Source organism: Polyodon spathula, chromosome 6, assembly GCF_017654505.1.
Source record: "Polyodon spathula isolate WHYD16114869_AA chromosome 6, ASM1765450v1, whole genome shotgun sequence".
Taxonomy (NCBI): Eukaryota; Metazoa; Chordata; class Actinopteri; order Acipenseriformes; family Polyodontidae; genus Polyodon; species Polyodon spathula.
Genome location: NC_054539.1, coordinates 43,825,014 through 43,969,192, shown reverse-complemented (window position 1 = coordinate 43,969,192; position 144,179 = coordinate 43,825,014). Strand labels below are relative to the sequence as shown.

At 36.7% G+C, this 144,179-nt stretch overlaps 2 protein-coding genes across 3 annotated transcripts; one reads left to right on the top strand and one right to left on the bottom strand.

Annotated features, from left to right (window-relative positions):
- Window positions 1-43,631: 43,631 nt before the first annotated feature.
- LOC121317222 (protein jagged-1b-like) lies at window positions 43,632-69,256 on the top strand. Of its 2 annotated transcripts, none has more exons than XM_041252920.1 (26): window positions 43,632-43,798; window positions 44,545-44,850; window positions 51,631-51,685; window positions 53,817-54,074; window positions 54,537-54,597; window positions 56,516-56,646; window positions 56,773-56,892; window positions 58,540-58,653; window positions 58,860-58,973; window positions 59,580-59,693; window positions 60,121-60,167; window positions 60,443-60,616; window positions 60,931-61,081; window positions 61,559-61,723; window positions 62,283-62,396; window positions 62,646-62,759; window positions 62,846-62,959; window positions 63,061-63,177; window positions 63,674-63,701; window positions 63,916-64,001; window positions 64,727-64,840; window positions 65,717-65,826; window positions 65,935-66,174; window positions 66,436-66,567; window positions 66,690-66,840; window positions 67,269-69,256. In XM_041252920.1, exons 2-26 carry the CDS (start codon window positions 44,587-44,589, stop codon window positions 67,718-67,720), a joined length of 3,540 nt encoding a protein of 1,179 aa, XP_041108854.1. In that variant the 5' UTR covers window positions 43,632-43,798; window positions 44,545-44,586; the 3' UTR covers window positions 67,721-69,256. The 2 variants fall into 2 exon arrangements, with proteins under 2 accessions (XP_041108854.1, XP_041108853.1); XM_041252919.1 differs by having other exon boundaries at window positions 43,632-43,936.
- Window positions 69,257-77,136: 7,880 nt separating this feature from the next.
- On the bottom strand, window positions 77,137-142,187 carry LOC121317680 (SLX4 interacting protein). Its single transcript, XM_041253841.1, has 9 exons — window positions 142,113-142,187; window positions 140,284-140,335; window positions 123,486-123,575; window positions 121,982-122,134; window positions 104,564-104,810; window positions 98,147-98,224; window positions 95,536-95,624; window positions 81,514-81,623; window positions 77,137-78,326 (listed from the first exon to the last, which is right to left on the bottom strand). Exons 2-9 carry the CDS (start codon window positions 140,308-140,310, stop codon window positions 77,567-77,569), a joined length of 1,554 nt encoding a protein of 517 aa, XP_041109775.1. The 5' UTR covers window positions 140,311-140,335; window positions 142,113-142,187; the 3' UTR covers window positions 77,137-77,566.
- Between the last annotated feature and the right edge of the window lie 1,992 nt (window positions 142,188-144,179).

Genomic DNA, 144,179 nt, shown 5'->3' with positions numbered 1-144,179 from the left:
CATTTCAGTTAGGTCTAAGGGTACATGTAAAAAAAAAAAAAAAAAAAAAAAAAAAAAAATACTACATTAATGGCCCTTGCTTTTGCATTATTGATTTTAAGATGTACAGTTGACTTTATTACTATGCAAGAACCTTTACGTATGGACATGTTGCTTATAATAATGAAGCACACCATAAAAGTGTATTTTATACTTCTGGTCACCGTTGGAAAATAAATTAAATTCTCTCTCTCTCTCTCTCTCTCTCTCTCTCTCTCTCTCTCTCTCTCTCTCTCTCTCTCTCTCTCTCTCTCTCTGTATATATATATATATATATATATATATATATATATATATATATATATATATATATATATATATATATTATTATTTTTGTAAACTGCTTTAATAATATTAGCCATTATTGTCTCTGCTGCACAACAAATCATGAGGAAAATAAGAATCTTTAAAACAAACAGAAAAAAAAAAAACATTGTCATTGAATGACACTGTGTAGCCGTACTGTCCACCATAGATATTGTGAAATTGTTGCTTTGATTTACCTGAACTGAATAATATGAGGTCTTAATTAATGGTTGTTATATTTTTGTCTGCTTTTTAAACACTGCGATACAAGGTCATCTTCTACTAATCTGGGTGCTCATTTTTGTCTGGTTTTGCTGAATTTAGTTTATGTTTTTCCTAGAGCTTACTGAAAGCAATTTACATGGTTTTATGTTGCGTCTAGACTTTAATAAGTGGTTGTGTTTTCCTGGATAAAACCCCCTGCCAGTCCAAAACTAACTGTAAGTAATCAAATAAATACATTGACTGGACGAGTCTAACTACTTCAAATACACTTTTACATAATGAGCAAAAGTGAGGACTATGACAATGTGTTTAACCAAACCATGAGCTATGTTAATGATAAAACAAAAAAATACGGTAAATGATGGCCAAATCAATACATAATAGCTTATAGTTTCCTTAAACTTCTTCAAGGAGTCTTGAATTTCAAGTAGCATTTCAAAACTTCAGTTGAAATGTTATTAGATTAGATTTCCTTTTTGACAAGCAGGGGTTTCACCATATCGAGTGGTGACGGACATTTACAAAAAAATAATAAATAAATAAACAGACAAACAAGATGGAAGTTCTATACAATTCCATGCGTGTGTGTGTTAGACGTATTCACTGCCACGAACACTGATAACTCTTGCCACAGATATGTATGTTCGTGTATGGACAAGTTGCCGACCTCTGTTGTCAAGCATTCCAACCTTGACACAAAGTGGCCCGCTCCACAGATACAAATGATTCCCATTGGTTTTCTTGCTGGGTTAAACTGTATTACAGTGGCTCTCAAAAGTATTCACCCCTCTGGACTTTTCCACATTTTATTGTGTTACAACATGGAATCAAAATGGATTTAATTTTGCTACTGATCAATACAAAAAAAGTCCATAATGTCAAAGTGAAAAATAAAACCTACAAATTGTTATAAATTAATTACAAATACAAAACAGAAAATAATTGATTGCATAAGTATTCACCCCCTTGAGTCCATATTTGGTAGAGGCACCTTTGGCAGCAATTACAGCCATGAGTCTATTTGGATAAGTCTCTACCAGCTTTGCACATCTGGACACTGCAATTTTTGCCCATTCTTCTTTGCAAAATTGCTCAAGCTCCATCAAGTTGGATGGGTACCTTTGGGTAACAGCAATTTTCAACTCTTTCCACTTATTCTCAATTGGATTTGGAGGTCTGGGTTTTGATTGACACTCCAGGATATTGACCTTTTTGTTTTTAAGCCACTCCACTGTGACTTTTGCTATATGTTTGGGGTCATTGTCCTGGTGGAAGATGAATTTTCTCCCAAGTCTCAGGTCTCTTGCAGACTTCAACAGGTTTTCCTCCAGGATTTCTCTGTTCTTTGCTGCATCCATTTTACCCTCTATCTCTATCTTTCCAGGCCCTGACGCAGAGAAGCATCCCCATAGCATGATGCTGCTACCACCATGGTTCACAGTAGGGATGGTATTCTCAGGATGATGTGCGGTGTTAGGCCTGCACCAAACATAGTGCTTAGCGTTGAGGGAAAAAAAGTTCTATTTTGCCCTTCTCGCACGGATACTCAGTTTTTGAGGAGAGCCTGTTCTAGACAGATTCACAGTTGTGCCATATTCTCTCCATTTCTTAATAATGGACTTGACTGTACTCTGGGGGATGTTCAATGCCTTGGAAATGTTTTTATATCCTGCCCCTGATTGGTGCTTTTGAAGAATCTTATTCTGGATTTGCTTTGAATGTTCCTTCATCTTCATGATGTAGTTTTTGTTAGGAAATCTACTAACCAACTGTGGGACCTCCCAGAGGCAGGTGTATTTAACCTGAAATCATGTGAAACACTTTAATTGCCCACAGGTGGACTCCATTCAACTAATTATGTGACTTCTAAAGACAATTGGTTGCACCAGAGCTTATTTATGTGTGTCAGAGCAAAGGGGCGAATACTTATGCAATCAATTATTTTCTGTTTTATATTTGCAATTAATTTAGTTCAATTTGTAGATTTTATTTTTCACTTTGACATTGTGGACTTTTTTGTGTTGATCAGTGACAAAAACTCGTAATTAAATCCATTTTGATTCCATGTTGTAACACAATAAATTGTGGAAAAGTCCAAGGGGGGTGAATACTTTTGAGAGCCACTGTACAAACTAATTACCGTCTGTAGGAATACTAATTAATTCAAGGGCCAAACCACGATTTGGACCAACAGAATGATTATTTAGCAGAAAAACAAAGGTTTATGGAAAAGCCTTTTTTTCTTCACACCTGTTGGTATACAGTCTGATTTTTTTTCTTCTTTCAGTAATCCATATCTCATGATCCTGGTCATCTTTCAAATTAAATGTTGAAACTGACCATGAGGTCAAAATCTATTTTCTTCTGCTTCAATAGACCAACTGTTAACAGGCTAAAATGTTGTTAGGAAGGAATTATTTGCAACCATTTGCTCTAAATAAACATGGACTGAGATTATGATCATGAAAGATTGCTATTGTTCGTCTTTAAATGTATGTCCAGACAGTTATGAATCTAACTAAAATCAATTTATCAAGCTGAAACACTGAAATACATATAAACCACTGGTTTTATAAGTGTTGTTGTCCTGATAAATGAAATAACCAAATTTAAACACAATTTAAATACTGTACTTGGTAAACTTTTCACCTGTTGTTTAATCATTCTTGAAAACTACTGAAGCCCACCATTCACCAATGTAGTTTGTTTATAGGTGTGTAACAGCATGGAACCATCCAATGTAGTCTTAGAAATGTTAGCTACAGTGAATGACAGTTGTGAGTTGGATTAGGGTTAGGTTTTAGGTTTTGTAGTTTGTCAAGACATTAAGGATTACTGTTTGTCTTTTCATGTCAACTTCCAGGTAATGTAAGAGGGAACTGGTTACATACTTGTAGCAGCAACTCAGTAATGACTTGACAGTGGTGGACAGGCACACTGAAAAGATTCAATCCAAGAGGCTATTCAACTTTAAAACCAATTCTAAAAAACATTCTTTAAATAACGGATGAGTTAAAGTTTAGTGAACAGTGTCCAATGTTTCAATACTTTGTGTTAATTATTTAGTTGTCTATTTCAAATTTAAAAAAACAAGAAGACATGGGATGCGAAAATACAACTGCTTGTTCCATTCACATCACGGGTCATAAACTAAGTAATGTACAGGATGAGACTTTAACTTTTTTTGTTTTTTTTCATCAGGGGTTTAGACGATTAGTTCCATTCATGGGTCATAAACTAAGAAAGGCAGTTTGCTTTTTTGTAATTTTTTTATGCATTGGCACTGAACTAAAGTCCTGTTTTGAGAACAGGCAAGTGTATCAACTATGACACCAATATTAACAGCTGATGTGGGACTGTTCACAAGACCTGAAATTCCTCATTGATCCTAGTTACTGTATATGAAACTCCTACTTGATTCCAGTTACTATATATCCCAGACCTACCAAAAATGATAACAATTTGAGCTGCATCCTAGCAGAATGTTTTATTTTTTTGCTGCAATCAAATTTGATTGTTCTATGAAACACATGCCATGGACTGTGCAAAGGCAATGCACTTTGCTGTCCAAGATCACAGTGATTGAGCACCCACCCATCCGTTTTCAAAGTTATTTCAGTTTTGGCATTTGTTTGCATGTTGCTAACAATTTATTTGTTTGTATTTTGCGCTTCAGGGCCATCGTAAATTTGGGCTCCACCATGGTATCCAGATGGAATTGTCCCTTAGTGAATGATGACCCACCAATGCCCTCAACAAGTTTGTTAACACTTATTCAGTTCAAACTGCTCAAGATACAGCTGATCTAGTGACATAAAAAGGTAATTTGGTTTGAGAGTGTTAATCATCACAATTTCAGATCAATTGGCCTGAAAATGTAACAAACAAACCACCACAAAGTGAAATGTGCACCTGCAAAGTACAGCTAGAGCTTCAGGGTTACTCTTTCAACTCCAAGACTTTGCTAATGCCCCTGAAACCACCCTTTCAGTTTGTGAACAGCTTTTTTAAAGACAGCTATCAGCTTATATTCATTTTAAAGAGCCAGTAAGCACACGATTGGATAATTCTGTGCTGAAAAGTGTCAAATACTGTACTCAAATTGCTAGTTCATTTCAAATTAGACTAACTTTAAAACAGGTGACAAGAGATTACCACCAATATCTCTAAAGAGAGAGGCGTGCTTTTTAAAATCCGACTAGATTTAAAACGAGGACATGTCTGCAATGTACTGTATGTATTTAAATGATCGTTCTTTATTACCCGGTAACCTGATGAGATTTGGCTAAACATTTTTTTTTTTTTTTACTGGTATATAATATTTAATTATTTAGACGTGTATGCAATCATTTATTTAAAAAAAGTAAGAAAAAACAAAGGATTTATTTTAACTTGCATTAGCTTTTATAATATCAGATTGGAACGGTTTAAAGAGAGATTAAGAGATTAATATAACATCCGAAAATTATAATTAGAAAACGGAACACGGCTTTCCATAAATGGATTGGTGCAGTAGGCAGATTACAAGACATTATTATATGACTAAGAAAATACAAGGCTCTTTGTGCAAATTACTCATTTTGTTGAATTTTAACTACATTCCAGTGTAAAAACACTATTAACCTGGATTCAATCTTCTATGAAAAATTGACTAACACAAAAACATTTTTCATGCTTACTATACCTGTCGATTACCCTGCATGCTATAATGAAAGAACTAGTGTAACTGAAACACAAAAGACTACAGTTATGGCCAAAAGTTTTGCCTCACCATATAGAATTAAGTAATTTTGTTTCATAAAATCGAATGAAACCTGCTGAATAATGTTACATTAACTTATTGAATTTCATACCACTTTGTAGTTTTCCACATACTTAACCAAAAACTGACAAAAATTGAAAAATATGACATTTTAAAATCAAACATGAAATACTCTACCACTATTATGGTTCCCGGTAGACTTTTGCAATATAATTTTGTAGTTTCATGATGTTAAATAAAATATCTAAATTATGTTCATATATTATATTTTTATTATGTCTCAATCCTAAAATTCTAGGTGATGCAAAACTTTTGGCCAGAGCTGTACAACATTTATCCACAAATCACTACAGATTAACAAAAGATAATTTGGTATTAGTTTGTAGCAAATATGTGAGATCATGTTGATGCATTATTCTTTAATAGGTTCTTTTCTGTGCTGCTTATAATGGCGTTTGAGGGAAAAATGCAATTTCCATACATGCCGTTTTCCTCCAGTTATTTAAATTCTGATTTTGAGTGTATATGCAGAACCCATCCAATGCAGTCACCTAAGCCCATCATTTGAACAATCCTAAAGAAAGACACAGGGAAGGCAGCTGTTTCTAGAAACAAATGGTACACTTTTTGACATTTGTTTGTCCTGTCTCTTATAAATCATGTAAGCTGCCTTGTGACAGGTCTGCGTGAGCCCTGCTGCTAGAGCAGAGTTTGTCTCCCAGCCTCTATTCAGCCAGCTGCCTCTGGTCACTGGCCTGCACCCCTGTAATTCAAGTAGAAAAACAAGCATGAAGTCAGTACAGACGGGAGCAGGCGGCAGCTTCCATGGCCTAATGATATTATAATAATCACATTCACAAAGGCCACAAGCTCAATGAAACATTTTTGAAAAGATGCAGCAATGTATGCTTCACTGGCAAACACACACACACACACATAGACAAACAAACACGATGTTCAAGGGGGCCAATGCAATGGGATTTGGCCTTAGCCCTCCATCATATACATTCTGCACAGAAGGTTGGATGTGAGACTGAGGAAATCTCATGACACGGTCCTATGTCTCAGTCCCTTTGGAATTGTTTTCTTTTTTTGGAAGACTTTTCGTTATCTTTCATATCTTCACTGCCTAACATGGGCAGATATTTTGCAGAATACAAGTATTGGAGAAATAAACACACCATATGACTGTTGTCTGTAATCATTCTTCGAACAATCAAAGCATTTTGTTCAAGCTGCACTATTTACTTTTTTTATATGCTCTTTGTATGGTAAAGTGACACCAAACACACAGTGGTGATTGAGATAAGCAGATTATATATAGAAACAAAAAATTCACCCTTGAAAAGTTATTGAGTACATATAACATTAATTTAAACAGGTATATTATCAACTAAAATAAAAAATATATATATTTATAAGTTACCAGTATAACAAAGAAGATCACAAATAACTCGAGACATTTGTAACTATTATTTTTATTATATTCCATTTTAAGTTCTATAAATTTCTAAGAAGATTATATACTGTATGCCCAACCCCACCCTTCACCGACACTCTCCAAAAGCAACATCCACATTAGAAAAGGCGTCATGTCAATATTTTCAGTTTAAGTTCTTTTTAAAAATCTAAAGCATTTCTGTGCTGACAACGCTAAAGCAGTATTGAAGTAACAGTTGAGCAATGCTGATGAACGTTGAGGATGACAATCTTCAGGTCAGGTACAGGACAGGCAGTAACAATGTATGATACAGTATCTCCTCTTTCCCACACTTTTGCACTCAGCTCCACTCTAAAGGCATCCTTTACTATAGGAAATCTAAATCACACCCTCTGTGTTCTTTGCCTTTGTCACTTCCAAATTAACATTCAATGCCTGCTGTGGTGAACATTTTGTTATAAGGACTACCTCATCCATTAGGACTTTGACTAAGATTATCATAACCCAGACAGATAATCTAACAAAAATCAGATGAGTTTTTCTGACGAGAGCCTACACTAGTGTTGGTGGTGAAAAGTCAGTAGCCCAATAAACCTTTGCTTTGGTATGACGTTTTTGCATCACATATACATTGTACATTAAATATGCTATACAGGAAGGGTGGATCCCTACATAACCTGTTGCAATATAATTTGTGTAATCTTTGGGATGAGGGCTATCCCCCAGGACAACACAGGCCTCTCTCCCAATTAACTTTTTTAACTTTGTAAATTATAAACTCTGTTTCCAGCCTCTCCTTTTTTTCATGTTCATTTTCAACCCACAGCCTTAAGTTTCTGCTACCACAAATTTCCCAATAGAGGAGCATTGACCCCTCAACCAAGCTGGTTTTTGGCTAAAGCCCAGATTTCTAAAAGGAATGCACATATTTTACGATCATAAAACGGGTGCTGATGGTTCTGAATTATTGGATAGGATTTATAAAACACACACAATGGCATAAACAGACAAATAAGACGTGACTTGCAGGGGCAATGTCTCTGTGCACTTTAGCCCTTGATGCATATGTAATTCTGGGGCGTTTCTGAATGAAGCCGCTAAAACTGGGAGGGGATTTTGCAAATTAGGGCTATTAAATATTCTGTCTAATTTATTAAACTATTTGCGTGATTATTTTAAGAACTCTGAAAAGCAGGCGTTAATTTGTTGCAGTCTGACAGTAGGCTATATGAAAGGCAAGGCGATGTGGGAGACGTCTGCAGCAAGAAGGAGACATCGTTTTCAAGGACAAATAAGCATTTAATAACATGTTGCAAAGAGTTCATTTTTTAACCCTTCTGATCAAGTCAGTTTGTAAATTATAGTTTATAATACCGGTACTGTATTGTTTTGCAAACTCCAGTTTTCAATACTTGATAAAACAGGAAGTCTGCAAATACAGAATATAGAAACCCTGTAAAAAAAAAAAAGGTTCTTAGTAGCACCTAAAAAGGTCTCCCCACAGTGGCAAAGCAAGGTTCTAATGAGAGCCTTTACTTCTAGAGTGTAGGCATGTTTATAAGAACGGTGGAGAAGATTAAGAAAAGATGGAACGATATTCCGAGGCGCACTAAAGAAAAAGTCTCATATACCATGAAGGCTCATCCTGCACCATTATTTTAGTATGCCTACAGAATATATTTTTTGTAATATGCCATTCTGGTATTTAGCAATACTGCAATATTGTTAAATTTGAGTTGGAAAGAAAACGGTAAAAAAAAATAGGACAGATGACGCAGTTAGTTTGTAGCTAGAGCAAGTACAGTTTTCTGACAATATATACCGTACAGATATGCTTTAAAATCATACATAGAGTAAGAAATACAGACAAACATAAGAAATAGGAGAGCATAAGCCTTTAAGAAGATATAAGTCGTAGTTAAACTGAAGACTGTTTGTATAATGTTGTATGGAGTTATTGTTGTTGAACATATTGCTGTGCAGCAATGGAAGAATTATCCACCTGTCTGACTGCCATGGATGTAAGTAAATAAAATGTATTGTTTTTGAAGTTTGAAAAGTCTATATGCCTGGAATTATTCTATACGAAATAAGAAGTTGAACTAATATGTGAAGCACAGTAACTGGATGTAATGTATAAGCAACCTACTACAAACTCTGAAGTGGTACATTTGTTTATTGAGAAACCACCACACATTCCATATTTTATTCATTTGTTCTGGTGATGTATTTCAAGCTTGTAACACATCTTATAATATAGGTCGTTATTTTGACAATGAGTGAGACCGTACTGAACACGCACATTACGTGGCTTTTTTTGCGTGTGGTTTTTCCCCTTTATAAATTTGGGCCTATGTATTTATGTAACTTGCAAAATGAAATCAATTCCTCATGACTGGTGTAAACAGGGTGTTAAGTGTTAACATGTTTACAGTCCAAATATTGCAATCAAAGACCTCCCAATTTTCAACACTGACATTTCAGTCTCAAATTCGTACATCAGTTCTACCCATAGTATTAGATTTAGAAACTCAGAAATGTAAAAGTTAATTACAATAATTAGGTCATTTGACTCCTTGGTTGTTACTTTTCATTAAATTCACCCATGAAGTAAAATTCCATATAAAGTATACAGTAATTTTCCAAAATAACTGCACCACTGAAAAAAAATGATTTGATGCATACCGTTCTCCCATCTTTGTCAACCATAAAAATGTGGGTATTCATTATTCCTCAAAAAAGATCTCCTCTAAAGTAAACTGAAATTAAACAGATTTTTTTAAAAGAATATGAACAATGTATTGATTGTTTGTGTGCATTTCAAAATAAATATAAATATTTCGACATTATAATTATCAGAGACTGCTTGACTAGAGGTTTGAATGGCAGACTATTATATATAGTATTTAATAAAGCTAACATTTTTATTTTGTTTGTAAGACTCAAGCCTGGCCTACAAACTTGAAAGCAAAGTGTATAAACCCACGGCACCACCTAGTCCTGTCCCATTACTTCATTAGTTGTACTTGTAAATGTATCATTTATACAATTTTTTGGCTCTTATTTTTTTCCTTAAGTGGCTTACATACATGTTAGTTCCTCAATTATAAATCATGAGTAAAAAAAAAAACATTAACACATTTAGTTGATCCGAAACAAATGAATCACGATGTCATCTCAACATAACAATGTTCATGTTATTGCCAAATATTAGTTGTGAGATTGACCACAAATAAAAAAAATAAAATAAAATAAAATACTTTGCAGCTTGTTTTATGTTTTAAGTAATAATGAAGCCGATATATAAATTTTACCATTACATTAAAAGCAGACTTTTGGATAGCAAACTGTTATTCATGTATGGCTTGAAACAAAACATGAGAGTGAAGCTGAACCTTTGGAAGTTTTGGCAATATATGAGACTTACAGTACAGATTATTTTTTATAGGAGCTGACTGTACTTGCTTGCTTCTTATTTATTTTTTTATCTTTTGTTTTTCAGCTAATTGAAAAACGTGCTTTGAAGAAAACAAAATGATCCCACATGGGAAGGGTTTTCCTTGATGTTACTAAAATGTTACACATTATTTTGTGATTTGAAAGTCTTTTTTTTGTTAGGCCAGTGCAAACTACACTTGGTTTGCCTGTCAGTAATTTAAGAAATTATTCGACAGCCTCCTTCTAGACTGTTATCTGTTTTTGTTTCCAGCATTCCAATGATTTGGATGTTCTCCCAAACACCAAAGTAATGTCAAGTAATGGGTTTTCTTATAACTGGCATTAGAAATGTGATTTAAAAAAAAGTTATTGGTTCAAGTCAAGGGTTGCTTTGTAGACATCTTGCCAAAAAGTCCCTAAAAAGACTCCAAGCACTTGCTGTGGTTGCTCTTGTTGTCTGGTACTATATGGTTTTGACTTTGGGGGGTATGTAGGGCACAGTCACTGGTCTGTTTGCCCAATCCTTGCTCATTCTGGAAGGGTATAGAAATTAGCTCTGGCTCAGCACTTGCATTTTTGCCTTAATAAAATAAATCTCAAACTAAACCAAAACAATAGAGCTATCTTTAAAAACAAATAATAGCAGTATTACTGTTCACTAAACAGGACTCAGCTGTACAAATAGCTCTCTACCTCAAAAGGCACTTTAAAAGGTAAATAATCACTAAAGCCTTGCAAACAAACTCATACATTCCACATTTCTTTTCGCCCCTGTATCTTTTTGATACACCATCAAATGCCTTTTAAAATCATCCACTTAGCCCCTTCCTTGGCTATCATTCAGTTGTCAGCATTACAATACTTTGTCTGCTGTGTCTCTGGCGATTCCCTGTTCAGTGTCATAATAAGCTGCCCAGTCTGCAAGGCCACCAAGGTCAAGGCACTATCAAGACTAGGGTTTCTTAAGTGCAATGTGTGAGACGCCATCTGACAAGATATGTTTTACAGATATAGTTAGCCCCTTAATAAATGACAGAGTGGAAGTAAAAAGCATGGCTTACTGAAATGCTATGCTTTACTGTCTTAGGTGTTGCTTCAAATATGCAAGGCATGAAAAGTATATTACTGTTTCAAATACCAAGGGAACATTTAAAATGTAAAAAGTAAAGTTTACAAATATTTTTGTAATAATAATTTTGTACACTGTTAATTATGATATTTGCTTTTTGATAATCTGAATTGACTCCAAGCCTAGTTCAGTGAATTGTGTTAACATCCATGAAGTAGGATGTACATTAAAGACTGTAATTCAACAGTATATGGTACTGCAATAATTACAAAATTATGAACGGACATAACACACCAAAACTACATATTTCAGAAGACAGCATTAATTTAGGACAATCTCAGTTTTCTATACTAGTTAAGATCGTTTTGATTGTTTTCTACAATGCACAATAGTTTCTGCGGGTAGAAAAGAACATGTCTGATCCTTTTGGTTTGGTGAAAAAAACTCTAAATCTACCCACATCACATACACCTTCAGTTGTGCCAGCAAGAACAGCCAGATGAGTCCATAGAGTGCATCGGCTTCCAAGTCTGTAGTAGAAACTGTCCACCACCATCTGTGTAATGCAGGACTCTATCCACAAGTTGGCCTCAGCCTTTCTTAGAGACACAGGTGGCAGAGCTTGTATGGACACAAACACATCTGGTCTCATAAGCAATGGCAATCTGTGTTGTTTTTTAATGTCCATTCCATCTGAGCCAGCACCATGCTGGTCATTGTGTCCTACAGGCTTATTGATGCGGAGGAGGTTCTACTGGCTGATTCTATTATCCTATTCTATAATGAAATTCCATTAATTTAATGTCCATCTGCACACATGTCAGAATGCCATGGGATTCATCCAGAAACATGGAGCCTTCCTTGGTCATCACTAATCAACAGACCTCAATCAAACACCCCTGGGATCAGTTTGGAAGGCATGTCATGATGGGTAACTAGCCTAGCAAGATGAGGCAGTCTTTAATGACAGTAGCTCAACTTCTCTCATCAGATTGTTATACAACAGGAGCACTCAATGATAAGACAATGGCTTTCTTGCATCCAGTCTATAGGTCTAATTTCTGAGTTTTTGTCCCTTAAGTGTGTCTGCTGTCCCTCAAGTGTGTCTATAAATGAAGCATGCTGTCCTGCTAGATTCACAAAGGTATTTTTTTATTATTACACCAGATTGTTTATTCGTCCATTTACATCTGGCATGTAAGATTTTTCCAGTGTACTGAGGACAATACCAAACTTAGTAAAAGCCTACTTCGGAGATTTGCAATTTTATTTTCAACTTCAAAATTCACCACTACATGGTGATGTCTAGAAATTGGAATAATGGCAGGATGCACCATTTCTCCACTGGCTTTTACAATTGCAATGGAAGTATTTATTAGGGCATCAAAATGGGTAGCGGGAGGAGAGCGCTTGGCTTCTGGAATGTGACTAACACCAATTCGAGCATACATGGATGACATGACAACCATGACTACAACAGTAGCCTGCACTAATCGGTTATTGGGCAAATTAACCAATAACATTGAATGGGCACGAATGCAATTCAAGCCCACGAAATGAAGAAGCATCTCTATAATTAAAGATAAAGTAGTAGATAAAAGGTTCTACATTAATGGTGAGGCAATACCAACAGTGTCTGAGAAGCCAGTGAAAAGTCAGAAGTTAGACAACAAGCAGTGGAAGGGTTGAAGAGCGTAGACAGCAGCACTTTACCGGGCAAACTAAAACTCTGGTACTTTCAATTTGGTCTGCTGCCAAGGCTCCTGTTGCCACTGACTGTGTACAAGGTCTCTTTGACAACAGTAGAGAAGCTGGAAGCTTTAATCCTTTCATACATCAGGAAATGGTTGAGAGTTCCACGCTGTCTCAGCAGAGTGGGACTTTATGGTAAAGGAATACTGCAGCTACCAGTCTCCGCTCTAACCAAGGACTTTAAGTGCACCAAGGTCCGACTGGAAATAACATTAGTAGAGTCATGTGACAAATCCATAAGGGAGGCAGTACCTGTGTTGAAAACTGGAAGTGTACTGCCCTTCAAATTCGTGATTTCATGGGGCATGTTCAGCATAGAAAAGGGGGTCTTGGTCTCAGCTCCTCCTACATGGCACAAGGTAGCCCCAGCTCAATGGATGAAGCTGGTAGTCAATGAGGTGCAAAAGCAGGAGGAGAGGATGAGGTGCATAAAGGCTATTTCCCAGGTCAGGCAGAGAGAATGGATGAAATGGGAGAGTGTGGAACTACGCAAAATCGGCTGGCAAGACCATGGACAATGGAACAGAGATGGATCAGTTTCCTCATTAGGTCAACATATTTTCCCATCACCATAGAACCTAAACCTCTGGGTAAGAGAGGATCCCTCATGTCCTTTGTGTTCATCACCTGCAACATTAACATTTTGACAAGATGTAAAGTGGATCTTAGCCAAGAACTGTTTTCTTGGCGCCATGACCAGGTGCTGTGGTGTTTGGCAATTAGCATTGGAAGAAGAGTGTAACAAGACCAATAAGTTACCACCAGTTCCATCAAAACATTACACACAAAAGACAACATTCCTCCGCCCAGGAGAGCAACCGCCAAGAAAAGGTGTTAAAACCAAGTCTCGCCCAGGCCACCTGGAAGATGCTGGAGACTGGAAAATTCTGGCAGATATTGGTCAACGGCTTATTTTTCCACCACCAACCTTCAACCAGACATTGTCTTGTGGTCTGGATCAACCCGACTTGTTCATCTGGTAAAGTTAACAGTGCCATGGAAAGATACTGTGGATGAGGCGTATGAGAGGAAGAAACTTCGGTATGCTCAACCAGCTGCTGAAGTGGAACAGCAAGGATGGAGTCTGGGTTTACCCAGTGGAGGTGGGTTGTTGAGGATTTGTGGCACACTCTACAACCCGGTATTTCAGAGACGTCGGATTCAGTGGCCAAAAGTTGCATAGCACAGTGAAGAACTTATCTGAAGCAGCAGAGAGGAGAAGCAACTGGCTGTGGTTGAGACAGAAAGATTCTGGTTAGAGTTGAGTGGGGGACGTAGGGGAGTGATGTGGGATGTCAGAATCACTGTCGAGCCCTCTTGAGGTTTCGTCGGCTAGGCGATGAAACACAGAGGATGGAAGGTGCCCACTTGAAGACCCCAGAGATGTACCCTACTTAGTTCAATCCAAATGGTTGTCATGCTGATGCGCTGGGGAGACCGCACTGTGGTTGATCCTCGGAGCCAGCATCACAGCCGTTGTGTGTGCTGATGCGCTGGGGAGGCAGCATTACACTTCAGCCATCAACAACAGGCAAAAGCATATCTACGTCATCAGATGGAAGGAAACGCAAATGGATGGAGATGCCAATGGATCACTTTAGTTTACTGTAAATCTACATCTTAGTTGGTGCTTATCTTGGCGAGAGCCAAGTTCAAATCAGCATGAAGTTTTAACATCTACTCTCATGTAATGGAAATCATGTCTGTTGTCTCTCAAGTGTGTCCACAAATTAAACATCCTGTCCTGCTAGATTCTCAAAGCTTTTTTTTTTTTTTTTATTACACCAGATTATTTATTCGTCCATTTACATCTGGTATGTAAAGTTGTATTTATTTCTAGAAATTAATTTCTCTAAATATTATCATCCCATCCCCAAGTTATATGAACTGTATTTAATGAATGGCCATAGGATAAAGTATGTAATAATTTGATTATCCTATCAGGTATGATGTTTTTGCCTCAAAAAGCTGTAATCCACCAACAAACTTTATTTTTTTTTTTAGTTTTAGCACTTGATATTGTCAGGTTAATATAATTTAACACGATATATAGTAATTTGACAGGTGAAAATGCAGCCACTAATAATATTAGCTGGTGTCTATTTACTGTTAATTGTTTTTACTGTTACCTGGCAGTCTGCTGTTATCTGATGAATGTTTTAAAGGTTGAGTTGGTCCTGCAGTTTAAATAGTCCACAGGAAAAAAATACACTGCCTGTTTGAACCTGTGACCCATTAAGATGCTGCTTATGGTATTTATTCTCCACTTAGTTTCAGCACCAGCACCAAAGTTTGTTGAATTCTCTGGGTTTCCTTTCACTCATCAAAGCTACAGAATGTATAGCTCTCATTCTCACACAGTACTGCCTCCAGCAATTAACTGGAAACATAATCCGTCTTTGCTTCAGCCACTGCACGGTTAAATAAATACCCACTTCTTGGTAGCCCTCAACCTTGCCATTAAAGATCATTTAAAATGCTCCTGTTACACAAAAGAATCCTTCAGGTAGTCATTATTATTAGCTTTAGATCATTAGACCAGAATGATTGTTGTTGAATATGTACTGATTTAGAATGAATTGAACCAGTCAAATAATGGACATAATTATCTAGGACTTTTACTGTCATGGATGTTCTGATTTAATTCTGTCTGTGACCTAGCTTTCTTTTGTGATTATTTCCACTGTGACTGTTGAAGCATTATGTCTTATATAGTAATGATACTGTTTTAAAGCAGAATTGTATTATCAGTCCTTTCTTATACAACTATTTGTTCTTTATTTTCAGGTAAACCTTTCTCTCCCCAACCCAGTAAGCTGGATGTCATTACCTAAATTGCAGCCAGTATTTATTTATTTACTTAATCTACCAGGAAACCTCTTAAGTTGTACTGTCTTGTTTACATGAGCATGTCTGTGTGAAACAGTTTGTGAAACTGTCCAAAACCATTTTGCATGCAATGCCTTTTTGGCTACCCAATACGGAAAAAATAGTATAAAGTAGGTCAATTAATAAGTATTTATTGGCACATATATATATAGATATATAATATTATATATATATATATATATATATTAGACCTATATATATATCTATATATATATATATACTATAATATATAATATATATATATATATACGTGGTAATCGTCTCATAATGAACCAAAAACAACTTCAGTTACCTGAGAATTTATCTAATGATTGTGTGTGTCATTTCAGGGTGGTACCTAAAACCAACACAACACTTACTCACAAGAAACGCAGACAGTGTTCTCAATAGGACTGTCCATTTTTTTTTATATATATATTCTTTAGTAATGGTGCTGTGGTTATATAGAGACCACAAACCTTCATGATCGCCCACCTGGAAATGATGATCTAATTTAGTTACAGGACCGAAACTCTGACTACAATGCAAAATTAACTTATTCACATTCAGCAAATACACCCACAAGAGTACAGTATTGTAGCAATCTCGGTTAATGCAGGCAGGTGCATCACACAGGGCGAGGCAATCCACACACAGGTGGAGGACGGGCACAAACCCAGGACCTCTCGCTCTAAAGTATAGGACCGGCTCATGTCTTGTGTGTGATTACGTCACCTACCAACCCTGCTGCTGCCTTCCCCCATGCACGGTACACTCTCCCCTGCTAGCCTCAAGTCCGTCCCGGACTTGCTAAACAGGTTAAAGTCCACTTCTCACACCAATGTAAAATCTCAGTTAATGCAGGCAGGTGCATCACACTGGGTGAGGCAAGCCACACACAGGAGGAGGCTGGCTATGAACCCGGGACCTCTCGCACTAAAGCATAACGCCGAAAGTGCTGTACAAAAGAGCCGGCTCATGTCGCCGTGTGTGATGCGCCTGCCTGCATTAACTGAGATCGCTACAGTATTAAACATCTGATAAAAGTTGCACATATCATTATCTTTTTTAAATATTTATTTTTAATGCAACCATACTCTGTAAGGTGCCTAAATAACAAATACGTTTGAAAAATTGAATACATTTAATTGCTGACAGCTCTATTCTATTATATTGAAGTCTTGGGAAATAATTAAATTTAGTAAGCAAGTGCTTGTGTTAAACCTGGCAATGCCCACTACTTGAATACAATGGGCTTTACCATCAGGTCTAACAGGTTAAATGAAATAATTAATTGCTTTGGAAACTGGTTGCTGGAATAATTATTAAATGAAACAAAAGACATGGTTGGAACAAATATCTGTAAGGGCGAAAGTGGCCTATTTCTGTCCTTTCAGAAAGGAGGCATCCACGATTAAACATTTTTAAAACAAGATTTAAAATGAACAATTTTTTATTGCATTTGACTAATGGCCGAGACAACTTTACCCTCAAAGATAACCCACCTCAACGTCCCTCACCTTGCAAAATTAAACAACACAGCGCTCAGGTAAGGAAAAACAAAATTTGAGGAACAATTGCCAGGCTGAGTTATAGGTTGCTCTGGCACTTTGAGAAACCGAGCAAGCCGTTACATTAAGGGCTGATTCAGAAATAAGGGAATCTGAGGAAGGATGCTGGTTTGATAAAGGATAATATTCCTTAAGACTGGGAATGGTACTAGTAGAGGGAAGTACTTTCTTTATTTGGCCACAAAGTTTGCTGGAAACGAATGAGGATGGGGCAGAGGTATAGCTGGGATTGGAGACTCTGGACTAGAGACGGCCATGGAAAGGTTGAAAGAATGAAGAGCAGTGATAGATGTGCTGGGCCGGAGGAAACCACAGGAAACTGAGCTGGATTAGAGGGTTGAATGGCAGCAGCAGTAGAGGAACTGAGAGAGACGGGATAAAATCAAAACTGGTTGAGGAAATGATTTATGATGGTCCTCCAGGGAGGAAAGGCGATGAACTAAACCGGCAACAGTTGTTTGGAGGGATTGTATGGCCTGAAAGATGTCTGCGTTGGAAATGGCTTTGGCAGAATCTGAGGGGTTTGGGATGGGATCAAAAGAATCCAAACCAGACTGAGGAGTTTGGGCTGGGGGAACATTGATATCAGGAGTAGACTGAAACAAGGAGGCAGGCTTGAAAATGATGAGATCAGATCCGATGAGCAGGCGATGAGATCCTCTGGAGAAGTACCAGCGCTGATTTTGTTTGCAGGACATATTGATGGAGGACCAGCAAGTTGAGTAAGGGGAGAAAGTGGATGGAGCGAGGCCAAAAACAGACCGGCTGGTTGCGCAGGGTGAGTGAGAGCATAATAGGAGTGAGTGCAGCAGCCATACAAACTAGAGCGGACATGAGGCAGAATGGAAAGGTGTAACTGTAGGAAGGCAGTTCCTAAAGGGAAGAGAGAATGATCGATCATCTGGTATAATTTGATTGAGTGAGTGAATGCAGATCCATGGAAAAAGCAAAAAGCAACGTGGTGTAGCAGAGCATCAAAACAAATTCCCATATATATATAAATAGTATAGTATAGTAATGATGCGTCCCTGCTAAGGCTGGTTTGCACATGGCAAACCCAGACATTAGAACTGCATGTTTTGTACTTTCGTGCACTTTTATTCTAACTAAACTTTTACCCACACTCAAACTAGCAAGGGACCGCTAAGCGATTTACCCATTTTAAAAACACTGTTACCAGTTTTACAACACACAGTTTATACTTGTACACAGTACATTTACCAACACACAGACTCCTACTTCACCCATAAACACAGACGAAGACAGGCTCTTATACACGAGGACCTTGAGCGAACTTAACCAATAATTAAATGAAACGATCCTCATTTGCACCCAGGTGTTTCCCATTCAGCCCTAGAGGCTTCTGGGACCTGTAGTCTTTTAGGCCTATGGCCATGACACCTCTCCGATGTACTACAGAATTCTCACACACTGTGAATACCCAGTAAATACACTTAAGAGTGTGTGACCCTTATAATCATTTATGCGATATATATATATATATATATATATATATATATATATATATATATATATATATATATATATACACACACACACACACACACACACACACACACACACACACACACACACACACACACATACATATATACACAGTATTCCCTCGCTATAAGGCTATCGCTCTAATGCTCCTACAGTATGTCCCACAATTGCCTATACTAGTGATTCATGCAATATTTCTTCAGTAGATACAGTACCGGTGGTGTTCAAACTGTAAACAACTTCTCACTCTAACTTCCGTTTCTGTCTCTCGCTTTTGATAAAGTAGCTGAACGAAAGAAAAACTGCGCTGTCACATATCTTATTCAGCATTTGTTTTATAACTAAATAAATATTAGCCTATTATGTGCTTATCATTCCTAATGTATTTACTTTTTTGCTGCAACAGGAACTGCAGCTTTCTCCCACAGACGAGACATTTTAGCTGCGCTTCAGCCCCGCTTCGGTATTGTGAGAACCATAAGATTTTGGTTAAAACTGTGTGAAAATGTGTTTGTAAGTCAGGTAAACGACTCAGCCGTCCTGCGAGTTAGCCATGGGCCTGCTATTGTTTAGTATAGTTCTCAGAACAGCTGGTATTTTAGTTTTGTATTAAGTTTGCATCACCGCTGAAACGTTTAATTTCTGTGTCGGGTCAAAGTTTTTAAAGTGGCGAACGAACTGTGTGAATGAAGCGCGGTTACTACACACACATATATAGTAACACTGAGGCTTGCCACACAGGCTCGCTTCGGTTCTTTTCCCTTCAAAAACACAACGACACACTGATTTGAAAGAAATAACACTGATGCACACTTTAACTACAAAATAAATAAAACAAAAACAGTCTAGCTCTGTTTGAGCCCTAACTACACATTTGTCAATACCCCGTCTCACTCGTAGGATGGCTAATCCATTTACCTGATAAATCATAAATAAAACACGCAGCTTTTCAATACAAAAATAAAAGGTTTCACTCAGTACCTTTTAATACAATGGAACACACCATCAATCGGGCTTCTCAATACAGCAGCATCCTGAAGATACTGGCTGCTCTCCTTTAATGCCCTGCACCTGGCTCTAATTTACAATAATAGCCAGGTGCAGGTGATAATTAACAATTAAATTAGGGCTTTTCATCCTGTGTCCTTCTAGGAGGTGTAGTCCTGTGTGTGTGATCTCTGTCTTGCTAGGAGCATAAACCCCACGTATCACTGCAGGTGCACTAGAGATGGAGAGAGTTCAGTTAGTAGTTCAGAGAGACTGAAAACTACATCTCCCACAATGCATTGGTCTAGAGGCCAATTGGGATAACAAATTACTTAATTGTCTAGCTAGTTACAATTAACTATAAAAGGCTGGTATAAAAGACCAGTTCAAAGAGTCCTTGGTTGTTGGTGTTAGTATTGAAGGGAGGGTAGTTGCTATATGTTTGGATTATGCATCAAACTGGTATAGATGAAGAGGGATATTTAAAGGGACAGCTTGATTACATATGATTAGTGGGTTGATTCTCCTTTCAGAAACACACCATAGTTTCCCCAAGGTAACGGACCATGAAGATGCAGTCCAGAGGTTGATGCAGGAATACATCCCCCAGAATGGAGGTTAGAATTAGCCAGGATAGGAAAGCCCTGAGTCTACAAGTTAATTGGAGACACACCCTATGTAAAGCAGGTCAAATGTTTGTAGATAGGTCTGTGTGGATTCCGTCTGGGTATAACTTGTGTGGGCAAAAGGTGAGTGTGTTTAGAAGTGTTTTAGGGTAGCTTTACCTGTTACTTGCTGTTTTTCATGGTTGCCACTTTTACTCTTAAAATGTTTGTATCCTAGTGGGTCTGTAATTATTATTTGTCTACACAATTAAACACTTTAAACTTTTTTACAGAGGCATTTGCTGAAAGAAAAGAAAAAAGTCATAGAGGTAATAAGTTAAAAAGGTGGTTTAACGAATAGAAATTATGAATCATTCCATTACAATTATACTGTGTAGCTTACCCCTGGTAAAATTAACCACAAATTTCATTTTTTATATTGTGCATAATTTCACAGCTTACTGTTAATGAATTGCATATAACATATATCAACCAACAACAGCTTACCGCTTTACAACTAAACATCAGATTGCCATAATATTTTATCTTATGATAGATGTATCTACCTTATATCTGAATTAAAAGATTTTAAATACCAAATATGACCTTGATTTGTGTTGCTCAATAAACGTCTTATTACCCAAGGCCCATATTAGAAAAAAACAAAAACAGCATTGGTTCAAGTCAAAGTTAGTGAACATTACCTATGATGGTACAGTAAATAGATGCTAAACTGCAACTAGTCTACATGACATACAAAAGGGAGCCCTATTCTTACAAAAGCACTAAATTCAGTGTTAAAACGATACCAGCCTGAGGACTTTCTTTACCTTTCCAGATCAAACAGATGGATTCCCAAGTGTCGCTGATAATGCTGAATAAATCATTTGGTTATAGCAAAAATGTACAAAGGGACAACAATTAACCATAGCAACTAACTCTTTTTCCAACCATGTAAACTTCACAGGTTTTTTTTGTTGTTGTTGTTGTTGTTTAGTTTTTCAAATTGCTTCCAAATCTTGTATACTTCTAAGTATGTTCACATCAAGCAATTATATCAACTGGCAAATGGTAAAACAAATAATAATAAATTGCTTTTCTGAGAGGGGTATATGTTAGAGAAACTTGCAAATTATTATGTTTGCTTTTGATGCCAAAGATGAGGGCACTTTCATGTGTGCAAATAAATGATTATCTCTTTAGAATAAATCTCATTGAGCAGTGCTCAGTAATAAAACATACAGATTAGAAACAATCTTGTGGTCAGCATGCACCTAACAATCTATTACACATTTACTGGAAGAGTAATACAGAAACAGATTTAACAAAAACATTTTGTCTTTGCCCTACTGCCTATTAATAAAGTATTTAGGATGATTCAAACAATATACCTTCAGTTTTGAGTCATAAAAGAAAACCACAGGACGTATTTAGTTCCATTGTAAAATGTTCACTGTCAACCTTTGGCCTTGAATACATAAATAGTCAGTTTGTATATGCTTTGTGTTGATCTTCCGGTCACTGTACCTGTTTACACTACTTTGGAGGTTTCACTGTGTCTTGAATGTCTCATGTGACTAGATGTAAATGGGTGCTTGAAGGCATGGTGTGAGCTGAAGCAGAAAAACACGGTCAATTGTTGATCATTAAGAACGAGTTTATTTGCTACATCTGAGTGGATTTAGTTCCTGTTGAAACTTTTTACTTTAATGTAATACTACAAAGATAACATCTTTGCATGTAATTAACCCTTCGGGGCCTGTGAACAGGACCCATTAGAAGTCCATACAGAGAATCTCCTTTCATATATGCTGTAATATACAGTTGTTTTTTGTTCTTAAATCTGTTACAATTCTAATCCTAAATCTGGTTTCCGCAAACAACTCAAATAAGCAGTTACTAGTTAAAAATAATTGGTCCTCATTTCTGTTTGATTTTCAAGACGGAATCTATAGGATAATGTAAAGAAGACAGCAAGATTTCTTGTTTAATTGTAGTGTGTGTATATATATATATATATATATATATATATATATATATATGGGTAGGATATATAATTTAAGAACCCCCCCCTGCCCGGCGGGGGGGACGGGGGGACATACTTGCAGTGATTTACAATTTATTAGGCAAGTGCCATTCAAAAGTTCAATAGCTAGGGGGCTCCTGAATGGCACGTCTGATAAAGGCACTCCTTTGGAGTGCAGGATGTGCCCTATAGCCTAGAGGCTGCCAGTTTGAGTCCAGGCTATTCTATTGCCAACCACAGACAGGAGCTCCTAGGGGGCGGCACACAATTGGCCGGGTGATGCCCAGGGGAGGGTACTTAGGTCGGCCAGAGTATCCTCAGCTCATCGTGAACCAGTGACCCCTGTAGTCTGGCCGGGTGCCTGCAGGTTTGCCTATAAGCTGCCCAGAGCTGCGTTGTCCTCCAACGCCGTAGCGCTGTGATGACGACGTGTGTTAGTCTTCGCCACTCCCGAATCAGCGCGGAGCTGGTAGCAGGGAGATGAGCCTAAAAATAATTGGATATGCCAAACTGGGAGAAAATAATAAAATAATTGACGATTTACTAAATTAAAATAATATTAATAAAGTTCAATAGCTCAAAATTGCATTTGACAATTCTTTCTGATTAAATACATAAACAGGTTGTCACTCACTACCTCTCCCAAATCTTCAGTTAGTAACGTCTAACTCTACTTTAATAAAAAAAATAAATAAACATGTTGGTAATCTTTAGATATATATATATATCTATATATAATCTAATTTTTAAAGAAAATGTATTGAGCAGTTTGAAAACTTTGGATTTTTTTGTGAAAATGTTGTGATGTAAAGTAATACAATCTCTCCCATTTGACTACCAGTAATCTGCATTCAGGAAAAGAGAAAATCATGAATATCTATTGTGGTTCAGGTGGGGGAAGGGGTCAGACTAAAATGGAGAGAACAAAACACACACAAGAGGTACTGTTATAGTATTTTTAGGAAACAGCAATTGGAATTATTTCATTTGTACTGCTCTACCAAGAGTATATGAGTAAAGTAGCAAACCTGCAAACATCAGAAATTTGCAGCTTAATTTTGATTGTATTTAATCAATTTATTTTTTGCATAAGTATACATTTAAATGCAAGTTTCCACGAACAGCTGTAAAGTTGAGAACCAAGAAAATATGGACAAAAAGGTGTATTTAAAAAAAAAAAAAATAGTGTTTGAATTAAGCTACCCATTTGCTGGTTCTTCAGCACATTTTTCATACTGACTAAAACATTTGGAAACCATCAGCAAAATGTCACAGAAAAGCAGCTACGACAGAAGGTTTATCTACTGCCAGTATCAATATTTTCATTTCAAACTTGCAATATGTTTTATTTGACAACATATTTAAGTCCTTTAGCAATCAACATAAACATTCCTTTGGTGCAAAGTGATTCAAATATATCTTTACTTTCCCATAAATGTGATGGAATGTTAGAAGATTCTATCTGAATAGATGTCCAAAACTGCAGAAGTTCAAGTGGTCTAAAATAGGTAACGGTTACCTAACAAAAAACAAGAAAGAAAGAGTTTTTTCTTAAAAGAAACTAATTTGTTTGACATTTCACAGAACAGTCTCTCCTGCAGTATGAAGGGTGTATTGACAGCATAAATGACCTGCCCCAGGGTAGAAAGCCTTAAATATTTCCCTTGGCGATGGTTGTTAATACAAAGCTTTCTAATCCTCAGATCTTAATGGACTTGCTAATTATTCCTTAAGACTTTAACACTTCATAATGAAAATCCCATTTGCTACAGCTTCTTTATAACAAAGCCTCCATTTTCACTCAGATGTGATGTTCACAAGCACAAACTTGAGAGAAAAAAAATACAGGTCATTGCCAAACAGTGCATGGTTCAACGGTTCTTTAAACCAATGCAGATCCCACCAAGACAACCTGCATTACAGAAATGTGATCTCTCTGCTGGACTGATTTTCATGCTTGTAGTAATAGTGAGAAATGATGGGGGTCCCTATCTCACTTGAGGGATGTTGCCTTTGTGAACTCTATGGAAGCAGAAGACAGTAAATTTCTCAGATAATAAATCAAAGTTTTCTGAGCCTGTGGTGGCATCTCTCACTGTCTCCTGCTGAGATGCAGACTGCCTCATTCAAAGGCAGCAGGCCTCCACCCTGCAGGATATTCTTTGTACATATCCCTGACTAAAATCTGAAAGATCAAGAGATATTACTGTCTATGAAGGAACTGCAAACACTCTCTAGGCAACAGCCTGCTTCCAGCTAGGAGGAGGACACTTTTCCACCTCATTGACATCTGCCACACATAACAAACAAAAAGTAATGGCATCAAAAAGTTATAGTTCCCATCAGCAGGCCAATGAGGTCTTTGTTGTTTTATGATGAGTTCCAGCATTGACATGTTTAAATCCAGCAAAAACTGAAGATAAGTCATACAGATACATGGTATGTAATTTGTGCGTTAGCGTAAAACAAATGTTACAGAATTTTATGTTTGATTGTTTTTTGTATTTATTATTTTACAAAACCATACGCTTTCTATTAGTATTTCAAAAAATTAGCCCCAGTGTTTGCTGAAATTGTTAGCAGTTAAGCGATTTCAAAAACAAGACACAGACACAAATTATTAGTAATACTGGCTTCCCACACAGCTTTATAAATATAATTATATATAGTTTGCTCGTGCATACAAAATGAGCACTTATCCTGGTGAAGTGAACATATTTATCAGGGTGGCTGCTTATCCTTGGGGAAACTGCATGCCAATTGAATTGTTACTGAGTTAACAGTTAACCACTGTCAGGGTCTTTTGCCAACTAACCATGGGAAAGTAGCATTGTGACTGCAGAAGTTAAAAACGTAATTGTCGATTTTAAGCAAGTACTGACACAACCACTGCAACAAAACATGAAACTTGCTTGACAAACACTTTGTTTTGCATTAAGTCATGTTTTTAAGGAGTGACTGCAGAGGATAGGTACATTTTATGAAGACATTGATATGTCTTGTTGAAATGTGTGTGTGTGTGTGTGTGTGTGTGTGTGTGTATATATAATAATAGCGACATATATGTGTGTGTATCCATATCCATACATATATATATTATATATTTATAATAATATATAATATATATATATATATATATATATATATATATATATATATATATTGATACTTTTTCTCTAACAGTGATTTATAAAATAAATGTCTGTGCAAGGTAGATAATTCTGTCATAGATCAGCAAGCGAATTTTCTAGATGTTAAATATTTAATTAATAACTGATTCAATAGTTGTATATAGTGAAAAATAAATAAAAATGTACATATCTATTTCTTTACTGGTCTAATTAAAGTTTCCTACACCTAAATCATGGTCTGTAGAGTTAATCTTCCTAGACACAGACTTCTAGTGTTGAAAGGGATCATTTAAAAGGGCCCATTTGTTTGTATTCTCTGTCCATAACAACATGCTGTACTAAAATAAATTATGTACTTGAGTTATCTTGCTTTCATTAACATTTTACTTTTTTTACTGGAGCAGCAGTAAACAAGTAGTGGTATTATTCAAGGGGTTGTGGCCCAGATATAATTTATTCAATGGCCTTGTCTACCTGGAAGGACTGACAAAATGTATTAAGCATTTGAAACATATAACAGCATTCAGCAAAACACCAAGTTAAGTCTTTTTAAATCCTATGTACAGAGGTGATCTAAATTTCTGACAGCTTTAACACAGGTGGGATTAAGAGGTGTAAAAGGTCAGAGATGTGATCAGTAAGGGATACCTTGGAGAATGGAAAAGGAACTAGAGTCTTTTCCCTTTCCACACCATTAAAAAAATTATCTGATTTGTGGCTTGAAGCTGCAAGCTTCTGCCCTGCATAAAACCTTTTTAGCCCTATGTCATGACGCAGATGTGTTTCTTGTACTATCTGCAGTAGTAATGTTCCGCCTAGCATGAAAGGGATTCTTTAAAGTGTTGTGCTAAAGTTTATTTTTTTAACAACGTCAATTAATAATATGTACTTTTGTTTTTTGGTTATTCAGAATTGCAACAACCAGAATCGCTACATTGTAACATGAACTTCATAAAAAATGTATGATTCTGAACTTCAAATCAATTAATTTTCAAAGAAAGGCTTTAACTACTATGATTATGAGAATCTTAAGAACAGTAAGCGTGGGGTTTATTAATGGATCTAAACAGAGCTTAGCTGCTTGTTGATTTCAGTGGCTATGTTTACGATACTTTTGGCACCCAGAATGGAACGTTCTTTTTCTAGATTTGTGATGTCATCATACTGTCCTTGTACTGTACTTTTCCAGATTTTGGAAATGTGTGTCCCAAGCATGGAACACCTGTGCCAGTGCCACTTGGTACAATTAACATCATTCCGTCCATCAAACTGTGTAAAAATCGTCATCTTACTCTGATAGAAATACTGTACCTTATCTGTAATCCTCTTGCAAGTCTTGTGTTAAATGAGTTACATCAAAACAAATAACCCAAGGGCCAAAAAAAAAAATATGGCACAAAAAAATGAAATTAACAGGGACAGGTCATTTACATCAATGTTTCCCCCATGAATTACACTCAAGAATAGATATCACAAATATATATTTTCTCTCTTGTACTATGTACCACACACCACACATCTTTGCAAAATGCCTGAAAATTACATTCTATTTTTTAAATGAAATTATATTTCTGAAAACAAAAAAATAACATTAAGAATATTGTTGATATCACAAATGTTACTACTGATATCAACAAAACATTACTGATATCATATATATATATATATATATATATATATATATATATATATATATATATATATATAGTAAAAATTGAGGATTAAGGGCCTTATTTACGAAGGAGCGCTAAATTTAGATTTAGCACGAACATTAAGTAGTGAGCCTAATGCGAGTGCTAAATCTAAATTTACTGCCTGATTTACTAACAGAAAAAGCACTAATCTACGCATGCGCTATTTGGCAAATTTGCGCACCACAGCGCGAATTCAGCTGGACTGCTAGGATCAGCCTCAGGGGTTAAAAGCCATGGCCTTTCCTCACAGCCTGCATCACCAAATAAGCAAACAAGATTGTTATTGCAAAGTTACAATTATCAACATCAACACCTGGAATATAATAACACCGATTCAGCAGGCCACCCTTCCCCTTCCGGCCTCAAAATCATCACACAGACCACTGTGTCTCAATATATAATTGTTGTGGGCACTACCATGATAGCCTCCATTAGTACATTCAGGGAATTAAAATGCTTCCTATTCCAGAAGTTATGCTCCTTTTCACTTGGTAGTGAAAGTGCTACGTGAGTACAATCAGTAGCACCCATCACATTGGAGAAGCCAGCTATCTGCTAGCCTATTCCTCTAAACCTGTACTCTGTGTGGGAAGTTTAATATAATTCCCAGTGAGCTTCAGCAGGGCATGCAGTACTTGCTGGAAACACCCTGAAAAGGTGGGTTGGGAAACCCCAGCAACTGCACTCACACTAGTTTGAAAATAGCCAGAGGCTAATGGTATGAAAACAGTAGCTTCACAAGACCAGACACAGCATTACTCCTGGCAGTTGTACTCCAAGCCAATATAATCTCTGTGCTTAATCGATACCTTCCCACCACCTCCTCCTCAGTGAGGCCAAGGAGAGTTTGCACTGTCTGAAAATGTACTCCTTTCTTTTCCTTCCTAGGCCTCCTTGTTGTAATGCACTTTTCTTATTGTTATGCTTTTCTTATTGTAATGTACTTTTCTCTGATATCCAAAGCGTGTGGTGTCTCAGTTAAAGCGCATTCAGAACACTGCCACTAGAATTCTAACTAAAATCAGTAACAAGTGAACAAATTAGTCCTGTTTTGGCCTCTTTGCACTGGCTAACTGAACAGTTTTGAATTTATTTTAAGATTTTGTTTTTAACTTAAGACCCTAACTGGACTATCACCCAGTTACTTACAAAAATTATTGACCCTGTATATCTAATCACACTTCTAAATCGCAGCATGTGGGGCTGCTGGTGAATAAAAATAACATGGGAGGAAAGACCTTTTCTTTTAAAACTCCTAAAATATGTTCTCTGCTTTCTTCTGTCAGGTAAGCTGGGACTCTTACGTTCAAGTTTTAAGTCAAGATTGCAAACGTATTTTATGAAATAGCTTTTCTATCTCAGTCTTATTATTTTACAATCTAAACTGCATTCCCTTTTTGTCCTTTTTTAAATTCTAATTTTATAAAAGGTTTGTTTTCATTTTTTTAAATTTTTTTTTATTAAATTTTTTTTATTGATTTAAACTAGTTTTTGTGTATGTGACGCACCTTCGGATCCTTAGACACATTTATTGTGCTATGATTTTATTTGCCTTGTATTGCACAGTACTTTGAAATACTTTTTGTATGAAAGGCGCTATATAAATACAATTTTATTTAATTTTCTGCAGCTCTTTGGAGTCTAACCATATGACCGCTGTATCCAAGTAATGCCTCCATGATGCCAAATAGTTTTCAGCCCTGAAAAAGAGCTTTAAATAGTGCACCTCTCAGTGCTTAACACCTGGTTTCAATCAGTACTAATTAGAGATCACTGAAATGAACACACCTTTATTAAACACAAGGTGAATTCAGCTCATCTCATTAGGCTGAGCTGGGAGCCTTGTTTTAAATACACTATCATATAATTCACATATTCATTCTGATTACCATACTGTGAAGCACTAAATTAATATTAAATTGGGCACTACATTTTTAGCTCCCCTTAGTAAATGAGGTCCTAAATTTTAAAAAGTCTTGCCATATGACACACTGTTGTCAAAATGAAAATGGACAGGGTCAAGGAATTGTTTTCAGAAATAATAGGACAAAAGTCATAGTGTGCTGCCTCTATTTTTTATGTAAATGTAGCCAGTGATTTATCAGCCAGTCTGGTGGTATGCATATCAACTTGTATATTGCACTTCTAATATGTGTATAAAAATGTACATTTATAAACAGATTAATTTGTTTTGAGATTGTTCAGAGAGGTCTGCTGTGAAATTACTGACAATGTACTTTTGACAATCGTGGGAAGCAATCACTGATGTAGCTCTGTGCCTTTTTTCAAGTTGACATTTTTGTTTTCTAACCAAGCTTCATTTTCCCTTTTCATTATTTGCTTTGATGTAGTGCGATAAGTATTTCTCAACACGAGATTTGCAACAGATACGGAAGTGTATTTCTTTCTCAGTAAAATGACGATTCTTCAATTTGTTGCTTGAATTTGACACACTTTGACACAATGTTAGTTGTACCAAATTGGCACTGGTCTACCCCCTACAGGTGTTCGGAAATCTAGAAAAGTTCAATTACGATATGATGACATAAATATTCTAGGAAAAGAAAGCTCCACTCTGGGTGCTAAAATTAAACGTAGCCATATTGATTGACTTTTGGTTGGTTTTCCACAATGGAACACATTTAACAAGACTTTACTCCTACATTTAATTTGCATAAAAGGTTTTACTGCTCGTTTCTAATGTAACCTTATGATAGTCTAAGAATAATGTTAATCAGGGTAAGTGAAACTAGTTATAAATGTAAAAAAAAAAAACTTGATTGCACTGAGACGCTAGCTTTTTTTCCTGATAATGTAGTAACTAGTTGATTACATGTCAAAACAGAATTGTTTTTTTTTACTTCAATCAGGTTAAACTCTGATCTAATTTCATTTTAATACTGGCTTGCATTCGGTAGCAGACCTGTCAATGATTTTGTTATGGAAATCCCCACCCTTTGAGTTGGGATTAGAACATATACAGAAGTAACTAAAATGCCCGCCTATGCTAACTGGATGACAACACATTAGTTCTCAGTTTTATATAACATTATCTGCTGACCTCATAGCAAAAGCTTGGGATACAAAGACAGCTGCTGTGTTCTTTTTTTCTTAAAGACTCCAAGAGACATATTCATTTAACCTCAGCTGACCTTATTAATGTTGTTGTTCTTTCCCTCATGAAGACAAACTTTTGCCAAAAGGAACCAGACTGAAACTGCCTGAAGCTTGGGATCTGCCACCCTTAACATTTGCGGTTTGAACAACTTTGATGTTCCCTGTGATTTCACATGATGCAGATTCCGATCTTTACTGCTTCCCTAAATAAGTTTACCACAGTATATTTACATGGTCATCTTGCAGTTTCCCATGCTTATACTACAGTAATACCATGGTACCAAATGTATTTACTATGCTTTATCATAGTTGATTCACCATGCTGGATTGTGTTTGCTTTGCTTTCACTTGGCTTTTACTATAACAAACTACAGTTTTTTTTTGTTCTGTTTTTTTTTTTTTTTTTTTTTTTAATGGGTTGCCTCTGTATTGTAAACTTTAATAAGGCATGATAAAAATTATTCTTAAGCAAGCCCTATTTGAAATATGTATTTTAATTAAGTAGCTTCAAGTGTCATTGCTTGTTATACCCAAGCAAAAGTGCACCTGTCACAAAGACGGCTGTAGTGGGTGACGTCAGACCAGAAACGGGAACCAACACAGAACGCAGGCTTTTGAAATGGTGCTGCTGCACCATTTATTACACAGAAAATAAAAGGTTGAAAGATAAACAACACAGGACACGGCACTGGTAGCCAAAACAGACAAACAAAACGGACTATACAGACAAACACGATGAGTTGTTGTTGTTATTATTACTCCCTCCGTCTCCAATCCCGTTCCCCACTCTCAAACACACCAATCACGAGTGGGTGAAAACGTGTACCTTTTATGCAGCTGTACCGATACTTGTTTGCTAATCAGTCATTCAATTGGAGTCTCAGTGCATCTGCACCTGAATTAACAAGTGCACTCCTGTGACACACATTATACACATTTTATCTGCACGTGAAGTGATTTGCAATCCTCATGCCTAAATACAAATATACATTTTACATTAATCGTGCTCATAACCCACATTATATCCCATGCATCTATACAGATACACCCACATTAAACATACAATATATAAACATAAAGACGCACAGGGGCGGGCACACTGCCACATACCTCCCCCCTTGTGCACAGCACACATGGCCACAATGGCCACCTCTCCCCTTAAAAGCCCAAAAGTCCAGCACCGAGTCTTGAGCCAGGAAGGGAGACTTCAATGGGCCTATAGCTGCAAATGCTGTCAGCACCCCTGCCGGTAGTGGCACGGTTGACAACATGGTAGTCCACTCCCGTAGCGGAAAGGCTGCTGAGTAAGGTGGTCTCCTGGGTCTCCCTCTGCTGGTAGCTTGGGTCCTAGCCGTGGGATTCCCCTTCTCAGGCTCTGGATGCACTGGCTGCCCCTTTTGGGCTGTGGAAGCACAGATTCCTCCCACTGAGGCGTAGAACATTCAGGCTCCTCCCATTCAGGTATAGGACGTTCAGGCTTCTCCTCTTTGGGCGCTAAAGAGGACAACAGCCTCGCTAGTAGCGGTGCAGGGCACCTTATCAACACTGCCTGCATCTGCTGCGCTGATGTTACTCTAGGGCCCCCTTGCTTCTACTGATCCAGCAGCCAGTCGATCACCTCCTCTATCATTGGCCTGAAGGATGGGTGCTGCTGTTGCTTGCTCTCTTGCCTCTTTCCTCCCTCAATTAATCCAAAAATATAATCCATCTCTGTTAATCATGCTAGTGTCAGCTGTAATTTTAAAGTTTTCATTGGGAGCTTTTCTCACAAAATGTGTACGACTTTTTAAAATGAAAACCTAGAATCTTTTAAAATAATTCTTGCTGTTTTAAATCTAGTAAACTTCACGTCATTTCAGGGCTGGTACCAATTCATTCATTATTTATTCATTCATTCATTCATTCATTTATTCAAGTAAATGTAACTGGTAATTTGCAGCTGATTTGGTAACTAATAGAAAAAAATGTGTCTAAAGGAATCTCACATATTTCAGAGCTTTTACATTTATATATACAAGATTGCCCAGTCAGTTGAAAGTAAGCATTATGTGTACATTCGTTACTTGACAGTAGTTTGTGTGTGTCGATATTTGGGCCTGCGCACTGTATTCATTGTGTTAATTTCAACTCGGAAGTTTCAACTTCTAATACATTAATATGAAAAAATATTCCAGAAACAAAAATAGTCTTCAGTATAGTGTGAAATTTAGAGTAATTAGTGCTGTGTGGGTGTTTCTTAGTATCGGGCGGTAATAGTATTTATTTGTGATCACAGTAAAGTGTAACACGTAATAATAGTGGATTTATTTGACTTGGGTGATCTTTTCTGTAATATGCCCCCCAAAAACAACTTGGTGCCCCCCCATAGCACACACTCTGCTGCCGGGCCTGCATCATTTGTACATTGCTTTCTCTCTTATTTGCTGCATCATTGTTTCCTAAAGATATTTTTAACTTGAAATTCCCTTTTAATTAGTCTTTTTATACTGAAGCCAACATTTCCTGGATCCTGTGTTTTTACATCCTTTGGTACAGCTGCCTCTCTATTTGATGTCACTGATGTAATTGAATCCTGCAGGCCAGCAGATACATCAGGGTAAAACAATGAACAATATGTTAAGAAGATCACTTCATCTACATAAGAGGTGCTTCAATTAAAGTATTACATAAGTTTTTGCTATTTGTGTGTGATGATTTCACACAAGTCCACCATATATAAAGGAAATATTATAATTTTAAGGTAAATGGATAAATGTGATTTGTATTGATATCCATTTTTTAAAGAATATAAATGCTTACTCAGAGCCATTTGGTATTAATTTACGATTTCAAATTCCAGAAAGATCTAACAATAAATCTTCATTAATAATAAGGATGTGTAGATAATTTAGATTTGACATGTTTTAGGAAAAAATCACTACAATTATACTTAAATACAATTACAATAATAATTCTGCTATCAATAAAAACAGTTAGAATCAAATTTATGCAAAAATAGCTTAAAGGGAAGCGAATTCCCATCTCTACATACAATAGAACCCCTGAAAGATTATTGTTGCTGTTTGTTTTGTTTTTGTTTTTGTTAGGTTTTCTTGTAATTTCCCCTCAATCCCTATTAGGAAATTTGCCATCTTACAAGCTGATAGGCCTGTAGATGGTGTAGGCCTCCCTGTGGTTCCAAGGCTGAGCTTCAGCTTCACCAAAGTAAAAAGCAAGCTAATGGGGGAGGGGAGTGGACAATAGACCCAGCTTATCATCAAGATGAACAACCCCCTACAAATTGCAGTGAACATCCTGAAATCCATTGCATCACTAAGGTGAGTTTGTATTCTAACTCACAAGCAAGTCCACCCTGTTCCTTGATTTGCTGAGCACAGGAATAAAAACCTGATAACAATGAAGTGTAACAGGAAAGGTCAGGAAGGATATTTTTGGTCTCTTTTGTTTGTGTTATTGAGTCATCATTAACAAAATAAGTGACTGGTCACATCATTTTTTGTCCTACTGTTAACTTAAACACATGGAAAAGCTGGTCAGCAAAGCTAGAACCACCTTTGTTTCTCCATTAAGTACAAAAATGTAATACTTTATATGGGCCTTTTTGTTGTTGCCTCTCATCCTGTTATAATTAAGTGACACATGCCTAATTAGCAATAAACAGTGCACATACAGTACATGTCTGATGGCTTTCTCATTCGGCCACTTAGGTAAAACAATAAATATGCCAAAATGTATGTTTTCTTTTTTTTTTTTTTTTTTACCACTGCAATGAAGAGTCATTTTTGTTTGTCTTTCTATGCAGGTGCACTCCATTCAATTGTTATACTCTGGGATGACCTGCCTTGCTCTTCATTAAAAGTTCAAAAGCAAAATCAGACATACGCCCCACAGTGTGAATGCCAATAAACCATTTCCTGTCTCAATTCTTCAACAGATCCATTTCTCATCCGATTAGAAACAGTAGATACGGCTCTTGCCAAAAAATACTTATAACCCGCAAAAAATGTCCTCATGCCATTGTGTGCATTCTAAGCATCTTTCTTTGATCAGCCTTTGCAACAATGGCTCATGCCCTTGGATAGGTATGATTTCTATTTGGCTTTAAAAAAAAATAATTGAAAAAAAAAAGATCCAACCTTTGGGAGAATCTTCTCATTAAAGCCCTAATCTGTTCCACTACATTCTTGTGAAAGAGAGTGATCCAGCAGTAGAACATGCCTCAATAGTGAACAGTAATGAGACTGATAGAAACAGCTTAAGTAATTGGATTGGTATATGGTATTGAATGTCTGACAACAAAAGATATCAATCTCTATTCCTCCATTGAATCTTTGTTCCAGGCATGAATTTATTTAGTCAAGCACATGAAGGTCTGTGGTCCCTGCTGGAGGAATGACAGACTGGGGACACAAAAGCAGGACCATTTGATGAGCACAGAGAAAGCGACTGTGCCATTCAAAGAAGTTAATTACAGTGAACAAAAGCAGCAGACTATGACTTGTTGATCATTACCATAATCACATTACAGCATCGTTCTCCCATTCCCACAAGCGGAGGGACTCTGTGCCTTTCTAATCCATGCTCGGGTAACATATCCTGCCACCTCAGAGACTAAATGCGCAGCCTTCCTAAAAATAAACATGAAACGCAAGCTTTTACGTGTCCGAACATTTATAATCCTAAACGATCAAGTTTATCAGGAAACCATTCAAGCAGCTGGATACAGGATGTTTAACACTTTTAACCATCACTTACTGGCACTGTGATGATTTTATTTTTCAAAGCTGTTGTTTTAGCTTTTTGTAGTGACATTACAATATACATCATCACTGCAGCAGCTAAACAGGACAAGACAGGACATTGGAAATGATTGGCTTCCTTTCAGTTGTAGCTAATTACCAAACAATAGAAAATGGGTCTTCAGTTTTCATTTAAATTCATCAGGTGTCACCTTCCTTTTTCCCAGATGAGTGTATTGAAATGTGAGTTTATTAGTTTGCCACCTTCACGATTGGCTTAGATATAAATTCATAGCCTCACTTTGGCAGAAAGTTAGCACTTGGTCTGTTTTGTTGGTTTTGAAGAGATTCCTTTGTTACTGACCATTAAAACGTGATGATAATTATGACCTATACAAAAATATTAAAGTTTTCTAAACCATGACACAAATGTTAAATGATCTAACCTCTGCACAGTATTTTTGTTTAACTTTGTTTGTATTCATTTTGTGTATTTTTAATTTGAGCCTTTTTGTTACATTTCTTTTTATACCTGACCATGAAAAGTCTCTATTGTCCACTCCCTAGCATTCTGGATACTAAAAGCACTTGCATTTGCGTTGAAATTCAGATAATGCACAATGAATAATAAAATAAACACATATCTGTTAGAGGTTTTATAAAGGTTCTCCAACTTAGAAATCTGTCCAAAGATGGGTCCGTAATAATAAAATTGATAAAATGTTGTGATAGACATACGTTAAGTACTTATAATGTCAAATATGCAAATTCAAATGTTTGGTTGTTTCTTTAAGTTTAGGTTATTTTTGTGTAAATCTCTTATGTATTTTCTGTCTTCCTCTTTAACCATCTCTCTCTTTTTTGTTTTCTCTTTTTTAGTTTACTGCTGTGACGCTTCAGAACAGAAGTTGATTGTTTTTGTCTGCTGGAGGTATTTTTGTTCCTTTCTCCTCAGACTCAACTTATTTCAAATGAGCCATTCATAGCAAGGCCATCAGTCAGACCAGTGTTAAAGGAACTGCATTTAAACTAACAGAGTACAGAGCATCATTATGATTTCTGAGATGAGTCAACTGGAAGACGCGTTTACCTAAGAAAACAATAAAACCCACAGCAGTGTCATCTCTAAGTGATTGTACTGTCAAGCAGTTCCAGCTCTATTGTCAGCCCTTATGGGCAGACTTGTGTGCCACAATCTGAGTGTTAATATATCAACTCAAACTATGTTCTTCCAGTTACTGTAGCAGCTGGACAAATGTCAATTAATAACAACTTAAGTCATTAACTATATCATTACTGAAATATTCAATGACATTTGGATAATTGTCTATATTACAAGCCTTTAACTGAAAGTGGCTGTGTCATTTTTAAAAATATTTTTTGGACATCATTCTGTTTTAATCATTCTACTCATCTTGTTCTTTTTAGGCATGTGATAATGCATTGTAATGGTTCTCACGAGTTTAAATGATGAATAATAAAACAATTTTGCTATTATAACCAACCCAGAATTTCTCTTTATTAAATATGCTATCAAGTTTCAGAGTTTATCACATTTCACCTCCCATGAATTCAATGCAATTGAAACAATATCTTTCAGATAAACACATCCAATCCTTTCCGCTTTTAAAAAAAAAAAGGTCTGTTTGGTATGCTTCAGCAATGTTTGAATGAATCATTGCAGCTATCACCTTGAGTGTGAACTGTTCTATTATATTGTACTGTTGTACTTTTTCACTTTTAGTTACATGCCATTGCTTGAGAAATTGTTTTATAAGCAGCAGAAAATAGTCTTCTAACAAGGAATATGTCTTTGCTCAAAGCTAAGATATTAGAAATGTATCTGATGAATCTGAAAGATGAAACAGATAACCTACATTCTTATGATTTTGAAAGATTTTACCTTAAAATTTTAAGCTGATTAAAAAGCTCTAATTTCACTTCACAATATAATGTATTAACAAAACCATTCCTATGAGCCTAATGGGCAATCTGTCTCATCTAGCACAGCCAATGCACACTACCAGTATAATGACAGTGTAAGAGGTCAACCTAACCCACTTTTAGGTATCCTAATGTACTTTTTGTGACCAGGACTGGAAGATGTTTACACCTCTGGCAACAACTACAATACATAATTCATTGAAAAACAATCTTCAAGGTACTTAGCCAATCTAACAGACCCCTTTTCATTTCTAGTTGTAAATTATCTTGCTTTTACACAAATGCCCTCTCATTACCAGACAGGTTGTCCACTTGACAGTATGGACATGCTTGTCATTCAGAAGCAGACGATGAAGAAAGTCAACAGGGGGTACCCAAGAAGGTAAGCATACTTGGAAGATGTATGATTAAATCCTCCAATTAAGTTTGATAGACTGCACGTACAGTTCAGGAGTTCTTTGATGAACAAGCGAATGATCCCAAGGGTATTAAAAATGAACCCTAATTAACCCATTATTACACAGAGAATTTGAACACTGCAACTTGAGATTGTTTTTTAGGTTAGTATTGTTTTTTTTTGTAACACAATGGAGGGCAAAAAACATCCTTTATAGAATCTGGATGATCCTCAGACTTGAAGTAATAGACTGCCACCTGCTTTCAAAAATTAATGTTCAACCCAAGGCAGCCAGAACAGTTTTCAACTTGTTGAACAACACACTCATGCACAAAGGGTCATCTTTTACTGTGTCGCCAACTGCAGCTGTATATGAGTAATTAAGGGATAAATAATATTCTAAGACTTTTTTTTTTTTTACATTGATATTGTACACTGTTGTTTTCATGTGAGTTTTGACCACAAAATATTATTCATACATCATAGAAACTTTGGGGAATTAACAGAATTTTATTGCAGCAGTTTTCACTTGCACCATCAATATATGATTACAATAATCAGAGAAGCTTTATAAAGTAAACACAAATGAACACTGAAAGGTCATCAGTGGTTGAACTGTCAATGAACAAAAGCATGTTTTAATGTACAATATGTTTATTTATTTTTGCAAAGCAAGTCTGAGTGAAGTTATTATTTAATAATAATAATAGTTGAATGGCCTTATCCATTATTAAAGTTGCTGAAATATTTTAGACAACAACAGATACAAGCCACCTAGGAAGGTTTCCTTTGCAAGAGCAGTGCTTTATTTGTTTCCATTAATGAATACTCTCTCTCACCCACACCTACAGTATGCATCTACACAAGCCTAAAGCTGCATACTGTATATGCAAAACATCTTACACTTCCAACAAGCTATATAGAATTCTAAAAATAAAAAAACACACTTTTTTTTTTCAAACAACATGGACTTTGTTTTTACAAGTAAACACTGCATGGTGCAGCTATGGTTTGCAATACATACTACTAGTCTGAGAAAATAAATTCCCTAAAAACTAAACAAAAACACTGAACCGCTAACAAGAGCTATTATTTGTTTTATATAAAAACAATCACTCACGCAGGAGTACTGTTGTACACTACTTAAATAAGATCATATATAATACAGATCAACAGATCAACAACACATATCATACAACTGAGTAGAATGCCAATGTGAAAGAACTGTCTAATTGTTTTCTACTAGCTGGCTTCTTCGTATTTAACTGCTTACAATTCAAGTGTATGCATTTGTGCATTAGTGAAATGTGCCAAAATGTTTTAAGAAAAAATACTTTTCATTTTATTTAAATGTCTTTTTGTTCATTTGCATTAAATGAAACGTTTTTCACGGCGGCCTTAAAGCGAAGATTTTTTCTTCAACTAACTGATCATAATACTTTTCATAGCAACCTGCTTATTTTGTATTGATATTGTGATTTTAGTAAATCTGTCAGAAAAAAATTGTTATTAGTTGTAAAAGGTTTTTACCTTTCCTAAATGATAAACACAAAATGCAGCACAGTAGAATTGTAATGCTGCAATGCTTTTTTTAATAATTCAGTTCTGAAAATTGTCTCCAATAGCAGATTTTTTTAAAAAAAATCCACACCTATCTTTTAATGATATTTTTACGTAATAAGATTGCAAGTTGGCTCAATGAATAGCTGTATGTGAGTCATTTTTGAGAAGTAGAACATAAAGTAAAACTAAAGATTATTTGAGGGACATTTGATATTTCACTTAAAAAGAACTGGGTTTTGTGTGCTTTTGAAACTGTTCGATATGCATCCTGGCTGGGAGGTTTTCTAGCGGGTACAACTCAAAATTTGAATTGATTTATTCATCAGTGAGAGATTCATGAATTGGGCAGGTGTTGTGACTCTTGGTCTCCCAATTTGTGGCCTGTCATTGTCAGAGTGTGTCTGGTTATACCGTCTCGCCAGTTTTGAAATTGCTGGCTGTCAGCGCCCAAGACGGCGAGCCATAGTACGCTGCCCTAGTCCAGCCTCCAACACGTCAATTGCACGAAGGCACTGCTCTCTTGACAGGTGTGGCATATTGTTTTATTTTTTTCTGTGATTTTCTTTATTGCTTTTTTTCAAGCTTGCAATTCAACAGCTGAAATCACTCCATATCCAGTGTCCACTCAACTGTCTCACTAATTAGGTGATTACGTGCATATGCTTCAGTCATAATCACTCAAGAGTGTCATGGTCAAGGATGAATGATCGTGTGATTAAAAAGAAATCAAAAACATGTTGTCAATGTCCATCAATTATATACCTTATTTTTTATTATTATTATTTTAAATAAATGTGTTATAATAATGATACATTTATTTTGATGCTCCGTATATATTAATAAACACATTTTTGTAGAAATCAATGTTACAGAAAGTTGGCAGACATGATGTAATACAGCATACAAATATAAACAGCTTGACCACATAACAACTTAACTTCCAACTTTCTGCATTTCAAAACAATTTGGACATTGAATACAACCTTTGATTGTATGTTCAGGTCAACAGTAAAAAAAAAAAAAAAAACGATATCTTTGGCTGTTTTTTCTTCAAGACATTTCTTGCCAGAAGTTTTCAGTGACTTAACTGACATCATAAATCATTATTTTTCACGTTGTTTAATATCATATTCCAATATTTATTTCAGGAACTGTAGGACTGTTTGTTATATTATATAAGAACTAAGAAACGTTTGGGAATAGGATGTGTTTTTCTGATACGTTGGTGAAATCCTGGTTCAGTATACACATTTTAAATGGTTACCTAAAATATACATTAGTTGTTTAGCTACACACTGCAGCTATACTCCAGTGTAAAGTATGCATAATATTTAGTTTAAAAACAACAACAAAAAAAAAAAAACAAGAAACAACAATGTATAAGCTCTTAAATGAACACTCTTGATATGCATTACTATTTTCCATTTAGTGCATTTCTCTCGGTGTAGCTAGGCCTCCTTTGCTGCTTATTTTTTCCCTGTTGTCATTACAAGTGATTTTTAGCACAGAAAAACTATAATATTGGAATTCAAGCACTGGACAAGTCAAAATGATACATTTTCCTGTGAAACCACCTTCTGTGTAATTTGAAGACAGACTCCACTCACAAAAGCTTTGCCTGGCTTCACACCGTTTTCGTTTGATATTTTGCTCCTTTTCTGCATCACTTGCAAAGTTTTCTTTGATCAGCATTACTACGGACAAAGGAAAACAGTTCAACGAAAAATTTTATTAATAAGACAAATTTGGCAAAGAAAGCTTCCGGTGGACCCATAAAAGATTCTACTGTACGACAGACCTGAACCCTGTCGACAGAATGCCTTCTGGACTGGGACAGAAGTTATAAAAAAAGAGCTCAATTCAAGGCTTTTCACCTTCATTTAATAATAATATGTATATATCTATCTATCTATCTATCTATCTATCTATCTATCTATATATATATATATATATATATATATATATATATATATATATATATATATATATATACACACACACACACACACACACACACATATACACAAACACACACACGTTGTCAGGGAGCGTAGAATATTTACTTAATCGTTTTGAATTAAAGCCCCACTTTTTCCTCATTAAACCCCTTATGATGTTAAAAAGCAAGTGTCAAACAATTATTGCAGTAACACTTTCAAACGCCCCTATCTCTTTCAAAAGCTGCTACCTTTTCATGGAGTTCCATAGTATTGGAAAGCTGCAGCTGCTCTGATTTAAGAATAAAGACCGCTGCTTTTGTTCTTGGGGGTATCCATTTTAATAATGGTTTGTGGAACACCCTTCTCCTTTCTTGATTCTTTTCAAACTCACATTAGAGACATTTGAAGAGTTGTACAACGATAAATAGGACATTACGCGCCGAGTCAGTGTGCTGCTTTTCAATTGCAATTTGTTGCATTGAATTAGTACGAACCATACAACAGATGGGTATCGAGACCTGTGAGAGTTTATATTATAATTGTGCTCCGCACACTGTATGGTAATCGTTATTATCATACAGAATACAATGTTTGGAACGCGTGCTTCCAATAAATATTTTATACGACGTCCGTTAATTTTAAATAGGATTTACAGCCATTATAGTGGGGCTTTTCCCCAAAGACACCTACGGTAGGTAAACAACGAGCTTTCCGTCAAAATAACTGGTCGTTCTAGAGATAAAAAGATCTAGCTAAATGTGTCAAAATGGTTGTTATGTTTACTGCCTGTAGTTAAATTTAGCGGGCCTTTTTAACTTGATTGATTAATCGGCCCGATGGTATCGTAGGCTGTATACTTGTTTTGCATGTATAACTGATGTTATGTAGTCGAATCAACAAGATCTTTGCTCACACGAAGAGGTGGGGTATTATTATTATTATTATTATTATTATTATTATTATTATTAACTGCTACTTTCTTTTGGCGAATGCGTTGTCAGTTTTTTTAATATATTTTTCTGTTTTTTATTTTGCGTTTGTGTTTTGCACTTCATGGTGATGCCTTGTTATAACTCGTGTTTTTTTTTTTTATTATTATTATTATTATTGAAAACATTTACTTGTGATTCCTAAAACTAATTAATTTATAAAATGTATTCCAGTTCAGTATAGTCTCAATTATAAATATAGCATACCGTTTTTTCTTTCCTTGATTTGTGAGGATACATATAGTCTAAATACACTTCCATAAATAGTATTTCATTATTTGTTATGCATGGGGCGGCAGTACCTTTTTCCACATTCGTGTAGGTAACTTGACTTGTGCAGTGCAGATATTGTTTTCTTCTGTTGGGTTATGAGCTCAAGGGGACGCTTACAGGAAGATAACCACATTGCCGTGACTGCACAGAACAGGTTCATAATAACAAATACATTAATTTCAAGAGTCTTTGGCAATTACAATAATTATATCAATTGAACACAAAATTCTTGAAAAAAAGAAAAAATTATAATTTTACAAAAAAAAAAAAAAAAAAAAAAATAAATAAATAAATAAACCCCGCCGCCGTTAGTGATATTAAAGTTAAATATCAGTCTTATGCTTTGTTAACTAATTTCGCCAGATATATTTCATAGTGTGGGAAAATACAAAAGTGAGGATTCATGTTTTAATATCTTGATTTTGTCATTACATGTTATGAAAGTATGTAATAATGACACTTAAGAAATGCAATTACCAGTACACAAATCCACAGCTTGATTTGTGACAACTAGACCCAGTTAAAGTAAGATGTGATTTGTATTCTTTAGGTCCATTAAAGGACACATAGAACGTTTTACAGTTGTTTCATATGCAATACAGTGTTATTAAGTAAACTGCAATAAACACATGATGTCCTTAGCACATCAAACGACTAGGCTTAATGTAATCTATTGTACGACCATTTCTGTGCAGGACCATAATAGGAATATCATATCACACCTCATATCTTTGCAATATGATGTTTGTGTGCAAAACGTTACAATTTATCAAAGGCATGATTGCACATACCGATGCACTGCACGAAGTAAGTACACATGTGCAAAACAGCCGTGCTTTTACGCACAGAAATTTGTATATATTACCAATGTGTTGTAAATTATTATTTTGTTGAAATAGCAAATGAAAATGCAATATACACACGACAGTTAAAAAAAAAAAAGCCTTCAAAACTTCAAATCTGTATTTTAAAGCAGGTGCCAGGTAAAGAAATCACGCCACTGAAGGAGCTTATTTGCTCACTTCTGATTCCCCAGTATATTATTTTTCTAATCTAGATAATGCTTTTCTCTTTAACTTTTCTCCGCAACAAGACAGATGAGAATTTAAGAAAAGGGTGTGGTCTTCATCGTCCGACCTGCCCATCTCTTGAATATTAAAGACACGCATGCGTTTCCCCCACCCCCTTCTACTTGCTGTATAGATGAAGCGAGTTTGTCACTCACAGACGAATCAGTACTTAGCGCGTGTGTTTTATTGTTGTGGTGCAGCTGATTAGAAAAAAAAAACAATACGAATAAGAATAATAAAAGCTGCAGAAGAATAAAACAATAAAAGAAGGCAGACTGTTTTGCATTTGAAATCGACGCTCTATTGAAAAACTGTTGTTCTCCACTAGTGCGTGTTCAAATCTGAGGGGAGTATATTAGAGCCCAGAGTCGGCCAGAGTTTTAGTTTCTAAGCGAACAACAACTGAGAAGGCATGATTTTAAGACGGAGTTCAGTTCTCGCTGCGTTTTCTTTAAATACCTTTTTACTATGCTTGCGGACCAAGGTACGTGCGCAGTTTCGTGAAAACCTGCGTATATGGAAATGCACTCTTGTGTTATACCAGCTGTTTTGCAGAAAATTAGCCGGTCTGATTTTGCAACAGTTGCTAATAAGATTTATCTGCATACGGACAGTGATTTTCTTGTAAGCAAGCATTTTCATCTGATGCAACTGCTCGCTGTCGCAGGATCTGTAAACCTAGTGAAACATTGGAAGCAATATATATATATATATATATATATATATATATATATATATATATATATATATATATATATATACACACACACACACACACACACACACAATCTGGGGGAAATTTCAGCACTTTATGTCCTGTTTGACATTTACACAGATGTAACATGAAGCTTTTAGAGTGCAATATGTGAACGATAAATAATGTATTGGAATTAGTGTTAAGGAAATTATTCCTTCTGTTTTTTTTTTGTTTGTTTATTTAATTTTTTGCATTTTAGAAGGTGTGGGGGGGGGGGGATTACGGTTGCTTGTGCAATATCGTGCTTTTAGAGATATTTTGTATATTGCGTAAATGTTTATTTTAAGATGCATTTTGAATTGATTTATAATTTTAACTATTTTATTTTTAAACAGGTGTCTTTAGCATCGGGACATTTCGAGTTACAAATCTTGTCGATGCAGAACGTGAACGGCGAATTACAGAACGGGCTTTGCTGCGATGGCTCTCGGAATGCTGGGGATAGCAAATGTGTGATGGATGAATGTGATACTTATTTCAAAGTCTGCTTGAAGGAATACCAGTCCAGAGTTTCTGCAGCAGGGCCTTGCAGCTTTGGATCCGGATCTACCCCTGTCATCGGTGGAAATACATTTTCTTTAAAGCACATCAAGAATAAAGAAAAAGCCAGGATTGTATTGCCTTTCAGCTTTGCTTGGCCGGTGAGTGGATGGTACTCCCTACTTCATTTGTGATAAAAAAAAAAAAAAAAAAAACATTTAATAAAAATACAGATACCCTACTACCACCTTGGTGTTTTTGTACCGCTTAACATTTTGTACAGCAAGTTTTTTAAGAAGTTAAAGTAGCATTTGGCAGAATAGGAGGGCGCAAGTGTGGCAGCAGAACTGCCTGGTTCGAACTTGATTTACATATCGACCAATCATCGGGTTGCAAGTAAATGGTTCTGCGAAACAGCAGTTTTATTTATCCATGCAGCTGTCAAAACTTTTATGGATTTGATAACGATTTGTGTGGCAGTGTAAGCTAGAGGAAAAAATGTCACGGCGCTGACAATAGGTACAGGATATGTTTTGACACTGAGGCGGCTACAACTTCCCTTAATTATAAATGACATTTCAAAACATTGCAGTGTATTAATTGTATTAATGAACAAAAAAAAGAGAGTACTTTGCTGTTACAGAGCAAAGTTTAATTTTTTTAACTAGTCATAAACGCATATGAATTCAACTGATCTCTGAAAAAAAGGGGACACTGTCATTTTAATGTCTTTTTTGGCACTGTGGAGGCCAGTTTCCCGCTTAATCAACGAGGAATTTAATATCAATGTGAGGAGGTCAGACCATGTGAATTAGTTTGCCGTACCAGTGCGGTGAAGGTCAGATGTGCAGTGTTATGCCACTTTGAATTTACTTAGCAGAGTGGCTTCATTTATTTAAAAAAAAATGTTCTTCATGTCTTGCTTCGCTTTTACCGGTACCTGTTTACAATGCAATAGTTATTTTGTGTTGTTTGACATAGGCTATAGCGGGGGGGGGGGGGGGGGGGGGGGGGGGGGGGGTTTAACTAACTGGAACTCGGCATGTCATTAAAAATCAAAATACAGTATATCGTAAACTTAGTTGGTATGTTGAAATTTGTCGAGAAAAAAATACATATGGTTTTATTGTTAAAAAAAAAAAAAAAACTGCTTAGATTATTTACTGTTTTTGTTGTTGTGGTTTATTTTTGCATTTGAAGATATTTTGAATCCGCTCAGCTGCTAAGACACCAGCTTACATTTGGGAAGGATATGGGAATCAGGGATGTTTGCATAACCTTACTGGGGAAATAATACAGTTCCTCAAACAATGGTTAAAGGTGTTGAATAATCCTATTGTGACAGGTTGAAAAACACCTGTAGCCTGCTTTTTAAAGTGTGATAGAATACCGGAGGAAATGACCCATTTTTAAATGTTTAAAAACAAGAAGAAAAACACAAAACAATTTCAGTGCTAACTGTTTGATATTGTACCTCATGTCACACAGTGCTCTGATGGAAGCACCTATATTGCTCACCTTAATCAGATACAGATCTTTGTATCTCCTCCATCAGCAGGACTTCATAACCTTCCCATTTTGCCAATTAGATTAGTAATTTATATACAGTATCAGACAATCCAGGCTCACCTATATTCCCCTCTCAGTTGATATTTTATTGTGTGAGCAGCACTGTAATAAAATCTGAGAGTAATACAACCTTTAAGATTGTGTTTGAACTGCAGAAACAGTTTCCATACTGTGGAAATTATAAATCATCTTTCCCCAGTAAAACTGTTTAAATTGGTAGTCAATATAAAGCAGTAACACTTTTGTAAAATAAATTAAGAAAATTAAGAGCCATGTTATTTTTTGTTGGTTTAAATTTAATCTTGAGCAGGATTACTTGTTAAAAGAATGGATTTCTGGAAATTGGATCATATTCTTAAGAAAAAGTTGCTGGGAAACGCCTTCTGATTTGGTCCAATATTCTTTTACTGAGAGGGCTGTTATTAGATATTGTCATGTCGCATTCTTAAGGTACCCAGCTATTTGGATTGTAATACGCAACGCAAGGTCAGTTATTTGTTTTTTTTTTTGTTGAATGTTTTGAAATGAAATGTTATTTGGAGAGGCAGGAAAGTACAGTCATGTTTCAGCTAAGTAACTGAGTTATTTAGAAATTCATTGTTTATTCTGGCTTTCTGTTGTGCACGATTTTACATACCCTTGTGATGGTGGGTGTGGAGATGGTGGGCTGTAAATTCATTTAAATGATTGGTGGTTTGAACAAGTTGCTAGGGAACAGGGTAACTGACTCATAGAAAAGAAACTGATTGTACCAAGAATGCTGCACCTGCAGTGACTGGATCAGTTTCAATGAAGTCAAGTATCTTATCCTTTAGAAACTGTTCTTCTCAAACTGCATTATAAAAAGCTCTCAAAAAATACATTCTATTAGAAAATTATTTATATACTGCCAATAAATTGCATTATTCTATGTAATATTGCATCATTCATTACTTTGGACATTTCTAAAGAAAACGAAGAACAAAACAAACAAAAAAATTAGGCACATCGGTTTGCCAACTGCTTTCAATAATATTTAATATTATTCATATTATTATTTTTTTATTATTTTGAAGAGGTTTAGATGTATGCAGTCGGTCAGGTTACAAACTCAGAGTAGGTCAAACCTGGCAGCTCTGATTCCTGGACTTGTATGTCTCTGGTTTCATTTAGTTTATTTTGAAAACTGAGGCACATTCCATGCATGGATTCGGCCCATTAAAAATCTATTAAAATAGTTCTGCAGAAAGAAAGACTGAAAAGTTAAGGCTCATGTTGTCTATAATAGTTATTTAGGTATGATGGCTTTTTATGTCATTATTAAAAAGCACAACAAATTTCACTAGCTCATTAAAGATGTCAGAGCCTATGTTGAAATGCTTACATCTTAGTTTAAGAAATTAAAGGATGTTTTGTTTATAAAGTAATTGAGAAAAGTAGTGAGACAGGTATACTGTGGCTTTGGGTGGCTGGATCTTAATTTTCCTGGCAATAAAGTTTTTATTCTCCTTTGTTCTAAAGTTGAATATGGTCTGATCTGCTAAACACAATCCCAGAATATCCGTGAAACCACCAAGCCTAAAATTCAGCCATGTGTATACCTGACAACTACAATTTCATACAACCTACTTTTTTTGCATGCCCAGTAACAGTTCTCTAGTTGTGCTGTTTTATCAGTCTGAGGTGATGCATGTAGTTTGCTAATATCGGTCATAAATGTTCAGTGTCCTTTTCCAGATCAGCCTGGATTTATGTACTTAAGGTAAGTAAGTAGAGAGGCCTCTTGTTTAGGCTTGTTCTTTGTGAACCTGACTGTTGTGCTTGGCTGGTTATTAGGTATTTCTTCTACGGACCTTGCTTCCCCTGCATTTACTGAGTTTATTAATGGATTCTTTAAGCAGGCAGGGGTAGTGTTAGAATGGAGGATTGATAGGCAAGTCCTTGTAGTGATGTAATAAAAAGCAAAGTTGTACTTGTAAATATAGCAGGTTATCTTCATATAAAAATCCTACGCAGCTGTGAAAAAAAAAAAAAAAGTCCTGTTGCTGTGTAGACTTTGGTTTTTAGTTTTGTGTTCGGTTGGTTTATTCTCCATACTTTCTGAGTTTAAAAAACATTACGGTCTGGCCACCCAGACAGGAGCAGTCACAGCTAATATTAACCAAGAACAATAGCATGCCCAAACTGACTGCAGCGAGGATTACAGAACATAATGGGCCCCATCCAGAAATAATGCTAATACAGGACAAGCAACAGGAAGCAGCAGTAGACTCAGCAGAGCTCGGCTCCCAGACAAACTATGGCCTTACTTCACATAATGGCAACTTCAGCATATTACATATTCACAGAATACTCATTATTCCAAAAGGCTTGCCAGGTCAGACGTAGGCCCAGTTTAATGAATTTTACACACTCCGAGTTTGTATAGGGGTATTTTTGTGTCCATCATTTAGCAACAGCAAGACAGCTGTAACATAGAAAAAGAAAGAAAAAAGTAGAGCCTTTAGCGTCTGGCTTGGCTGAAAAAGCTTTGAGGAAAACATTTCTGGCAGCTGTGCCTGTAATGATACGTTTGTATTACAACCCATCTCTAATGTGGCAATAAAGTGTTAACCGCGTTACTTAAGGCAAAAATCTTATTCTCCTGACTTTTCTTTGGAGTTTAAGAATTTTAATTGCAGTTGCTGCTGTAAATATTTACCTACAAAAGTGAGGGAAAATACAAAATAGCCTATTGCTTCATAAAGACATTAGTTTATTATGGCCAATTTGAATATATGAAAAACAAAAACCCATTTGGATGCTGGCAAAACTCTGAAATCTTTTCAAATCCTAAGAATAAATATATATAAAAAATGATACAAACTTCCTATACTCACTGTTTAAATAGTAACATTTTACCCTCTGTAGTAGTTAAAATTAAAAATACAAACTTGTTTTTAGAACTTGGCTTCATCTGTAACTATTTCTGCCAAAATAGATGGATGCATACAGTATCTACACAATTAAAGACTAAATTTAGGTTAATAAAAGCACATTTTTATTCCAAGTTATATTATATTATAAGTGCACCTCTGTACTCTGTCCTGTGAAATACTCATTTCTGTTTATGCGCATGCACCATCTCTGGTTTTGCGTTCAGAAAAGTGCATTTTTTTCGTATAGGTTACGGTTTGTCATCATTACCACGGGTTATGTTTTTCGTCAAGACACCCTGGCCATGAGTAAAATAGACTTCACAAATGTTTAATATTTTTAAACATAGATAAAATTAGCTCAAAGCAGCTCAATCTGACACCTCTCCATTGACAGTCAATAGAAAGTCTTCTCCCGAACTCTATATCACACAACCCTTTCTGCGCAACGTGACGGAGGTCCCCATAGAGAATCAGTGCAGTTCAGTATCTTGTTGTAATAGAATATCTCTGATGTAAGTGTATCAATATAAAAAATCTTAAATGTGGACAGGTATATGCAACAGTGTCAATCTTGTACTGGTGTTGAAAAGGTGAGTTAATGACAGAAAGTGGAATCATATCGTTATGTTCTAAACCAAAACAAATGTTACCAGTATTGTTCTGATATAAGTGTGAAAAGAGCTTAAGTGTCTCTATCTGGTCATGTCTGACATTTGTTCAAGTACTTTAGTTCTGTAGCTTTAAGGAAACATGTAAGCTGTAGTGACATCTCTTAGAAATGGATACTTTTAAAGATTGAAAAAAGGGTCAGCACTGATCATGGGGGGGAAAAACAAACTTGGATGCCTTAGGTATTCACAACTGATAACCTGACAGTGAATCATGGAGTGTGATTAGTTGGACGAACCTGCGCCTTTTTGTAATATTTTCGGCGTTTAATGGTTTACAATGTTGTCTTCAGCTTCTACTATCTTTGAGGAGTGTGATCTCTATTTTCTTCTGAAACTTGCTCTGAATAATTACAGGGTTAACATCTAAGAATATTATATGGATCTTGTCTCTTATTATATTGAAACATAATATTCTCAAATTAGCTGCAGTTAAATGGTGGTATTCTTAATATATTAATGTACAGGTTGCTGGTTAATAGCCCTATGACAGGAGACACTAGATACTTGTCCAGGCTTGCCCAGATTTGCTTGTGTTTTGAAGTGTTTTCCCACAGTTATCAGTAAGTGAAACTATAGGCATCATTCCAACACAATGTCTGTAACAAAATAGATGTTGCTGTGTGGAGGCATGAGCAAGCAAGCTTGCACTGATTTATGGGTACGGTGTTGTGCATACACCTGGTAGCTGTTTACCTTTCTATAAAGCTCTTATTTGTTTCTGTAAATTGGCTGTTTAACAAGTGCTCATTCCAGCATTGTTGAAAAGGTTAATTTGTAGAATGGCATTACAAGAACATTTACTACAGTATGTAGAATAAAGGAGTGAAATGTGCCAAATGGTAAACAAGCATAACTCCTAATTTGCAACATTATACATAACTTACAAAATGATGAGGCAGTTCCTACACAACAAAAAGGCCTTCCAGATATGTGGTCTGTTTATCTAGGTGGGAAGAGATACAAACAGCTGGCTACTTTCCAAGAACAATGGTAGGGGTCTGATTAAAACAGAGGATAACATTATTGTCTATCATTATTGGGAATGTCATTGTTTCTATTGGGTGGCTAGTATGCTTGTAAATGTGACAAGTAGGTGTTCAGTGGGTCCTTGGTGGTTGAATTTAAATCTCCCTTTCCCTTGCTGAGTTTTATAACTTATTTTGATTGTTATCAGATACTTGTGAGATCAGTGATGGCCTTAACATAGACAAAGCATTTCAATGAGGTGATGAAATAAAGAAAACCTGATATTACACTCCTGAGGTGTGCTTGAACTATCTCTAAATAGCTGTCGATTGTCCCTTACAATTAAAGCTACAGACTATGCATGTTTTGTTTTAGATTCACTGTTTGGGATTGCATTTCGCTCCTCAGCATATGAACACAGCACAGTCCAGTGTATTAAGAAGAAAAAAAAACACAACCACACGCATAACTTTGAAGTTTCAGCTTGATTTATCTCTTAATATTTGAATGACCAACACCCAACCCACTGTTTATATTTTGGGGTACAGAACTGTTCTTCCAGATTAAATACCTGAGAAGTATTAATCACTACTTAGAAGAGTTGCTATAATTGAGATGTCTGGTTAGTCAGACCGGATAAGGGGACTTGAGACGAAGACGACCACAAGTGTTTAAACCACAGTGAGCTCTGAGAATGCATGTAGACATACAGGCTTGTCATGTAATTATAAGTCTTTGCAGAAGATTTACCAGTGTTCATCAGCGCCTGGTAATACATTCTTGTAGAAAAAAATGCTATTTTCATTTGTTGACACATTTGTTTTATTTCATTCCACAGAGGTCCTACACTTTGATTGTCGAAGCCCTGGATTTCAACAATGACACGAACAACGGTAAGTAATCTGTTGATTTTTTTTTTTTTTTTTGAGTGGAAGAATTCGATTAAAACAAAAAACAAAGCCAAAAAAAAAGAGAATATTTCTTTGTAATCAAGGCTCTTTCAATCTCTCTGTAGAGAGTTAAAGTCTCTTCTTTCTCAGATCAGTTACATTTCTCAGTCCCAACAGAAATGTTACACACTCCGGGAATGCCCATTTTTAACCTCGGAGCAAATCCGGTTCAGACAAGGCTGGAAGTTTATTTTTCCTTTCTTCTCCCAACTGTAGATTATTCCCTGTGTTAAAGAGTTTGTGTTGACAAGCGGGGCTCTAGCAGGAGGAAGGAAAGAGAGAGAGTGTGTTTGGGGGTGTAGTGGTTGGATTGGGGAAGCATGCCTTACTTGGTTATGGAAATGTTTTTATATGGTTGATGGCTAATAGCAGGTGCTAGCTAGGGTCATTATCGTACATGGCCTGTATAAGACGTTACAAGCACAGCTGTATATTATGAAATGTGCAGACATAATATTTGCAGTGGACCCCAAAAGACACACAATTCCATGAAATTATAAAATCTATGAAATAATGGTGAGAGAGAAGGGCAGTGTCATCTCATTTGCATTGTGTGGCTTGTTGTAAGTTACAAATTACAATGTATTTTAACTGAGTAAGCAAATCCTTTGTATGTTTTTATATCTTGCATCTCTTGCAGATCCATAGTGTTACGTGTGAAAAGCATAACATACTGCAGCTTCAAAGATTTTAGCTTTGAAACCGCAATGACAAAAGAAAACAATTTTAAAAGATTACAATAAAAAGTTTTGTATCATACTGCTGACTATGTGATGTATTTGTTTAGCTAAGGTAAGACATTTAATGTTAAAAAAAACATTGTTGGTTTATGGAAAAGTCTGGGCACTTTGTAATTAACAGTAAACCCCAGAACAAAACAAGTTTTCATAATAGAAATGCAGGTATCTGCAGAGAAGGGATTGAATTAATTTGAAACATTAAGTCCTATTGATAATGCACTTCCCCAGTGTTAAGCTGAGATCAAATAAATTTAAGATATGACCATTTCTCAGGGTTGTTGATTACAAAGTAACAGTTTGCTGTCAGATTCGTCCTTTTTCTAGAGGTGCTGGGATATTTTGGATGCCGTTTTATGTATCTTCACCCTACAGTCAAGTGCTGCTGGCAGCAGGTCATAAGGTAGCGTCAATTCATTGCAGTCACACCGTCCAGACACAGAGTGAAATACCACAGATATATATAGTATTCCAGACTAATGTGAAATATTATTTCAGACTACAATTTAAACGTTCAGCCTTTAAGAAACCAGAAAACAGCAACTATTAATAGATCTTGTTTTCTTTTTTTGTGCTTGATTGAGTGAGATGTACACATTCTAAACACTGAAAACCCTTGAGAAAAGCTGGGGAATCCACATTGAAGAACTAAAGCCATTTAGTGATTTGCTCAAATCCCACAGTTTGTTTAGAATGAGGACCCATTAAGGGTTGTAATTCAAGATCTAAATTTATGCTAGTTCACACAGTGTTTCTTGGCCAAATTTGAAATGAGATAATTTATATTAGTTTCATGTCAAATGTCTACATCTTTGCCATCTTGGAGGGCATTTTAGTATTAACACCTCAACCTCAGAAGCAGCAAGCACTTGACATTTCAGGTCTATCCTGTAAAGTTTGTCTCAATACCAGAAATAGCAATGAGCCAGCAGTCTACACAGCAGCCTGGTGTTGCTACTCTGTAATTTATGGTAACTGTGGTTCTGTTTTGAATTTAGGAAATGAAAGGCATGGCCTTTGAAGATTGTAATATTAGGCTAGGAAACAGCATTCGCTGATTAAACCTACGTGATTGAAGAGAACTGAAGCTTATAAAATCAGTTTGTTTTTCAACCACTCTTATTTGCATATATTTGTTAAACCTTTAACTGGTTCTCAAGCTAGCTAGAAGAGAAGTGTGTTTTTTGTTTTTTTTAAATGGAAATTTAGGTAACTTTTGCCTCACATAGCGGGTAGTAAATTCTTTATAAGAACAATCCAAAATACAAAATAGTATCGCTGCATAGTTGTTGATCGTTCAAATTGTATTTTTTTTTTGTTTCTTGTTTACTGAACAGATGCTGGAGTAAATGTGATTGAGAAGGACGTCCACTCGGGTATGATCAACCCAAACCGTCAGTGGCAAACTCTAAAACGCAACGGCCCTGTCGGCCAATTTGAGTACCAGATTCGAGTAACTTGTGATGAGCACTACTATGGCTTTGGATGCAACAAGTTTTGTCGGCCAAGGGATGCATTCTTTGGGCACTATACCTGTGATCAAAATGGCAACAAAACCTGCCTGGAGGGCTGGTCAGGACCGGATTGCAATACAGGTACAGTAATAACACAATCATGCTAATGCTGAATATTGACAGCTGGAGTTCTGCAGTATATTTAGAATTTAGAACAGTTTGTGACTTGTAAAGTGGGGGAGGAGAAGGAATCCAGAGCTTGGTGCAGAAAAAAAAAAAAACGTTCACATGAATTGGCTTTGCAACAACAGTATAAAAATATTGGTAATCTACCTTCCCTTTTGACATTAAGTCTTAGACCAGCATATTTTATGCATGTTGCCTACTTATAGTTCTATTGTTAGAAGATGAATTGGTGGATTTGCAATCACAATGCATCACCTACACAGTCTGCTTCCAGTAGAATGATAGCAGAGCTCAGATAAGTCTTGGATTTGGTAGGATTACTGCACTGGTTAGGGATTAAAACATTCCCACGAGTTAGGAGATGTCTTTAACTGACAACATGCTGACTCTTGTTGTCTTGTTTCTCACTATTTCTAGCAATGTGCCGTCAGGGCTGCAGCAACGAACACGGCATCTGTAAGCATCCTGGAGAGTGCAGGTAAACAGCTTAGTAACATTATAACATATATTAACAGATGTATCAAAGGATTAACCCCAGACAACAATTTGTATTTAACCCTTTCAAAGTTAAGAGTGATATTGTTCCTGCTGGGGAGTTTGCACACTTTTCTGTCTTTTTCTCTTTCTGCTTCTTGCATTATAATGGTGCATGTGATCATGATGGATATTCTGTGGCTGCAACATCACGCCCCTCCCTCCCCCTCCTTTCATAGTCAATAAATGGGCAGAAGTCAAACATTTTTCAAAAGGGGATTAGTAAGATCTCTCGGCCCCTTTGCTGTTGTGAGCCAGGCTGTGAGTGCTGAGAGGTTAATAGCTGGGATGGAATCTTGTCAGCAGACACTGATGAATGCAAAGTTTTTCTGCCATGCTTTGAAGTTGTTTCCATTCTGGCCAAGAAACAATGGAAAACAGAACTCATAAATGTACCAAAAGCAATTTAACAATTAGCATGGTGGAACCCAGTATTAATACTCAAACAATAGTTTGCTGCTGTTAATCATCTATAGATTGTCGGCTACATTAAAAGAGATGTCAGATTACAGTCCAATGATGGAAATTGAATGCAATATCAAGTTTCAAGTACAATTTAACATATTTACATTCTAACACAAAGTGTTTTGTGACTTCGAGGCATTTAATTTGTTTTGGTTTGTACATTTATTTCTTTATTTTCTAAAGTGCAGAAACACTTCAAATTTCAAACTGTGATTTAAAAAATCATCTTTATTGTGATGAGCAATTGCAAACTGGTTATAGCACTATTCAGCCTGGATGCAGTCCAGCTGAGTGAACCAGATGTTAAGATTTATGTCGGCTGAACCCAACAACAATGATTTGTGTAGTTGACATCAGAATAAACATGACCTTTGGGGGTAGCTACATCTTACTCAGAAGAACAGGCTTTGTTATTAGGTTTTAGGCACTCTTCTAAAGCTCACCTCCTACTTGCTGTCCAGACACGCACTGGTGCTCATATTTACTTAAGGTGCAACTTTCCCACACATCATTTGCATGGTTCCACATGGGTTGAGTATTGTCTGCAATAGCATCCATCTTGTTGTTTAGTTTTATTATTAGAAATATACAACATACAGCATTCGACAGCTTTTAAGTAAATTTATTTATTTATTTTTCTTTGTGCTCTTAAAGCTGTGTTATACTGACAAGACCAGAGATGCTTATGATAATTATATATAACCTCAGTGCACTAGTCAGATTTCTTATGAGAACTTTATTGTGAATGTTATTGAAAAGCACACACAAAAAAAAAAACAACTCCAAAACAACTAGACTGTCATGTTGTCTGTTTCTGTGGTAGGAAACAATATGATTGTGCATAGTGTTAACAGTATTCTGCCATATTAAATGTTAATATAAAAAGGACTGGTATAAAGGGAGAGCATGAGGGTATCTAAAAGCTGTATGGTTATTCTCAGTTCCACAGAATTGTTTCTTGGCCTAATCTAATAGTTTTTGCATAATGTGGCATATAGGCTTCTGTTTCAGAATATTCTCATTTATTAGAAATGCAATTGCAACTTGGCTCATATTTTTTCTGTTGGTTGCCTGGCTATTGTCAGTAGTGGGATTTCCAATTTATAGTCCAATCTGACAAGTCCTGAAAATGATTTATTGTGGACACCCACCCTTTTTGTCTCAGTTGTTAGTGTTAGAATAGTGTAGTATTGTGTTTAATGACACCATGCTGGGTCTCCAAGAACAGTCAGTCTTTTGTGCAAAATTGGCTTGAGACCCTGGCAGAGCTGTTTTATTTTTTTTTTTTATAGAAAACAACAAACTATCAGGATTCACATTAAAAGAGCTAAAGTTTGAGGGTGTGAAGTTGTGAATGTACAGGAACCAAAAATACTGAAGTTTGAATTTAATTACAGGTGCCTCTATGGTTGGCAAGGGCAGTATTGTGATAAGTGTATTCCGCATCCCGGATGTGTCCATGGCACTTGCGTTGAACCATGGCAATGTCTCTGTGAAACCAACTGGGGTGGTCAGCTTTGTGACAAAGGTACTAATCTTCTTAATTCTTTGCTGTAGAATTAAAGTAATCGTATAATGGTTTCATGATTTAGTTTGAAATGCCTTTATTATTTTAATCAGCAATGTATCAATCATGATTTTTTTTTTCCCTCAGACCTTAACTATTGTGGAACTCATCAACCCTGTTTGAATGGTGGCACCTGTAGTAATACAGGACCTGACAAATATCAGTGTTCCTGCCCCGAAGGCTATTTCGGAATCACCTGTGAAAAGGGTATGTCTTTTAAAAAGGGTCTGTAACAGTGGAATTGGGGTGCATTTTTCTGATCCTAGAATATATTTGTATTATATAGATAAAAAGGAGAAAACAGGATAAAATACTGTAGGGTTGGGGCAATTTTACAATAACTTGGTAATATCATATCGAACAGAAGTCATGATAAACAAATTGCATTATAAAAATAATTACTGGGAATGTACGATGTTGTATGCATTATGATGATTTTTAATGACAGCTAAATTTATGTTATTTTTTGTTTAATTATTCCACAAGTAATTGAAAGTACTCCATCTGTTGTAATAATATTTAATGAGTACGTCCTGCCATGTTTAAGAAAAGCCGCCACATCTGCCCTAACAATGACCCAGAAAATAAAAAAATAGCAGGCAGGAGGTTTAGTCAGGCGGTTCGTCTTTCAGCAGCCACACATACGCTGTAAACTGTGTACATTTAAAATGGATTTATTATTTATTTATTGTGTGCAGTATATGTAAGGTACCGTATGGTATCATAGCTTGTTAATGCGGCAACATGAACCATTTTGTTTTTTGTGTACTATTAAGTAGTTGGGTAAAAAGAAAGTGTGCTAAATTCCTTTAGTTTCAACTTAAAATAATCTTATTTCCAAATTCTACAGTAATGTGTACAGAGAAGGCATGATTTATTTAGTGTGTTTCCATTATTACTTACAGTAGCCTGCAGACTAAAGTAAAAAATACACTGGGTATTCATTTGATTTTACCGTTTGTATAATGTACAGTGTTTCTTCATGTATTCTGTACAAAGAACACATTACAGAAATGGTATTTAGCCGATAAATTAAATACATTTTTAAATAAATTGCACAGTGTAAGATGTAGTTTATGTGAGATGTAGTGAACAGCTGTTGCTTTCCTTTCCAGTGTGAATTTCATTTTTTTGTTTTTGCTGATTCAGCACATTTATTTGTTTTGGTTGGTTTGTTTACAGTTCGGCTTGGTTAGGGTTTAGTCAATTGATTTCTTCTTTTTTTTTTTTTTAAAATGACTAGTCACCAATTGATGAAGTTCAAACTGTTGAATAATGGAACATAATTTGTGTATACAAATGACTGTATTACTGACGAGTGGACGGGAAAGGAATTCCTCAAGATTACGATGTCGGGACGGGGGGGGGGGGGGGGGGGGGGGGGGGGGTTAATGCCTTTTGTCAATCAAATAGGCTTTGGGAACAGAGAGCTGTGCCTTCAAAGTCTTCTACTTTCTCAAGGATACAATGTTGACACATATCTGGAATTCCCAGATAAATGAACTATTAGTGCTTGTTTGTAAACCCCTAATTAATTTGTGTAGGAATCCATACCAGTGTTGAAATGTGTTTATGATGAAACCCCAGCACAGTCTAGAGTAAGTCATGGTGCATTGATCAGGTCAACTTTAACATGAAAGATGATTTCCTGCCTATGTGAAATCACAGACAGCTAATGAGAATACAATAGGATTTGCACTTTATTCTTCTCTGGTTAGAGTATATGAAGCTTAGGTGGTTCAAAATGGGCATGGCAGGGAGCTGTTACAGAGAATTGTAGTAAAGAAAGCAAGATAATAAGGGAGGGGGAACTATTGCACTTTGTAAAACTTTTATTTGTTTTAACTTTTTCAGCGGAGCATGCTTGTCTCTCAGATCCCTGCTCTAATGGAGGAAGTTGTGTAGAAACAAGTTTTGGATATGAGTGCCAATGTGCCCCTGGCTGGGCTGGGCCATCCTGCATGACCAGTAAGTGTTTTTATTTTGCTACACATTATTGAAAAATACATTTAATGAATTGATTTTACACATTATTACAAACTGCAAGTCGTCCTGGATAAGGGTGTCTGCTAAGAAATAAATAATAATAATAATAATAATAATAATAATAATAAATATTTTACACCCCGCCCCCCCTTTTTTCTTTCCCTTTTTTTTTTTTTTAAAAAACACAGATATTGACGACTGTGCCCATAACCCCTGTAATCATGGAGGAACCTGCCAAGATTTGCTTAACGGATTTAAATGTGTTTGCCCACCACAGTGGACTGGAAAAACATGCTTGATAGGTATGCTATTTATCTTGCGTTTTTTGTGTTTTCTCCAAATGTCTAGCTGCTAGCTATATATCTTCTATTTGTTTACTTTAATATATTATAGTATAATTGTTAACAAATGTTGAACAATATTGTAAATGTGCTGTAACATTACACAAATGTCAGCCAGCAAAAGTAGAAGAACAAACACAGCCAGGAATGTAATAAGCCTTTTTCTACTCCGGGTTCCTGTGGGAAAGACGCAACACCTTCTCAGTCATGTCAACTCCTCCAGAGCAAGGAGAGGTACAGCTGGGTTTCAAAACTCATATGATCTCATAATGAGCTGTCTGCCTTCTTGCTGTATCCCTTTTAATCTGACCGAGTGCTGTACCCAGAGTCACGACGCTCATTGGAGATGCTTGAACAACTCTCTTTGCAATTTAATCCCATAATTTTAATTTTACCTAATGAGATCATTATTTTACTACTTAGTCATAATTAACTGAATTAATTTTGTAATTTGGTTTTAAGATACAAATTACAAATGAAATAAGGATTGACAGACTAAACACTTTAGAGAAGTGTTTAATCACATGTATAAAGATCTATTCTTTTTTTTTCATGTTTTGCCTGAAGATGCCAATGAATGTGACGGCAATCCTTGCGTGAATGCCAACTCTTGCCGCAACCTGATTGGTGGATACTTTTGTGAATGTATGCCAGGATGGAATGGTCAAAACTGTGATACCAGTGAGTGTACTGTATATTAATATGCATAACAATGTTGGTCGAACTGAATGGCATGCAGGCTTAATGTTTCTACAGTGCACAAAGCCTCTACAGCAAGTTAATCTAAAACTAAAGTATTGAGCTGAGGAACTGATGTTTTTAGAAAGGGAGTAGACAGTCTGGAATGAAAATATACAATTCTATCAAACTCATTAGATTCTGATAACTTGGTTAAAACAATCATGTGAAGTTTTACTGACTGCACTGGGAGAGTAGCTCGTTTTTCCCACCCATTATAATAAGCTTATCTAAAGGAAAGCATACAGGAAATCTGACAACTTTATCTAGGCAGCGCTAGGGAGTCTTTTGAATTATGTCTATGTAATTGAAAAGTGTGTTGCCTTTTTACAATCAGATATGTGAATTTGTGAATTGTTTCTTGTTACAGATATTAATGAATGTCATGGGCAGTGCCAGAATGGTGGAACCTGCAGGGTAGGTTTTTTTGACTGTGGCCTTTTTGTTCTCTCTACTGTCCTTTTGATTTTGCAGTTGTTTTAAAAATAGCAACTGTTAACATACATTTACTTACAAAGACTGAAAATGTGCATAATTACGTTGCTCTTTAGCAATGGTGGAAAAAAATCTTGCTCTGCGGTAGATTTAATTACTATAAGCATTCTTTCCCTGTTTGATTGCCAGGGAAATCTTAATTATTTTGGACCCTTTATGTTGATCTTTTATAATGCTTCTTTCTTTTTTTCTTTCAGGATTTGGTTAATGGCTATCATTGTGTCTGTCCACCCGGCTATGCAGGAGAGCAGTGTGAGAAAGACGTCAATGAATGTGCAAGCAACCCTTGTCTGAATGGAGGTCGCTGCCAGGATGAAGTCAATGGATTCCAATGCCTATGTCTTGCTGGTTTCTCTGGAAACCTCTGTCAGGTGAGCATTGGTGAAATTCATACGTTAGACATCCAGACCTCTTACCAGGGAATTTTCTTTTTAACTGTACACTAAATACCTGGTACTCAGTCAGCCGTAGTTTAAAACCAGAGCTTTAGCTGTTTCTGTGCTAAGGAGGTTCTTATGGAAAACTAATTTCCATTCAGCATGCCACAGGCAGTGCTGATTGCAGAACAGCTACACTCAGAAATACTGTTGTAATGTTTGTTTCTATGGAGAAAGTAAATTTGCAATTGTACTGGTTAGAGACAGTTTTCACTGAAAGATTACAGCCTTTTAATTGTTGTTTTCAGTTGGATATAGATTATTGTGAACCAAACCCTTGTCAGAATGGAGCGCAATGTTACAACCTGGCAACAGACTACTTCTGTAGCTGCCCTGAAGACTATGAAGGAAAAAACTGTTCACATTTAAAAGACCATTGCCGCACTACACCATGTGAAGGTATGTTTCTTTTCTTCTCTGGTTCTAGCAAATTTATCTTTAAAATAATTCAATTTAAATAACTAGGCTTGAGTAATGGAGTATCTCATTGTTAGACCTATTTAAAGATCGCAAGGGGATTGTTACAGTTTGAAAGGTCTATATAGTTTCTGTTTAATTTGTACTTCCAGTGCCTCTGCATACAGCCTCAAGAGAAATACCTATAAATAAATAAAAAAAAGTTATTTTGCTAAATCCAAGAAATCTGGTTATATGTTAGCAACTCTGTGTGTGTTCTTCCTTATTACTTGGTGGGCTTCCCTTTCTGTTATGTGAACAACAGACTGGAGGTCAGACCAACCACAGCAGTGGATAGTGGCTGTGTTGCTTATAACTTGGCATAGATTTCTGGTTAAGTCCTAAGTCGTCTTCTTAAGCTAATACACACACGCACACACACACACACACCTTAAAATGTTTAACACACTTTTTTTTCAGTAATTGACAGCTGCACTGTTGCAGTAGCCTCTAACAGCACACCTGAAGGGGTCCGTTACATCTCCTCAAATGTATGTGGGCCGCATGGAAGATGCAAGAGTCAAGCAGGGGGCAGATTTACCTGTGACTGCAAAGAAGGCTTTACTGGAATTTATTGCCATGAGAGTAAGATTCATGTCTTTGTTTTATTGGGAGAATACAACCTGATGTTGAGGTTGCTCGTGGCCTTCTTCGTTACACTTGAAACCTTCAAGTTTGCTGTAGGTTTTTAAATGTTTCCTTGAAAGATGCAGATTGGTGTTACCTTGGCCTTGAGGAAGTTTTGCCTAATCTTCAGGTTGTCCCTGAAAAACACTACCCACTTACATGTGGAACACACTAATTTATCTAGCAGCTGGGTAATTTGGGCATTATTTTAGTTTTTGTAAATTAAGCTTGTTTAAAGCAAGGAGAGTGTTTCAGCATTAAGATTAATAACTTCCCAGCTAGTCAATGTGGAAGTTGTTTAATGGCCTCCGACTGAGCCAAGAAGTCTGCATTTCCATTTGTGGTTTTGGTTACAAAGTGAGGGGGAATGTGGAACTATTTATTGTTCATGTGTGAGCTAAAAGTACTAGAATTGTAAATATATAAATACAAGGCATTATTGTTAGTTTTTGATAAGTGTGCATCATCTATATTGTTTTAATGTTGCATCTAAACATTTTTCTAAATCCTTTTGCAGACATCAATGATTGTGAAAGTAATCCCTGCAAAAATGGTGGCACATGCATTGACAAAGTGAGCATTTACCAGTGCATCTGTGGTGATGGCTGGGAAGGAGTTCACTGCGAGGCCAGTAAGTTTTTTTTTTTTTTGTGTGTTTTTTTTATTTTTTTTATCCCTTTTAAAACAGACAGGTTCAGATTTTTGTGATTAGGGTCAGCCCATATTCCAATTAATTTGAAAGTCACTGTTAATGACATTATGTAGTTAACTTGTTAACACTGTAATATTGTGTGATCATTTTTCTAAAGATTGATCTCTGTGTGCATGTGGTGCAAAACTGGTTTTAAAATATTTAGCTAAGCATTGTTTTTAATTTCAGACATCAATGACTGCAGCGTGAAACCTTGCCACAATGGAGGCACATGTCGAGACTTGGTTAACGATTTTTACTGTGAATGCAAGAATGGGTGGAAGGGGAAAACATGCCACTCCCGTAAGTGCTGAGTTAGATTTTTTTTTTCCTTTATTTTGTTTCAACTGAATGTGTTCGGATGACTAACAGCAGTTAATTTATTACAGGTGAAAGCCAGTGCGATGAAGCTACATGCAACAATGGTGGAACTTGCTATGATGAGGGAGACACCTTTAAGTGTATGTGCCCACTGGGGTTGGAAGGTGCTACCTGCAACATAGGTATGCTATAAGTAATTCAGAAATATGTAGTAATGTTTCTCTTGTAAATGTGTATGATGTTTTGAAAAGAACATTAAAAATGAAAAACTCTTCCATTTCAGCAAAAAACAGCAGCTGCCTGCCAAACCCATGTGAGAATGGTGGCACCTGTGTAGTGAGCGGAGATTCCTTCACTTGTGTATGCAAAGAAGGCTGGGAAGGAGCTACCTGCACACAGAGTAAGTACATTTTTCAAACCTGACTCAAAACAAAAACATGGAATTGGAACCAGAAGTTGAACTGGTTTTTCATAAGTCTTAACCATCACCTGAGCCCATGTCTTTAAGGCACTCTGTGTGATAGTGTGGACCTGGGTATGAGAGAGTTGCAAATTAGAAAAGTGAAGACAGATGTTATCTTGCTTTCTGTACATTCTTGGATAAACAGCAACGCGTCTGCTTCCACTCATGTCTTCCTGTTACTTGCTTTACAAGGATTTCTTCCTGTGTACATATGTTTAAAAATGTATTTAGCAATGTTTATGATAAAAACCTGGAAGCAATTAAAGAGGGTAATGTAATAGATTTTGCAAACAGTATATAATAATAAGTAACTACATCTTTTGGCATCACAAACTTGCCCATGATTCAACCATTACATTCACCCAAAACATTGTTGTAACCTGGTTTTATGCTGCTTGTTCTGTGTTTTAAATTATAACTTTCTGTTTTACAGATACCAACGACTGCAACCCACATCCCTGGTAAGTAATTTCAACATATATTGTTACACAGTAATTTGTTGTTAAATTACTTTTTAGGGAGTATAAGCACAGAAATAACTTTTATTATACTGTAATATGGTAAACAAAAACATCACAGCATTTGTAGAGTAGTTAATTATAGTGATTTAGTGAATGTAGTAGAACACTATGACTGAACTTTTAAAACTCACATTATTTTCCTATTACTTTCCAGCTACAACAGTGGAACTTGCGTTGATGGAGACAACTGGTACCGATGTGAATGTGCCCCAGGCTTTGCTGGCCCAGACTGCCGGATAAGTAAGTAATAAAATGTAGAATAGCTTCTTAATGTTCATTAAATTGGGATGTGTCAAAAAATATAGGTAAATCATATTTAAGTCAATCTTGTCATAAGTTTGATCTTTCGTTGTTCAATTATAGAAGCTTTACTTTTCTAAGTACTGACAAAAATACATTTAACAATTACAAGATCAAAGATGCTGTCAGTTATTTTCAGTTTTAAGTTAGTCAGGAACATTTAGAAGAAGCTATAAGATGGCAGATTTCTTACCAACACCAGTGCCTTTTAATTATAAAAACTGTCTTCAGCATGATGATCCACTTATAAATATGTAACATGGAGCACAAGTTTCTCTAGTTTGTAATCCACCCTGAGAGCCTGAGGTAGTTTGTGCTCATTCCCATTAAATTTGGTTTTGCAGAAGCAGTTGCATACTTAAATGTCAATATTGATCCATAAATGCAAAACAACTTTCATCTGAATAACCTGTTAAATGTTAACAAATCTGTAGTCGGAATAAATAATGTTCAACTGCACAACAATATGTACTTGAAGTAAAGTTTGTGTTTTTGCCCTTGATGATATGCTGTTTGAAACATTAAACATGGTCAGCATTATTAATAGTGTTAGTCTGTATCTGATTACATTGGGCAAGAATACTTGTGAAACTTGTTTTGGCCAAAAAGAAACCCAAGGAATAACTGTATCTGAAATTATCTTTTTTTTTTTGGGGGGGGTCCAGATATCAATGAATGCCAGTCTTCTCCATGTGCATTTGGATCTACTTGTGTGGATGAAATTAATAGTTACCGCTGCATCTGCCCACCTGGTCGTAGTGGCCCAAGATGTCAAGAAGGTAGTGCATTGTTGATACACTCTTGACTCCTTGTCATATTCCATGTCTTGTGCCTTAGGAGTCTGTGCCCCAATTACTAAGCTGCTAAAAGTGTACACCCCTTGGTGTGTCTGAGATCTGGTGACGTACTTCTTCCGGTGCCATCAGTTAGTTGTCCCATAAAGAGGAAGTAGCAGGGTTCCTAAAAATATAGCGTTACACATCCCCACGTGTTGCTACAACTGTTTAAATAACGTACCTGTAATTTTTCTTTTCATTGTTAACATCCTGACAACTTTTTACACTTATAACTTTAAAGTCTGTTTCAAAGCTATTTTTATAATGTCTGCTCTAGTGCACTGATAGTGTAAGGATTATGGCCCACATTGAGAAACAGGTAGCACAGCAAAAACGATCCATGATGTGGTCCGGAAAATAGTGATTTAGAGGATAGATCTCGGATCGCAGTGCACTAGAGTGGCTATTTTGAAAAGAGCTTTGAAACCGACTTTAAAGTTGTAAGTGTAAAAAGTTGCCAGGATGTTATCAATGAAAAGAAAAATTACAGGTACGTTATTTCAACAGTTGTAGGAACACGTGGGGACTTGCAGAACCCCACTACTTACTCTTTAAGCTATTGAATATCTTTTGGGATTTCTTCCCAGAGCTATTGGGGAAGCTGACATACCCATTTTGTAAGAATCAAGTTTAAAACCTATGCATTAAAACCTTCCTTTTTCTTGAGTTAGGGTACTATCTCTGTGTTTTGGTCCTTTCCAAGAAGTGCTTTTGGATTATTTTCCATTAATGAAGCTTAAACTAATGTAGTACTGTGTTAAGAACATTTGATCCTGACCATGTTTTTTAATAGGGAAATGTTTTTCTTTTTCTTGTTAGTTATTGGAAGGCCTTGTATCGCCGATGGTCGTGTCCCATCAGATGGCTCCAGGTGGGAGGAAGACTGCAACACATGCGAGTGCCTAAATGGAAAAGTCACATGTACAAAGGTACATAAAGCTTATATTTATTCATTTCTTTATAACATGTTATTCAGTTTATAGTGTACATTTCTTTTTAGTACAGATCTTTTAAGATGTTGCTTTGCCTTCTTACAGGTGTGGTGTGGTCCTAAATCTTGTCGAGTGCACAGTAAGGGTCTCAATGAGTGCCCTGCTGGACAAACCTGCATTGCAATAAAGGATGACCACTGCTTTGTGCCTCCTTGTGCTGGACTGGGTGAATGCTGGCCTTCCAATCAGCCACCAGTTAAAACCAAATGCCATCCCAGGTCCAATTTCCTGGACGACAGCTGCGCAAATATCACTTTCACCTTTAATAAGGAGATGATGCCACCAGTAAGTAACTCTTAAAAAAGGCATATCCTGGTTTCATTTTAAAACCTTTTTTGTTGTACCTGCTTAAATTCAGATAACAATTTAAGTTAACATTTTTAAAGTTTAGTTGTTGAGTGCAATTTATATTAGTACAGATGTTAGCATGATACAATATTAAACACATTTATTGTAACTTACTAAGAAGTCTAGTAAAATGTTAACAATTACAAATATTGTGTTTTAAAACTTTCAGTATTCTGATTCTTGTGTGTTTCGTTCCAGGGGCTCACCACAGAACATATTTGCAATGAGCTGAGGCACCTTTATGTTGTGAAGAACCTTTCCTTGGAATATTCTGTCTACATGGCCTGTGAACCCTCTCCTTCTGCTAATAATGAAATCCATGTGGCAATAGTACGTATATTTTAATTTAAGAAATGTTTCACTCCTGGATTCAAATATTGTAATTCTGTTGTACAGGAGGGTGACTGGAAACCTCTAATAGTGTCTTAATAGATTTATTTTTTTCTTTTAAGTCCACAGACGTCCAGAGACAGGACAGGAATCCAATTAAAGACATAACTGATAAAATTATTGATCTCGTCAGTAAACATGATGGAAACAACACTATTATTGGCGGTATTGCTGAAGTTCGTGTACAGAGGAGAGAACCAGTGAACAAAACTGGTAAAAAGCTTTATAATTATTATTACTACTTCACTACAGTGAAATTGTTATACTATACATGGCCATGCATATTTAATAAGCCAAGGAGAGGTTTCCAAACATGTTTTATTAATGAATTATTACCAGAGATTTTTAGACTTAAAGTTGTTTTAGCTGAATAATATGTGATAGATTTTGGTAAATAGATTTTATACAACCTAATTTAGGAAATTCTCAAAAAATGTATCAGGATCTTGTGTGCAAGTGAAACTATTGGTCCTTTTTAACAAAAGAACAAGTAGGTAGTTTGCAGATTTTGAAACATCAAGTAAAATATCAATGGGGAAGAAAGTTTCTTAAAAGTTTGAGCTTTTACCTGAGTTACATCAGAGTTTGATGACAAAATATTAAGGCAAATGTTAATTATTGCTTACTTTTTTTTTTAACAGATTATTTGGTGCCATTGCTAAGCTCTGTTTTCATTGTCGTTTGGATCCTTGCCTTGGTCACAGCCTTCTTGTGGTGCATGCGTAGACGAAGAAAGCAGAGCAGTCACACACACGCAGCAAACGAAGACAACACTACAAACAATGTACGCGAACAACTCAACCAAATCAAAAACCCCATCGAGAAGCACGCGGCGGGCAGTGTCTCCATTAAAGAATTTGAAAACAAAAACTCAATAATTGCCAAAATTAGGACGCATAATTCAGAAGTAGAAGAAGACATAGATAAACACCAGAAGACAAGATATACCAAACAGACAACTTACACACTGGTTGACAGAGAAGATAAAACTCCACACTCTACTCCTGCAAAAAATCCAAACTGGACAAATAAACAAGATAACAGAGACTTAGAAACAGCACAGAGCTTAAATCGAATGGAATATATCGTATAGCAAACAGCAGAGCTGCCGTGCATAGCCATTCACTAACAGTGAGGGCTGAGTTTGAAGTTTTTAAACTGGTGTGTAATATTTCAGTCTAAAGTTATTATTTGCATAGAATCCCTGTGTTAATTTAAGTTTTGACAAGCTGGCTTACACTGGCAATGATAATTGCTGTGGTTGGCTGGAATACCAAGTGCTGCATTTCACATCTATGCAAAACTAGTTTAAAGTGCCCTCTTATAAATCCAGTTGCAGATGTATATGATTGATATGCTTTAAAAGTATTTATGAACCGAAAAGACATTCCTCTAGTGAAAAGGATTCGCAAAATGTTTGCAATAGTCTTTGTTTTTTTTTAGTTGAATTTTGGCATTTATATGGGCTTTTCTATTGTGAATGAACAACTAGTTCTGTATTTGAAAGTGCCTTTGCAGCTCCAAACCACAGCAGCCATCAAGAAAAAAATATTTATTTTATTTTATATATATATATATATATATATATATATATATATATATATATATATATATATATTATTTTTTTGTTGGAAAGGTGAAAAATGTCAGCATTGCTGCCAAAATGAAGAATTTAAAGTATCAAGCAGAACTTTGTGTAGATATGTAAATATTATTCTTATTTCTTTTTTAATTAATCACTGTGTATATTTGATTTTATTAACTTAATAATCAAGAGCCTTAAAATACCATTCCTTTTTATTTATATGTATTGTTTAGATTTGAAGGTTTTGATAGCTTTGTAAGCTTCCAGCTTCTTTATTTTTTATGACAATTTTGTGTTTCATGTTGCCTAAATGCCAAAAGTGTTCTAAAAAGAATTGTTTATTTTTTAACAATAGAATGGGCATTTATGCCTGAACTGTTTTTGTACAACGTCAGATGTTTGGAACAATTTCCATAGTATAACTTTTGCCAGGACACTTTGTGTAAGTACTTACTAAGGCATGTGAAAAAAAAATATAATACAAGTATAATTTTGCTGCTTTGGGTTTAGAAAACTGAGCGACAGATGTGTCTGACCAAAAAAACAAAAAAAACTAAGGGAACAACATATTATCTGTAGGTAAATGGTTTCATGTTAAATGAGTGCAGTTTAGAAGAAAGCACAGCAATGTTTGTTTAAATGTTATCGCCCCCCCACCCTCCGCTCTACAAAGAACCAGTTGCAGATATGGCTTTTTTCTTTGTTTTTTAATCTACTGGTTTAACATGACAAATTGTAAAAAGCTAGACACTGAATACTTAAACAGTTAAATTCCTATTGAGATCAATGTAGAATCGCCACAAGTTCCACTGCTTGCCTAACTGAGGAATAGGTGCTTTTGCAGTGATTTTTTTTTTTTTTTTTTTTTTTTTTTGAAGGCTCTTTTAGCATGTTAATCTCATTCGTTAACCTTTGAGGTCAAGGAGATACCTTGTGTATTTTTACTTTAGTGTTACCAACTTAAGAATGAATTTGACGTGTTGTTCCTGCCAATATTTTTTTTTTGAAAGTAATATTTATTAAATATTTTGTATGAAAACAGGATCCAGTTTTTGTTTTGAATTTATTTACCATCTGTTTGCTGTTTATTATAATGGACAATAATTTTAAATTCTTTGTCCAGTGTGATGTTGAAGAAAGGATAAATTCATCAATTTGTTAATGGTCACATAACACGAAGCCAGTGACAAAATACTGTCGTATAATTGGATAGCCGCCTGTTTTATATTTCACTTTTTTGTTATTTTATCCCAATTAGTCCACTTTGGCATGTGTGTATCCAGTCAATTAACCTGATACCACAGAACCTGATCAGCACCAATCTATCTTGTCGTTATCTATAAAACCAAGCTATGTGAAATAAAAATACATACATACAAGTATATAAGTACATCTGAAATTAAACTGTTTCTGTAAACTGATATAAAAGGTAGGCATAGAATTATTGAACCCCTGCAGAATGTACAGTGTCTCTCAAAATTATTCACCCCCTTTGGTCTTTTCCATATTTTATTGTGTTACAACATGGAATCAAAATGGATTTAATTAGGAGTTTTTGCCACTGATAACACAAAAAAAGTCCATAATGTCAAAGTGATTATAATTGATTGCATAAGTATTCACCCCCTTGAGTCAATATTTGGTAGAGGCACCTTTGGCAGCAATTACAGCCATGAGTTATTTGGATAAGTCTCTACCATCTTTGCACATCTGGACACTGCAATTTTCCCCATTATTCTTTGCAAAATTACTCAAGCTCCGTCAAGTTGGATGGGGACCTTTGGTGAACAGCAATTTTCACATATTCTCAATTGGATTGAGGTCCAGTCTTTGACTGGGCCACTCCAGTACATTGATCTTTTTGTTTTTAAGCTACTCCAGTGTGGCTTTGATTGTATGTTTGGGGTCATTGTCCTGCTGGAAGATGAATCTTCTCCCAAGTCCCAGGTCTCTTGCAGACTTCAGCAGGTTTTCTTCCAGGATTTCTCTGTACTTTGATGCATCCATTTTGCCCTCTAGCTTCACGAGCTTTCCAGGCCCTGACGCAGAGAAGCATCAACATAGCATGATGCTGCCACCACCATGCTTCATGGTAGAGATGGTGTTCTCAGGATGATGTGCAGTGTTAGGCTTGCACCAAACATAGCGCTTAGCGTTGAGGCCAAAAAGCTCTATTTTGGTCTCATCAGACCATAGAATCTTCTTCCACTTGGTCTGAGTCTCCCACATGCCTTCTGGCAAACTCTAGCTGAGATTTGATGTGAGTTTTTTTCAACAATGGCTTTCTTTTTGCCATTCTCCCATAAAGGCCAGTTTTGTGAAGCACCCGGGCTGTTGTTGCTGTATGCACAGTGTCTCCCAGCTCAGCCGTGGAAGACTGTAACTTCTTTAGAGTTGCCATAGGCCTCTTGGTGGCCTCACTCGTCTGGATACTCTGTTTTTGAGGACGGCCTGTTCTAGACAGATTCACAGTTGTGCCATATTCTCTCCATTTCTTAATAACAGACTTTACTGTGATCCAGGGGATATTCAATGCCTTGGAAACGTTCTTATATCCTACCCCTGATTGGTGCTTTTGAAGAACCTTATTCCAGATTTGCTTTGAATGTTCCTTCGTCTTCATGATGTAGTTTTTGTTACAAAATGTACTAACCAGCTGTGGGACCTCCCAGACAGAGGTGCATTTAACCTGAAATCATGTGAAACACCTTAATTACACATAGATGGACTCTATTCAACTAATTATGTGACTTCTAAAGACAATTGGTTGCACCAGAGCTTATTTAGGTGTGTCACAGCAAAGGGGGTGAATACATGCAATCAATTATTTTCTGTTTTACATTTGTAATTAATTTAGAACAATCTGTAGATTTTATTTTTCACTTTGACATTATGGACTTGTTTGTGTTGATCAGTGGCAAAAACTCCTAATTAAATCAATTTTCATTCCATGTTGTAACACAATAAAATGTGGAAAAGTCCAAGGGGGTGAATACTTTTGAAAGCCACTGTATGTTGGCTAGTCATAAGACGTACCAGGTTCTTCATGCTGTAATATCGAATTTTAGCTTTCAAACAACTTCATTAAACAGAAGTGTGAAATGCCAATCCTGCTTAATGGAATCATCAAGATGAAGTTTCCATAAATGTGCCATATATTTATAATTACACACATGACATTATGTTAAACTACAGCTGTAATGTTTTATTTAACTAATAAAATCCACATAATATTTGTACTTCTATCATGTAAATACCAAACTATGGCTATGGTTTACACAATACTTTGTATTGACAGAGTTGTCTTCTATGGTTTGGCTGCTATAAAACTTGGAAAGTGAAGCAACATTTAAATTTAATAATAAAAAAAATTACATTTTCTAATTGTCGAAAATCTAATATAAGCTAAATAAACTCAACAGCAGGGTTTTGTTATGTGCCCAATTTAAACTGGTATTTGGCAATATTTGTCACTAAATTCAAATGACGAAGAATGAATTTATAAAAGGGGTAGGGCTTGGTAGTGAAGTTAATTCCATCCAGCCATAAGTCTCTAGAATTTGTGAGTATTACTTGATGTGCAGATGAAATAAGAAAGTTCATTCCAGGAATATGTTTTGAAAAGGCAAGAAAAAAATAGTGTGCTATTGATCTTCTACAAGCTTAGATTTGGCAAAAATCTAGTTTACAATTACTGGCACCATCTTCAAATTCCTCTGGTCATAATATGATTGTCTATTACAAACCAAGCCAAGGTGGCTACATTTCTACTTGGAGTCTAGTTATAAATATGTCTGTGTTGCTTTACAACCAAATTTTAAAATGCAGAACTTACACAAAATGTAATGCTATCAGCCATTTTCACAAATCGTTTACAACAGTGCTAAGAACACAAAACTACCCCTCACAAAACTCAGCTCCTTCATCCCCCTTTGAAAAATGTGATAGTAAATATAACTGTATTGTAGACAAAACCACCAAGATCCAATACACTTCTTTTCTTTTGTTAATGGCTACAGTGCCATGAAAAAGTATTTGCCCCGTCTGATTTTCTGCATTTTTGCACATTTTTCACATTGAATTTTGTCTGATCTTTTTGTGGGTTGTCATAGTATATAGAGGGAGTTTGGTGCTTCTTCCATTTGTTTGGTATGCAAGATAATCAAACATGCAGTCTTCAGGTGTAAAAAAGTTATTGCCCCCCCTAGTTAACTCAACCCAATTAAAGGGATAATTAGGGTCAGCTGTTTGAATCATTTGGTTAACAATCAGTCCTGGTTTGGGCCAGCCCTTCCCTATATAAATCTGATTAACTTTGGCCCTTACCATCAGAGTGAAGTTGCCAGCACAACAGTTTTAGAGGCACATCATGCCACGATCAAAAGAAATTCATGAAGACCTCCGGAAAAAAGTTGTTGATGCCTATAGGTCTGGAAAGGGTTAAAAGCCATTTCTAAGGCTCTGGGGCTCCACCAAACCACTGTCAGAGCCATATTGTCCAAACTGAGAAAGTTTGTTACAGCAGTGAATCTTCCCAGGAGTGGCCGATCAGCCAAAATATTTCCAAGAGCAAGGCGTAAAATCATCCAGGAAGTCACAAAGAACCCTAGAACAACATCCAGGGATCTGCAGGCCTCTCTCGCATCGGCTACGATCAGTGTTCATGACTCCACCATCAGAAAGACACTGGGCAAAAATGGGATTCATGGCAGAGTAGCAAGGCGGAAACCACTGCTCACTAAGAAGAACATGAATGCTTGTCTCAAGTTTGCCAAAAAGCACTTGGATGATCCTCAAGAGTTCTAGCACAATGTTCTATGGACAGATGAGTCAAAAGTGGAACTTTTTGGCCAACATGGGCCCCGTTATGCCTGGTGAAAACCAAACACTGCATTCTACAGTAAGAACCTCATACCAACAGTCAAGCATGGTGGTGGTAGTGTCATGATTTAGGGATGCTTTGCTGCATCAGGACCTGGTCGACTTGCCATCATTGAAGGAACCATGAATTCTGCTCTGTATCGGAGAATTCTACAGGAAAATGTCAGGCCATCCATCCATGAGCTGAAGCTGAAGCGCAGCTGGGTCATGCAACAAGACAATGATCCAAAACACACAAGCAAGTATACAGCAGAATGGTTGAAGAACAAGAAATTTAAAGTTTTGGAATGGCCTAGTCAAAGTCCAGACCTAAACTCCAGTGAGATGTTGTGGCAGGACCTGAAAACGAGCAGTTTATGCTCACCCACAAATGTCAATGAGTTGAAGCAGTTCTGCATGAAGGAGTGGGCCAAAACTCCTCCACGGCGCTGTGAGAGACTGATCAATAACTGCAGGAAGTGTTTGGTTGCAGTTATGGCTGCTAAAGGTGGCGTAACCAGTTATTGAGTCTAAGGAGGTGATTACTTTTTCACACAGAGTCATTGGGTGTTGCATAACTTTCTTTAATAAATAAATGAAATAAGTATTATTAAAGTGTTATTTGTTCACTCAGGGTCCCTTTTATCTAATATTAGATTTTGGTTGAAGATCTGATAACATTCAGTATCAAAAATACGCAAAAATGCAGAAAATCCAACGGTACTGTATATTAACCAACCAAACAACCAAGATTCAGGATACTGTGTATTCCTTTAGACATTATGTGCAATGTTATCCACTATCTACAAATACCGCTCTAAGTCCATGGGATAATAACTTTTCTGAGGCTTTTAAGTCATCTCTGACTCATGCTGTTGAAGGAGTTGTCACTCTTTGAACTTTGAGCCTGTTACATTTAACATTTATTATCCTGTTTAGGTAACGAAAAAGCAAATATTTTAGGAGTTCAAGTTTAAACATGCATTGCGATTTGATTTAAAGTTTCTTGTGTCATAACACTCGAGCCAGGGATTAAAACATGAAAAGATATTAAGAAATGCTTTCAGGTTAGTGAAATCACAGAAAGAGGTGATGTTGTATACAGGGAAGAACATTGCTTAGTCCACACTCAAAACAGTGTACAAAAGAACTAATTTAAAACTGGGTGGCAAGCAAACACGCTGCACTCAAGTGAGAGTGATGGGGTAGCTTTCTGGAAATGTTGTTTGAATTCTTCAGTTACCCGTTAAGGCAGCAATATGGCATCTTTCAGCCAGGGTCAAATGCCCACTCACCCAGTACAGTGTCAACAATCCTGTTATACAACACTGACACAAGCCGAAGAAAAAGCATCTACATTCTGAAAATAGGCAAAAACATGTAGTATGTTTTTTTTTTTTTAAGTAGTTATTGTAATTGTTCAATAGAAATAGACATATGCTTTCATTGTCCTGTAGTGTTAGTCATAATGCATATGGATATGCTGCTGGTACATCCCAGGATCCTTGCAGTTACTCCCACACTGACTGAACTGCTATTGACATCATCTAAATAGTTAAATAACTGCAAACTTTTACAATACAATGGCCCCACTGCTTAAATACTACACATCTTACTATATTTCTTTAGGGTTAAGTCTCCCGTCACAATAGAAATTTAACGGAAACAATACACGCTGTCTCTATGGTTTAGCAGTGGTTTAACTGTGGTTCTTGAATTTACAAGAAAAACAAATTACAACAAAGAGTGATAAAAGGCTATTGCTAGCACTGGTATTCTCCATCCAAAACTGGCCAGTATATTTTATGTTTCATCTACTAACAGGTATTAAAATGACCACTTTCCTTATCCTTTTAAAGAGCTTTATTTATTGCACAAATTTTCAGGAAAACAACATGTTAAAGCACTAAGGTCTAAGAAAGAATAACAATACATTGGTTTTAGAATCAGTTCTGTAATTCTGGCCAAGAATGACTTGTTTTCCTACAGCATTGTTTGATAAAATAACATTAAAAATCAAGCCTTGCTTAGTATGGCTTGTTTGTAGCAATAAAGAAAGCTGACCTGTGTGTGCTTTTATGGACAAAATGAATAATGAGTCAGTTAGCGAAACAAATGCAAAACAAACAGCAAATGATACAATAAAATATCAGGCATGACTGGAAGCAAATATTTGTATGAATCTACATTTATACAGCAAGTCTTTATCTGAAAAAAATCAGGACACAGATATAAAAACTGAACAGCTTTTCATAGAATAGGTTGAAATACAGTATTAATCAACATTTTATTCTAAATAGCACTTGTAGAGTATTAGTAATTATCCATATCAGCATATGAATTATGTTCATATTTCACATAAAAATCATGTAATGTTGAAAAATGTTGTTATTTCTTTACAAACTACCCATGTAAATTACTAAAAGCACAGATGTGCATCTCTCCCCCCCAAAAATTACCTAAGGGTGCAGACAAAGATCAGTGTTTTTTTTTTTCTTTTTGAAATTCACTTCAACCAATTTCACAAACCTCATGGTCCATTTCCCATTTGGATCAGCCTGGGAGTTTAAAGAACACCCCGCCTTTGGCATCCAGTGTTTCCTAGGCATTTCTGGGTGGTCCATACTCCAAGTAGTCCTCTAGTCAGATCTATCCTGTGCATTATTCATAGAGGAGTTCTCAGTTCGCTAGTTATGGGAATGACCCTATCTCTATTACCAGTGGCTAAACCTGACCTTAAAAACCCTTTGAATTTATGCCTGCACAATTTGCCTCCTAACAATTTTTAGAGCAGTATTGCTAATAGACATTTCAATATTTTGATAATGACAGGAACTGTTCCTTTACCTTTAGTGCTGCAATGATTACTAAAAATGATTCAATAAAATCATAAAAAAAATTACATTCACATAATATTTTTTAATTCAATTAATCTAAACCTGGGTGGAGAAAGACTCATGCACCCACCCAGGTCAAAGGCACGCTCCACTTGTGAGAAATATCAAACATCTTCTCTAAGCGTTTTTCAACTATAAGGGCCTTATTAGCTGCTGTTATTCAACATGTATCAACAGTTCACCTTTCCCTGTCTAAATGATCAGACTAATCAAAGCAATAAATCAACAGAATATATAAAAATAACATTTTTATTCTGCATTAACATGACAACTTTCTCACAAGTCTTGTCATTTTTGTTTTAGTTCCCTTAGATTTAATATAAATAAGGACCCCATCTGAACCTTAATCTGCACAGATGTGTAGCAGAGGAAGATATTTATTTTTATTTTATTTGCTTATTTAGCAGATGCCTTTACCCACGGCGACTTACAGAGACTAGGTGTGTGAACTACGCATCAGCTGCAGAGTCACTTAAAACAACATCTCACCTGGAAGACAGAGCACAAGGAGGTTAAGTGACTTGCTCAGGGTCACACAATGAGTCAGCACTGGACCACACAGCCTCCTTGGACAGGAAACATGTTAACAGTGATGTGGCAGGATAAATGGGTTTTGTTCACATCAGAGGCAGACCTGGGACAAACATAGTTGTATTTGATATTTTACACCAACTAATTAAAATAGTTCAAATGTTTAAATATATATGTTCAATAAATCAATTGTGTTTTTAAATATTAAAATATTAACTGAAAATAATGTTTAAATAATTTGCAGAAAACAAATAAATAAACAACTTCAACTATTTCCAAATAGTTAATGAATAATCAAAAACTAAAACCTAATTATTACCCTAAATGTATAATTATGTACCAAGTCTTGCAATTACCACATCGTGGTTGATGAGGATTTCTAACAAGAAAAAATGCAATAACTTCAAAACGGGCCATTAAACCAGTTGTTAAAGATATTTCACTGTTTTCAAATATTTACCCACTTAAATAAAATATTCAAATATTTCAATTAATTGATCAAATTAAATCTAACTAAACAGAGCAGTTTCCAAAAGATAATTGAGTGGTTAACAAGGCCAAGTAGGATAATAATTAGGCTGCTGTACGTTACAGTTACATATTTATGAAGAGTTTAAAGAATTTCAATGTATTTCAACTACTTTACTCGTATTTAAATATTTATAAATAACTATATTTATCCCAGAAAAATAATGTCTAGAAAACAAAGAAGATTGACAGCACAATGTGAGAAATTTAGTGCGCTACTGAGACATTATTATTAAAAAGATTACATCTTTAAGATCTTTGCTGCAATTACATTTCTCCTGTGTGTGTGAATTTGAAAGAAACTGCAATCATTGAGGTAAAAAATGCACTCTGTTTTGCTTTTTGCACTTTAACTATTGCAGCCATTAAGCATTGCCATTTCCAGAAATACAAGGTGTAATTAAAATGGTGGATTGTAGGTTGTCTTAACTTGACTACTATACAACACAATACTGTCAAAGAAGTATTTACAATGGGTAAACAGTTAATTGTGAATGAGAAAAAACTACAGCGCTCAGTATCATCATCACTGCCCCCCTCAGGACTTCTTCAATCGTCGTAATCTTAACTTTCTGGGTATGTTTTCTACCCCCTCCTTTCTGTCTGAGGTTCTGGAGCTGATATTTGGATGAGAGGATACAGGCTTGACAGATAATTCCTGTATGTTTGTGGTCAGCTTGTTTTGCTCTGTGTTATTGTTTTCAAGGGGAGGTTTCACGGTAGATTTTCCCAAAGTAAGCAAGTCCTCATCCAGTGTGGTTTCAACTAAGTCTTGTTTGGAGCATGACTTGGACCCCAGTGGAGACTTCTTCATGGATGTTTGTGTTAAGGACTCAGCAGAATCTGTTTTCATTATTACCTCACTAGGGGTTGCTGGACCCTCTCCAATAAATACTTTCTTAGCATTATCTCCATCTTCCTGTGAGTAGTGCCTCCTGCGCTTGTTCTGTATTCTGCTCTTCCCCAGACTCTGTTTTGGTTGTGGCAAAGCTGACTCACAACTCAGAGAAAGGAACCCACTCAGTGGTCCTATGTTTAGCAGCTCCAAGGAATGAGGTTGTTTCTGGCTGCTGACTCCAGCTGGCTCTCTTTTGTTAATACAGTTTCCCAGCTCTGACAAAGGAACCTGGTCGCTGCTTTGATCTCTGTTTTCAGAGTCACCCGTTCCTCCTTCACTGGTGTCCAGAACTATGGGTCTGGGTTTTGAAGTGGGGTGGAACACATCCATATCATGGCCTGCTCTTGTTTTCATTATAGCAAACTTGTCAGGTTCGCTTGCATTATCTCCCTTTTTTACACTATAAAACACATCAAAACAATGATAAATTAGGACAGTTTTTCAGTGATTCAAATCCATTTTCTTACCAATCCTTGGCCTCCCTTCTGTTTTTTTACATTTTTATATTGAATATTTCAAAGACACTACTATAAATTAAAAGTTATAGCTGCTTCAGTGCCTAATCACTCCAATGATCTAGCTGCAATCAGACCATGTTACCTAAAGTAAAGATACCAGGATGTAGGAGTTTATCTATATCAGTGTTTCCCAAACTTTTTTTGTTTGAGGAAGAAAAGAATAAGCACATTAAAATAAAAAAAAAAAACACTATAATACTAAGAATAACCATAGACGTACCTTTCTTTTTTTAATGCGATGGGTGGGCCCGTTTCTGTGAGAAAATTATTTTAAAAATTGGAGTTTTAAAGACTGGTTCTAGTTTAGTTTTAACAGAGAGGGTAAAAAAAAGACTTATTTTTAAATCAATAATTACAGCAGAAATGTATTTATGTGAATTAGTTACAATACATCCATGAGGTACCAGCACAGTCAAAGCTATGAATCTCCAGTTATAATCTTTATTTATAAAACTGAACGTTTGGATGCTGCACGCTGATTGGCAGTTGAGGTTTTTATTACCGTTAGTACAATGCACGGCAGAACTTATTTTTGCCGAAGCACCGTTCGATTCATGAATTATCAATACACAACTGTGGCAAAGTGCCCTGCCCCTGGGCTATTTATTTGTGTTTTATGTTGTATGTAGTGTGTTAATGTTGGTATGTATAGTCATTGGTACAGGGGACATAAATGTGTATCATTTAAAATGTATATTTGTATTTAGGCACGAGGATTGCACAGCACTTCACGTGCAGGTAAAATGTAATAATATGTGAGCACAGGAAATTGCACTAGATTAATTCACGTGCAGTTGTACCGAGACTCCAACTGAATGATTGATTAGCAATCGAGTCTCGGTACAGCTGCATAAAAGCATCATTTTTTCACTCACTCGGGTTGTGTGTTTGGTGAGTAGAGAATGAGTTTGGAGAGGAGAAAGTAATTATAAATAAGTAAAGAATTGGTTTCACTCACCGTGTTTGTTTGTCTGTTTGTCCGCTGTTTGTTAGTGTCTGTTTCGTTTAGTGTTAATTTGTTTTGTTTGTCTGTTTATTTTGGTCTCATATGCCGTGTCATGTTTTTGTACAACTGTTTTATTTTCTAATAATAATAAACTGCACAGGAGTGCATTCATTCATTATTTCACCTCGCAGTGCTGTGAGTTCCTTTCTGGTCTGATGTCACCACTACAGCCAGACTGCCACAGCCACACATTAAACTCGCAATAAATAAACACATTGTTGTGAGATGTCTTTTAAAGTTTTAAAAAATGAATGACATTCCTTTCATCACATTTGATCTTTTTGAAGGCATGACAGTAGAATGGCTAGAATTAGAAGAAGCAATACCAAGAGACACAAAGATTTAACAAGTCAGCAACTTAATAAAATAGAAATAATTCTTGGGAAGCCGGAGTTTTCATTGATGTGATGAAACATACAGAAATGTAATCGACTTAAAAACAGTTTGTCTTGAAAATGTAAACAGTCTGTTACGATAATTCTATATATCAGTGCGTTAGTCGCCTGGTCAAGAGTACTCAATTGCTTTGTTAGCCTCTGTGCTGGTCTCAATCGCTCTGTAAATAGGGCTGACATAAACTGCAGTGATAGCCTGTTATAGACCAAGCATTTAAAAATGCCAATAATGTTTGCTTGTATTGCTGGCTTCTCAGCGGTAGTAATGCGTGGATATTGAACTTGGTCTTTCACTCCTTTTCTGTATCTTTTCATTAATCAACAAAAATACATGATTGGCATTTTAAATACTTGGTCACTAACAAGGCTAATATTGCGGGTTATGTCAGCTCTGTTTACGGAGCGATTGAGACCAACATGGAGGCTTCATTCATTTTATTTAATTACAATACATGGAAACGTTGAAAACCTCCAGTTTAAGGTTTACAACAAACAGAACCTTGTTTGAGGGACTCTCTTTCTCGAAAGCGTAAACAGTTTTCTTTTATTGTGTCCATTTTATAAGCTGGATAACACTCCAGGGCTCGTGGGTTATGTTGCATTAACATATGGCTTTGTAGGCTGAAGGCCCGAAGCTTAGCTTTGTGCCTCCAACCCAACTACAGCTGTATGATAATGGAACACAACACACGCCGTCACGCGTTATCCCTTGCTTTACAAGCTACATGCGAGCGTAACACCCAAAAACTCCCTTGTAAAGAATACATTTTAGACACTCCAAAACTATACGATGGAGAGACCTTTTTTTTATTTGGGAGATATTTTCCATGTACGCATTTTCTTCCTGTTTCTGTAGCTGAGTTTTTAAGGTCTCAAAATAGTGGGTTTGCAATGGAATCTATAAACTACGTTGCCGCTTCCTGTCCATAATTATGTAACCTTTCCACGGACCACCTGAAGGGAGTTGGTGGACCACAGATTGAGAACGACTGATTTATAGCACTGTAGATGAAAAATCTGCAGAGCTTTAAACTTAAATAATAATAATAAAAAAAAAAAACACAGAAGGGAAGAACTAAAGCTAAAAGGAGGTAAGGAATTTAAAGTATTCATTAACCCTACTTTAAACTCAAAGCTGGTCTGTAATTAAATGTTGTGTTTAATGGTCATAAAGAAAATCCAGGTTTGTATTGATTGCCACTGTTTCTAAAAAGTGTCAGGCAGTGATCAAAGTCAAGGGACATTCTGCCAAGAGCTAATGAAGCAATATATAGTAGAATATTTAAAACAATTGTGGTTTGATTTGTATTGGAATAAAATGGTTAGGCTACTCATGTTTTTTATTTACGTATCTTTGAAATGCAAAACATTTTGAAAAGAATACTTAAACATTGGGGGTAAATGTCTTAACTGACTTAGAAATGTACTGCTTGTACTGAAAGAACATTCATTGGTGTATGCTTACAACATTAGTCTGACCATACAATTTACCTACAGGCTAAACATCAGTTAAGAATGTGGAACTGAACAGCAGTAATTAATAAAGCTACTAATGCATGTTTTTTTTTTTTTGTTTTCCACTCATTAAAATTGTAATTAGGATGAAAGCTATCCAATAACACCATGTTCTATAATTAGTAGTGAAATAAACAAAACAATCATACATACATCTTCTTTAAGGAGCTCTTCTTCTGTGTTATGTTGGAGATGTTTAGTTTATCTTTATCTTCACAGGGATCGGCAAAATATTCAGATGTGTTTGTGAAGGGTTGTTTTTCCTTTGGAAGAAAAAAAAAAAAAAAACATTCATAGTATCTCAGTTACATTACAAAACCTTTTACACGTCAGCTTAAGCCAGGTGCCACCTGTCATATAGTGGGTGTCCATGGTCGGAAACATAGTACTTAATTAACATCTGAAACTGGTGACAAGGACACTTTGAAGTTTTGAGTTCAAATATGCTCCCAGGTGGAGACACTCCCAACCGAAGAAGGCAGGTTATTCTACCTCTCAAATCTGGGCCTTGAGCAACTGATAATGAAGCATAATTGACAGTAAAGTCCTTGGTTGAGCAAGAACAGAGCATGTATTTGTGAATGTGGGTTCAGGGGGCGATTTACAGTGGCTCATTGAGACATGAAAAAATGAACTTAAGATTAAAAGATACAAAATAAATAAAAATGACCTTGTGATCTCGAAATAAAAAAAAAATGTAAATACTGAAATCCAAAGATTATATGTCTGGCCATCAACATAATTTGAAATCCAGAGAAAATGGGAGTTATTTTCAAAGGAGATTCGCTGGATGATAGCACTATACGCCACTATTTTGACCATTTTTTCTGCATCTGTTTTTCCCCAGTGATTGAATATTTTCTAAAGCTGCAGAAAACATGGTGGGAATCTATCCGCTAGTTTGGCTCATTAGTTATACAGGACGCTTTCTTTTTGGCGGATTATATAATGATCTACGAATCCATGTCTATTTTCCAAAGACCAAAGTCTTAAACTTCTACTAGTTATCTTTCCGCCTGTATCAGAATGGTCAATATGTATATCCGCCAGTATAAAAAGTTACAGCACTTCAGATCCAGTCACTCTGACTTCTATGTTAGTAACAGCTGATATTATCATTGAGGAAACATGAGAAAATCCTAGTAGAAGGGGAAGAGTTTATAGACCATGTAATTTTAGGCAAAGAATACAATTTTTTGTATTTGGAAGCAGTGGCGCTGGAACAATTTTTAGTCTGGTGCTGAAAGCCTTATTACAAGCTACCTTCTGTAATGTGTCAATCTAGGCTTGCACATGAGGTACACCTTTTAAGAAGTAATATCAAGGTTCAATACTGTGAAAATATGGGACGGAATCTAAGGGACAGTGGTCTTGGTTATTTATTTGTTTGCATTCATAAACAGAAATGACTTGATCCCTAAGAAGAGATTGTGGTAAAACAACATAAATGTTAGATATGAAGGCTAATCACATCTTTAAATGAAAGCAGCAAAACGCTCAAATCGCATTGAAACAATGTTGACTTTCCCATTTAGGTACACTTTCAATAAATTATGCTGCACATATATAAAAACTATTAATTTTAACATTCAAACTAAATATTTACAACAGGTGCTCACGAATGTCTTCTACAAACTTTGTTTTAAAGTTAATTGTGAAACAAAAAACTTTTTTTTTCCCCCATATGCGTCTTGTTTTATATACAGATACAAATATATATGTCACCGTAAGGCCCAACCGTTGTAGGTGGTCGGTGGCAAGTTCCCTATCCGGCTCTGCCTGTGCTGGAGACTGGGCACAGATGAGTTGTCCAGAAAATTGATCACACTGATTCCTTTGAGTCTCAGTGGGGCCAGGATAGCTTCCATGCACTTCGAGAAGGTACAGGGAGCTAGAGAGAGAGCAAATGGCAAGGCACGGAACTTGTATGCTATTCCCTGAAAAGCGAACAGCAGATACTTCCCGTGCACTGGTTTTATGGGGATGTGGATATAGGCACCTTTGAGGTCGATTGTGGTGAACCAGTCACTTGGCCTGATTGACTGCAACAGCTATGGCATCGTCAACATTTTGAACCTCCTTTGGCTCAGACACAGTTAACCTGCCTGAGGTCAAGGACAAGGCAGCGTTGATATATCTTATTCAGGTTTCCAAGTCTTTAGGGGGTAAATACCCATCTGGTAATGTTTGAATTTCTTACTTGAAAGGGAACAGCGTATAGCGCCTATAAATAAATGTTTTGGATGCTTGGAGCCCATGTGAATTGTATATATGTGTATACAGTCTTCCTAAATATTTTTTTATTTAGTGGATAAGGTAAAACGTTACTTTTTAATTCTTGGTGAATCTAAATTACCTAACTATTGCTTGAAAAAGATGTAATTTTGATAGGAATGAATTACATTTTATTGGTAAATGTCAGCACAGTAAACTTGCCAGTATATTATATATGTTTAATGACAATTTACACTTACTACAATCTGTTAAGATTACACTGTTGCACTGTCCTGCAATTTTACACATTTTCACATACAAAAATAAAATATATAAAATAAAATATATACAGTGCCTTGCAAAAGTATTCAGACCCCTGACCAATTCTCTCATATTACTGAATTACAAATGGTACATTGAAATTTCGTTCTGTTTGATGTTTTATTTTAAAACACTGAAACTCAGAATCAGTTATTGAAAGGTGACATTGGTTTTATGTTGGGAAATATTTAAGAAAAATAAAAAACTGAAATACCTTGCTTGCACAAGTATTCGACCCCTGTGCTGTGGAAGCTCCCAGTTTGCACCAATGAAAGAAATTGCCCTAACGAGGACACAATTACCTTATCATTGGCCTCCACCTGTGAACCATTAAAGTTGCTGTCACATTTTCTGGATAAAAACCCCACTGTTGAAGGATCATTGGTAAGGCTGTGAATCTGAAGGAAAATGAAGACCAAAGAGCATTCTACAGAAGTTAGAGATAAAGTAATACAAATGCATGTATTAGGGAAATTTGGATATCCCAGTGAGCACAGTTGGATCAATAATCAGGAAATGGAAGCTGCATCACACCACCCAGGCACTGCCAAGAAAAGGCCATCCCTCAAAACTCAGTGCTCAAACAAGGAGACTTGTGAGAGAAGCCACAGAGAGGCCAACAATCACTTTGAAGGAGCTACAGAGTTCAGTGGCTGGGAGTGGAGTAATGGTGCACCAGTCAACCATATCAAGAGCTCTGCATAACACTGGCCTGTATGAGAGGGTGGCAAGAAAGAAGCCGTTACTCAAAAAGTACCATCTGAAAGCACGTCTGGAGTTTGCCAGAAAGCATGAGAGTGACCCAGCTGCGATGTGGGAAAAGGTTTTGTGGTCAGATGAGACCAAGATAGAGCTTTTTGGCCAAAAGCTTGGGAGAAAATTCACCTTTCAGCAGGACAATGACCCCAAGCACAAGGCCAAAGCAACATTGGAGTGGCTCAAGAACAAAAAGGTGAATGTCCTACAGTGGCCCAATCAAAGTCCTGATCTCAATCCCATTGAGAATCTGTGGCACTATTTGAAAATTGCAGTCCACAAGCGTCGTCCAACCAACCTGAAGCAAATCTGCCAAGAAGTATGTGCCAAAATCACTCCGACACTGTGTGCAAAGCTGGTACATACTTACCCCAAAAGACTTAAAGCTGTTATTGCAGCGAAAGGTGGCTCTACCAAATATTAATGTGTGCAGGTTGAATACTTATGCAAGCAAGATATTTCAGTTTTTTATTTTTCTTAAAAATATTTCCCAACATAAAACCAGTGTCACCTTACAATAATTGATTCTGAGTATCTGTGTTTTAAAATAAAATATTAAACAGAAAGAAATTTCAATGTACCATTTGTAACTGGAACCATTTTCATTACTTATTAATTTAAAGCACCTAAGAACCACAGAAAAGTATGCATGAAATGTGATCTGCCAGGAAGGATCACTTTAGAAAATATGAGGATATTTTTTTTTTAACAGATTAACAGGTGGGAAAATCTAATGGATTTTGCTGTTTCCACTGAAAATTAAACCCCTTTCCAAAATCAGGCCCAATGTATCCTGTGGCAGGTTTATTTGTCCAACATGTGAACATTTCAACATTAGTACATATGAAACTGACTGAAAGTCTCTTATAATTAAGTGAATTGGTACAATGTGTTGTTATAATTGCACCTTTGCAAAGTTTTGGTAATGTATATACAGCATAACCACTGTTTATGCAATCCAGGATGATTCCCCAGTGCTGTAGAGCTTTATAAAAAAAAAAAGAATCCAGCTGTAGCTTTTCAAACATAAATGTTAAAAAATATTGTGATACCCCAGTAAGAACATTTTTTTTGGTTTAATCAATGACTCAGCAAGATGACTTCTTTCAAAACAATATATTCTTAATTTTTTACCTATAACTTAACATTCAGACCCTTAGTTTGCATATTTCTAGTTACAACAGGCCAAGCAAATGTAAAGGTTTAGATTGTGAACCAAGTGAGGAAAAGTTGGCAAATATCTGACATCTCAGTGGCTTGAACTGTGACATATGCCAGGAATCTATGAAGCAGACAGCAATGTGTTTGTCAGTTTCTTTTCTGGAGACTGAATGGGGCAGTGGTCCTAATAACTTTTCTCTAAATAATGCCTATAGTTTCCATTATATCCAATGGGATTTCTTTAACTAAACAAAGAACTGAAGTGACAAAATAAGCAAGTTTTACATTTTCAGGGCTGCAGCTTAAGAGGGATCTGAACCTGAACAGTTACCAATGGTGATATAAGACATCAGCAACAACAAATTCCACATTTTACCTAGTGTGCTAGTGCCGTATATCAGGGCATGTACTTCAAAATACAGAGAAGCGTAACTTAATTTAGTGTTGGGTTTATTTTACTGCTACCATTAAAGCAATGGCACATTTTTGTAACCTTTAACAGAAAAGTTGTTTGATAAAAAGGGGGTGCAAATTCATATTTGAACCAGTTGTCATTTAACCATAACATGTATTCTTCTTTCATATAGCATATAAAAGTTTGGAAAGTATCTTAAAATGTGTGCTTTTAAAAGCATTCATCTCCTTTCTGGGAGGGGACGTCTGACGGTTTCTAAGACCATCCCCAAGAGAACAGTGGCTACTTTGAGGAAAATGATATGGCCAAAAGTTTTGCATCACTTAGGGTTGAGACATAATTTAATAATAAAAAAAAAACAACTACATGAACATAATATAGATATTTTAATCAAATATCCTACATAGTAGTACAGCATTTCATGTTACATTTTTAAATGTCAGTTTTTCATAAGTATACAGAAAACTACAAAGTGGTACGCAATTCAATATGTTAACATAACATTATTCAGCAGGTTTCATTTGACTTTATGAAGCAAAATGAATTAATTCTACAGGGTGGTGCAAAACCTTTGGCCATAGCTGTAGATTGAAAATAGCTTTTTTGTGTTGTTGTTTTTAAGTGTGTGAACACATTTGAGACATGTCTTATGAAGTACAGACGTTTTTCCCCTGGAGCCACACCCTGTAAAAAGCACTGTACTTTGAGAACTGAACAATGAACATACAGAGTATGACTCAGACTTTGAGAGACTCTGTGGGAACCAAGGAGCCTTTAGCAGCAAGGAATGATGTAAACTCCCTTAGGCTGGAACAAGTCCACAATGGGAGGCCAAAAACAGGCATAAAAAAGAAAAACACAATAACCATAACAAGTGTCACTAAGTCTGTGCAATCTTGTTGTTAAGGATGACATATAACTTTTTGCTGCTTTGACCATTCATTTTGCAGACAGTTTAAGATAACTTGGATCCCCCCTCCACTCATACACACACACACACAGTTTATATTGAAAGCTGATAGCACATCAAAAAGTCAGAATCCATAAAACAATGTAAGTCATCTGTCTGACTAAAATGCATTACAAAAATATAAAAGGAAAAATTAACTTGTTTTTAATTCATACTCGTCATGCCCAATAAACTTCCTTCCGTCTATGGCAGCAGAAAATTGATCTTTGGTTGAAAATCAAGACATTTGTTGAAACATCAAAAGAGAAGGCAAAAAAATAGATACAAAACACTGAAGCAGTGAGTTGTTAATCTTTGCATGTTCCTGACCGAAAGAGGATTTAGAAAGCTTGCTTTTCAAAATTAATGTCACAGTTTACGTAAAATGTAATTGGTAATGATATTTTAAAAATAAATAAATAAATAAATTAAAAAAAAAAAAAAACAACTTAGTTGAAACCTATATATTAAAAGTACCTAACAAAAAATAAAACTAACTGGTAGTACGGCCAACTTAATTTAAGGACTGTAGCCAACTATGCTACACACACACACACACATACAGTGCCTATACAAAGTCTACACCCCCTTCAACTTTTTTTTCACATTTTGTTGTGTCAGTGACTTAGAGTTTCATGCATTTAAATTAGGATTTTTTTCCCCACTTATCTAAACACTAAACACCATACTCCACACTGTTAAGGGGGAAAAAAGTTTTTATCGAGAAAAAAATTGTATTAAAAATACAAAACTGAAAGATCATAATTGGATAAGTCTCCACCCACCTGAGTTAATACTTGGTGGAAGCACCTTTGGCAGCAATTACAGCTGTGAGTCTGTTGGGGTAGGTCTCTACCAACTTTGCACACCTAGATTTGGCAATATTTGACCATTCTTCTTTACAAAACTGTTCAAGCTCTGTCAAGTTTCTTGCGGAGCATTGATGGACAGCAATCTTCAATTCATGCCACAAATTTCCACTGGATTTAGGTTCGGGGCTCTGACAGGGCCACTCAAGGACATTTACCTTTTTGTTCCTTAGCCACTCCACTGCAGCTTTGGCTGTGTGCTTTGGGTCGTTGTGATGCTGAAAAGTGAATTGCCGTCCCAGTTTCAGCTTTCTTGCAGAGGGCAGTAGATTTTCCTCAAGGACTTCTTTGTACTTTGCTCCATTCATTTTCCCTTCTATCCTGACAAGTGCCCCAGTCCCTGCCGATGAGAAATATCCCCATAACATGATGCTGCCACCACCATGCTTCGCAGTAGGGATGGTGTTCTTTGGGTGATGCAAAACAGGATTCAAGGTGGGCTTTCTTGAGTAATGGCTTCCTTCTTGCCACCCTACCATACAGGCCAGATTATGAAGTGCTTGGGATATTGTTGTCACATGCACACTTTGACCTGTCTTGGCCATAAAAGCCTGTAGCTCTTGCAAAGTTGCCATTGGCCTATTGGCAGCCTCTCTGATCAGTCTCCTTCTTGCTCAGTCGTCCAGTTTGGTGGGACGGCCTGATCTAGGCAGGGTCTTGGTGATGCCATACACCTTCCACTTCTTAATAATTGCCTTGACCGTGCCATTGATATTTTTTATACCCATCCCCTGATCGGTGCCTTTCAACAACTTTGTCCCAGAGTCTTTGCTTTGAAATTACCCAGCAGAGGGAACCTACAGGAACTACTGAATTTATCCTGAAATCATGTGAATCACTACAATTTAACACAGGTGTAGGCCACTTAACTTGGTGTGTGATTTTGAAGGCGATTGGTTACATCTGAGCTAATTTAGGATTGCTACTACAAGGGGGGTGGAGACTTATCAAACCACGCTATTCCAGTTTTTATTTTTACTTATTTTTCCTATACATTTCTAGAATTTTTTTTTTTTACTTGGAAGTTGTGGGTAGGGTGTGTAGGTAAAAAAAATATATATATTTTAATTCCAGGCTATAAGGCAACAAAAGGTGAAAATTTCGAAAGGGTGTGTAGACTTTCTATAGGCACTGTATATATATATATATATATATATATATATATATATATATATATATATATATATATATATATATATATATATATATATATACACACACACACACACACACACACACAAATGTATAAACATGTTAGCTAACCTTGTGTATATCTCTGTTTATCATTTGCCCTGTGTGCACATATTAACAAAAGGATATGTGGTCTTGAATTTTATTCCCACAGTGACATCCTGATCTTGCACTGCTCCTAGCTCCATTATTAAAATGGATATTTTATTTGTACCTCTAAATAACAAAACTCCAAGCTCGCACTGCATTTTTAAAAGGCTGCACAGCTAAGCAAATCCTTGGCAATGCACACACTATGGTGAAGAGTCGAATTGGCAGTTAAGTGTCATGTTCCCCTCTAAGCAACAGTGGTAATGTAGCCAACCACAATTCCTAGCTGAAAGAGAGACGAGGTCAGGCCCATGTTGAAAACGGTGGGGTCAGAGCCCTATTTTAAAGATTATACCTATTATCCGGCGAAAGATTTAAACTACATTTGCAGAACTAAGGCTTGACAAACTACAGAGTCTGCAGAAAACTGGAAAAAAATATTTTTTTCATAAAGTTGCATCTTTGTTTAAATCCTTGGCAGTCACTTTTGGAAACTAGGTAAACATATACCAAAGCAACAAAATTAAAGGAAGGTGTTAGAGGTGGTTTCTGAAACATTAATCTGCTCAGTGTGTGAATTGTACAACGGTTATATGTAGAACACCAATAAGAAAAATACTATTGCAACAGGCTGTAACAGTTAGGAAAGATTAGAATGATTAAATATCAGGTTTACAAAAGCTACTTCTTCTGATACTATAATAATGTTAATGCATTATTACAGCTGCAACACAATGCTTTCCTTTTCCTTTTTTGGTTTTAAGAAACATGTGAATCAGGATCAAGGCTTGGATTTGATGATAAAGCTGGGAAAACAAGAATGTTTAAAACAAATTAAACCCTGAGGTTATTTATGAGAAGTAGTATTTCTGTGTGAAAAATAAAAACAAGTTTACTACTATATATACTATCCTTTTTCACCTGCAGAGCAAAGCAATCAGAATGCATTGCCCTATTCATCCCTCCTAAGTCATTTAATCAAGATACATTGACTCCTCCAATCTCTGGTTTGTCCCCCACCCTCCAACCCGAAAGAGGAGTGAGTTAAACTTGTGACCTTCTGATATTCTGGGTCAACATCTTAGCACACTGGTGTGTGTTCTGAACCGCTGAGCTCTACTATTTTTAAAAGTCATTTCAAACACGTCCAGTCAGTCAGGCAATCTATTGGGTCTTTGTGGGAAAATGCCACTTAATATCATCAGTTTCAGCAAGACTTACGGTTTAGTATCTGAGGTGGAGTTTTTTTCGTCATCATAATTTATGGACCTCTTCAAACACAGTTCACACAATTTGCACTGCAATATCTGAAATCCCTTGAGTCTCTCTGTTGTATGCTTAACACAGGATATGAGTAATGCTTCTACACACATGGAAATCAATCTCGAAAACACTGCTATTAATTTGGATATGCAATATGGCATTACACTGTCTTGTTCTTGCAATATTAACACTGTCACTGATATGTATGTTTTTATTTTTATTTTAATGAAAAGGGTTAAACACAAATATTTGTTGTTGATGACACAAAAAAAACCTCCAAAAAACCACTTTGCTTGTCTGGTTTCTTTCCTCAACAAACCACCAAAAAGGTTAAGCAAGTAAGAACTAAACCACAACTTTTTTTTTCTCCCCTGTTCTTGCAAGGAGAAATAACCACATCCTAAAACTGGGAATGTCAATGACAGCTAGGGTTTCCTAAACTGGAAAATTAGTTACACAAGCTGAACTTTTCACGCACGACTGCATTATTCTAAAAAACATTACAATTTCTGCTTTTATTTAAGGCCAAAGGGAAAAAAAAAGCAATTAAAAGAAAATAATAGTAAAGGCTTCAGTTAAATATTGTTCCATGAGCAGTCCTGGAATATGAAGAAAATATTATTTAATGCCTTTATATATATATGTCAGGATAAAAAATGTACACAGAATGCATTGCCCTGAGGAAGGTGGGTTGGTTCCCCAGAACACTGTCAGAATAAAACTGAAATATAGAAATGTCCAGATAATGGATACTGAACTGTTCTCTCCAGGACAGACCCCTGAAAGGAGAGTGGGTTATTTACAGCAATCCTCATGACAAATAACCACAGAACTCAAATAACATTCATGTGCATTTTGTACATTGTGTAGAAAAATATATATATATATATATATATATATAATATATATATATATATATATATTATAGCTAAATTCACACAATTCAAAGCTCTGTTTCGAGTGTCTGATTAGCAACAGTGCTATTAAGAACAGTGCAATTGGGGCAGTCTTTGGCTTTTGGATTTTAATAGATGCAAGATAAATTCCATGAGATCCAGTAAAAAAAAAAAAAAAAAAAAAAAAAAAAGAAAATTACTTATAGCAGCATTGAATACGAAAACAATATACAACAGTAGATCTCTCAACACTTGTTTAAATATAAATATTCGTTTGCACTCTTTACAGTGTGTTTGAAGCGTTTAGCCATGACATGCCTCTGTGTACACGCCTCTGGTTTCTTCAGAGATAACCTGAAAGAAAGCATCTATCCCGCTTGCATGGCCTTTTGGTGAGGCTAAGAAAAAAGGTCCCATGTTCTTTGCTGATGTTAAAAAGATCCCAGAGCCCTTTTCTAAGGACAAGAACAGGAGTACTGACCCTTGGTGCCCCAGTCAACTTATCCCAATAGAAACTTCACTTTCTCATCAACAACATGCAGACGGGTCCGGAAATGAGCATGTATGCTCAAGGGCCACCTTGTGTAAATATCCTCCAAGTAATGAAATAAAGTAGAACTGGGCCGTACTGTATTGTAATAATATATAACTGTTAATGCATTTTGCCAGCAGACTGGAAAAAGAAATATGGAATCTAAACATTAGGTTATTATCACAACTGGTTCCCTGAAATAGAAATGTAACCTTTTAAAGACCCGAAACCTGAATAAGATATAACAAAGCTGCTTGCAAATCCTGAGATGCAATCATGGCTGTCCATGAGGACAGAAAAAGACTGTGCGCACAAATCTCAGCATTATTTTTCCTTCAAGCCTGCTGCAATGATGGACACATCGATCTGGAAGGTTAATGGTTACATTTCTATTTCAGGGAACCAGGGTTATGATAATAACCAAACGTTCCCTTTCAAGTACGAAATGTAACCATTACCGCACTGGTAAGTGTACCAAAGCCAACGCAAAGGCAATATTGCAGAATGACTAGAATGCGACAAGGGTAAGCCGAGAGGCTGCCTTGTGCATTACCATATTGAATCCCAGTAACAAGTAGCTAGGGTGAAAAAATTGAGGGAAAAACTCACCTCTATGCCTGTGTTGTAATGGTCAACTGAGAAGCCACCCTTAACACTCTAGTTCCAAAGCCAGAGGTTTGAGGATCCACAACATGAAGTCTATAGAACCTAGTAAAGGTATAGAGAGTAGCCCACACTGCTACACTGCATATGTCTTTGACAGATGCACCCTAGAATAAAGCCCACGAAGTTGCCATGCCCCTGTTCAAATGGGCAGTGTGGCAAGTTAGCCAGCTCATAAGCAGTCCTGACCATGTCTGCTATCCATTTGGACAGCCACTGTTTAGACAGGGCTTGACCATGGGACTTCGCCCCATAGCAATTGTTAGGACTGCCTCAAACTTTTCCTTCTGTCAACGTAGTACGCCAGGGCCCACGCTGGGCAGAGTGTATGGAGCTACAGCTCTCTGTCAGACTAGAAAGGAGGTAGATGGAAAGCCCCAATTCCACAGACTAGTTGACAGGCATGCCGAGATCGTCTTCGTCAAAAAGGCAGGTTTGATACGAAGTGTAACCTTTGTCCTGGCCTCTATAAAAATTAAGCAGGCTATTACAATGGAGAATGCCTGCATCTCACTTAGCCGCTTTGCGGAGATAATAGCGAGCGAGAAAGCCGCTTTAAAACGATAAATATTTCAGCTCATCTGAATGCATGGGCTCAAATGGAAGCTTCATGAGTGCCTCAGGCACCACGTTTAGCCTCCAGCCAGGAACAACGTCCTTCATAGGTGTCCAAAGCCACAAGGCCCCTTTTAAAAATTGTGCTGCCAGGAAGTGAGCTCCTGCGGAGACTGAATCAATTTTGACGGCAAGCCGAAAAGCCAGAAAAAGCTTGCTGCTGAACCAGGCCTGCAGATGGCACATGTGTAGGGGACCCATTGGAAGCGTCTGGGAAACTGCTGCCATCAATGCCAGTAGTCTCTGGAATGTCACTACCGTGAGCGCTCTGTTGAGCTGAAAGAGCTCTAAACAGGTGGCTATTCTCTGCACTTTACCGTCCGACAGAGTGGACAGCATGGATCTGGAGTTCAAGCACACTCCTAGATAGGAGGCTGTCTAAGAAGCCATAAGCTGGCTCTTCATGTGATTCACTGCAAGACAATGGATGTCTTTGAGGTCAACTGTGGTGAACCAGTTGCCTGACCTGATTGACTGTAACAGCTGTTGCATCATCAACTTTTTGAACCTACTTTGGCTCATATACAGGCTGACCTCAAATTGAGGATGGGTCTGAGGCCACCATCCCACTTGGGCACTAGGAAGTAACTGGATTAGAACCCTTCCTCCAACTGGGGGGATCTATCATGCAACTTGTCAATTTTGGCAGCAGAGCTGCTACCTCCTGAGACACCACGTGGCATCTTGCAGGTCTGTGACCGATGTTGGAGTCGAAAAGGAGGGGGACCATGCTTGAACTGCTCGGAGTAGCTGGTTTGAACGGTAGTAAGCACTCACATATCTGTTGTGCAATGAAGCTAATACTCCAAATGGCTGCCTGAGAAGGGGTTCCAAGGCCTGTGGCAGCAAACTCCTAGGGTTGATGCTCAGCTTCTTTGTGGATTCCCAAGCGCTGCAGCATCTTGTCCACTGCTAGACAAAACGTATGTCCCGGTATAATTTGGGCATTCAACAGCGGTGCTTTATCCCCACCAAGGAGAGCTTAACCACAGGCGATGTGCTGTCTGACTCCACGTCCTCAGATAGAAAGCCAGCTCCTGTTTGCCCCCTTCATAAGAGGTGTCGATGGACAGCATATCCTCCTGTTGCCAATCTGCGCTCATAGCCCTCTGGTGCCCCAGGGGGACAGGCGGCGCCTAACGATCACGCAGTAAACCTGCCAGCATCGTTCCTTGGTGGGGAAACAGCTGCCCAAAGCTTTTCCATCTTCTCAGAGTCTGCCGATCATTTGAACAGTGACTCTTCTTTTTCTTCCTTGGGGGAGGAGAAGGAGAGGCAGAGGAAGATGGCTTCCTGCATGGGCTACTTTCCCAGGTGCGGTCTGGTTTCCCATGGCACAGAGCCATGGGATGAGGACGGAACCACCTCTCTACCAGAGAGAGTGATGCAGAGCGCTCTGTAGAGCTGTGGGAGAGATGTTTCTTCAGCATGCATTTGGAGAAAGATGCATAAAACTCACAGAAACTGTGGTTTGTCAGTGCGTCCCTGGCGTGCTCTGGCCCCAGGCAGGAACAGTATCTGTCATACTTGATTTCAACAGGCAGGTTTGCCTTGCATGTCTCGCAGTGATAAAACCCAGGCGTGTTGCAAGAAGCAAGAAATGCAGTGTACAGTTTATACAAATGTACAAGTTCTGGCTGTATCTGCTTATAGACTGCAACTGGGCCGGTCAAGACCTGAACAAGACCGGTTTGGTGACTTTAGCACCAGGTTGGTATGGTACCGGGTCGGAACCGGGATAGTGCTGGGTCATTTTCGGTACCTGTGACTGTAGCACCGTGTCAGTACGGTATGGTACCGGGTCGAAACCGGGTTGGTTTGGCAACTGTAGCACCAAATCGGTACAGTACGGTACCGGGTTTATGATTGTAGCACCGGATTGTTACGGTACCAGGTCGGAACCGGAACGGTACCAGGAGGGCACCGGGTCGGTTCAGTACCCATGCGATGAGTTTAGCACCAGGTCGGCACAAGCACGGCACACATACAGTAACCTCTGTCCTGGTTTGGAAAGGTACCGGGTTGGGAACGGAGCAGGTTGGTGGCTTCGCTTGTTGGCGATACTAACAGCCTTCGCAATGGTGATGCAAAAGCAATCACCAAAATACGGGTAACAGTTATTACTGCGTCACAGGCTTTGCAAGCAGCTTCAATATTTCTTATTCAGGTTCCGGTCTTTAAGAGGTAAAGACACCTGTGGTAATGGTTACACTTCATACTTGAAAGGGAACCATGCTTACCACTGTAGATTTCTCATTTGTCCTGTGTTTAGGTCCCTCCTCTTGACGGCTCACACACACAATGAATTTGTCAGGAAACACACGTAGCTCTATAAAAAACAATGGAAACGTAATTTGACATTCAGTAGTCATTAAAAGAAAAGGTAATACATAAATATTATATTAAAAAATGTAATAGTAGTTTATCAACATTAAAACTGTCTTATCCAGTGTAGCACAAAATGTAACACAGCTATTTCTTATCACAACTCTCCTAAAACATCTTAATTTAAATAAGCTACAATCCTCATTTTTGAAAACACTAGTCATTCAAGTATTTGAGGTGAAGAACAAATTGAAACCTTTCATACCCACAATTACTCAATAAGTGCTACCAACCACTCTTTCTCCACACCCCCAGACATGCTTCACAACTATAGCATAACAAAACAAGATGCATTAAGTAATGCAAATGAATATAATATCTGGTTAAGTTTACTGTACATTTTAGTTGTAGTAGACAAATTACTGTTGTTTATCACAAAAAAAATGCATTTTATTATTTTTTTTAAATCATGACGGGATTCTAAACCACATAACACTGTTATTAAACCAGACGCGGCGCAGTAGTTGCAAATTTTGCAATGGCTGCCACAATATCGAAACACGCCCTTAACAGCAAACTGCTGCTATTTGAACATGGTTTGACCAACAAACTCCAGACATGGTAGTTATTGTCCCAATAACAATGCAATACAAATATGTCAAAATGGTTATGTTTTATAAAACAAGATGGCCGCCAGGTGTATTTTTACATCTGAAATTTAAAACTGCCTCAGTTGACAAACGGTTTACTTGACTAACTCGAAACTTCACAAGCATCATCCTTGACACTGTAGCAATACAACTTTTAAAAAACTTGCTTTAAACAAGATGGCTGCCTGACGCAATTTTGAAAAAAAAACAAAACTTTCAAAATCTTCTTCTGTGGAACAGTTGAAGTTGCCAATTTTAAACTTGGCACATTGAGAACTAAACACGCTTAGACGGGTACTGATACTGGGGCTTGGGAGCCGTAAAACTGCCTGGCAGTTCTAGTTATTATTATTATTATTATTTATTATTATTATTCATAGTAGACCACCATCACAAACGCTTTACAAGATACAAGACTAGGATGACTTGCTTAGGGTCACACAATGAGTCAGTGACTGAGCTGGGATTTGAACCAGGGACGATTTGGTTACAAGTCTGTTTCTTTAACCACTGAACGACAGTATTTGTAATATTGAAGCAGTCGCAACACACTTGTTTAATAAACTTATACTTAATAATTGAAATAATTTCATAAGTTCATTAGAGTGAAAAAGTAATGCCCTGAATTGTAAAGAGTTGATCTAACTCAGTTAAAGTTATACCATTTTAAAGTACACAGAGCACAGTCCATATAAACTGCTGCATACGCTGAAACAACAGTTATATCTTAAAGATTAGAGGTGAAATGTTGAATTAGCATGGTCAAACTCTGATAAGCATGAGCAGTAAAAGGTACCAAGTGTAAGGTATATTTTTAATAGCAGCATGCCACTGAAGCCAAAAGGTATACTAACCCTGACTACTCAGCCCCTCTGCACTTTAATCACAAATGGCTATGGGTCACTTCCTCTGGTGATGGGGTGAGAAACAAAAATGTAAGGAAGAGAAAATACCCAAAGAGAAGGTGAAAGAAGGTGCCCCAGTTAAACTTCACTGGTTAACAAATAAAAAAAAATACACAAAAGCTGAGCATTTTTAAAGAATTTACATTTTCACACACACATTTAAATACTCTACCATTCTATCCTAACATGATGAAAATAAAATTATTCAATACAACAAAGAACAAGTGGGTGATCTATTACTTATTGCAGATTAAATGTTTGTAAGATATTCTACATGACCATTAAAACGAGTGCATATTTGGAAAATAAGTCTGAACTATGCAATCTGTTTCCAAAATTAATAAAAGACACATACAAAACGTTTGTGTAGCCCAATATAAAAAACAAACTTGGCTCCCTTTCCTTCTCATCTCTTCAACTTTTTCTACAATGGAGCACTTACAGCCTACAGGATTGTTACAGATGCAATGTGTCTGGAGCTGAGGTTGTCTTCCTCTGGTTTACAGTAACGTTAGCGGCAATATGACTGCTTATAGAGGGGCACGCATGAGGGATGCTAGATGAAGGGGACAATAATAGTTACTTTAACGTGGACTACATTTGTAGTTTTCAATCTGCTAACAGTAAGTAACTAACAGGAAACCTTTTCAGAGGTAGTCATTAAGCAGCACACAGAGAGAGCCACCTTTAATGTATTGTTATAGGTCTAGCCCCTACACATTATTTGCATGGTGGGGATCTCAGGAACCGAGGTGGGTCTTCATAATAAGTGTATAAAGAAAAATACCATTCGAATGCACAAGCCTGTATGCGCAGGATGATATTCTTAAATTGTGCGTAGTGAATTAACAGTACTTAACGTGTACTGCATGTAGCAGTTTTCTTAGCACATGCACTTCCTTCATCACAGTAAAACAAACAAACACATTTTTTTATAATCCAGCTATCTGTGGTAACATTTAATTACATACCTTGATACTTCTCCTTTACAATGCACCTCAGATTGACATGCCTCCTCATAAAGTAAGCTGCAAGACGAAAATGTTCTCCTGCCAAACAGAAGAGATTTGGGGTAGGCCACACATGTTCATGATCTTAATGTACAATCCACTAACAGCAACATACATATGCTGACATGTTAGAGATAGATTAGGGCTTGAACTTTTATTTTGAAAATCTCTACCTCCCTTTAAATCATAATTAGAAGTTGTTAAGTTGTCTCTGCATCCTAATAAAGAGAAAACTATGAATTAAAGACTGTGTTTAAGATTATTTTTTTCTTTGCTACAAATCAAGTGTACACTCCGTACTGGGTATTTTATGCTGAAAAGAAAATCTGTCAGGATAACTGTTAAACGAGTGAAAATAACAAACGCACAACGATAAATTAGGCGACTGCAAGAATGAAATGCAGTTGGGAACAGCGATGAGCAATTAATGTAATTTATCACGTCTGTTTGAAATAAAAATTAAGCGAAACAGAATCATGCTCAGTCAAGTTATGAAATTATATTGTTTTGTAATTAACAGTTTAATTAGGAAACAGAATTGGATCACAAGTTTAAAAGGAAGTCATGTGATCAAAAATAAAACCTGAAAACTTCAAGCCCTGCATATGATATTAGTAAAAAAAAAACTTTTAAAAAGCACATATTGATACATCTCTAGAAAGGCAGACAACAGATAACTAATCATGCACATCCTTATTAACTACTTCAAGTACCAAACAAAAATTAATAGGAAAATAAAACATTTAACAGGTATTGAGAAAAACGCAGATTTGATCTGCTCATCTGTACTGAAATTCAGTCCTACAGCCACAAGATGTCAGTTTAAACATAATTTGGGCTATGTAATTAACAACAAAACAATCAGATCATACAGATGTTTTGAAAAAAAAAATATATAATATATATATATATATATATATATATATATATATATACACACACACAGTGTCTTGCAAAAGTATTCAGACCCCTGACCAATTCTCTCATATTACCGAATTACAAATGGTACATTGAAATTTCGTTCTGTTTGATATTTTATTTTTAAACACTGAAACTCAGAATCAATTATTGTAAGGTGACATTGGTTTTATGTTGGGAAATATTTTTAAGAAAAAAAAAATAATATATATATATATATATATATATATATATATATATATATATATATATATATATATATATATATATATATATTCATAGGACACTATTGATAACTAACAATTCATGAAGGACGTATTTTTAAAAATAGTTTTCACATAATTCACAGATGTAAAAAAATAAAATTAAATAATAACATTACAGCAAATAATTGTATCATTGCGGAGCATAAACTGCACAAGCTCTCACAGTCTCAGAAAAAAGGGGCAATGTTAATATATTTTCTTCGGCATGTTTTCTTAAGTTTCGTGTTTAATCTATTTAGATTTAAAAAACAAAAAAAACAAAAAAACTAATAAGAAATAAAAATCAGTATAAAAAGATACTTTGCACTGAATCTCACTGTGATCATTGGAATGTATCAGCAGTTACCTTCCAATGTGTTTGCTAGAAATTTACAGGTAATATACGGCCTGGCATAGCAATACAACTTTTTTTTTTAGAGTTTAGTTTTATAAACAAACAATGTTGCAATCACTGTTTCCTTGCAAGTCCAGACTAGTAGTCTGTTTGTCAGCAGTGTTCTTCACTAGCCTCAATAACCACTACAATAACCGTAAAAGAAAATAAATATATACATTGCTCGATACTTTATTGGAACCCACCCTGACCACTTTTGCCGACACTATATTTTCACATGTTTGATCACATGGTCTTAAACTTTCTGTATCTAAACACCACACAAAGCTGCAGTAGAATGGAGAAAATTTTGTTTATATCACATTCTTTTAGGTTAACATCAATGAATTCCACTAAATAGAACCAGTATACAGTAGCTATAACCACACAATTGTCTGAAAAACCACACATCTACAGTATCTGGATTGCAGCAGAGAAAACAGCATCTGTTGAACAGAACTGTTGTCAGGCAAAGCTGCTGGTTATGTGGGATGTCCTAGATCTTGGAACATGGAAGGAAATTTAAATACAATAATTTAAAAAAACAACAGCAAATCATGTATTCAGTATTACTGTGCGGTAAGGATTACCTGCAGGTGCAAACTGGTATGGGAGAGAATGGTCCCCCTCCCCCCTCCCCCAAATACAGATTTTAACATAATGCCAACTACCATCTATTAGAATCTACTTCAAAAAGAAACAGGTGACAACATTTTAAGTAATGATATACGAAAAGTTTCTGCTAACCACAAAACTGGTCCAGGTAGACAGTTAAGCCCTTTGGCAAATGATCGACAAGTCTGTTCCAGGTTTGATGTAAAAACAAAAACACGTTGCTACGGACTGCAAACTACTCAATAATTTAAGTCACTTGAGAGCAAGAGAATTGTTGGTAGGTGGCCTATTTCAGGACTTTACACCTGTGCAACCAAAACAGTAGCTAACTTATATTCACCCTTCGTCAGAGCTTTTTAATATTGGCCATCATGAAGGGTAGATATAGTAACAGCCACTTAGAAACAATTGTAACTAAACCTGCTGGGCTGGTCTTCATGTGGAGTAGATTAAAAGATGGAAGTTTACAGTAAAGGTAGCATTTCACCAATGTGGATATGACCAAGACACTGTTTCTCTTGTCTCTTTTTGTTGATCAAAGAACGCTAATTTGTTAAAAAATATATATTTTCAATAGTACAGCTATTCAGAAAAAATAACCATTTACTATATTTATTACACTATAGATTATTCTTTGTTCCAATAGCCCAACCAAACCAAGTCCATTATTAAAACTGAAGTCAACTGACTTGCTCTCATAGTGAGCTAGTGGCAAACCTCTCCCAGCACACTTTCGATGTGACCCCAACCATTTTTTAAATCCTGCACAATGTTGGGTAGTGTTTTAGGTAGCATACAGTACAAGGATAAGTGAGTTACACAAGAGATTCACGTTATACAAGACACTTCAGTCGTGTGTACAAGATGCACGTTATATTCCGACAATTATGATATATCAACTACGGTATATAGTTTACAGTTAAAAAATTTAAGGTCAACAGAAAAATGTTAGCCATTTTAGGTCAGTCAGTTCATGTAAAGAATCCAGATTCATAATTAGTACTTTTTGGCAACAGGACAGATCCTACTGATATCTCTGTGGTACACACATCTTTCCCGCAGACAAGAGCAACATGTACTGTATTTGAAGCACTGTTTTTTTTGTACATTAGATCTGAAGAACCTTGTCCATATAGTCCAGAGCTATTTTTGTTTTCTTGTTTTCTTCCCTGGTGACTTTATCTTGCCAATTCCCAGGATAAGGCTTGACGAAATGTCTGGACATGAAGTTGGGAACTACTAAAGTACAAGTTAAGACATCAGCTGTTGTTAAAACCTTTAAAAGTACAGAACAGTTTAAGTTGGTTTTGGCAAAGTGTTCCTTGGCTATTACTAAGCAGTACATTTATGTTTTTGTTTCACAAGCAGTTTGTTAGTCCTAGTTTTGGCAGCTAATATATCTTTTGTTGTACGACTGTGTGCCGCAGCATTTAAAAAAAGATTAAACATCATTAAGGCCTTGAGAGTGGATGGTCGTTCCAAAGACTTCACTGAGGTGCACTAACACATTCAATCAAAAGTAATCTGACTCACTGGGCAGGCAAGTATTAAACACAACCACTTAAGTTGCCTAATAACAGAGTTGCAACATTAATTTAAGCCCTATAAGCAGGACCACACTGCGACTAAGTTGCACCATCTCACGAGTATGTGGCAATGACATGCTATCCTGTATGAATATTAGTAACAATCTGGATATTGTATTGCAGAGTTCAGAGTGCAGCGGTGAAGATCACAGCATGGTGCACGCCACCCATCTCTAAATGACCTGGCTACAGATCTGGACAAGGGGTTGTCAAATACAGGCTGCACAGGAAACCTAAAAATACCATTGCCCCATCTCAACCAGAAATGGTAGTGGTAATAAAACAGAGTTTTACCCAGAGTAATGGAAATTTTCTTTATTATCACCTCAGCGTCATAGATGTGGCACATTTCCATTTGCACATTAAAATTAGGTATGAATAAAGAATTTGGTTGGCCATGTCTTTTAGAAGAAATTCTCTTTAAATATACCTTAAGTGGAGGGATAACTAAGCCACTTTGTGGCATGGAACTTGGTTTAAGGAGACTGGGTTTCAGATCACTGCATGGCACATTAGGGGAGACTTTGGGTTTGGTACAGCAAAACTGCATCACACTTGGTCTCCTGAAACCAGGTTTCAAGCCACCGTTGCTGAAAAAAAGTAGCTCTGTGTTCCCTCAGCTTTAGCCAGCTATGGAATATCCATAGTTACACACATAACACATAACAATGAACAATTACTTTTCCCACAGTTTCTTTTTGACATATTCTTGACTTTCTGCCCAATGTCTTCTGTTGGATACAGATCAGGTGCAAAACCTGAGTATAATAAAAAGTAAGGTTATTTATTGTCCTGGTTCACTGAACTAGAAACGCAACCATTACCCAATGCGTATTTATCTCCTAAAGGCCAGAAACCTGAATACTGATATACCAAAGCTGCTCAACGAGCCTGTGACGCAGTCATGCCCTGCCCCCGAGGGTACAAAAGAACTCCGCTCACAGATCTCAGCCTGCTGAAATCATGGAGGCATGCAACCTTGAGGGTTACATTTCTATTTCAGGGAACCAGGATTACGATAATAACCTAACGTTCTTTTTCAAGTATGAAATGTAACCGTTACCACATGGCTGAGTGTAGCAAAGCCGTTGCAATGGCAATATTGATTGGAATTCTACAAGACTAAGCCGAGAGGCTGCCTTGTGCGTTACCATACGGAACTCCAGTAACAAGTAGCTAGGGTGACTAAAATTAAGGGAGAAACTCACCTCTATGCCTGTGTAGGGTCGACTGGGAAACCGCCCTTAACACCAGGGTTTTGAGGATCCATAACATTTGGCTTGTAGAACCTAGTGAAGGTATAAGGAGTAGCCGACACCTTGTTGAGAATGCTTGCATCTGACTCGCCCGCTTTGTGGAGGTAATAGCGAGCAAGAAAGTCACTTTGAGCGATAAGAATTTCAGCTCAGCCAAATGTATGGGCTCAAATGGAGGCTTCACGAGTGCATTAACCCTTTGTGGTCCATTTATTCAGTGCCTGTGAGGCACGACAGGTCCAATTTATTTTCACATGCGCCGTTTATTTTACACGCGCTGTTTAAGAGTATTTATTTATTTCCACAGTAAAACAGGTTTAAAAGGCACTGCATATGAACAGGACGCTCAGTACTACATCTCTAGCCCTGCCCCACCCCTTGTTCGCTGTATTTATCACATACCTCTTCATTGTAGTGCATACTGATAAATCATTTCCTGATTAGCCGTTTTATTACCAAACTCCTCAATAATGCGATCCATGTCATTTTATTACTATAACATCCAAAAAAGCTCTGCAAATCTCTGTGATATTCTTTGAGCACAAGATGCGGAAGCAGCTATCTTGTTTGTTTATCTCCGTTTTATCTCTGTGGTGCAGGAGCTATGTGCATTGCTCAGATCTGACCCTTTTTTCCAGCTTCTCTCGGTCTCACTCGGCCATCGAAAGGTTTTTTTCAGCTTTTTCTGGAGAAAAGACGACTAGAGACCTGTGCTTGACATCTTTTTGATGATGTCGGACAGGGTCCAACATTGGACCGGAAAGGTTTAAGCACCACGTTTAGCCTCTAGTGAGGAACAATGTCATTCATAGACAGCTGAAGCCACCGAGCTCATGTCAAAAATTGTACCACCAGAAAGTGAGCTCTTGGGAAGAGAGAGTCAATTTTGACATGGCAGGCCGAAATGGCTACCAGTTAGACCACATCTGGAAAACGCCCTACTTGAACCATTACTGGGAACACGTAGACAGTGCTCCAGCATTCTGCAGGGTGTCAATGACCCTATTAGAAAGCCCCAGATGGCTTAAATTCAGCCATTCAGGGGCCAGACCCAGAGCTGCAGGCTCGATGATTGGGATGCCATAAAGTCCCCCATGCCTGACTGAGCAGTTCTCCTGGGTAAATAAGAGCCTACTAGGAGCACCTTGGCCTGTCCTGCTTGATTTTTTCCAGACGCAGTGGGAGCAGGGCGAACGGTTGGAAGGCATATAACAGTTGATTCTGCCACTGGTGTGCCAAGGCGCCTATGCCAGTGGGTCCCCGCCTCCTATTATGGAGAACCAGAATTGACAGTGGGTTGATTCATAGGAGGTAAAGAGATTTATCTCTGCTCTCTCAAATCTTTCCCAAATGAGGCTCACTACCTTGGGTTAAAGGCTCCACTCTGAGCCGCTGGGGACTCTCCCTGTGAGGTCCACCGCCCAGTTTGTCAACCTGGGCAGTTGTACTGCCCACAGTGAGAGGAGGTTCTCGTGCCCAGAGCAAAAGCTTGCGGGCCACATGATGGAGACTGGGCAACCTCACGCCTCCCTGGTGGTTGATGTAAGCCACCACTGTTCTGTTGCTTGTACGGACAAGCATACGTCTCCCTCGAACCACTTGCAAAAAACTCTGCAAGGCCAGGTAAACTGCCTGCAGCTTTAAAACATTGATGTGGAGACCCTGCCAGGGAGGGTTCGCACACACGTTGCGCACTCCGGCCATTCCACACAGCGCCCCAGCCCAGGGTGGTGATGATCTCTCTTCTGGTGACACTGCCTAGTGATACACCTAGGGGTAGATGAGTTGGCTGTTTCCACCACGAGAGTGCTTTTAGAGCAGGGGTGTCAAACTCGTTTCATTTGGCAGGCTTGATCCGATCCCTGGTGCTGGGCGCGGGCTGAGTGCCGAGGGACAGTTATTAAAGTACAAAGACGAACCCAAAACCTCAAAGTTATTGTATTTAACAAAAATTATCATACAAAGCATATTTGCATTCCCCTAAATAGCATATAGATTATTTTACTCACCATCAACTCTTAGAAGACGTGTACAAACATGCCTCCAACGAATTCCTTCACATGAGCAACACAAATTGTCATGTTGCTGTGATTACTGTGAATTGCTGACCACGTGGGTGAGACAGCAGTGCGTCAGCTGGTTCGAGTAGACAACACAGTGTCTTTTAATGTGATAAATATAATATTAATTAAATATGATAAATATACAGGAACAGTACGTGAAGATAAATACTGAATTAGTCATTGAGAAAGGGCAATTGATGTTTACTAATGCTTGTAGCATAAGTGATGCTGCTGTTAAGGCAAGACATGATTGCTCAAAAAATAGCTGTTTCTTCAAAGCCATTTTCTGATGGAGTTTTTGAAGAAATGCTGCTAAAAGCTGCTGAAATAGTGTTTTCCTGAGAAGCATCAATCTTTCTCCATCATGAATATCAATAAATCAAAATGTTATTCTCCACTTAACTTGATATTCTCAGCCCAGACATTTGTTCCAAATGTTGACGCGCTGGTTCAAGAAAAGGTTCCAGGCATCAGGAGCAGCAATAGCAGTCACTAATGTTCTTTGTCTCTATCTTTTTGGTGAGTGCTAAATAAACAATTTGACCAGTATCGACTTATACTTTGCTTACTTTGGATATTCGTTCAAGATTTAGATATTTGTTCGGATATTCGTTTTAAAAATGTTATAAAAGCAATTACATGTAACACTGTATTAAAGTTGAAAAATATCCCAAAAGGACCTTTATCCTCATGAATTAACTACAAAACAAAAAAAGCAATACATTAGTTAAATTGTGTGTGTATTTCAAGTAAAAACAAAAGTAGACAACACGTTTCTTTTAAAATAATCACTGCCCTTGTGTCTTCGTAATAAACAAAGCGGTCATACACATTTTCATAAAGTAATAACATTGGTTTTTAACTTAAATAAACACTTCAAATAAAATAAAACGTTAAAAAGAGGGCATTGTACAATGAAAAAAAAATGACTCACTTATTTCTTTTTTTGCATCCCACTTAACAATACTAGGATTGTATCATGAAAGAAAATTAAAACGTTGATTAATGTACCGACAGACTGCAAAATTGCAAACATAATTCCGATCCACAAAAAGGGAAACAAAACTGAACCAGCTAACTACAGACCAGTAAGCCTGACTTCTATTATATGCAAACTTATGGAAACTATAATAAGATCCAAAATGGAAAATTACCTATATGGTAACAGGGTCCTGGGAAACGGTCAACATGGTTTTAGGAAAGGGAGATCGTGTCTAACTAACTTGCTTGATTTTTTGAGAATGCAACATTGATAATGGACAATTCCAAAGCATATGACATGGTTTATTTAGATTTCCAGAAAGCTTTTGACAAAGTCCCGCACAAAAGATTAATTCTCAAACTGAACGCAGTTGGGATTCAAGGAAACACATGTACATGGATTAGGGAGTGGTTAACAGGTAGAAAACAGAAAGTACTGATTAGAGGAAAAACCTCAGAATGGAGTGTGGTAACCAGTGGTGTACCACAGGGATCAGCATTAGGTCCTCTGCTATTCCTAATCTACATTAATGATTTAGATTCTGGTATAGTAAGCAAACTTGTTAAATTTGCAGACGACACAAAAGTAGGAGGAGTGGCAAACACTGTTGCAGCAGCAAAGGTCATTAAAAATGATCTAGACAAGATCCGGAACTAGCCAGACACATGGCAAATGACATTTAATAGAGAAAAGTGTAAGGTACTGCACAGAGGAAATAAAAATGTGCATTATAAATATCATATGGGAGATACTAAAATTGAAGAAGGAATCTATGAAAAAGACCTAGAAGTTTTTGTTGACTCAGAAATGTCTTCATCTAGACAATGTGGGGAAGCTATAAAAAAGTATTATATAATAGTAATATTGTAAAAAGTGTTGAATTTAAATCAAGGGAAGTAATGTTAAAACTGTACAATGCACTAGTAAGACCTCATCTTGAATATTGTGTTCAGTTCTGGTCACCTCGCTATAAAAAAAAGATATTGCTGCTCTAGAAAGAGTGCAAAGAAGAGCGACCAGAGTTATTCCAGGCTTAAAAGGCATGTCATATGCAGACAGGCTAAAAGAATTGAATCTGTTCAGTCTTGAACAAAGAAGACTACGTGGCGACCTAATTCAAGCATTCAAAATTCTAAAAGGTATTGACAATGTCGACCCAAGGGACTTTTTTGACCTGAAAAAAGAAACAAGGGCCAGGGGTCACAAATGGAGATTAGACAAAGGGGCATTCAGAACAGAAAATAGGAGGCACTTTTTTATACAGAGAATCGTGAGGGTCTGGAGATCCTGGGATCCTTCAAGAAGCTGCTTGATGAGATTCTGGGATCAATAAGCTACTAACAACCAAACGAGCAAGATGGGCCGAATGGCCTCCTCTCGTTTGTAAACTTTCTTATGTTCTTAATGAGTTTTGCAATGTACCCCGATTGTAGTGGTGGTAAGAATCCAAGTGTACAACTTTTATCTTTCAAAATAGCAGATATTTAACTACGACTACTATTATTATTATTATTATTATTATTATTACTACCTCCATCTCCAATCCCGTTCTCCACTCACCGAACACACAACAACCCAGAGTGAGTAAAACGTGCATCTATATATACTGTTGTGCTGGGATTCAATTACCAATGAATGATTCACTTGAATTCCAGCACGTGAATTAATTATGTGCAACCTTGTGCTCACTTTTTAAATACTTTAAATGCACGTGAAGTGATGTACAATCCTGTACCTAAATACAATTATACATTTTTAAACACACGTGAAACACAGGCCCGTTTATATCCTGTGTACCAATGCCTATACACCAACATTTAACAGACCACACACAACATATAACAGAAAATACACACAGGGGCGGGCACTTTGTCACATACACAGATAAAATAATTTCTACGATCACTGACTTTTTTTTTTTTTTTTTTTTTTTTTTTTTTACTTCAAATACATGTAAAAAAACAAAACATTAGTTCAGATATTCGTCCCAGAACTCTTTTTTTTTTTTACTTGTATTCTAGTAAATAAAAAAAATTATATTCCGCAGGCCGGATGAAATCGCTCCAGGGGCCGTATGTTTGACACCCCTGCTTTAGAGAATAACGAGACATTGTAAATAGATGGCCACGGTTCAACATGGGTAGAAAAACCGTGCTGTTGAACCAGGCCTGCAGAGAGCGCATGTGCAGGAGATCCAATGGAAGGGTCTGGGAAGCTGCTGCCATCAGGCCCAGTTTCTGGAACATCACTACCTTTAGCGCTTCGCTGAGCTGAATTAGCTCCAAGCAGGCAGCTATTCTCTACACTCTGCTATCCGATAGAGTGCACAGCATGGCCCTACATTCCAAGCACACTCCTTGATAGGAGGCTGTCTAGGAAGGAGTGAGCTGGCTCTTTGCATGATTCACTATAAGGTCTAAACATTGAAGGTGGTTGGTGACAAGTTCCATGTGGGCCTCTGTCTGTGCTGGAGACCTGTCTATCTGTGCTCCAGATAATTGAGCACTCTGATGCCTTTGAGCCTCAGTGGGGCCAGGACTGTTTCCATGCACTTCGAGAAGGCACGGGGAGCTAGGGAGAGGCCAAAAGGCAAGAGATGGAACTCGTACACTGTTCCCTGAAAAGCAAACCGTAGATACTTCCTGTGTGCGGCTCTTTTGAACATTTTGAACATCCTTCGGCTCAGATACAGGTTGACCTGCCTAAGGTTGGGGATCGACCACCATTCAGCTTTGCCACTTGAAGTACCTGGAGTAGAACCCCTCCTCCCACTGGAGGGGGTCTATCATGCAAATAGCTACCTCCCGAGACACCACAGCGGCGTCTTGCGGGTCCATGACTGATGTTGTAGTCACACCCCCAAGGGTGGGGGACCATGCTTGAACTGCAGGGAATAGCCACTCTGAAAGGTATTAAGAACCCACCGAATGTTCCTGCAGTAATTCCACGATAACAGGACCTTGATGGGAAACAGCTGCCCAGAGCTTTTCCATTTACTCAGAATCTGCCTATCACTTGGACAATCAACTCCTCTTCTTCCTCAGGGGAGACAGTGAGGGCAGTTTTCTGCCTGGGCTACTTTCCCAGGTGCGTCGTCTGCTCTCCCTTGGCACACAGCCATGGGGCGAGGACACAGCCACCTCTCTAACAAAGGGAGATGGGGAAGAGTGCTGATCAAGAGTAAGGGACGCAGAGAGCTCCGCGATAAAAGTTTCTCAAGCGTACGCTTGGAGAAAGGTGCACAAAACTCACAGAAGCTGCAATTAGCCAGTGCCTCCTTGGCGTGCTCTGGCCCCAAGCAGGAAGAGCACCTGCCGTGTTTGTCCTCCATAGGCAGACTGGCATTGCATGTCGTACAGGGTTAGAACCCGGGCATGATGCAAGAAGCTTGCAATGTAGTGTACAGTATTGGGTTGTACTGTTGCTGCCTCAATCTGCTTATAAATACTGACTGGGCGGGACCCGAGTGGGACCGACCTGGTACCAGAGCGGTGATCTGAGCACCGGTCAGTAGTGGGCCGTGTAAAAACTAGGATGGTTCAGTTCAGTACCGGTTTGGTGGCTTTAGCAACAGTTCTGTATGGTAAGGAACCGGGTTTGTTCTGGGACAGTACCAGTCCGGTGACTTTAGCACCGGGATGGTATTGGTTTAGTAACCTCAATCCCGGTTTGGTAGCGGGTATGGGAACGGAGTGGGTTGGTGACCTCGGTACCGTTACGGTACGGGTCAATCGGTTCGCAGTCACCATGGGTTGCAACGTACAGGGATGCCCACCTGTACGAGCCATTCAGGCAATACCACACACGAGACTGAGGGAAGCTTGTTTTGGTAGAATTGTACCAACAGCCTTCACAATGGGGATGCTAAAGCTGTCACCAAAACAGCATCAAGATACTGCAGAAGAGATTATAAGCAACCACAACAAAGTATCTTGCTGAGCTCAGCAGTTGCTCTTGCTACATTTGTGTTGTAGCACTAAAAAATAAGAGAAAAATCTTTCAACAAAACAAACTAATATAACATAAAAAAAAATCTCATATTTTAGCTAAAAGCCAAAATGAACAATAAAAGAACTCCATCCGGATCTATGCAGCCAGGGGGGGAGAGCACAAAGTCAGCAGACTAATGTTGCTGGATCCCTGGGAAGGAGCGACTCAAACCGCTGGATTTAGGTCAGGGCTCTGACTGGGCCACTCAAGGACATTTACCTTTTTGTTCATTAGCCACTCCAGTGTAGCTTTGGCTGTGTGCTTTGGGTCATTGTCATGCTGCAAGGTGAAGTTCCGTCCCAGTTTAAGCTTTCTTGCAGAGAGCAGCAGGTTTTCCTTAAGGACTTCTCTGTACTTTGCTCCATTCATTTTCCCTTCTATCCTGACAAGTTCCCCAGTCCCTGCCGATGAGAAACATCCCCATAACATGATGCTGCCACCACCATGCTTCACAGTAGGGATGGTATTTTTTGGGCGATGTGCTGTGTTGGGTTTGCACCAAACACAACGCTTTGCATTTAGGCCAAAAAGTTCCATTTTAGTTTTGTCAGACCACAAAACTTTTTGCCACATGGCTACAGAATCTCCCGAGTGTTTTTTTGCAAACTTCAAACAGCAAAAACGTTCTTGAGTAATGGCTTCCTTCTTGCCACCCTACCATACAGGCCAGAATTGTGGACTGCTTGGGATATTGTTGTCACATGCACACTTTGACCAGTCTTGGCTATAAAAGCCTATAGCTCTTGCAAAGTTGTCATTGACCTGCTGGTAGCCTCTCTGATAAGTGTCCTTCTTGCTTGGTCATCCAGTTTGGAAGGGACGGCCTCATCTAAGCAGAGTCTTGGTGGTGCCATATACCTTCCACTTCTTAATAATCGTCTTGACCAATCGCCAAGGAATATTCAAGGCCTTTGATTTTTTTATACCCATCCCTGATCTGTGTCTTTCAACAACTTTGTCCCAGAGTTCTTTTGAAAGCGCCTTGGTGCTCATGGTTGAGTCTTTGCTTTGAAATGCACTACCCAGCAGAGGGAACCTACAGGAATTGCTGAATTTATCCTGAAATCATGTGAACCACTACAATTTAACACAGGTTGAGGCCACTTAAGTTGGCATGTGATTTTGAAGGTGATTGGTTACACCTGAGCTAATTTAGGATTGCTATTGCAAGGGGGGTGGACACATATCCAACTAAGCTACTTCAGTTTTTATTTTTAATTAATTTTCTACAAATATCTAGAATATTTTTTTTCACTTGGAAGTTGTGGGGTAGGATGTGTAGATAAAAAAAAAAAAAAAAAAACAATATTTTAATGCATTTTAATTCCAGGATATAAGGCAACAAAAGGTGAACATTTTGAAAGGGGGTGTAGACTTTCTATAGGCACTATATATATATATATATATATATATATATATATATATATATATATATATATATATATATATATATATATATATATATATATATAATAAAATGTGTGTTTATTTATTTTTTCAAACCAATCCAGTTGGAAATTAATCACAGGCAAACATACACCAACAGTTTATTAAATTTCATACATCAAAGGCTTGCTAATCTCCCCGTATTCTCACTGAACACCATTTATTTCAGATTGGGGACAAAATGTGATCTCTGTCCACTGTCATGCCATCAAGCACTTGTACTAATTTAAAGTGTGTTCACAACTAAACACAACATGTTACTGTGTCTTGCTTGAGTGGAAATCACTTTAAATGAATTAGATTGTGTAAACTAGCGGTGCAGTGATAAATATTTTCTTGGCCAATATCGATAGCCGATGTGCCGATACCGATAGGGTACTGATAATAATAGACGGTGCAGGTAAGCTATTGTAAACTACTAGAACAAGACATAGGGGTAATATATTTAAACTGTTTTATTATTATAAATGTTAAAAAATTAACATGTATTCTTTACTTGTTGAATTTACTTCAGAAAATGGATAGAAAGAATAAAGTAGTATTATATTGTGTGCATGACAGCAATTTATACATTTGTTTTACAACACAGTCACACAAAGAACACATTGCATTTGCACTAGTAAAAACACTTTGTAGAAAAACACACATTACAAAATTATTCAATACCATCAGCCAATCAGATTTCAGTTCTAGCGGGCTCCAATAGATAGATGCCCACTGGAACTTCTCAGCACCAATTGCGAATCCAATTTAAAATCAATCCACGCAAGTGCTGGCTTTGTCTTTTTTGAATTGCTGTCAAACATTGTGTATTATAACTTCAACCTATACTGTACAGTTGAAACAAAAATATAGCCTATGCAATGTCAACTACAACAACATTCATTAAATTTTTATTTTAATCATATACTACTTGGACTTATTTACTGCAGGATGATTGCACGTCACAAAATGACTGTCTCAGTGTTCTTGCCTTATTTAATAACCCCCCCATGGCCAAACATTAAATTCTGTGCTAGAAGAAATTGAATTGTGAATATTGGTGTACATTATGGCTAAAATAACAAAAACTGCCGATAGCCAATTGTGTTTTTTTCTCTTATATCGGTACCATGCCGATAGGCTACAGATTATTGGGGCACCCCTAGTGTAATAATAATAATAATAATAATAATAATAATAATAATATTTATTTGTATATGGTGCCTTTGATAGTGGACACAAAGTGCTTTCAAGATACGAGACTGTGGTGTATGAAATATGGATCAGTTGCAGAGTCACTTACAACAAGGTCTCAACCAAAAAACAAAGCACAAGGTTAAGTGACTTGCTCAGAGTTACACAATGAGTCAGTGGTTGAGCCGGGATTTGAACTGGGAACCTTCTGGTTACAAGCCCATTTTTTCTTTTTAACCACTGGACCACACAGCCTCCGATAGTGCAAACCTTATACCATTAACCTTCCTTTGGTATTGCTTGTATGGAATCAGACCATTTTTCTAGTTAATTCCCGATAGCATTTTGTTTGGCATTCAAATTAAGCATTACAAAATTGATCTCCAGAAACAAGAGCACTAACCAAGATCCTAAATACTGTGTGCTTTATTAGAAAACAGAATGCTTGTAATAATTAAAAACTGGCACTTCAATGTGGTCTTCCTTTTGTGTACTGTAAACTGCTTAAGGTTATCTTCCCCAAACCACAAAATATTCCACAGCTTTAAAAATAACTTACTACGGACATTACTTGCCGAGTACATGGTTAAGTTAAATAGTTAACCTGGGTTCATGTAAACATATAATGTTTTTCTAACCATTATGCTGTGAGAAAAACTTGCGTGAATAAGTTACTGCTTAGGCTACCATTTCTGCTTCCCTAATTATATATAAACTGTGTGGTGTAACAGTAGGGGTTCATGTTATGTTGTTTTTATCCTAAGGACTTGGTTCTGGCCTTAAGTGCAATGTGTGTGTAATATTTCAAAGGAACTACTACATTTTAGAGCTTTTTTGCTTGCAAATTATGTCATGAAGTTTGCATTCTTGCAGACATTTGAGGTGTGTTTGTGCATTGTTTATATTGACTGCTGAGCCTTATGGATTTGATGTCTTACGGTCAAACAGGATGTAAATTAATAATATTAGAATCTTCAAAGCAATATTTGATCTACAAGGCACTATTGACCGACACAATTACTTTTTTTAAAACGACTGTGATGAACTGAACAATGTTTTGTATTTATGAAATTTTCAGAGGCTGGGAGTTTATTCTGGTTTTTAAGAACTGATTTGTACAACCAAACTGGAAACTATTATGCAATGACGTAGAGTATTTCCAAATCAGAATCCAAAATGCCTGAGGTTGCGAGGGGAGAGGGGGGCAGGGGGGGGCACTATTGTGAAATCAACATAGATCAGCTAGCTGTAAGGGTCAGCTGGAAGACAAGAGCTACGATTGGCAGCTACTGGCAGGGCAGGGGTAGAACTCCAGTCAGTTCGGGAAGCTGCTTTAGGGGAGCTTATGGTGGATTTCCTAAAAGAACCAGGTAAGGGGTCCCAGGGTAGGGAAAGGCAACATTAATGTATTTTAAATACTGCCATGTATTACTGAACTCCAGTTTTACTGTGACCCTGCCATGGTTTTACAATGTATTCTCTTAGTCTGCATGTCCCTGCAGAGCTACCACTATACATTACATGGCAGAATTTGAGTAGATTTTATAGCATGTTCGATTCATAGTTCTGCAGTAAGAAGCATTGGGTAACAGCAGAAAATGGAAACCCATTTAAGATTGAGATTCAACAACAGGTACATGTAAATTACTTTGATAGCCTCAGAAACTCATTTGTAAAAAGATTAACAAATCATCAGTACATTAGCATTTTCACATTAGAATCAGAATTGTCCAGATTATTGCATGCTTTGCATGGACTCCACAAGCATGCTGAAATAGAACCAAATGAGGCCTGACAGTTTCAGAGTTGCAATCGAATTAGAAAATGTGTTTAGATTTGAAAATGTTTAGATTGCAATGATGTGGGTAAATACTTAATTAAAGGCATGGAAAGAATGTCGTTTCTGGGCTGCACATCCTCAGCATACTTTGATGAAATGAATCTTATAAACACATTTTTATACTGTAAAGCTATCCAGAAACACTTGTTTTCCATTGCAGTCACAGCCAACCAGACTTAAGCCTTCGCAAGACTGCCAAGTGGAGTCTGTGGTACACTGTACAACACTGGAAAGCCCTCTCCCACGGCTATTAGTGACCATTCATCTGGGAGCCTGGGAAAATGCCTTCGAGCTGCTGAGTTATCTGGAGCAGCCTGGCAGGTGTTCCCTTCCCAGAAAAATTTGGCACCTGCACAGCTCTACCACGGAACTAGAATTTTTTTTCTGCAGGAGTACAAGGCAAGCCGTACCTTGCAACCTGCCAACATCTCACCGTCGGGCAACTGCCTAGAAAAAGTAGACCAGGTAACCCAAATGGTAAACCCAAACTAAGAAGCTTAAAAATTGCGTGCATGAGTTCACAAAAGAAAACTGTTGTGGTAAAAAAGGTATGACTAAAGTGCAATACCTTTGGGAAAGATAGATAATCTACAAAGGTTTAAATCCCAGTTCTTTCCATCACTTTCTCATGTAACTTATCAAGTAAAATAAAACAGAACATTATGGAGTAGCTAAAAATAATGGCCTCGACAATTGTTGCAGAATTATGTATATCCACATAAAATGATCATGTCTTTGTTTATATGTATTCTGTTCTTCTATTTTATAGTCTCACGTGAATTTTTTTTTTTATCAATGTAACAGACTGCCAACTGCAGAGCTCTATCACACCAAGATCCATGACCCCACATTCTGATTATTATCAAAGCATTTCATATAAACTTGTGATTCTGTTTTTTTTTTTTTTTTTTTTTAAATAAGTTTATACAAGGAAGCTGTTTTGTTGTTTTTTCCCTTTAAAATTAGCTCTGCAAACATACAATCCCACAATTACAGTCTGTTTGAGCTTCAGACCTTTCTGCACTGGTATCTAGCCCAGCTTGTGTTAAGAAAACTGACAAGACGCAAGTCAGTTTGCTGTGTTTTTTATAATAAAAAAAACAAAAAGCTTTCAATGCAGTGATTAAAAAACAAAATGCTGTACTTGGAAATCAGCTGACAAGGAATCGCATGCAGTGCATTCTGCTCATATACAGTATGTATGGGAGATGGACCCAGTTCTTACCCTAGTAAAATTACCTTAAACGTAAATTGTTTCAATGCATACAACTGCAAACCGTTTGAATTTCATTTCGGAAATCAGTCTTTTTTAGCCCCCACACATTTACCCTATTTACTGCACCTTACAGGCAGATCTGTGCCCACATTAAAGGCCAAAGAATGTTCAAATCTGCTGACTTTTCATTTGAACTGGCAGCAGCTCAATCAATTACCTTTCTCCTTATCTGTGAGATTCAGATGAGTGCCATGGAATGTCTGCAGGTTCTCTCTTCTCTAGTAGACAGATTTTATTTTGATGTCTGTCCATATAACATTACAGCCACAGCTGTAGTTTAAAGTATATGATTGATGCAGAAAACTTCCTGTCAAGTGCTGTAAATTATATCTGAAACATACCACACAGTTCACGCCGATTGTAAATAACTGGAGAGCACCATATCACCAATATATTGTTCTAACCCAGTTGCTTAGTGATCACATTTCAACTATGTGACATTATCCATTTTAGAAACTTTTAGTTTTTGTTTGGGTTTTTTTTTTTTTTTTTTTTTTTTTTTTTTTTTTTAAACCTAGTTATGTGCTTGGCATGGATGATTAAAATAAACACACTTAGTAAGTTGTTTGCAATAGACTGGTGATTCAAATCCTTTAGTTCTTTGTTTCAATTAGAAATATGCTGATATTTTTAAATAATGTGATAGATTAAACATTGCTGCTGCTGCTGCTGATTGAAAGTAACTAATCAAGTAATTAAACAAAAAAAAAAAAAAAAAAAAAAAAAAAAAAAGGTGAACCAAAAGATTCTCAGCACATTAAAAGGGGACCAGTAATAATGTTACTAAAACTGTGTAAGAGCATATATTTGTTCTAAGAGGTAAGAACAGGTGTTTTAAAGCATTTAGTAGCACTCATACAAGTCATATAACTATTGTAAGTGTGTGCCTATTCCTTTTAGGATGTTCCATTTCATTGTTTTCTTTCACAATAATATAATTTAGAGCATAAGAAAGTTTACAAATGAGAGGAGGCCATTCGGCCGATCCCCGGGTGTCAGCTTAAACAACATTACTGGGGAGTTGATTCCAGACCCTCACAATTCTCTGTGTAAAAAAGTGCCTCCTATTTTCTGTTCTGAATGCCCCTTTGTCTAATCTCCATTTGTGACCTCTGGTCCTTGTTTCTTTTTTCAGGCTGAAAAAGTCCCTTGGGTCGACAATTTAGAATGAATACTGTATATATTACATGAACATGTTTTAATGAATCTTTAAATCATCACACATTTCAGTTTATGCAGATTTACAGTATGCCAATATCTAGGTTGTATACCAGAACCATTTCTTCACATTATACCTTGCCTTTTAAAAAAGTACGTAGCTGCTTTAAACAAACATGATACAGGCATACTGGACTTATATACAGTACAAATAAAGGAAATGTGGTAAATCATTTTTTTTTTTTTTTTTTAATATCAAATGGTTAATATATACACAAAAATTGGCTGTAAACCACAGAAAGTGTTTTTGTTCTTTTAACTATTGCCATGGTGAGTCTATAACCAGAAAGCCTATATCTCTGTAAAGGTGGCTGTTATTATTTTCAGCACTGAAGTTGTTAATGTACAGAACCCCCCCCCACCCTTCCCCACCCCACCCCCCACTGAGTGGAATGTGGTACCACCACAGTATGTGCTGAATATTTAAACAAACGTAGGAAACCAAAAAATAAAGGGTCAAAACATTACACATCCAGGTCAAACTTCTGGTTGCAATTAACTTCAATCCCTTCAATTACTTGTGAGAAAATCCCTTTTTCTCCTGGGGTCATTTACTGTTTGGTTCAGAGCTGGAGAAGTCTTTTGAACAGGATTGTATTATATACAGAGGACAATGTGCATGAAAACCTTTGCATTTTGTTTGATTATTCACAATATACAATATTTTTTGACAAAAAAAAGCTATTAAACCCTGAATATAGTTATTATGCAAAAGAAGAGTGCGACGAAGAATGCTGTCCAGTGCAGATACCTAGATCCAGCCTAGCTTAAGCATGCTCCAAGCCAAGAAAGGGAAGATTTAGAGAAAAACTAAATAAATAAATATTGGTGCAACAATAACAATAACCGCTCATAATGAAAACAAACATCTTAAAAACATAAGGGAACTAAAAATATGTTTTTTTAAAAAAACAAACAAAAAAAAACCCCAGTTTAAATGACATCTGAAGTTACTTGCTCTTTAATAAGAATATAAGAAAGTTTACAAATGAGAGGAGGCCATTCGGCCCATCTTGCTCGGTTGGTTGTTAGTTATTGATCCAAGAATTTCATCAAGCAGCTTCTTGAAGGATACCTGGGTTTCAGCTTCAACAACACTGATGATCCAAACCTTGGAAATTCTAAATATTGCATTTTTTAATGCTATTAAAAATAGATCAGTGCAACCTACAAGAGTTAAAAGGCAGGTTAATTTAAAGTAGATCACTAAAATAAGCCGCAAAGTGTTAAATGCGTTGTACAGTAGTAAATAATGTAAGTGCACCCACTGGCAGCACAGCAGTGACCTTTGTGCTACATCAAGATTAGGGGGAAAACTGGCTGGGGATATTTCATCTCCTTGCACATCAGCAACCCCTACTGGTCAGGCACCTAACAAGTCGAGGCAGGGACTTTCCAGTCTGGGCCTTTGCCTCCAGGGTTCAGTAGTATTGTAACATCTGTTGATCAGGTTCTGTGAGTGAAAAGAAATAACTGGCTTGACAGTGGAGGCTGTTTCTTTTCTGTCCTCCTGATCAGTAAGTGGGTGCAGCCCTGAAGCAACGATGGGTTGTGTATTTTAAACATTTATAAAATACAATAAAAAGGAATACTTGAGCTGGTCTGACACAATCCTACTGAAATCAGATTTGGTCTGCATCTTTAATCTTTGCAAATGTGACCACTAGACTGGTTTTAACTCAAAACTTTTAACCAAAGTACACCCAACTAGAAACTATTTTGCAGCTTTTGAAAGATACATATTTTTGTTTGTTTTTCACAATCTCTATCTATCATATTAATCATGAAACACACACACACACATATATATATATATATATATATATATATATATATATATATATATATATATATATATATATATATATATATATATATATAATTAGAAGCACACAAAATCAATGTGAAAGGTGTTCACTTTTAATTAAGGTATATGGCACATACAAGGCAGTAGGGGACACTGTTCACATCGTGGCGCTTAGTGCCAATGGGGGAGTGTGGGAATTTATTTTTATTATTATTATTTTTTTAAATGCATTTTTATGTTGCATTCTAGCAGAATTTTGGATGGTTTAAGCATGTGCTAGGCTAGCAGTGGTCTGCTTGTAGTGTCTGACAAAGTACTCCTTTAGTGCAATGAAGGGGTTTTACTTCAGCTCTGCTCACAACAAAGATCAACAAGAACAATCGACTTTTGGAGGCCCATGCAACAGAATACTGGCTGAAAATGTGTGTGGAATTGGTGACCACACCTTTAATTGTATAGAGTAATATGGGAAACCGCATGCTGCAGCTCCCATGGTGTGTTATGTGAAGTCCTGATCTGACAACATGTAACAGACAGCTCTTATGATTGCATGTTAACTTTGATTTTTCAGTAACAAGTTTAAATTGCAGTGTGTTAGTTCTACAATTTTTTATATTAAAACACACCACAGCAAACACATTGTCACATTATATTTTCATTAGCACAACCTGAAAGCTATTTTAGTGAATGGTAGTTTATGTTACTGCAGTACATTTCATTTTTAATTTCTTAAATATTTCGTCTTAAATTGCCGTTCTTGGTTCTTTGGCTAAGGAGATATCATCTGCTCATCATCTAATTAGGGAATCTGCTGCACGATTAAATCATACTTAAATTCCTGACTGTAATGTTGCAGCTGCTAAAGAATGCAACAGACGGGGAAAAAAAAATGGTTTGTGGGACTCAAAACTTTAGGTACTCTACAATTTGACTGGCAAAGATAAGGTTGGTTTATTGGAGTTTATTGAAAAAAAAAAATCAGTTTGTTACGGTAAAGATTTCACTTGCTTTTTTGTTTATTGAGATTTTTTGCTGGATTACTGCCCTTTATTAAAATTATTTTATTTACTGTATGTTAAGTTTTCTGAGAACTTTGTTAATGCCACCACATGTGGAACACACAAACCTTAAGTGTATTTTTATTATAGATTTTCACTGTTTTTGTTTTTTCAAATGCATTTTAAGCATTTTTTTTTTCTTTTTTTTTACACAACAGTACTCGCACACATTTGATCGCCATCCCAAATGCTGCATGAAACTGGTGTTACCATATTCCGCTGGTGCTAATACAGCACCTCTCTCTGCACTGAGGCATTTGTATATCAGCAGACAATGGGCTCAGCTGATATCCCATCATGACTTTCTTTTTAAAGGCGTACATCCTCAATGCATTAACCCCCAGATGTATCTCTGACAAGCACTTAGGTACATATTTTTATGATACCACAACAAAGGTAATACGCTTTTTTTGGGGCTCATCTGTAGAGCTATTATGCATTATAGATCTCCTTACAGCGACAACAAATTGACAATGATAATACCTGAAAAACGATCTTAATATATTTTTTTTTTTTAATAAAGCACCCGGCACAAACAGGATCGTGCCGGTCACTGGCTTATTTTGAAAACTCTGCATAATCTGTCTACATCGTAGAAAGTTATATGGAATTTAGGTGACAATAGAATGGAATCTAACACCGTTATGTATCTTAAGGTCCCTAGATGTATTTCAGTGCAGTTATGAGCATCACGCAAACCTTGATTTATAAATGATAAAGGACAATAGAATTAGGAACAGAGCTTCAGGGATACAGAATGCATACCACAACCATCAGCAACATCAAAGTGCTCAGTAATATGGTACTGCACAGATAATTAACAGGGTGGAAAAACTGCTTTCCCTGTAATCCCATATGTGTAATAATGTTTGCAACAGTGTTTGGAACATTTAATTGTAGCTAAGTTGTACCTGCATCAAGAGCTTCCTTACTTGCTAAATTTATCTGCAGAGTAGCTGATTATTCAGTGGGTCACTAAGACCATGATAAGGTAATCCTGCTTTTATATAAGGAAATCAACAATGTTAACAACAACGCTTTAATTAGCACAAAACTGACAGCAGTCTCTTTAAAAACAAACTTTCAAATCTATACACTAAACAGTGTGTAGGAAAAGCAGGCATGTACACACAGCATGTAAATACAAGACCCATACATTTTTATCTGCTTAAAGAGACAGTTGTACTTGTAATGATGACTGACAGCCAAGACCCTTGATAGACAGGTCTGCACAGTCACACCTGAGGTGCAACACCTGTATAACCATTGGCTGGGTTTTTTCTGGTTCCCACCTATTTATTGCAACAATGTATGATTCTCCCAGTCTAACCTGCCTGATCAAAACAGACAATAGCCTTTTTTTTCTACTTTGTGTTTACTGGCATAGGACAGGTTAAAAGGTTTTTAATCTTAGATTGAGAACATTAAACCCACACTATATTATAACAGTGTTAAAATGTCAACACATTACTTTCTCATTCCTAACTAGAAACGGTACTACTCACATATATATATTATATATATATATTATCTATATATATATATATATATATAATATATATATTAGATATATATATAATATTTTCCATATGTAATATAATTAATTTTAAATGTCGTAGAGGTATGGCTTGGGTGTAATATTAATTATAAATGACACAGCATCTCAAACACAACAATAATAAATAATAAAATATGACATATTGGGCCCTATCTAGCATTGAATGCAGTACAAAAAACTTTTTTTTTTTTTTTTTTAAAGATTTCCTTATTTTTTTTTTGAAAAAAACTTGGTAAAAACTAGAAAAAAAAAAAAAAAAAAAAAAAACATTGCTGCTTGGGGCAGATAAATTGTTCTCAGCAATTACTTGTTTTACTCTATTCAGAATATTTGTCTTGCCCTTGCGCTTGCTGTTAAATCAGCCCCACTTCGCACCACCACACACTTTTCTTACCTTTAATACATAGAGGATTTGCTTGCGTTAATTCTTTACTTGGTTTAGGCTGAACATGCTGATTACGGGCCTCCAGGTACTGCTTTACTCTTAAATCTACTGCTTCTCGAAGGAGGATGCTGACTTCCTAAAGCATAAATAAAAGAAAAATATAAATACTGTCCTGTGTTACAGTAAAAACACATTTACTCTGAAAGATCAATTGATTGTACAACCTAGTTGGAGTAGGAAATAATCACTTAAAAAATAAGAATGTTTTTTCAAGTCTACTATGTAATGCTATGTACATATGTATAAAGTATGTATAAAAAGTAATTATGCATAAACGTTTAAATAATTAACTTACGCAATAAGTAAATTATTTCCTACAAGTTATCTAGCCCTAATTCCCGAAGGCTTAAAGCATTGCGACCTAGTGCAAGTCATTTCATGGATAACTGTCAAAAATGTCAGTTTGTATAATTAAGGATTGTGAACTTGTTTCATATAGCCATGAAAATTAAGAAAATACATTTTATTTAGTTGAGAATGAAGTCATATGAAGTCAAGTAAAACAGAATTAAACTTCACGATAAAAAGGCTGATATTCCTTTAGTCTACTTGTTTGCTTCTTTAAGGTTTGTTTGGAATTTGCCTTTAACGGAGACACTTGTGGGTGCTATGGATTACCATCAGTTCTTATTTGACACAATAGGCTTAATTTTAATCGAGCAACACCAACTTGCATCCATTGGACATAATGGGGCTTGCTAAGCTTGAAATAGATCCCCATATATAGTAAAAAAAACATTTCCTCGAAATGCATTATATTTATACTGTTATTTCTGCCTTTTTTAAATTTACTATGACATTTTTTACAGTGACACTGTTTTAATGACAGCAAATTCCACAGGAATACCAGCTCAGTGTTTTATGCACTGAAGTAATTGATTTAGAATTCAGCCCTGTTAATTCACATGGATTTTATTACCCTATTCATTTCATGTTTCTTTGTAACAAATTATGCTGATCACATGTATAAGGCATTCTGATTATCATGGAAGAATCAACTCAGATTAATTCTAACTATAAATATGCATGACCCCAAAAGTATAGTAAATGTTTGATTACATAATGGGGTAAGTTGCTTTTACCTTGGTTTTGTTGTATTATATCTATTTTGACAAGCTATTAACTATACAGCAGATACACCATTGTCACAGATAGAAAACTAGAATTTAATCTGTCAGCGAAGGCCCTGACAATGCTAAAACAGGATTACAAAAGGAGAAGTATTGAGTGACCTGAGGAATATAAAACAAATCACAGGCCTATAAAAGCCCTATTAGAATTGATGGGGGGGGGGGGGTTGCAGCAGGTTCAGCCTATGGTGTGTTTCTTTGTAACAATGCAAAAAAGATCTAAATGCATCATTGTAGTCTTCATTCTTCCCTGGAGCTACATGCTTTTGAAGTCAAAAGGTTTTTTTTTTTATGTACCTCCTTCTGCTGCTCAGCAAACCAGCTGGTGTCTTTACTGGAGCCCTGAGGCAAAATATTAAGATCCACCAGCACGACAAAATTCCCACACTGCAAAACAAAAGAGGAAAGCCACAGGTTGTTGTGAGGCGCATGGCCTGAAGACAATGAAGGGAATAATCATGAGGGAATCACATCAGGCATCTGACTTAATAGTACTGCGTTAAAAAAACTGAGCTGCTGCACTTCCCTTCTGTCTCAGACTGCAGCCTATACACCGTGAAGGCACTTACTGTAGAACATAACAACTGAAATCAAAATTGTATATATTTACCGTCCTTGCTGTTGGCAGAACAACAGTAGATGTAAGATTAATAAAATAGACTAAAGACAAAAAAAAGTTTCTAGAAATCATTTATTAAAGACTTTTACTGCATAAACCACTTTAGGTAGCAGGCTGAAACATTACTGATGGTTTAAAATACTTTGGCAATAAAATAAATATAACTACGTACTGTATGCATAACTAATGTGCACAGTAATGTTATAGTAACACATAATGTTATTGTTAGGGCTTTGATAAATAGGGGCATTCATGTTACTGCTTCTTTTGCTAATTCCTATGGCTAAACCAACCAAAGAACTAAAATTGCTTAACTCAATTCTGAATTATTCTAGCAAACTCCCTGCCATCTAGGATCTCAGAACAACGTGAATCACAACAGTAACTTGTTAAGATTAATCAAGGATAGAAACATAGTCTATCTGTGCCCCCATGACTTTTTAAACTAAATAAGTAACTATGTGTTCTTTAACATTTATACAGCTAGTATCTACAGTTCCATGACAAATCAGCAAACCCAGACACATTTGTAAAGGTCACCATTTCAGAATGTAATACAATTATGAGGGCTTGTTAATTAGACTAATCTTACCTTAATACCAAAAAAAATCGCAATTTCCTAACTGCAAGGATATGGAGTTTTTAGTTAACCTATGCAAGTGCACATATTTGAAAGAAATAGGTGTAAATGCCAACAACATACGGACAGGACCACAATTTCAATTAATTTTACAGTGACATAGGGTTGGATGATTTACTGATAACATAGGAGAGACTGGACCCCTAAGAACAACCTCAGTAGCAGGCTATGCGTTACAAGTGCTGTTAAAAGTGCTTCAGGTGATAGAGAGGCTCTGAAACAAACAGCCTGCCTGCACCTGGGGGGATCCACATCTCAAAAATGTTGTGAGCATTTATGTTTGTGTAAAAAAAATTTAAAAAAATCAATCTTCTTTACCACACACAGGACACACTACCACAGATGTCTTTTTAATTTTCGACTACTAAACATATATACAGTAGTTCTGAAAGGATATAGTTAACAAACAAATGTATACAGTATATCATCGTAAAAGTGTACATGATTGTAGCACAGCTACTGTATAATACTGTTTTAATGTTAGGAATAACTTCAAATTAACAGTATACAATTTCAATATAAACTAAACAAAACAAACTATTAAAATGAAAAAAAAAAGGTGCCGAATAATTTTAAAATAGTAAAGATTATTCTGTGCACATTCAAGATTAAATATTTCTATAAAGACCCTGGCTTTTCTATGACACAGTATGTGATATTGATTTAATGTGAAACTTTAGGTTGCTTTCCTGCTTGTACTAGTAATACACATTTACATTGGGTTATGATGTTCCTACACAACTTATTTTTTGCAATAAGCACCCCTTGAGAACAAAGTACTGTATGTCATCAATAATAATAACTTATTTGAGTATTTTTTTTTTTTATATTTGTGTAAATCTGTACACCATTAGCATTTGATGGGCAACATTATGGAGGATATTTATGAAACAAATATAGTTTGCTATTTATGAAACTGTTTTGCACTGTTGTTGGCTTCTCAAACAACTTTATTTTACTCATTAACAGCCCACAGTTTCTAGCTAAAGTTTGGTCTATCTAAAGTTTGGTCTGATTTTTTTCCTGAAAGGAAAAAAAACTGAAACATTATAAAAAAACTTAAGTTTCAAGTAATGCGTTAATCAGTACCCCCTGACTTTTATATAATTTTACAACAATTATTACAAACTAGGCTGCATGTGGTTGTCATTTTGTTTTTCACAATCACAAACTGTTTTCTCAGAACATCTAAAGCATTCTGAATGGCAGCTTGTGGCACACTTCTATGTAAATAAAATAAATTCCCTCTCAATAACAGCTATTGTTATAACAGATAATAGAACAGGGTTGAGGGACTTATATTTATACAAGATTGTAGCAATGTTCAGAAGACAAAATAGAGTACTGAGGTCAAGAAATTATGCGGAGATTCCCCACCTATTCATTTTAAAACCAAAATATTAAATATATTTGCATAATACAAGTACGCAAACATTGGGCTACAACTGTAGTGATTGTAGCAATTGAAGCTAAACGCAAATAACTGTGCACATAATCATACACCGTGGAGAACACTCATTTGCTATGCATACACTACCTGTTTACACTGCTGATGTAAATGCCTGCATTGAAAGAAATATTACACTTTATATACTCAAACCACAACACAACCACAAGACACAAAGCAACCCTGTAATCACTCAACTCAAGAATCAAAAAAGGCATTAATGTTCCTTATTGCTAGATCCAGTCAAATTATACAATTCCCTCAAACTATAAAACCATGATCTGTAGTTCTGTCAGTTAAACTTTCATTCACAATGTGAACAGCTTATATGATCCCCCAGATTGATAAACACAACAATTGTTTTGTAAGTAACTGAAAAACTTTTGGCACTGTATTTTTGAACGTTTAACAAATGGCAAAATCGTAGAGGAAGAAAAAAAAATAGCAAATATGTTAAATGATTACTTTTCACAAGTTTTTACAAAGGAAGATACTGACAACATGCCCCACATGTCATCCAGTTCCTATCCAGTTTTAAATAACTTTAGCATAACTGAGGCAGAAGTGTTAAAGGGACTAGGAGCTCTTAAAATAAACAAATCCCCTGGGCCGGATGAGATCCTTCCAGTAGTACTCAAAGAAATGAAAGAAGTAATTTACAAACCGCTAACCAAGATCATGCAGCAGTCTCTTGACACAGGGGTGGTACCGACAGACTGGAAAATTGCAAACGTAATACCGATCCACAAAAAGGGAAACAAAACTGAACCAGGTAACTACAGACCAGTAAGCCTGACTTCTATTATATGCAAACTTATGGAAACTATAATAAGAGCCAAAATGGAAAATTACCTATATGGTAACAGGGTACTGGGAGACAGTCAACATGGTTTTAGGAAAGGGAGATCGTGCCTAACTAACTTGCTTGATTTTTTTGAGGATGCAACATCGATAATGGATAATTGCAAAGCATATGACATGGTTTATTTAGATTTCCAGAAAGCTTTTGACAAAGTCCCGCACAAAAGATTAATTCTCAAACTGAACGCAGTTGGGATTCAAGGAAACACATGTACATGGATTAGGGAGTGGTTAACATGTAGAAAACAGAAAGTACTGATTAGAGGAAAAACCTCAGAATGGAGTGTGGTAACCAGCGGTGTACCACAGGGATCAGTATTAGGTCCTCTGCTATTCCTAATCTACATTAATGATTTAGATTCTGGTATAGTAAGCAAACTTGTTAAATTTGCAGACGACACAAAAGTAGGAGGAGTGGCAAACACTGTTGCAGCAGCAAAGGTCATTCAAAATGATCTAGACAAGATTCAGAACTGGGCAGATACATGGCAAATGACATTTAATAGAGAAAAGTGTAAGGTACTGCACGCAGGAAATAAAAATGTACATTATAAATATCATATGGGAGATATTGAAATTGGAGAAGGAATCTATGAAAAAGACCTAGGAGTTTTTGTTGACTCAGAAATGTCTTCATCTAGGCAATGTGGGGAAGCTATAAAAAAGGCTAACAAGATACTCGGATACATTGTGAAAAGTGTTGAATTTAAATCAAGGGAAGTAATGTTAAAACTGTACAATGCACTTGTAAGACCTCATCTTGAATATTGTGTGCAGTTCTGGTCACCTCGCTATATAAAAGATATTGCTGCTCTAGAAAGAGTGCAAAGAAGAGCGACCAGAATTATTCCGGGCTTAAAAGGCATGTCATATGCAGACAGGCTAAAAGAATTGAATCTGTTCAGTCTTGAACAAAGAAGACTACGTGGCAACCTAATTCAAGCATTCAAAATTCTAAAAGGTATTGACAGTGTGGACGCAAGGGACTTTTTCAGCCTGAAAAAAGAAACAAGGACCAGGGGTCACAAATGGAGTTTAGAAAAAGGGGCATTCAGAACAGAAAATAGGAGACACTTTTTTACACAGAGAATTGTGAGGGTCTGGAATCAACTCCCCAGTAATGTTGTTGAAGCTGACACCCTGGGATCCTTCAAGAAGCTGCTTGATGAGATTTTGGGATCAATAAGCTACTAACAACCAAACGAGCAAGATGGGCCGAATGGCCTCCTCTCGTTTGTAAACTTTCTTATGTTCTTATGTTCTTATGTTCTTAACAGTGTTGTTTGGGGCTACCGAGTGGCACATCCGGTAAGGAACTCTATAGCATGGAGGTCACCGGTTCGAGTCCAAGCTATTCCAATGTCGACTTTGGACGGGAGTTCCCAGGGGGTGGCGCACAATTGGCGGGGAGGGCTTAGGCCGGCCAGGGTGTACTCGGCTCACAGTGTACCAGCGAACCCTGTAGATGGGCCAGGCGCCTGCGGCTCTGCCTGCAAGTTGCCCAGAGCTGCGTGGTCCTCCGACAGTGTAACTCTGAGGTGGCTGCATGGCGGGCCTGCAGAGTGAAAACAAGCGGACGGCTGACGGCACACGTTCCGGAGGATGCATGTGTCTATCTTCATCTCTCCGAAGTCGGCGCGGGTGTGGCAGCTGTGAGCCGGGTTGAAATAAAAAAAAAAGAAAATCGGACTTTCCAAATTGGGGAGAAAACGAGAAAAAATAATTGGTGATTCCAAATTAAATAAATACATTTGTTTAATAGTGATAACAGTACAGATGTGGAGTGTTACAAGCTGAGGTAAGTCGAGCCAGTAAAGACAGACATCTTGCAATTACAACAACTGGCCACTTGGTAGCACATAACACTTCTTTGTACCCTCAAACTATACCCATTTATATCAGCATATTAAATTCCATCAGTTCCATTCTTGCTAACCTGTTATGAGAGTAGTTTTGTTTGTTTTTTCAGTTTACTGGTCTGCTTTTTAACTGAAGATTGCCAATTGGTAATGGCAACAAAGTGACTAGATCTTTAATTATCACCATGTTATAGAAGAATATGCTTCATTGCAATTTCAGATGATTTATATCCCCTGGAATCCCGAACTTGTCTGTGGATTATCAGAGAAGCAAGATCCTTTTATGAGGACAATTACTCAAAGTTCAAGCACTATTGTGCTCTTGGCATTTTAAGAAATTTCCTCTGTAAGCAGTGTTAACCACACACTACATAACTGGTGTGACTTGGAATGATGTCATCTCTCTGTTAGGTAAACAGTCAACACAGTGAAAGTTTGGCACAATCACCTATACGAAAACTGTATAATGCATAATTCAAACAGTTTCCTTATTTTTTTACATCGTTAAATTAAACTGTACAAATTGAATACCCAATACTGGAAAACATTATGATGTGAATTTTGGATGTACATGAAAGGTGCTTGAAGAACACAAGTCAAGCTAATCTACAAGTTTATAAAGTAAGACTCTATTGACATTTATCAGGAAATCCTGCAGGGACAGCACAGCTTGCATTAGCAGGAATATTCGGCCTCAAAATGTGTAACAATCCGAAAAAAAAGAAAAATTGTAAAAATGTTGTAGCAGATAAAATAGATTGCAGAACAGCATTACCATATTTGTACAATACAGTGAACTAAGCATTAATAAAATTCTGTAGATGAGCACACATAACGATAATGCCTAATGTATGAACCTGGAGGCCCTTTGTATTTCTACTTGGTGCACAGTTTACTGTGTTGAATTGTGGTGGTTTTGTAATGTGGTCTACAGTCCATCAAGGGTTAAAGAGGAAGTAGCGGGGTTCCAAAAAACAGCATTACACGTCCCCACGTGTTGCTTCAACTCTTTAAATAACGTATCTGTGATTTTTCTTTTCATTGTTAACGGACAACTTTTTATACTTACAACTTTAAAGCCTGTTTCAAAGGTCTTTGCAAAATGTCCGCTCTAGTGCACCGATAGTGTAAGGATTATTGCCCACATTGTCAAACAGGTAACACGGCAATAACGATCCATGATGTGGTACGGAAAAGAGCATTTGTTATGTTTATTTAAAAACTAAATAAATAAATAAATAAAATAAATAAATAAATAAATAAATAATCACTCTTCCTGCAGTGATTTAGAGTACAGATCTCAAACCCCAGTGCACTAGAGCACACACTTTGAAAGAAAGCTATAAGTGTAAAGAGTTAGGTTAGGATGTTAACTATGAAAAGAAAATTATAGGTATGTTACTTAAACAGTTGTAGCAACACGTGGGGAAGTATAACGTTATATTTTTCAGAACTCTCAGTTTAGACCACCAAATTTAACTAATGATTAGTACTATAAAGCCATAAATACTTGCAACCAAAATATTTGGCAAATCACACCCATAAAACCTATTTTGCTCCAGAAATGTTGCCGATGCATAATAAAAGGCTGGCAAAAATTTCTGGCTTTACAGTATATGAATATAACAACACTGTTATAACTACACCATGTTTTTATTTTTGCTTTTATTATGTTCAGTCACAAAAGGGTATTTTATTTACATGCACTGTTACTCAGTTACACTGGCTCCACTTTAATCATTAAATCAAAGATATATTTACACATAATAAATATAATTGGTTGGATAGGAATATAATGCTTATGTCAAAACATTCCAAATGTAAATGTGCTCTCTCTATTATAAATGCAAGATAAAACATTACAGTCAATTTGATGCAATATAATATTTTATCTCAGACAGCGAGCAAGAGTACTGGGACACATAGGTCGGAGGGAGGTAGTACAAATGTTTGTACTTATTTTCCTTAATTACATTGACTTAAACTAGATGCATGTGTTCTTGAAAGCTTGTAATTATAAAGTTAATGAAGTAAATTAAGGGTCATAATCTCACAGAATTCACTTTCTTAATGTATTTAACCTGGTAAGAATCCTGAAAGCCATAGGATTGCTATGAAATTACTGCTACACTAATGAACATAGCACTCAAAAATATAACTACTTAAGACATATTAAAACCTTTACAATTCTGGTAAGTTTTTATTTATTTATTTATTTATTTTCCTCAATGGGCACCCAATTTTCATGACATGCTAAAAGCAAAAACCATGGCCAAGCTTTACTGGTAATTTCGAGGAAAACAGGACTCTCATTTTTTACTTTTAATCAGTAAGCAAATAGTGGGGGCAATATTGAGCCAAGGCGCTCTTCTCTTTCTGCTCGGCTAGGGCTCTGGTCTCCATCACTCTTAGTTCCCAAGAGTCTCCACCTTCCCTTATCTCTCCCTGCTTTCCACTGACAGGCTTTGTTTTTACAGTCAGGGGAGCGAGCATTGCTCAGCACCTCCCTGCCCTTTGCCACTATTATCAGAAGTTTGGATTTTTGCTGGGGTCGTATAGAGACCATATCCATTTCTGTACAAGTGTACTTAGCCTGTACTTTGACATTAACCAGCTACAGATGTTGCAATGGGACAGAGAATAGCAGATGCAAACTCACTTCATAAAACAAGACCCTAATAACTCCAACCGATGCTTTATTAAAATCCAAGTTTTGATGCTGAATGTCCTGTTCATGTCTGCTTGCATGAAATGTTATTGATGCTGCTTTCACATTGTCCATCATCCGCTAAAATGCAGACATAAAGAAAACACCTACCCTTAACTTTTTTTTTTTAAATATAGAGCACACAATCCTTAACATGAGTGGCTGATTATTGTGTTATGCAAATAGACTTCCAATGGGCACTTTGAATGAGGTTTACTGTAAATCAAGAATTCACACATTTCTTCTGATATTTCACAGCCAACTGATGACTCATTTCTGAAAGCTATTAAAGTATCTTGCCAGATGAAATTTAACATTTTGCAGTTCATTCAATCTATATCTTTGAACCTAGTAATGTAGAGGAAACAAAAAAAGAAGTATTTATGATGCAAGTAATGCTGCTGCTGTACAAATATAGACTATAAGTTCATCACCTTTAGTTAGAAGTTAGCACTTTGAGGACCTTCTGACGCAGAAATGTATTCTTCCTTGCAATTTAACAACTATGTGCCAAATACATGACCTTACATCCCCACTTCTACAGAAAAACGAATTACCCCACAATTCCATTGTATCTCCTTTTCAGCTTTATGAAGTATGGCAATGATTAAGCTACTGGCAAACAAGCTTTATAATTTACAAGTAGTGTAAAATTATGTCTGTAAATTTTTGAAGCTGAATTTGCTAAATGAGTTGATTTTACAGCTGTCCTGTAAAAACGTCATTGGAAAAAAATACATATTTAGGACCTCAGTAGATCAGTAATAGTTTCCATTGGCATATCCTGGCAGAGCTCTGGTAGTTGATATGTTAATCTTGACATTCATCCTTGAATTTTGTACCTAGGCTAGGCATATTTTACTTTATTTATATTTCCAATTTTTTCCGCCAAATAAAAATGACTGCAGTTGATGAAAAAGCTGCTGGCAGATGGAGGTTTGAATTTACAAATTATTACAGCAAAATATTAAGGTGGAAGAATATAAGTGAGTGAAGTATCCCGATTGTCTCAGAGCATTCATAAAAAGGTTAAGTGACTTTTGCAAATCTTATATAGCCAAGTAGCATCAGTTTAAAATACTCTTGCTGTATTTAGATTTTTTAAGTAATCATTGCAAAAACATAAGCAAGTTCATACTGCACTGAATGAAGAGCTTTAAAATGAAATATCCACTTAATAAGAAAAGCAGCATGTTTACAAGATGAAGTAGCCAGAACAATCCCAACTGTGTGGTCTGGAATACTTGCATATCCAGGACTATCAATATGAAAAACACCAGCACAGTAAGGGCCTCATTTCCGAAAGGGCGCTAAACTTTATGGTGCACCATAAATGCCATTAGTGTGCACATTAATGATTTCCGTATTTACTATTGCAATTCTATTCATTATCGAGTATGATATTTGGCATATTATGGTGTGCATTAAATTTTGTGCTTCACACTATGGTAATCAGAATGAATATGTGATTTTTATGGTAATGCATGTTGATGTATTTAAATGAGCATCCAGCTCACAATAATGGGATGAGCTGTAATCAACAAGGTATTTACCAAAGGACATTAAATTTAATGCGTGCATTAAAGTGATAATTTGTTAGTGCGTATGGAAACCAGGCTTTAACCGCTGATAGACGTGCTAGTTAAAAAGACTGTGACTGTGCCAGGGCTAGATTGAATGATTAGCAATTGAGTCCCGGCACAGCTATATTTAAAGAGTCACAGATCTCGCACTTGGGTTGGGTGTTCAGGGAGAAAGAACGTGAGAGGAAAGAAAGTGAACAATTGCTACTTGTGCTGGAAGTAACAGCACGATACTTGTTTGGGGTTTGTTCATTGTTTGTTTAGTCTGTTTCTTTTGGTCATCGTGCCGTTTATTTTGTGAAAGCGTTTTGTTTCACCATTTCATTTATAATAAACACGCACATCAGCACTTCACTCTCAGTACTTGTTACCTGTGTATTTCCTGGTCTGACATCACCTTTAAGCCATCCTTGTGACAGCGTCGTATGTGGGATAATACAACACCTAGGCCTATGAATTATAAAATACAGTACACAGTACATAAATCACTTTTTAAATATGCAATTTTATAAGAAATATATGTAAACTACAAACCCTCTACTTATTGAGTTTTCTGTTTTCAGTCAGCCACTAACAACAAGGTTGTTAGACAAGACAAGGTTTTAGTGAACATCATTAAAGTATCAACGGTACGTAAATCACAGATATATTTCATATCTAAAGATTAATTTTTTCACATTAAAAATGGCTTTTTCCATTGCATTTCAAAATCCAAACACTTTACACTCCTTCATACAAGGTGCAAAGCACTGCAGAAGTGAGTAATTAAGAGCTGTATAGAACCACACACCTGCAGAGACCTGTCACTGGCTTCAGGATGGCTGCTGTGGTACACTTCCTGATGCGGCAACACTTTGCTCTTGCTGAGGAGAGGCACAAACACATTCGGAGAAGGGCAAGAAAAAAAATACCCTGCATATTCAATCCCAGGGTCACTTTGTTTGGGATGCCGCAGGAAGTGGTGCTAAAGTTTTATCATCTCACTCCGCAGGTCATCCTAGACCTAATAGCTAAATTGAGTGATAAGCTAGACCCCAGCGTCAATCTAGGGACTGGTATCCCTGCACATGTGAAAGTGCTGTGTTCTCTGCACTACTTAGCTTCTGGTTCCTTTCAGACCATAGCTAGAATGTCTGCAGGGATAGCGCAATCCACTTTTTTTTTCTGGATGTCATGCTGAAAAGGGCAGGCCAATTTCCTAAGGATACTATCATAACTGATGTTGGCTAAGGCTTTTCCAAACAACTACATTTAATGCTGAATGACCTCAGCCGCAAGGACTCTCAACTTATTTTCTTTTACATGTGCTAAGATGACTTTGCTGGCCTTCCTCTGACAGATAGTTTTTTTGGTTTGTATTTTCGTGCTCCATAAATGTTATACAGCCCCCACTGCTCTCTAACTGGGCTGCAAGTATGGCCACTAAATTGACCAATGCGCTCATGGAGACCCTCATTATCATAATTGCGGATCATTATTTGAGGTGTTGAGTAATTTGCATTGCTCTTAAGCTTACATAGTTCGCAGTGCAAAATAATTAGTTGCACCAATATGTATAAAAGCAGAAAACAATAGCGCTGTCACATTCAAAATTGATTATTTTCATTAGTTATTATACAACAAATGTTCATAAACATTTAAATTCTTACTTGAAAAACAGCAAATGCAAAAATGTTGAATATTTTGTTGTTTACCTTTTAAATACATTCTATTTTCACCATCACTGAATTATCAAAGAAAATAAAAACATGTAAAAACAACAGATCAAATGCCAAAACAATCTGGCCCCAGTATAGCTGTCTGACAAGAGATTTACCTTGAGCTGCACAGGAAACTAGAACAGCACGGATTGAGCTACAGTTTTTGGTGTCATTCTTCCAAACATTTTGTGAAGCTCAGAAGGAACTGGAGGGAAGCGAGAATCCTACATTGAACTTAGTAATGCTATGGTTTGATAAACAAACTACATTGTCAGCCTCTTTCTTCACATACTCTAGCACAAGCAGTTGTCAGGCAACGACACTATGATTGGCTTATACAAATGTGGAAATATAGGAACTACATAAGAGATCACTATTTCTCCAACATAAATGTAATCTGCTCTCAATGCTGTCCGACCACGAATATGAAATGTTTACATCGAAGTGCGCAGGCTATTCAAAACCTTCAAAGGAACATACACTGTAAAGCAAAGCAAAGCAATGTTGTTGACTGTCTACCACCAGCTGCCAAAAAAGGCATGACTGAATGGGAAAATGCACAGTACATGGTAATGAAGGGTTAGATGAAGTGCAGCAGTATAGAACATAGAAGGCCACAATGAACGGGATTTGTTGAACTGATGTAAGGAGCACAGTAATATGTACCCCCAAAGTGACCATGCTGGCCAGATGTGTTCCAGCCAGCAGCTGCACAGAAATTAACTTCTGTGAGGCTGAAAGGATGACTGACCAGTGTAGGACTGTCCTCAAGCCTCTGTTTTATAAAATTAGTTTTTTTAATTTCTTATTACTAATTATTTTTGTTTTTTTTTTCTTTTAAGAGAGATTGTGACAGGGAGACCCTGTCGTTGGGTCTTGAGTGCATGTGTGTCTTTATGGAAGCAGCTGGGACATGCAACAGGAGACGAGTTATTAAGGAAACAATTGAGCAGGTAAGCTTGCCCCGCACTGAACTGATCAGGAGGTCCTGATTGGCTGGGGGGCTGCACGGAGCTCAAAAAGCATCTACGTTACAGCCATATAGATGCGTGCTGAGTGAAAGATTGCTGCGTTTTGTTTCGGGTTGTGTTGCAACCCGAGAGCTGAAGCTATGGAGCCAGCGCTAACCGCAGGAGCATCTACCCGTGAACACGACCATAACACAGGAGAGAATCCGCTCTACAGATTTAACTACTACGGAACCCTTCAACTGCAAGATGGTGCTACTGAAGGCACTGCCCAGCAGAGGCCGTGTGTGGAGGCAGGAGTCACCGTGAGAGGGTCGGGACTCCAGGAGGCCAGAAGTAGGTTAGTTTAGGGGAGGGTTTGCGCAGAGTACTAGGTTCCGTGGAGCGAGATGTTCCTTTTGGTGGGACTAGCGCTCGCCTTGTGTGGCAAACTTATTTTTTAGCTTTGTTTTCTTTAATAATTGTGACATTAGGGCTACCATTGCTGGTACTCTCAGCACTTGTGTTGATTAAATTTGTGCGCCTGTGCGGCATGTCAACACCCAATACTATGCAGTGACAACCTACACACATACAAACCCCCTTGTGTCAGAGTGGGAAGTCACTGGTCCTGCAGAATCAAGGCAGGATAGGCACAGAGTAGTTGGCTGCCAGGATGCGCAGTGAGAAGAACGTAACAAACCCCTGTTATAGGGATTCAATAACTTTACCTATCCAGTCTAAATTGCCCAAGGCAAAAATATATATTTATCACACAAAGTTTTATCACACATCAAAGTTTTTAGGATTATTTAATTGTTGAAAGAAGATGGCCCCTGCATGACCCACAGTTTGAGTATGAAATCATACTGTTATTAAAAGTCGCACTCATAGTATAATATTTTTGTTAAATGTTAACTTTGCTTCTTTGATGATACATAGCCGGATTCAAGTGTACGTGATGTATGCCTTTTTTATGGTAACAAGAACATAGAACGTGCCTTAGTTTGAAGCGCATATAAGGTTTTAGGGTCGCGTCGGGTATGAAAACAACAACACTCGGGACAGGCTTTAAAAATTAAAATATGAAGTTGCCAGCTGAAATGGTTTATGAGATATTATCATTAGTAAGTGCGGTGGCGGACTTGCAAACTCATATAAGCTCTCCTCACAGAGATTCTTAATTAGTAGTCTTTATTCTCAAGAATAACATTGTTCAGTTACGTAACTGAACAATCTACCCAGTCGGGATTAATAATTCCACCTAATTTTCACTTCATAAAGAAAATGAAATCTTTAATAAATTGTGCTTTCACAATAATAAAAACATCCATACCAGGTGTGTTAAGCACAGAAATTATTTCATAATTTGTTTAATTTTTAAAATAACTTTTTTTTTTCTTTGCACTTAAGTTACACAATTTCACTATGTGGCAGCAGGAGGGACTCCTTTTATCATTTTGTTTAATCCAAGGTTTCATACTCAATTTTTAAATACACATGAAACCACCTTTTCTGCAAGGAATAGAATTAGATTTCATGACCCAAACTAATTTGCATACCCCTCTGTCATTTGCATATCATAAAATATTGTGATGAATCTAAGCTAAAAGTTAACTGGTTTCATCATTAAAAAGGGGATGGGTAAGTACTACTAAATTTTACAACAATAACATTAGGTATAATTTCACACACTGACTTCATGTAAATCTAATAACCGATCTTAATGAAAGTCAATTGTACTATACATATGGGAAGAATGTGCTCAAATGTATTCAACCCCCTTGGATTTTTCCACATTTTATTGTGTTACAACATGGAATCAAAATAGATTTAATTAGGAGTTTTTGCCACTGATCAACACAAAAAAAGTCCATAACGTCAAAGTGAAAAATAAAATCTACAAATTGTTCTAAATTAACTACAAATATAAAACATAAATGACATATGACACGCCTAAATAAGCTCTGGTGCAACCAATTGTCTTTAGAAGTCACATAATTAGTTGAATGGAGTCCACCTGTGTGCAATTAAGGTCTTTCACATGAGTTCAGGTTAAGTACACCTGTCTCTGGGAGGTCCCACAGTTGGTTAGTACATTTCCTAACAAAAACTACATCATGAAGACGAAGGAACATTCAAAGCAAATCTGGAATAAGGTTCTTCAAAAGCACCAATCAGGGGCAGGATATAAGAACATTTCCAAGGCATTGAATATCCCCCGGAGCACAGTTGAGTCCATTATTAAGAAATGGAGAGAATATGGCACAACTGTGAATCTGTCTAGAACAGGCCGTCCTCAAAAACTGAGCATCCAGGGAAGAAGGGCACTAGTCAGGGAGGCCACCAAGAGGCCTATGGCAACTATAAAGGAGTTACTGTTTTCCACAGCTGAGCTGGGAGACACTGTGCATACGGCAACAACAGCCCGGGTGCTTCACAAAACTGGCCTTTATGGGAGAGTAGCAAAAAGAAAGCCATTGTTATAAAAAACTCACATCAAATCTCAGCTAGAGTTTGCCAGAAGGCATGTGGGAGACTCAGACCAAGTGGAAGAAGATTCTATGGTCTGATGAGACCAAAATAGAGCTTTTTGGCCTCAACGCTAAGCGCTATGTTTGGCCCAAGCCTAACACCGTACATCATCCTGAGAACACCATCCCTACTGTGAAGCATGGTGGTGGCAGTATCATGCTATGGGGATGGTTCTCTGCATCAGGGCCTGGAAAGCTCGTGAAGATAGAGGGCAAAATGGATGCAGCAAAGTACAGAGAAATCCTGAAGGAAAACCTCCTGAAGTCTGCAAGAGACCTAGGACTTGGGAAAAGATTCATCTTCCAGCAGGACAATGGCCCCAAACATACTGCCAAAGCCACACTGGAAACCAAAAAGGTCAATGTCCTGGAGTGGCCCAGTCAAAGCCCAGACCTCAATCCAACTGAGAATATGTGGAAAGAGTTGAAAATTGCTGTTCACCAAAGGTCCCCATCCAACTTGATGGAGCTTGAGCAATTTTGCAAAGAAGAATAGGCAAAAATTGCAGTGTCCAGATGTGCAAAGCTGGTAGAGACTTCTCCAAATAGACTCATGGCTGTAATTGCTGCCAAAGGTACCTCTACCAAATATTAACTCAAGGGGGTGAATACTTATGCAATCAATTATTTTCTGTTTTGTATTTGTAATTAATTTATAACAATTTGTAGATTTTATTTTTCACTTTGACATTATGGACTTTTTTTGGTGTTGATCACTGGCAAAAACTCCTAATTAAATCAATTTGAATTCCATGTTGTAACACAATAACATGTGGAAAAGTCCAAGGGGGTTGAATACTTTTGAGAGCCACTGTAAATGCAGTACATGAAAAGTATTAAGTTTGCGATAAGCAATGACAGATGTGAACATAGCTCAACGTTTCCCTCTACTGGGAAAACTAATATACTGCCCTTTAAAATTAATGCAAAACACAGATAAGTATGATTAGAGTTGAAGAGTTCAAATTTAGCATTATATGACCTAAAGCTGATTACTCATAAAAGTCTTGACCACTAGCGATATCTAGCCAACTTTCTAGGCTTACCGCCAATGTATCTTCCTAATTTATTCATACTACATCGCCCAATTGAAAGCCGAGCATTTTATAATCCTAATTCTTGTTGACTTCTATCCAAGATCATGATGAGAACTTTGTAAACATAATGGAAGCCTGGCTATTCCAAATGCTATAAATTATTGGCACTCTACAATCAAGAACACAATATAAATATACTGTAACATAACATTTTGTTCAACCCTAACCTAATAGAGTACTGAGAATATTGGTGATCATGCGTGAAAAAAATAACTGCTAGCCAGCTCAGGCAAATGTCTGTGTACATAAAATATAAGTGAACTTTTTTCTAATCCTAGACTTGTGCACTTCACATTGTAACCAGGGCTTGACAGAAGCATTCATTTGTACAATATGTAGTTCTCCAGCCACCAAATGCAAATTTCAGACATTAAATTCAGCTTAGAGGATAATTAGGCTATTGCTAAAATCGGTTAACAGATAAATTTAGCATACCGTTGACACTATGCAGAGATGGAAATAAATAAATAAATTAACTAAATACTAAAACTAAATAAATTAAGCATAGAGGCCATATACAGTATACAGGATACAGTACTTGGCTGTGGCTAATTCAGCAAAAGTAAAGCCTTAAAACCTGAACACAGTGACATCTGGTAGCTGTAGGACTAAATAGCAGACAGGTCAGTAATGAATTGCCATCTATTTTCAGTTTTAATAAATTTACAGTTCAAAGCATCAAAGCATAATATGCACCTTTGCTGTAGTCAGTGATAGACAAAAACATGTATTAGTATGACCCAATAATTGTCTAGAAATTAATAAATATTTGAAAATTATCTGAACTGTCTTCAAGCATCTTCAGTGTCAGTTTGTTTTTAGTTTTCCAAGACAATTGCTTTAACAACTTAATTGTAATATTAAGTCATGTGCTCCAGAATTCTAGATTTAAAAGAAGCATTATAAATAACAATCTAATTTGTTCATTTTTTGCTGCCGCTATAGAAAAAAAACAACTTTTATAACCAAATTAGTCTATCTACAGGTGTGGTATGCCCCTGTGATTTTGAATATGGAACCCCAATGGGAAAATTATAGTATTATAAATGACAGTCTATTCTGGAAAAATGTGGGAAATATTCAAACACTCACTCAACTTACCTTGACCACAAACTTGCTTGGAGTCATTTTCTCTGTAATCAACAGCAACAACCTGAATGAGAAATTCATTAAATATTTAAACTGATTAAACGATGTCAAATTAATTTTATTTGTATATTGTTAATTGGTCTAATACAAATGTAATTTTCAATATAGAAACTGCAGGAAAATAACAATGAAAATTCAAACAAGATATAAACAAAAGCATATGACAGGCAGGTCACCATGACCTATATTCTGATCCTTGATAAGGTATGCTAAGGAATTTTCATACCAAGTGTGTGGTTTCCACTACATGACCAGGGATAACTGTGTCTGCAGAGCAAGTATTGTTTGCTGTAGTAAATTGTCACATTAAGTTCATATGACAATAGTTGTAAGTGTATCACTCTACTTTTTGTTATTTACCCAGTACTTCTCAATCTTTATTAAATGTAGGTAGATACCTAAACTCAACAGTGCCAATGCAAATTCTACTTTTATTGCAGTGGCACGCACTTACAGCTTTGACTTGGGTTGAGGGAGACAAAATAACAAACAGCCACGCCTGTGTAAAATTCCGCAAGGCATGTTTAGCCATATTTTTGTTGATTGAGACACACCATGAGCCAGATTGCAGCAGGGATGAAGAAACATTTGCTCTAATCAACATTTGAGCCGACAGTTCAATCCAGAGAAGCTTGGATGTTAATGTCTTGTAACAAGCTGCTTCTGGGGCATTGATATGCGCATTGTGCACTTGCATCTGTCACCCAGGTTAACGCTGCTTTATTAAAAGCAGTGTGAAATCGCTAGCCGACCTGCATGACACCGGGTCCTGACCTGGGTAGGTACCAGCCTGGGTAGAACATGCCAGTGTGAAAGGGGCTTGGGTGTCTCAGATTTATTTCAATTCATGATGAGCCACGTTTTTGTGTGCAAACCCAGTGTACATATTCAGTGTGAAATACTGAGAAAACTCAAACATTTTATACATTCACTAGGGATTGTATAGAATCACTGGTAGCGCAAGCATAGGTGCCTTTTTTTTAATTTATGTTTATAAATTCTACGAACACTTTACACGCACTTGTATTTTAAACTGCACATTCATTTTCGGAACTATAATTTTTGCTTTTTCTTTGTGTTTCTATTCTATGGACGTTTTACGTGCACCTATCGTTTATTACATTATAAATTAAATTTGTTTGATTAAATTGTTCCCCATGTTTATTTTCTTTAATACGTATGCTTCTTGTATTTTGCCTATATTCTGACTGTACTAGCTTTTAAGACTAATTTTAAACACAGCAATAGCATTGGTTTGGACTAAACTGAGTGCTAATGTTGTAATAAATACAGACAGCACAGCAGCTCCTTAATACAAATCTGTTTGGTTTTAATTGAGTTATTTTGTACAATCACTAGTTATAGATTATGTACAACAAAAGTTCAATTTCATACATTCACTAAGCGGTCCAGTGATTGTAGAGAATCACTATGGATATATATATTATATATATATATATATAGATATAGATAGAGAGAGAGAGAGAGAGAGAGAGAGAGAGAGAGAGAGAGAGAGAGAGAGAGAGAGAGAGAGAGAGAGATCACTGGATTTAACACTTTCACTGTAGTATACACTTAATGGCCAGTGAGCCGCATTCATGCAAATAAATAATCCCTTCTCTCGGAGACAAAGTTATCTAAATAACTTTTTTTTTTTAATGTCGTGTAGTGCACATTCATTCTAGTTATTTTACGAAGTACTTGTGCCTTGTGTGTGTTTGTATGTTCGTGTTCTATATATACACAACAGAAAAACAAAACATAAAAAATATTTCACATACCGTAATCACAAAACACTAGCCACTTTAGTTCCCAGTTCCCAGTTCCCAGTTCCCGCTAGCCACTGGTTTGAAAACCTGTGACGAAGTTTTGCTATAAGGACCCAGAGCACGTCAGGCTGTTATAGAAACCGAGACCACTCCAAGTTAGTCTTTTTTTTTTGTTTGGCTTTCCGATGTTTTCTGTTTAATGTGCTTCGTTACCGGTTTGTTGAAATACAGACATGTTACAGTACGAATATTATAACCTACAGTACGTAAATTATTTTTGAAAAAAATGTCTCACATTTCTGTCATTTATATTAAATACCTCTTTAAAAAGGAATAACATAGAAAATTCATAATTTGTTAAATTGTATCCATATGATTGGTATGTTCTTAATGACTTGACAATTATTTACAATTTTTAATCGGGACGTTTGCTAGTCACCCCAGCCATAGAGAAGGACCCTAAAATGGTTGCTATCGGTGAAACTGTAGTCCTGTGGAACTGAAGGACTCAAGAAAACTGAGAACGAGTCGTAAATAATTTAATCTGCTATTGACCGTTTTATTTTGCCTAAGATAAACTTACCACTTTTAGAAACGACATTCAAGAACACGTGTGTACCATTACCAAGGAATATGTTATTTAACCTGATTTAATCATATTAGGGTTGTCACCTTTTCCACAGACCAAACCTGTAATAGTTTAACACAATACCACCAGATGTCGGTACAAATCAATAATCATGCAGTATACATAGTAGTAGTGTGCTCTTGATTCAAACAATCGAACATAAATGCAGTTTTCATTATTGTGCTTTTAAATATGTTATAAGCTGATGATTCCATGATTTCATATACATATTTCTGAAAAATTGGTTATACAATTAAGCGTGTATTATAATACTACTACTACTAATAATAATAATAATAATAATAACCAATTTTTCTGAAATATTTATACATTAAACAAGGATTTAATTTAAGTGGATTGATGATTCCTAGTCCTAACATAAAATATTACTTTACTGTTAACAGAACGCGTTACGCTACATTAATTATTTTACTGAACTTCAATATGAAATCAAGGAACCATCATCATTTAAAACATATTTAAATGCACAATAATGCGAACTGTGTTCATCTACCTGAAATTTTTGGCTACTTGAAAACTGAAAGAAAAATCTTTATCGAGGTACCTTACATATTGTTACTGCTGTGCTCATTTTTGGAAAGCACAGTCCTTTAGTACAGTCTCTCAAGCCCCTTTCACACTAGCAGTCCTACCTGGGTTCTGGATACCCGGGTCACAATCCTGCGTACTGTGAAACCATGTACCTGGGTTGTACCCGGGTTAACCTGGGTCCAAGCGACCCACCTCAGGATGTGGGTCAACACACTTTGACCTGGGTTGATCACATGTATATGTTCGTTGTCCCTTCCCAGCATTATTCAAATGCTAGGGGCAAAGTAGAATGTACAGAGCAGTACTAAATAGTACATTTCTAATAAGATAGTGGGAATCGTTTTAAGCAACTAATGTATGTCAAAGAAGATATTAAAGGAAGGTTGGTGTTCCTTATGTGTTTTACTTAAAACCAGACAATAGGGTGCCTGGACTTGTTAATTCCTGCCACTCGGACACAGATGCTAATTCCCGGACTGTCCATGTCCAGATGGCAACCCTATCTAATGTCTTGTTGAGTTTGTGTAATATCGTTATGAATTATATAATATTCAAGGTGTCCAGTTCACCCCAAAACTACTACCACCAGCATTAATAAAATGCAGGTTGAGGTTTAGGCCTATCTCAGTTTTAATGTTACTAAAAGCAAATGTTGAATCCAGTTACATATTTTTTTAGGTTTGACTACAGCAATATTGGCCACTGGGGTTGGTACAGCATCAAGTCAAATCCAATCTTCCATAAGAAGGTTGACAATTACATTCCAGGACAATCAACCAAAGGAAAGCAGTAAATAGACTTATGACCTTAGGTACTGGGCTGTCAATTTTTTTGAAAGAAATTACCAGGTATTAGAAAAGTAGTACCTTCACTGTAAACACTGTGTTTCAATCTGTCGA

What these genes read in the sequence shown, in the direction of transcription:
- LOC121317222 (XM_041252919.1), top strand. Translation starts at nt 43,865, where the DNA reads ATGATTTTAAGACGGAGTTCAGTTCTCGCTGCGTTTTCTTTAAATACC. An exon ending in AAGCATCCTGGAGAGTGCAG is followed by an intron (nt 54,598 to 56,515) that starts GTAAACAGCTTA and finishes ATTTAATTACAG; the next exon opens with GTGCCTCTATGGTTGGCAAG. An exon ending in TGGTCAGCTTTGTGACAAAG is followed by an intron (nt 56,647 to 56,772) that starts GTACTAATCTTC and finishes TTTTTCCCTCAG; the next exon opens with ACCTTAACTATTGTGGAACT.
- LOC121317680 (XM_041253841.1), bottom strand. Translation starts at nt 140,310, where the DNA reads ATGACTCCAAGCAAGTTTGTGGTCAAG. An exon ending in CAAGCAAGTTTGTGGTCAAG is followed by an intron (nt 123,576 to 140,283) that starts GTAAGTTGAGTG and finishes TTTGTTTTGCAG; the next exon opens with TGTGGGAATTTTGTCGTGCT. An exon ending in AAAGTGTGTGGTGGTGCGAA is followed by an intron (nt 104,811 to 121,981) that starts GTGGGGCTGATT and finishes CTGGCCTTGCAG; the next exon opens with AGTTTTTTGCAAGTGGTTCG.